Genomic DNA, 142483 nt, shown 5'->3' with positions numbered 1-142483 from the left:
GCTTGCAGCTCTTCATAGACAGAGTAACTCTAGATGGGCACAGGGTGCTCATATGATGTGGCTCATGAATGAAGATAAGAATTCTAAGTTCTTTCACTATATTACTCGTTCCCGAACTCACTTTAACTTAATTACTCAGGTCACGAACCAGGATGGTATCATCGTCACCAACCAGCATGACATCATCCTTGCCTTCAGGACTTTCTATTCCAGGCTTTGGACGGCTTCCTCTGAGTACGCCCCTGATATCCTATAGCTTCTTCTCGACAACATCCCCACACTCTCTGATACCGATAGTTCATTCCTTATCCGCGAGGTTACTAAAGAAGAGGTATATGGCCTATGATCGGGGATCATCTCTTTTTAGCTATCAAATATTTTTTTGATAACTCTTTTTTGCCTCCCTCTTGGGGTAAAACCTCTATTATACTTATCCCTAAAATCGATTATCCTAAGAGAGTCTCTGATTTCAGACCTATCTCTCTTTGCAACGTCTGTTTCAAGATTATTACTAAGCTGCTTGCCAATTGTTTAAAACATGTTCTCCCTAAGTTAATTGGTAAGGAGCAAGTTGGCTTTATATCTGAACGTTGCACTTTCGATAACATTTTAGCCATCCAAGAGGTTGTCCATGCTATTGAGCATGATATCAACGGCCCCTCTAGGATGTTAATTAAACTTGATATTGAGAAGGCTTACAACACTATTTCATGGAATTCAATTCTTGCCATTTTGAAAAAAATAAATTTTCATAACAATTGGATCTCTTGGATCTCCACCTGTCTCAAATCTAGTTATTTCTCTGTCATAGTTAATGGTGATGCTTCCCCTTGGTTCTCTTCTTCTAGAGGCATGCATCAGGGTGACCCCATCTCTTCCCACCTGTTTATTCTAGTCTCCCAGACTCTTATGACTCTTCTTAATTCTAAGCTCAGAAGGGGGATGATTCCTAGCTTTAGTTCCAATTTGAGACATAATTTTAATCACCTCATGTACGCCAATGATTTAATTTTAATTACGTACACCACTAGATCGGTTGCCAGAAATATAGTCTGATGTCTCAATTTTTATTCTTACATCTCTGGTCAGCATCCCAATCATGTTAAATCTCAAGTTTTCTTCCCTTCTTGGTTTAATGCCAGAGTTAAAGGCAGCATATGTTCAATCCTTAATTTGCAACCTACCTCCTTTCCTTTCAAATATCTTGGCATAATGATTTCTCCAAATAGAATGAATGCTTTTGCTCCCATGGTGAATAAAATAAGAAGGTATTGTAATTACTGGATAAATCTCTCTCTCCTCAGCAACTAAGGAGATTCTTATTAATACATCCTTGATATCTATTCCTATCTATACTCTCTCTGTCTATCCTATACCTCAATCCATTCTCTCTAAGATATCTATGATTGTAAGAAAATTCTTTTGGAGTAAAGATGGCAATAGAAAGGGCATTCACTATGTCGCCTGGTGTAACATTACTAAAGGTAAGACTGAGGGGGGCCTTAATATCCATGATCTCTCTATAGTTAGACACTCCCTTATGGCCAAACATATTTTCAAGTATCTAAATGGTGATGATGTCTTTTGGGTGGATATTCTTCATACTAAATATGGTTCTTTCAAATTCTGGAGAGACAAAGCTCCCCCAAATGCTCTTGGTTCTTCCGGGGGCTTTGTCACTCGGTTGAACATCTTAAGCCTCATTGCAAAATGATTTCAGTTAACCCCTGGAAAACCTCCTTTCTTTGGGATCCTTGGTGCTCTTGCATTCCTATTGCTTTAGTGCCTACATTTATTGACATGTCTATTGATTTGGATCATTTTACTATGGCTGATGTTATGCAAAATGATAATTAGGATTTCAACACTCATAATGGCCTCTTGGGCAATATCCTTAAGCTGGATTCCAATAATCTCAGCAATATTGATCCTTCATCCAATAACCGTTGGATTTGGTATCCTTCTAATTCTAGTCTGAAACTCTCTGCTGCTGTTTACAATAAGTTAAATGATAATATTCCCTATAATGATTCTAGGATTGGTTGGAAAAAATTATGGACACTCAACATTGCCCCTCGTGTTAAACATTTCATTTGGTTAATATTTATGGGTAGACTCCCAACGACCGATCACTTATTCAGATTAAATCTCGGTCCAGACATCCCTTGTGCTCTTTGTGGGCTTCATCGTGAAACCATTGAGCATCTATTTGTTTCTTGTCCTAAAATTCAGACAGTTTGGCTTTTGATTAGTAGGAAGGTTAATCAGCACATCTCTTTCCCAGATAACTTTGCTTTTGTGTCCTAGCTTACTTGATACAATTATTCTCATTTTGTTGTTTCTCTTATTGCAGCAAGTGCTTGGTTTTATTGGAAGAACAGGTGTGATGTTATTTTCATAAATGCACAACTATGTGGCTCTAATGTTGTGTGTAAAGCTTTGGCTCATATCAATGATTTTAATATCTGTAATCATAATCTCCTTGGCTGGAAGCTTATTTGCAACAACTTTTCTTGGGCTGATGGACAATTTCTATTCATTTATACCCAATTTCAGAGTTCCAGGTTTGTATCTTTAGCTGGTTTCTTTGTATCTAATGCTAATTCTGTTGTTTCTTTGATTGCTCTGGACGCTGTGTTACACTCTACCCGGGAGAGGAACACCTTCATCAAGCATGTCTTCATCAATAGTTGCACCACCATTAGCCCTCTGAACGATGCTCATTCACCCATATCTTGGAGATTTGATTATGCTATCTCCAACACCAAGTTTTTAATGAATATGAATGGCAATCCTTTACTTGACACCACACCTCCGAACTGGTTGGGCCCAGAGATTATCCTTGCTACTATCAGCCTTAATCATCATATATTAAATCTGTTCCTTTCAGGACAAGAACTTCCTTATTGGATCATGAAAAATTTTACAGTTACCGGTTTCCATTTCTTTTAATGCTTTTTTTCCCCAGTTTTCTTTGTGTTTTTGTTTCTAGTTTCCTTGTACTTTTTAGTAGTCCCCTTTAGCTTTGTATTCTTCTCCATTTAATAAATTATCCTTTGAGGTTCTTTTTTTTTAAAAAAAAAGACAAGGCCTTGCTTCAGCAACAGTAAGGAAATTTGGTACCTTAGCCTCTTAATTAGTAATCAAAATGACAAAGATGTATGACTAATATCTGAAGAATAGTTAGGCTAAACATCATCTGCAATGAAAACTTACTAATATGATATCAATTCCCCAAAATTCAATTATATGGAACAACAATTCTCTTCAAATAATGCATTGCATATACTAGTGAACAAATCTTCAAATCAATATAGAAAAAATCCAGACCACCCGGATATGAAGCTCTTTGACTGCATACAATCAAACATGTATATATATATATACACGCAAAACATCTTCATCTTCGCTACTTGATTAGCTTGAAAGCTTAATGTTTTTCATAAAATTATCACATATAAGTCTTGTTTGGGCTAGCTTTAAAAAAAAGTGCTCTTTTTTTAAGTTGTAGAAGCACTTTTTTTAAAAGAACTTTTGAGAGTAAATTGAGTGTTTTTTAGTATTTTATGTTTGAATAAGCTAATGTAAAAGTACTTTTATATGTGTAAAGTTGTTTGGATGTGGATTTTTAAAAGGGCTTTTAGGGGTGACAAATTACTAAAGTGGGCATTCATTAATTTTTCATTGAGTTATTATTATACATTGCTATTAATAATGATAATGAAAACATTAATGATAATAATAATAACTTAATGTATTATAATTATAATTATAATTATAATTATAATTATAATTATAATTATAATTATAATTACAATTATTATTATTATAACGTAATGTATTATGATAATAATAATTATTATTATTGTCATGTTTGTTGTTGTTTAATAAGCTAGGACTGAGGGCATTAATTTATTTAATTATTGAGGGTAAACTGGTAATTTATAACGCCCAAAAACAGCTTTTTAGAAGTGTTTTTTTTTTTCAAAAACACCTCTTTACCAACTTTTGAAAAAAAAAACTGAATTTAGGTTTTTTTAACAGCTTTTGCTTTTGCAGAAAAGCTAATACAAACATTTTTTTTTTCTTTGATCCAAAAGTGATTAACTTATAAAAAAAGTGCATATGGGCTTCCTAGAAGCCAATCCAAACAACCCCATAATCACACAGATGAACACATACTCGTAAAAGTACAATAATCTTCTACCAGACAAACTCAAAAAAAAATCAAACTGGATAAAAAACAAAATAAAAATTTGATCCTTTTCATCTTTCCTTCATACACATACGTATCAAACAAAGAAGAGTTCTGTCTTGGGTGAGTTACCGTGAATATTTCAATTGTAATTTTGTTGATTTCGTAATGAAGTTATATATTATCACCCTTTTTTTATAATACATATCTAAAAATGTTTAAAGTTAAATTTACGCATTTATGCATAGATTTACATTTATTATAATGAGTGATCTGGGAGACGAGGCTCACCTACCATTGAGGACGTTGTCGACCTTCGATTGGTCGAGGTTTCTATCGGGGAGCCACGTGTCGCGATGCCACTGGTTGAGGTTGTTATGAAGCAGGGAGACAAGATCGACGAGGTCATGGAGGGGCTAAATCAAATAACGCCAAGTGGTGTTTTGTCTGTTATCAGATTGAATCAAAAGGAATTGGGCCCTGTTGTTTTGGGCTCTCTTGATCGGGTCATAGTTGGGCCCATTGTTCCAGAAATTGTTGAACTAGAGATGACTGTGGCTGGATTAGGGGGAAAAGCCCAAGATATGGCTGGGGACCCATTAAAGCTGGCTAGTAATTGCAAGCCCAATGTAGAGCCCGTTGCATAGACTGAGACTCCCAGAACTGAGCTCTCAAATGAGCCTTATTACAATCCTTCTAAGCCACAGGACATTATTTCCTCCCCAAATTTCAATTGGACTTTCCTTCACGGATTCTGGACCTTGGTTCCAAAAGAATTTACAAAGGACATTACTTTGCACGCTCTCTTAGAAGAGGAACTTAATGAGGCTGCTAACCGGGAGATCTGGAGTGAGAAAAACCAGATAGATGAATTTGTCCCAGAGACGGGTACCCCTATGTCTGATGCTTGAGGACAGAAAGGGGATAGTAGTAGCAGTCATGAGTTGGAGGATTCGGAATCGGACTTCGAAGAAAAAATAAAATGATTACTTCACACAGCCCAAACGGAAGTCTCCTCTCAGGCCACTAGGAGAAGCGAGCGAAAGAAAAAGCCATCCTCGAGGTGGAATGAAGAGGCAGGGTTCTTACCTCAACCACCTAGATCGGTCAAAAAGAAGGGGGGTTCTTCGTATGCTTGAATCCAAACGCTCGCTTAGTTTGCACATAGAAGTGGGGACCTCAGGGGTTGGTCCCACTTCAGAGACTAATTAGTTTCCTTATGAACATTATCAATTAGAATGTTAGAGGACTGGGTATGCCTTCTAAGCGTTACCTAGTTAAGGATTTCTTTACTCTACATCATGCGGACATCTGTTGTATTCAGGAATCCAAGCTTAATGTAGTTGATAATTCCATTTGGCGCTCCATTGGTAGAGCTAGATTGGATCAATTAGCTTACACCCCTGCTCTAGGCTCTGCGGGTGGTTTGATTATGGGCTGGAATGGCGCCTTATTTGAGGATCATATAATTCACCAGGGCCCATTTTGCCTTTCCATTGATCTCATATTAAAGGTAGTGATGCCCATTGGATCTGCACCTCTATTTATGGTCCTTATGAGTGTCATCTGAAACCTATGTTCTGGGACAAGCTCCATAGTTGCCAACCAGTTTCTGGTATTCCTTGGGTTATTTGTGGAGATTTTAACTCTATCTTTACCCCTAGGGACAAATTGAAGGGTTCTCCTAATCTTGAAGATATCAGATTGGCACAATTGTTTGTCAATGATTTAAACCTTATAGAACCTCCCTCCTTCGGCAAACGGTTTACCTGGACAAATGGTCAATCTTCACCAATCTTAATTAAGCTCGATCGTTTTCGGGTAAACATTGACTGGTTTAATCTTTTCCCGAAAACTATCCAAAATTAGCTCCCTAGATTTGGCTCAGATCATGTTCCCCTTAGGCTCGAATCTGGAAATCAAGGCAACACCCCAAGGCCTTTTCGGTTTGAACAAACTTGGTGTTTAGTGGATAACTTTGCTGACCTTATTAGGGAGTGGTGGAGCACGAACTATTATCAGGGATGTGGGGCCTACATTTTAGCAAAAAAAGATTATTGAAATCCATAAACATATTAAACACTGGGCTAAAAATGATTTTGGTTCGATCAAACTTAGAAAATTGGCCCTGCTACACGATATTGATCTGATTGATTCGAATAAGGAATCCCGAGATCTTTCTGAGATGGAACGGATCAAGGAATGTGATCTCAGAACTGACCTCTCGTAGATCCTTAAACATGAAGAGGTTTACTGGAAACAGAGGGCCCGACTCACCTGGCTCAAAGAAGGTGATGAAAACACCAGTTTTTTCCATGCGGTAGCCAGTGGTAGATGCAATTGGAACCTTATTCCTTGGGTGTTAAAAAACAATAGCAGGGTGGAGGACCAGGCTAGCATAGGAGATGTTTTCTCCTCCTATTATCAAAATCTCTTTGGGTCCACCCAGGACTTCCGAATCAAGATTAACTGGCCAAATCTGTTAGGGACAAAAGCCCAACATGACCTCTCCTCTCTGGACATTCTTTTTCCCCAAGATGAGATCAAAAGAGCGGTTTTTGAAATGAGGGCAGAAAAAGCGCCGGGGCCGGATGGGCTTCTGGTTCTCTTCTTTCAAAAATACTGGAAGGTTATCAAGACCGATATCTTTAAGCTTTGTGATGACTTCTACTGGGGGAGAGCGAACCTGGAATGGATTAACTTGGCTAATATTGCGTTAATCTCTAAGATCCAGAACCCAGATGATCCCTCTCATTGCCGCCCAATTAGCTTGATCAACTCTGCTTTGAAGATCTTATCCAAGCTCCTAGCAAACAGATTAAGAGTATGCATTGATTCTTTGGTGGATGAGACCCAATCGGCGTTTATCAAAGGAAGATGTATTACTAGCAATATTGTGACTGCGCAGGAGCTCAATATTGTGACGGCTTCCGGGTTTAATCCTTAAATTTGATTTTGCTAAGGCCTTTGACACGGTCAACTGGGAAAGTTTATTGGAGCTTCTGAGCGCCAGAGGCTTTAGTGACCGTTGGATTGGTTGGATGCACTCTATTCTTATATCTTCCAAAGCAAAATTCCTAATTAATGGCTATCAAAGTGGATATGTTAGATACCGTAGGGGACTCAGGCAGGTCGATCCTCTTTCCATTCTTCTATTCGTCTTGGTTGCTGATGTCCTTAGCACCATGATCAATAATGCGCTTAATTTGGGTATTCTCCATGGGGTGGCGTTAGGTAATTCCGGTGTTAAGATGTGTCAACTTCAATATGCGGATGACCTCTTTATCCTCACGACAGGAGAGGGGGAGGACCTCCGCATTGTTAAGCTAATTTTGTATATTTTTGAGGGGCTGACAGGGCTTCGGGTTAATTCTGATAAAACCTGTTTATTTTTTTCTCATAAGAATCTCTCGCCACATGTCTCCCTCACTAAGACTATCCATTGTTTTGCCGGGTCTCTCCCACTTACTTATTTAGGGATCCTTATCTCTGGCGGGAGACCTAGAAAACAAGATTGGGACGGTCTCCTTAGTAAAATTCGTGCGAGGCTCACCTTCTGGAAATCCAAGATGCTTTCCTTAGGTGGTAGACTTACCCTGCTTAACTCGGTGCTAACATCGATCCCCACCTATTGGATGTCAATCTTCAAGTTACCTGCTTGGGTTATCAAAAAGATAAATAATATCAGAAGGGACTTTCTTTGGTCTAGGCTTGACACCTCTCATCGCAAAGTTCATCTGGTCAGCTAGGCACGTTTGTGTCGTGCCAGAGATCAAGGTGGGTGGGGAATTCTAAATTTGTAAGCTTTCAATAATACTCTTTTGGGAAAATGGTGGTGAAAGATTGCATTGGGTTCTCGGTGGTTTGGGGAAAAAATTATTCGTGAGAATTATTGTAAAAGGAGCCCAATATGGAATTTACATCACAAACAATGTAAGCGTCGTTCGTTCTTTTGGAATGGCATCCTTCACATCCTTCCAGCTTTCAGATCTAATCTTTGCTCTGTCATTCACAATGGATCGTCAACACTATTCTGGCTGGACAATTGGTTGGAAGGAAATTCTCCAGCAAACACTTGGCCACTTCTCTTCCATTGTTCGCTCAACAAGGAAATGTCAGTCAAGGAGATGGTCAGTAGTCTTGCTTTGACCCCCTCTGAGACTTTGCCACCTATGCATTTTCTCCCCAACCTGTTCAATATTCAATCATCTTCTGAGAATGACGAGAAAAGGTGGAAGCTCACATCGAATGGCAAATTCTCAGTCAAAACCTTCTACAATTTTTTGAATGATGGGGGAATTCGCTGTCAAATTACACTTGTCATCCTTAAGGGATGCTGCCCCAAAAAGGTTAACATTTTCAATTGGCTGGCTTGGGATAATAAGATCCTAACTTTAGATAACCTAGCCTTGTGTCGCTGTAATTTCCTTCCAACGTCCACTTGTGTGATGTGTTGCTCTGCAATTGAGACTAATGATCACCTCCTTATTCACTGCCAGGTGGCTTCTGCTATCTGGGGTTATTTTGGTAGGCTCTTTGCTGATCGGATGTCCCCGAGCAGTCTTAAGGACCTCTGGGGCAACTGGAGGAGGATTGGATCTAAACCTTTGTGTTATTTTTGGGACTTACTTGTTAAGGCGATCTCTTGGTGTATTTGGCTTGAACGAAATGCTAGCATTTTCAATTCTACTTTTATGTCGAATGTCTCTATTATTAAAAAAAATTGATCATTTGATGATTCTGTGGATTTTAGCAGCGCCTGAGGCAAAAAGAGCTAAATTGGAGGAACTAGTGTCTAAAATCAAGAGAAGCCTAGAGTTCCTTACTTCTGCTGACGATGAGCAGGCTATCCAGGCGGCGCGGCCGCCCCCCCAGGAAGAGTAGTTTTGTTGTTGTATTCGGGTTCCTTTAGGATCCCCCCTTCCTTTAGGAACCCCTTCTCTGTGTTTTTGCTTTGGTTTTTTGAGTTGTTGCTCTCCCACTCCTGGTGGTGCTGTTTGTTGTTTTTAACCCCTTTCTGGTGGGGTAGACTATCTTTTTTTAATGCTTTGTGATTTATTCACTTTTTCAAAAAAAAAAATATTATATGTTAAAAAATATATTTTTCTTTTATAAATATAGACAAAACCACAACCTTAAATTATTGTTGTGAGAAAGAGTTGAACTTTAAGTTTTTCATTTGGGAAGTAAATGAGTTATCCCCTTCTTATTTAAAAAAAAAAACATACATTTTATTAATAATTATTTTCATAAAAAAAGATTAATATAATAATGAACTACTATAAATTTAGTGAAAATTATTTTTTTAATATAATCACTCAAATCAGGATAAAATTCTAATTCTCAAACTTATCCCAGTTTATTCTAACGATAATTACCATGAATAAATACATAAATAAATAAATAAAACTCCCACACAATAAAATATTATAAAGAAAATAATAATAATAATAATAAGAATATAAACAGAGCCAATAAGAGAATTGTCCTCTGTTTTATTTATTTAAAAAAAAAAAAGAAATCAAATGGTTTTTGATTTCTCATCTTCTCTTCCTGGCTGTAATCTTGGAACATTGAGGGAAATCCTTGAACCATTTGGCAGATGATTTTGGAGTTCTCTTCTGTGTATTATAGTCCACATGGTAGATCCCAAATCTGAGAGTGTATCCATGAATCCACTCAAAGTAGTAAATAAGAGACCACACAAGATAACCTCTCACATCAGCTCCTTTCCTGTCACCAAAGCATCATCATCATCATCATAATCATCATCATCTATGTACATTGAAGGTCTGATTTATGTTATCAATTTTTTTTTAAAACATATTTAATACTTAACTATAGATTAAAAAGTTTCATACATTAGTCATTCTTGTTGGTTTTTTTTAAAATAAATATGAATAAACCATAACTTTATTAAATAAATGTTGGTTTTTTTTTTTAATTACATTTTGTGTGGACTATAATTAGTTATTGTTTGTGTTTGTTAAAAAAATCAAACTAAGTAAAAAAACTTACCAAAAAAAGAAAACTCTTTAGATATTCAGTTATAGAATTTGATTGTGATTTTTAATTATTATCATTCTTATTAAGCTTTATGCATTTTGATCTAGTCTATCTTTTTACTATGTTGTATTTTAGTATATTGCAAGGTGACGGTGTAACTCTATATATACTCATGTAAGCCCTTAATAGAAGGGCTAAGGTAGTATGAGATTTAAGTTTAAATCGAAGGTATGCAAATCAAAACAATAATGCTATCATGTACACTACCTATTGTTTATATCTGTGTTTAGAATTATCTCACGGAGATCTTAAAAGTTTTTATATGTTACATTTCCTTTTCAAAAATCTTTAGTTATATGATTTGTAAATGAAAATTATATTTTGATATTTTGCATCATTTTTCTATGAGGGGCTTTTCCTTGGTTATATTCATTAATAAACTGTTCAATAGTTTTTATTATATAATCTATTTTCTAATATATTTGATTTTTATTTCTCTAATTATACCGTTCACAAAAAGAGAAGGTTAAGAGATACCTCATGGCCTATGTTAGAAAAGTTAACTATCCAAATAATCAATTCTATCCGTATCATCAAGCAATTCTTCTTTGGAGGTAGAATCATCACTCTATTGTGAAAGCCCTGTAATAATATAAGATGATTATTATTATTATTATTATTATTATTATTATTTATTACATAAAACAATGATGTCAACATAATATACATGGTATTTTAAAATTTAATTAACTTAAAATATTCTATGATATATTTACCTATTTATTGAAAATAAGAGACGAAAATTTTTAATTATTCATTAGAAATTTAAAAATAAATAATTTATAAAACTTACCATTCTTTGTTATAAATATTGGTGTATTGTTGTATGTTTTTGATATATAGGTGACTTTTCCATACCTTCCTGGCATCGGTGTCTGCAATAAAACAAATTTTAATTATGATATTTATATAAATTTAAAATCAATCAAAAAATTAAAATGATTGCAAAATTAAAGGTTATCACAATATCTCTATCATAGGTACTCATAAAATTCAAAAAACATAACATCATAATATAAAAAATTATATTTTTTTTTTAGCTCACCTTTTTCCCAATCGGAATTCCATCTCTTTCTGCCACTTTGCAATAAGAAACACCACAACGTCCCACATAAAGACTTTTATAGTAGTTCATTCCAATAAAATTCAATCCATATCGCAATTTTTCCTTTTCTTTTGCTGAGAATGTTGGTAATTTTGGACCTAAATATTTTTTCATTTCATTTGGATAGTCACCATAAATGAAAGGATCAAGGAACCTACAAAAATAAATAAATTGAAAAACATGGCAAACAATATTAAGGTAATGATATTTGTAAATATAAAAGAAGAGAGGGAGATTATTACCATCCAATTTCAAAATCAAAAGTTGACTGAACTAATGAATTATCTTCAACAGTATCTTTTAAAGGCTCATACCAAACCATAGACAAAACTATCCCAATGGACCCTCCTTGTTTTTCCTATAAAAATATAAATAAATAATTTATTAATATCTATATATTTATTTCCAATATATATGTATCATATTGTTACCTGATATTTTGTTTTATAAATGTGAAGAGCAGTAGCATGTGATAAAATCATGTTATGAGCAGTAACATATGGTTGAGAATGAAGGCCAGGAGGGTATTCATTCTCTTCCAGTTTCATATCCTTTCTTTGCTGCTTCATTTGGTTCATTCAAAGTAACCCAATATTTCACTCTATTACCAAAGGCTTCAAAACACACCTCAGCAAAATATCCAAAATCTTCTCTGAAATTTATAGCAATAAATGTTAAATGTCAACCAAATAAATATTATTTAAATTTTATTAAAAATAAAAATATTGTGTTTGTAGGAATGTGAATCAAAACTTGCATATTGAAATTTATCATGCAAGACCACTAGTTAGTCCGAATACAATTCTTTCATGTGGGATAGTTCACTTTATATTAGATACACTGCAAACAATATATTAATAGCATATGAGACTTACAGTATTAAATATGTTCATATCTATGTCAATTAACTTACCCAATTGTGTACGAATAAAATATTTTGTAAAGGATAAATTTTTTGGAGGGTCCCAAACTTTGGTTTGGTTTCATTTTGGATTCCCAACTTTAATTTATTTCAAAATGGGTACCAAACTTTAAAATCTATTTCACCAGTTGGGTACCCTAGTATCTCCGGCCACTTTTTAATTACGTGGCTGCCGTGAAAACCTTGTCAGCAACCTGGTGAATGCCACATCATCTATTAAGGCCACATCAGCAACCCCCTCACGTGAGCACTAAACCTTTCACCCCTTTAAAATGGCCTTCAAATGGTTTTGGAAAGCTGAGGGAGAAAGATCGGGAGAAGGCATGAGCAAAAACATCTCAGATCTTGACGTGGGTTTGGTGATGGTCCCTGTCGCGCTCTCTTGAAGATGGCATTCGTCAATGAACCTTTATCATGAACCTTTATCATGTTGCGCTCTCTTGTCAGTTGAAGGATGCGTAGGTATCATTGACACGAGCACGAACCAGCCAAGGGATAGAGGCCACCAAGTTTGAAAATTTCACTAACTAGTGTGTATGTAATAGATAATAATTAGAAGTGATGAGATGATTAATTAGTTATGTTGAATGGTTGTAATTAACAAGTAAGATTTGGTTATGAGTTTGTTAGAAGTTTACAAATGGTCCTGGCATATCAGATGTTTGTTAAAATGCCAAGTGGTATATTACATATGCTGGAGGGAAAATGTAACTTGCATTTGAATATATTACTAATGAAATTCATGGTTACTTCTTCAGTTTGAAAAAAAATTCCTATCTTAGTATTCTGAAATTGATGTGATGGAACCTATTTAGGCCTTTGATTGGGTTAATTGCCTTCTTGTTTTAAAACATAAAACTTAAACAATGTACTTGGATGAGATAATTAACTTGGATCAGCCCATCACAACTGATTATTTCATCAGAGAGTGGAAACACATTATGATAAAATTGGAATAGGCTTAAACAATGTAACATATACTCATAGTAATCATGATCAATAAGCAAACCACTATGCTATCAGCTATATGATTCCATGTGTGTTATCCAACTCTGCTTATCAGTAATCGTCCACTTGAGCTCAAAACAGTTTTTTTTCAGAAAAGAAACAGCACCAACCAGATGAGAAATATCAGTGTACACTGACTGAAATGGCCATTGTAAAACTAAAATTTTGCAGTTTTTCATTGTGCAAGTTGGCAATTGTATACCTAGAACAGTGTTTAAATATCCCATCATAAATTTAAAAAAAGCAAGAGCTGCAGATTTTTTTCATTGACTATAACGATGGGTACAAGATGTTTTTCAAGCTAGACTCGAACAAAAAAATTACAAAAGCCAAAATTGGCATGGTAAACAATGCACCAACTAATCACCTTGGGATATAATGTTTAGTGCATGGTACCCAACCCGACAAAAAAACTTGTAAGTATTCTAGTACCCCATGCTCACAAAGGTTACATAACCATTCCATTTTGAAATTGATTCATTTTAACCAAAAAAAGCTCCAGCTCCTGGTGGTAGCCACACTCTCTTCCTTTTCTCAGGATCCCTTGCTCTTGTCCCTTCTGCAGCATTCTTGTGTTTCCTTTGTGGGTGTATGTCATGTGATGCATCTTCCTGAATGTTGCTTGATTTTTTACCACCCCTTCTAGTTAATTTTGTAATTCTGGATTGAGTTCCTGCTAAGGTCTGATCCACAGTATATGTTGAAAGTGGGTCTATAACCACCTGCAGTAGACAATAGAACAAGATAAAAATAAATAGAAGATAGCATAACATTTTTTATGCCAACAAAAATATATACAACTATGAATAAACTTGGCTAGAAACATAGACTCACCTGTGACAAAGGATCTTGTGATCCTTGATTTGTTGTGTAGTCTGTTACCAATGCACCTTCCTGGACTCCTTCAATAGGGATTTCAATAACCTGATATGGTAGGGTGATAACTTAAATCAACCATTCCAAGAAAAAAATATGTCAGAACATTTAAACAACCACTAACCATTGAAAAGGGTTCTTTTAAGCCTTGGGTGATACCCACTTGGGAAAAAGGTTGTTCAATGTCTATGTTAGATCTTGAAGCTGTATTTGTTGCACTTGCACAAGATTTGTTGGCCTGAGCACAATGCATAATAATCAAGTAAGACAGTACAAAAGAGAAATGCATGTTTACATGAAAAATAATTCACCTGAGTTCCATGGAATCTCTTGTTGTGTCCCACTGTACCACAGATGTTGCACTTCATCTTCACTCCCTTCTTATTAACTCTGTTATTTTTTATACCACTTTGTTCATCAATTTCCTTCCTCCTCAACAAAGTTTTCCTACCCCTCCTTTTGTTTACTGGTTCTGGTGGGATGACAGGTGGGTACCCACTCCTTGGCCATGAACCTCTATCATGTGTTGGGTAAAGTATGTGGGCATATGTTTCCATGTAAGTGCTAACTTTGTACCATTTGTCTAAGTAATTTTCAGCTTTTTCATTATTATAATACAGGACAGATATTGCATGGCTGCAGGGCACACCACTCAACTGCCATTTTCTACAAGAACAACAACAATGCTTTTTTTTAACCACAAACTGCCCGTCAGGACCTCCAACTTGATACATATCCCCCCCTGACCATATTGTGGTATAAAGCCAACTAGCTTGTTTGAATTTTTCAAGTTTTTTTAATATTCTAGGACAATACATTGTTGTTACTTTTTGCATTGCATCTCTCCTTTTCTTAATTCTTTTCATCAATAGAGTCCTGATCATCTCATTCATGGTGATGATACCCTTTATCCTAGCTTCAACAATGTTGCTATTGAAACATTCACACAAATTATTCAATAGGATGTCACACTTAAATTGACTTTGGAAGTGTGACTTACTCCAATGTTTTGGTTCTATTTTTTTCATATACTCATAGGCTTCAATAGACATCACCTTCAAAATTTCCATCTCTCTCTCAAATGCAGAATAATAGGATGCCCTAGCACAAGCCCAGAGTTGGTCCTTAAGAGCTTTGCCCCTAAATGTTTTCTTGAAGTTTGTGTGAATGTACGTCACACAATACCTATGCTCACTGTATGGAAATACCTCTGCAATTGCAGGCATTAAACCCTAATTTATTTAATATGGGAACCAACACCAACCAGAACCAAGCAAACAATGGGGTAGGAGAAAACAAAAGTATAGCCAAAAAGTGAGAGATTGAATGATTGAATGATTGAATGACATAAAAAAATACCAAAATTACAGCAGAATAGTATAGCCAAAATTATCTCCACTCACCTTTTGTCTATCTAATATGAAAGCCCACTTCTTGCTGTCAGTTATCCTCAGGTCCTCAGCTAACACCTGAGAACATAAGAAAAAAAAACAGCTCAAAATTGGCAGAACATATAACTCAAAAAAGTAGTTGCACTTTATCACCTCGAAGAACCACTTCCAGTTGTCCTTGTTTTCCTTCTTCACCATAGCCCAAGAAATGGGATAGATGCAATCATTTGCATCTATCCCAACAGCACAAAGAAGTTGCCCTCCATACAAGCCTTTCAAGAAGCATCCATCCACAGAAATGAGATGCCTACAACCTGTTAAAAACACTACCATTAATAATGCAGTCATTTATGCTAAAAAAATAAATTATGTTCAAACAACCTGCTAAAAACCCTTCTCTTAATGGAGCTAGGCAGACATAAAGGGCTTCAAATACACCTTCATCATTGCAATTCACAATGATGGCGGAACCAGGGTGAGTCTTTAATAGCTCAAAGTCATGCAACCTTGCCATTTGAGACTCTTCATCCCCATCAATGATCCTTTTAAACAAAGAGGTCATTAAGAAAGGTTAAAATAAACAAAGCTAGATTATAATCAGTATTAAAATCAAAACCATATAACTACCAAATTAAACTCTGAATCTATTTACCTTTGTGCAATACACTTTGCCCTATAGGCCTTAAGCCTGCTAATATCAACTTCCTGGTTTGTCTTCACAGCTTGGATGACCCCAGAAAGTTTCCAAGATGGATCTGCCCTAAATTGTTCCAAATAAGTGTTTGCAATCCATTGTGCATTGACATGTCTATTGACATGATCTCTTGTACACTCGTGTACCAAATTCCCAGTCTTAATTTGTATTGTGCTCCTATCATTCACCATAGGGGAGGCCCATAGGTAGAAAGGGCACCCCTTCGTACAAAATGCCTTGCATTTCTTCTTGTTATTAGGCTTGAATTTCATCACATATCGATTTTTAATCCCATAACTTCTAACAGCCTCCCTAAACTGTTTGAAGCTACCAAATTTCATTCCTATCTTAAACTGAGGATTCTTGATGTCCACCTCATTATTGAATTCTGCATATCTAGGCTTGGCAGTCACCAACTCATCCTCGTCTGTTGAAGAGCATGATTGGAGTTGTTCAGACCTAGCATAGTCTGACTTCACGTTACCATCACTTCCTACTTCTCCAAGTTCTCCATTTATGTCTACCTCAGGCCTTTGTCTTGTAACATTGTCCCCATCTTCTACATCAGTATCCCCATCATTAATACTATAATCTGAGTCATGCAAATCATTCTCCTCATCCACTAGTTTCCCCTCTCCTTGCCCACTCACTAAAATGTCTTCTAGATCATCTTCAGCACCAACTTCATCTTCTTCCACTCCTTTCAATAACTCCAACCTACTCATTTGTTCTGCCTTTTTAGCTTCACCATTAGAACCTTCAACACAACCAATCCCAGCAAGTTTAACATACACACATGCTTCCTTACTCGGCCCTACAGTCATTGCCATTTTTAGGGCATCTAAATCATTTTGAATCTCCTTTAACTGTTTATCCTCGCCATATACATCTACCACCATAAAGCACAACCTTGAATATCTAATCCAAACTCTGTGGCCATTGAAAGCAATTTCAACCTAGATATTTGATCTGCACAGCAATAATCAATATAACCTGCATTACCTTCAATGTTCTCCACCATATAATGTAGTTTTACTGAGAACAACTCTCTTGTTGGTACTAAAAATAAAGTTTACTTAAGAGTCAGTATATGATGTAGCAATAATAAGCCCTAACTAATACTAAGCAGCAAATTTTCATACATTATATGATGTAGCAATAATAAGCCCTAACTAATAATAGGCAGCAAAATTTCATACATTATATGATGTAGTAATAAAGTTTGAGAATTGTTTAAACTATCAAAAGCTAGTGTCACACAATGAGATAAATAGATTTAACTGCTTAATTTCACTATGTTGTTGACTCTTGATGCATATAAATCCAATGAGCTTTCACTAGGCATCTTAAAATCATAATGATCCAAATATGGAGAACAGGATGAGATGTTAAAGATCCAGAACTCATCCAATAGCCAAGGACTCAGGAATTTTCATGAACTCAAAAGCTTCAGATACCAACAGTTATCAACCAAATCATATATCAAATAAATGATCTTACCACAATAGAAGGAGCCAATATTCAAGCCTTTGGCAACAACAAAAGAGAAATGAACAAACCATTAAAGAAAATCTTACCAACTTAAGCATGAATGGATTGAATGATTTTAACTCATTTGCAAATAGAAACTCTATTTGGAAAAAAGAAAATGCAAAGTGGCTAAAGTTTTTGAAAAATAGTTTAACATTCTAAACTCATTTTCTAATCTTACATGAGAGCCACATAAACGGTACACGTGCAGTATTTTCTTTTAATTTTTTGGGTGCTAAGAAATATTAAAAAATGTTCCAACTACCAAGTAAATTGATAGGAAAGCCTCAGCTTTTGTATTTCTGGTACAATGTTTACCCTGCCTTAAAATGTTAAGGCAAATCAATTATACAGCCAGGCAAAAGCTGCTAAAGTTAACAGTCCAAAGCATGACAGTAAATTGGCTCAAAATTTTTGTGGGGTCCATATGTTTAATCCTCAAACTCTGATAGAAAGCACAGAAAACAGTTTTCACAAAAAAGAAAAGGATTGAAGCTCCCTAAATTTTAAAACTTTATGGATCTTCTGGGAAAATGGGAGACTGAGCACTCAGTTTGGTATATTGGCTCATATTTTATAAAACAATCGTACTTGTTTGTGTTTTTTCTTACCTTATCTATTGGTACATAAAACACTTTGAGAAAACTTTGAAAATGAAACATTCTCTGATATCCAACTGAAAAAAATTGGGATGAGAGTTGTAGACAGCATGTCTCATAAAAACATTTTGGCAAAACATCACTAAAAAAAATTCAAATCATGATATCAATATTAAGAAAACAATAAATATAACTAACAATCAGTATGAACAAAAAGTTGAAAATCAGGATAAAGGAAGAATTTTTTGTCAAACCACTCTCTAAATGCTTTTTATGAGAGAAAAACAATGCCATTGAAGTGGTTGTAAAAGAGTTGGGGACCTTTAGTGATATTATATCAGGTCAAACAGGAGGTAATCCAATTGCAAAATAATTGACCAGGATAAGAAAAACAGCTCGCATAAATGGACAGAGGTAAAGAAAAGGCTTCATATTAACAAAATTTACAGTTAACCACATTGGAATGGCAGCAAATCAAACAAAAAGCAAAAGAAAAGAGAACCAAAGACATGCCTGACGAAAGTAGCAGAGGAATATAACACAAAAGCATTGAGTAGTGGCAGCAATTCAAGCAAATCATTAAAAAAAAATAAAAAAAAATAAAACCAAGAAATTAACACGCCCTCATTTGTGCTCCTCCAACCTGTGACTATAATAATAAAGTAAAATCATGGTACCTGAATCTGCATGAGAAGATTAGAATTTATCATGAATTGATCAAAACAAGTCATTAGCCTACGAATTTTATTTCCTTCTCTATTTCTCCCTAACAATTTGTCACCTATGGGAGATGCTTAAGCAATAGAAAGATCCCAACTCTGAAGTGCATGAGAACGAAACAAAGCAAAGATGGAAACATCTAACTTTATCAATACATAAAAACCATAGTCTGGAAGTACATGAGTTAGCTAGTCTTCCAATATATATAACTCATCTAAATTAGTAGGGAAAACTATATATTTTGGTTCATTTACTGAAAATTTCCACCAATAAACCAATTCTATAGTCAAAGATTTCATCATCACCAACACCAAATCTATTGAAATGTTCATTTGTTTTCAAAAATCTAGATAACAAGGCATCTAATCAACCGTGGATGGAACCAAATGAGAAATCTATCAACTAATCTGAAAAATAACAAAATCAGTCACATATACATCCATCTAACAACTGAAATTAACTTGCATATCTTCACATATACATCCATTCCAAAAGGTCCAGAACGATGGGGTTTTAGGGTTTCGGTCTACTCACAGTAATCTGGCGCTTTGTCGCCCTCCTGCCGCCTCTCCCAATTGACAGCCATCTTCAAGGTGTGCACCCTCTTCTACTTCATCGCCGCCGGCAATGGGTGAGACCTAAAGCTTTGCCGAACTAAAGAACCTCTCCTTTCACTTTGTTTCTTCAAAAGGGGAAGAACCCAGAAGAATAGAGAACATGGATTGTTGATGGTGACCGTTGCAGGGGTTTCTCGACACGTGGGTGATGGGTGAGAGGTTTAGTGCTCACGTGAGGGGGCTGCTGATGTGGCATTCACCAGGTTGCTGACAAGGTTTTCACGGCAGTCACATAATTAAAAAGTGGTCGGAGATACCAGGGTACCCAACTGGTGAAATAGATTTTAAAGTTTGGTACCCATTTTGAAATAAATTAAAGTGGGAATCCAAAATGAAACCAAACCAAAGTTTGGGACCCCTCCAAAAAAATTACTCGATATATATATATATCATAATAATTTTTCATAGAGATAATATCTCATGGAATAAATAATGTAGTTAGTCAGAGAGATTTACAAGTCACCTATTTTTGGATCTCATGCCTTCATAGTTGGAATTTTTTACTTCAATATTCTATTTTTCAAAAAAAAAATTATATGATTTACAAAAGAACATACTGAATTTCGGCATTCAACCATACTCCATATTGATCTTCAAGTTCTTTGAGAACATCATAATGATTTAATGTCACAATTGTATTCCTGTTTGGACAAAAAATAATTATAATAATAATATAAATGAGGATTTTTTATGGTGTATAACTTTAATTATGTGTATACCCTGTAATACATAAAAATTAGGTGAATTTTCAAGATATACATACAAGTATATATATATATATATAAATAAATAAATTTAATGCTTGTTATTAATATTAAATTTAGTAGGTAATACCTTTCACCAAGAGTTGATTAATGGGTTTGTTATAGAATTCAATCCCCGAAAGATTAATTCCTCCAAATCTGCCTCCTGTTCCACATAAAAACATTTATTATATTTATTTTAAATACTATTTTTATGCATTTATATGGAGTATAAATTATCAAAACTCACTTGGTAGAACCCTTGACCATGAAATTGAGAATCTATATGCATTCACGCTAACGGAATGCATCATCTCAATATCTTCCTATTTTTTTAAATTACCAAAAAAATAAAAAAGGAAAGAAAAGAGTGATTTTTTCATAAATATTTTAATAGATCAATAAAATAAATCAGTTCAAATTTGATAAGTATATATATATATATATATCATTGAAATTCAAAAACAAATAGCTTGTAGCACAGACCTCATACTTGTGATGATGGTCACAAGCAATATCTCCATTACTCCCATCTTCAATTTTTCCTGAAAAACAAAATGCTTTTCATTTAATAAAAATAAGAAAACAGACAACAAAAATACATATTAAAGAAAAAAATTAAAAAAAAATTACCTTGTAAGTGAGTGAACACATCCCAATTGCTTAAACTTCTGTTATCTTCTCAGTAGGAACCTTCAATCTAAAATGAAAGCTAAAGATTTGTCGAATTTAAGAATTAAAAAAAATTATTCACACAAAAGCCTCGTACATAAGAAATCTTGCAAGGAATGAGGGTGCCTAGAGATCAATATAATATAAATATATATATATATATATTGCTAAATTCACATTCCTTCTTCTAAAATTATACTAATCTGATAAGATGAGGTAGCTGTCCCAAAGAGGAAGGAGGGAGGGAATTGGGTAACATCAAGCTTACAAGCAGAGAAACTAATGAAGTTGAGAAACAAAGTTATCAACAAGATCCCCTTTCTCTCTCCCATCCCTTTGCTACAAGCCTACACCACAACAATAATAATTTGGATATCTATTATTTACTTATATTTATAGAATTCATAAACTCGATCAAGCGTTGCAACCACAATATATATATATATATATTCCGTTGGTTGTTGAGATGTCTACTTCAACGTCTTTATCAAATATTAATTAAATTGTCAACTTCAGACAACAATTGCTAGCTACAAATAATTGCGTTGACGATGTAAGTAATATTGTTTAATGTTAGTACAACCGCATTATTTATTTAGCATGATTTGATACCAAGGCAAGATGACGTGGCAACCATGGTGACAAGGCATAATTGATGACATGGAAAGCTCGGTGACATGGCAAAGAGACTTGGGGTGCAAGGCAAATCATCCTAAATATGGTAGAGCTACTTTTAGTATGTTTATAACTTGGAGGAAAATATCTTGAAGATCTTGGTGGTATTATTCTTGGTAACTTGTTCAAGATCATATCAAGACCATTCTTAGAGAGATATGATTGAAGACTAAATATGGTGGAGCTTATTTGAAGAAATATCTATTCATGGTATGAATGAAGGAGATATGATTTGAAGAATCCTTGATGATTGAATTGATTGATTGAAGATCTATTATTGGGAAGATTTGAGGACCAAACTTGGGTGAATTGAAGATCAAGTTTGGAGAATCTTTGAAGACCAAACTTGGAAGATTGAAGACTAAGTTTGCAAGTTCCATGAAGACGCACAAGGACGTGCACCCCTTGCGAGGGGACTGCGTGATGAGGAACTGAGGAGATAGGCTAGTTGCCGGCAGTCGAGATCGGGAGATTTGCTGCATCGACTCGGACTAAGCATGACCGGGAGGTTGATGGGTCTTGAGGTCATCCGCAACGTAACCAGAACTCAGTCAAGTCAGCAGTCAGGGCCATGTTGCACTTATGTTACAACAGGAGTTGCAACAGCTAATTTTGGAAGGTTTTTAAATTAGTAGCCGCGGAGATTCCAAAAGAGGTATGTGATATATTTGGGACGTTGAGGCGTCTATATAAGCTACCGTGCTCGTAGATTGTAAGTGTAATGGAGCTAGAGAGTGTGGGTGCACAAGACAATTTATGAAGGAAATAAAAAGGAGGGAAAATAAAAAAAATATTCAAAAAAAAGGAGAGGGATTATTTTTTTGAAATGAGATATTTTTTTAAATGTGAAAGGGTGCCTTGGAAGTTATAACTAATTAAAGGGGCATAAAAACCCTAAAATCCCAATTTGTTTCCACAGTTGTTTTTGATATCAGGAGAACAAGAAGAAGAAATCAAAGTCGGTGAAAAGATGAGGATGAAGAGGATAGCCCGCCGTGCTCCACCAACACCACAAGAAATTGCTGCCCGGATTGCGGAAGTAAGGATAAGAGGGACTGATTCAAGAGGAAGCCCATCAAGAGGAGAAGAATCAGAAGATCTATTCGAAAGCTATCGTCCCCTATATCTCCCCTCAGGATGATGATTCATCTAGTAGAGTAGCATAAATAGGAACATTTTCACAGGATGTGCCCACTGGTGTCAAAGACAGAGATGATCTCCTAAGATGGGTGCGTGAGTCATTCCCAGGAGCTTATGTTCAGAGAACATAAGAAGATGAGCAGGAGGACTCCACTACTGTTCTAGATGTAGAAGGTTCGGGAAATCAACAGGTTGGGGGTGAAGATGCTGCAGAAAAAGAAGCAAACCCAGCACAAGTAGAAGAGACTATTGGAGAAAGAAGTACAGATGCTCCCACTAGTGCTGAAGAAAAGGCTGCTACTATTCTAAGCAAGGTTCTGGGAGATCTACACCGACATGCTGAAGCACCTATAAAAATAGAACATGTCGCAGCACCTGTTATAACATCTTCTGCAATATCTGACAGTCACATAGTTCTGATGAGATCCCACTCAAAGATCGTGTTGCCCAGATTGCTAAAGACAAGAAGATAGTGTCTAGAAAGAAGGCCCCGTCAAGGAAGAAAACCCAGAAGAAGGAGAAGATTAGCAAGTCCAAGAGAAAGTCTTTCTCAGATGCAGAAGTAGAAGTCTCTCCAAGGCTCAAGAGAAAGTGTACTGAAGCTGAAAAACAGGGGGAGAAACCATCATCAAGTTTTAAGAAAGAAAAGAAGAAGGCAACCCAACAGGCAAAAGACAATTATGAAGACAGATTCCTTGATGAAGCATCTAAGAAGAAGTTTGAATCTGTTGAAGAGAGAGGTATTGTGGTTGAAAGAATGATTGATGAGATTGCATTTGAGAAGTTTGGGCTGACCAAGTTATTGCAAGAAAGGAGTCTGTACAAGTCTGCAACATTTCCAGAAAGTTACAGTTTGTCTCTAGTGTAAGAATTCTACAGTAATTTGCTGTCATCTGATAAAGGTATCACTAGAGTCTATGTTCGAGGTAAGTGGATTTCTTTTACTCCCGCTTGTCTGAACAGATTCCTGGAGTTTGAACCTGAGGTGAAAGGCAACTATGAAGAAGGGCTTGAGTTGAATGAAGAGGTTCTAAAAGAAATTACTGGAGGAAGGACAGAGTCATGGGGAGAAGAAACAAGGCTACCAGCTTCCATCCTTACAGCCAAGTACAATGTTCTGTTTAGACTTGGTATTCAGAATTGGTTACCAGTCCCACACAACTCCAGCATAGTAAAAGAGCTCGCGCTTTTATTATTTTGCTATTGGAACTGGCAAAAAGTTCAATCTGGGAAGGATGATCTTCCAGAATATTGTGAAAGAAGTTGACTGTACAAACTACTCAACATCACTTGGGTATCCTGCACTGTTGTCGCAGTATTTGTTACAACATGGAGTACAACTCAGGAAGGGAAAAGCAGTCACAGCAGTGAAAAAGCTGAAGATTTCTCAAAAGCTGTTCATCCCAGGTAAGAAAATTGATTTACCTGTAGGAAGGGTGTCTCCACCACCAATGCCTGAAGATGCAGAAGAAGCGAATTTGTTGGTTGAAGAAGAGTATGAAAAGCTTTTGAAGGAACAACTAGAAGATGTGGAAAGGAGGCAACGATCACTGTCTGCAGAACTATTCATCATTGCCTGACAAAAGCAAAAAATCCTATCTCGCCTAGAAGTCCTCGAAAAGAAGAAGAAAAGAGAAGTTGATGGACACAACTCAGGGGGAGATGAAGACCAGGAAATCTAAAGATAGGGGGAGTTGCTGAATATGGTATAACAAAGCTTACAACAACTCATGAAGACTTCGGCATCAATTATGTCACAAAGGGGGAGAAGTGTGCTAGCACCAGACTGACTAGTTATTTGTTTTTCATTTCTTGGTCATTTGAACATTTGGTCTTTTTGTGTTTGAACACTGTTATGTTTGTCAGTTCATTATGTTGAATCATATTGTGTCTCACTAGTTGCAGTTTATAATATTTTCTCAGTACTTTGTAGGTAACTAGATGATATCTTGTGTCAGTCCTGGTTTCTGTTCTCCAGTTGATGTTGTAACTGGAAGTTATAATAGTGTCAGTCTAGTCTGTATCCCAGTCAGTGTTGTAACTGAATATTGTAACAGGAGTCAGTCTGGGTGCAAAAGCAGTTGTGTTAAATTATGCCAAAGGGGAGATTGTTAGTGCAACCGCACTATTTATTTGGCATGATTTAACACCAAGGCAAGATGACGTGGCAACCATGGTGACAAGGCATAATTGATGACATGGAAAGCTCGGTGACATGGCAAAGAGACTTGGGGTGCAAGGCAAATCATCCTAAATATGGTGGAGCTATTTTTAGTATGTTTATAACTTGGAGGAAAATATCTTGAAGATCTTGGTGGTATTATTCTTGGTAACTTGTTCAAGATCATATCAAGACCATTCTTAGAGAGATATGATTGAAGACTAAATATGGTGGAGCTTATTTGAAGAAATATCTATTCATGGTATGAATGAAGGAGATATGATTTGAAGAATCCTTGATGATTGAATTGATTGATTGAAGATCTATTATTGGGAAGATTTGAGGACCAAATTTGGGTGAATTGAAGATCAAGTTTGGAGAATCTTTGAAGACCAAACTTGGAAGATTGAAGACTAAGTTTGGCAAGTTCCATGAAGACACACAAGGACGTGCACCCCTTGCGAGGGGACTGCGTGATGAGGAACTGAGGAGGTAGGCTAGTTGCTGGCAGTCGGAATCGGGAGATTTGGCTGCATCGACTCGGACTAAGCATGACCGGGAGATTGATGGGTCTTAAGGTTGTCCGCAACATAACCAAAACTCAGTCAAGTCAGCAGTCAGGGCCATGTTGCAACTTATGTTACAATAAGAGTTGCAACAGCTAATTTCGAAAGGTTTTAAATTAGTAGCCGCGGAGATTCCAAAAGAGGTATGTGCTATATTTGGGACGTTAAGGCGTCTATATAAGCTACCTTGCTCGTAGATTGTAAGTGGACCGAAGCTAGAGAGTGTGGGTGCACAAGACAATCTAGAGAGGGTAGTGATCTTTGTTTATGAGCGTTGAGTGACAAGTGTTTGTACTCATGTATTTTCACCTCTTTTAGTGGATTGTTTATCTCAGAGCTTGGCCCCCCAGACTTAGGCGAGTGGACGCCGAACTGGGTTACCAACGTCATGTGTCTCTTTTTTGTTTGGTTTGTGTATGCTTGTATGAGTGTTTGAATGTTCCCTAAAACCCACAAACCACACCGGTGGAACTAACGTTTATATATTATTCTCGATTTTAATAGTATTTATTAAATTTAAATAAATTTTATGTGGAATGTGATATATTTTTTCAAATCAGTTATAGTGTATTTTAAGAGGTCATTAAGTCACTGTGATGCATTTCGGTACTTATTTATTTTTTAACCTTGCTTATCACTTTCAAAATGAAAAATTTATCAACTTTAATTTTCATATTTTTTAAAATTTAATTGATCTAAATTTCTGAATAATTCCAAAATAAATGGTAGATTAGTTTTTTTAATATTAATTTTAATAAAATTCTAAGTTGATTCAGCTATTTTAGTTTATTTGACTTAATTCAAAACAGAAAAAGTCTTGAAGACATTAAGCTGAAAATTTGATATATTTATTTAAAAAAATTAATATATTGGATTGAATTTATAAAATACAAAATTAAATTAAATAAATCTAAATTTTAATATGTGAAATTAAGCTCTCTAATTTAAATACCAAACCAACTAAACAAATCCAATCGATTCAAGCCTGATTAGTTTATTTGATCCACAATTAGGTGGAGTGTCTTTGTTAAACAGATTTAGGGGGAGTTTGGACATCAATATCTAAGCAAGACCATTTCTTGCCACCAATATGTCACCATCATCACCATCAGTCTAACTAATTAGTCTCTAACCATGTTATTGAAGGTTTTGGCTAAATTTTCTTATTTAATGTGTTCCAATATATATATATATATATATATTAATAATATCGATAAACCACATATTTATTGAAATGAAAAAAAAAAGGTACCAATAAGACCAAAAATAAAACTACTAAACAAAACGAACAAAAAACCAACCAGAAAGCCAAAAAAAAGAAAAAGTCAGCATTCACCATAGGTGAAGCCACCCAAAATAACCACCAGCAAAAATCAAACATAGGAGGAGAACAACTAGAAAGGTTAGGGCCATCCTCCTGTGTCCAAGGCTTGCACAAGTTGAGAAGGGGAGTGGATCGCTCCTAGGTAGGAGGGGTCATCGTGTCACGCCCCGAACCTAGCGGGCACGTGGCAACCGCCACGACAACAAGAAGTGGGTCCCACAACGGCCCCACAGTCAGGTCGCCGTAAGCCTTAACATTTACCTGTTATCACAATTACAAAGCTAGAAGACAACATAATAATAATAATAAGATCACAATAAGGTTCCCTTATACTAGGGACCCTAAACATAAGTAGCATCAACAACAGTACAAGCCAGGGTATTCAGATACAACCAGAAAATACAAATACATGAACACCATATAAAGGTCAAGTCTAGTGGATCCATGAAGTTTACATGCATACTATAACAAACCTAAATAAGGAGAACAGACAAATCACTCTACTGCTGCACAACACAACTCTGTCCAACGTCGCAGTCTGAAAAGATAGAAGAAAAGGGAATGGTGAGTAACAGATGTTACCCAGTGAGTGGTGTCAGCATAGATGTAATAGAGTGATAAAATATTTCAAATAGTAATTCCACATGAATAATAACATATAAAATCAATTCCAATTATTCAACATATTAACAAATAACACAAGGTTCATTAAAAGCAAATAACATTTTAAACACAATGAACATAGCTCCAAAATACATGCTGGCCTAAAACAATTCCCAGGCTAATCATGGCCGCGACTAGCTATGGGACCACCAAGGAGTTTTTAAAACTTTTTAAAAATTTAAAAGGGTTGCCTTTCCTTGGTGTTGGCCACTGAGATTCCCGTGTGGTGACCCCGGGTTTCTCACATAGAATTACCCCCTGTCAATGGCTCCGCACACCTCTTGACCAGGATAAACCAGGGTTAACCACGCCGCCTCCCATCAAGCCTGACTGTGGAACCCCACACTGCAGTGTCGGACTAAAGTCCGCCGTCACCATCAAAACTGAATGCCACAATATAATTCTTTCCAATTTCCGATTCAAAGAATCCATCATACAATGTTTAAACCAGGAAATGTACATCAAACCATGTTCCATTTGCATATAAAAACGAAAATATACATCAAACCATATTCCATTTGCATATAATTACGGAGATGCAAGTAAACATATTTCTTTCAAAATAAATAGGTATAAGCATTCTAGGTTTAACCATTTCAAGTAAATTTGTGCTCAAAATATGTATCAAGGAAACCAATTTATCATCAAATTTATGTGATAAAACACATGAAGAAATACTTAAGTACTCTTATTAAATCTATGCAATTATAAATTTAACCACTCACAGAACCAGTCGTCTCGTCCTGAGACGCGCTCACTGTTCGGCGAGTTCCTTCCCCTTAGAGGATGCGTCTCCACCTAAATACAAGCAGGGAATCCAAATTCTAATGAACACAAGAATGATAGCCAAAACAAAATGTATGAAAATACAATTATATATGTCTAATACGAAACCTTAGGGTTTTAGGGCAAAACATCGTCATTTTGGACCCAAATGACTTTAGAATGGAGTAAACCTAGTTTCAAAGAGTTTAGGGTAAGAAGAGCTTCAATGTGGACCAAAGAAATACTAGAAAAGGCTCAAAAATTTTAGGTTCTACAGTAACTTCGAGTTGCTACAGTAACCCGAACCTTGTACTATGTTTTCTCCCAATTTACAACACTAAATCAAGAAATTTCTTCAACAACATTCTCATATATGAATCACAAATCATTGACTTCAATTTGAGCCTATAAATCACCAAATCTATGGAGAATTCAAAGTTTTTTAAAAAAATCTAAAAGCAAGAAATACGGGAGAAATACTAAATGAAAACATTAGATCTAAAGCTTACCAAGTTTAGGAGTGAGGGAGGAACGAGTTTGGTATTTTAGTTCACCGGAAATGCTCGCCGGAAAAAAATTTCCTTCTAATGTTGTGGTCGGCCGAACAAGAAACGAAGAAGAAAAAGAAATGAAGAAGAAGGAGACAGGTTTGGCTTTCTCTCTTTCTTTTCTTTTTTTTTATATTATATATATAGAAAATGACCTAATTGCCCTCTTAATAGAAAAATCATAGAAAATGGATCCAAATGACGGAATTGCCCCCAGTTTTTCACGTAAAAGCTACTATGCAAACATGCAAAATGCCACTACTGCTAAATGACCATTTTAGCCCTAATGCAAGCATAAAAATCTAAAGAGGACCGAGGTCTAAATCAGGGCAGGGTACAACACATCGCGCCTAAAGGATCACTTTGTCTAGCTCTCATGAAGTCAATAGATTGCCAGAGGGTCCAAATGGAATTATCTTGGAAGCATTGATCCTGATCTCTAGCTGCAGAAAAACCAAATAAGGAGCAAATGAAGAATTTTAGAGATAACGTAGTGAAAGGTAAAAGCTTGCAAGTTGAAGATACGATTATTTCTTTCCATCCAAATGTTCCAAAAGATAGCCCAAGAAATGAGGTCCCAGAGAGGACGGAGCTGATCTTGAAGAGAGGGGATCTAGGAAGACCAGGTCTTGAGAACATTCCTTATCAAAGAAAGTAAACCTAAAATCTGCTTGAAAAATGCTAGATGCAGTTGGAGTAATTGCATTGAAGCAAGAGATGCTCCATCTTCTCCGAGTTTTTGTGACACAACGCACAAGTATCCGTAGCACAAATATTACAACTTTCTTGACAAGATTGGTAAGGGTTAGGATTTTGTTATCCCAAGCGAGCCAATAAAAAAAGTGTAATTTTGCTGAAGCACCCCACTTTTCAGAAGTAAGGATAGAGTGGGTTACGAATTCCCCCATCCACAAGGAACCTATAATAAGATTTCACTAATGTGTTCCAATATTTCACTACTCTACAATATAATTCTAAAACATTCTTTTTTAATATTTTGATTAATATAGATGCCACATCTAAAACTAAGCTTTTAGAAAACTTGTGACAATGCAAAATCTTTTCCTTTTTTTTTATATAATAGATGGCGAACGGCCTCTCCCACTATTAAGGGTTTATAAAAAACAGATGGGTACAAAGAAGGGATTTCTAAATTTAGCCAAAACATCACATGAGACACTGTATTTTGTTTTTTTATGAACATTATTGGTGTGTTGTACGTTTTTGATAGGGACATGTCAATCTTTGTTTTTCTTTGGCTTGTGGGGCTACATAACAGTCTGGCATCGTTCTCAGTCAAAATTTAATATAATGGTTCTCCAAAAAATAAATAAATAAATAAATCAGTTTCGGATCGTTGGCTGCATACAGACCCATTTCTTGATAGAGACATAATAGTTTCTAGTCCAACTTTAAAAATTAAAATTAATTGAACTAATGGATAATCTTTAAAGATATAACTCAAATCGAACCATAATTAGGAATATATATATTATTGTAGATAAACCTTAAACATACACTTTTATTATTATTTCTTAACCCTACGTTATTATGTCACAATCATGGACGACGAATGAAATCAATGCTCAAAGCTGGTTCATAATGCAAGTTACTTTCGTGAAATATTTCCATAATGATCACTTGGAAGCTTTTGTTTTAGTTTAGGTTACTGTATTTTACCCTGAAATGTCATTTTGATATCTAGAGATGATATAACATCTAATCAAGTTGGTTGCTGATGACCATTTTCATACTTAATTCAAGTTGGTTGTGAATAATTGAATTACCACAACACTTAATTTGTTAAGCTTCTTTCTACAGTTTGTTGCGAATAATAGTTAACATTGGTATTTGTTATTTACTGATACAAGCTTCAAGAGATTGTCTTCAGACATCCACCATTACACTTTGACCAAGAAAAAAAAACATCCACCATTACAAGAACTGATATGTGTTCGGATGTAATTAGATTCATTGAATCATAGGGATCTTACAAGTTACAAGGCTCAGATCATAGAAAATCTGAAGAAATTAGCAAAGCTGCTATGTATGCCTAACAGATGCTCAAATTGCAATATCGAAGAATGCTTGCATAGACTAGGACCTGGCGTTTTATAGGACAGTGCTTTTCATCTATGAACTCTGCATGATCCTTTTGCAGAGTAACCCTGCAAAAATATTCATGCAAAAGTTACACATTTTTCTATCAAGTAGACATGTAAAAGTTTGGGAAGTATAGAAAATACACAATTATATATATATGTCAGGTAACAAAGCAAAAAATCAATACCTCAGAGTGTGTGATAAACACTAAATCATCATCAAGCAAAAACCACATCTGAGCGCAAAACATGCTTCACATTCTTAGTAACAGCACGGGCTTCATGCAGCATGCATCTGTCTCCATGAATGTGAAGGAGGGCCATTCCCACCACAGGAGCAACCTATTATTTGATAAAAAATAAAAATAAAATGATAAATCCCAACAGAATACCTAAAAGAGAATCCAAAACTCAAGGCACTATCATTTAACTTAACAGGGGCCGAATAAACTAAAATTCATCTAAGAAGACAGAATGCTGAATAATTCTATAGAGATGAGCTCAATACCTCCGCCACAATCCCTCTACTTTCATCATAAAACACAGTCTCTCCTCCAACTGGAGAGTGTGTAAACGAATCCTGTTTTTTGTCCAAGCCATGCCTCGTTTTCGAACCCAAATCACCACTGAGATAAATTGGTAGAGTGTATTGCATTCTGCACCCTTCTCCAAGGTTAACACTTTCATCAATATGGCGACCAAACCTCTGTCCGACCGTATATCTGGAAACAACAAGAGACACAAATGATAATATCACATGACCTTCACCAATTTGTACAGTAAAATCCACAAAAGGGTATTGCTGTTTCCATTAATGTGTTTACAAATTGGCCTTGACCCATTTTTTTGTGTATATATTCTAAATTCTAAGATATCCTTCACCCACAACAGTCAAGCCAGAACATGAAATACTTGGACTTAATCAAGAGGTTATCCATTTGATTTCATATCTTGTCTAATAGCGGAAGGAACAATGGCAGTTAGAGTGGTGTTTGGTAAATTTTCTCATACAGACCCAACCAATGGACAACTTCAGATAGTTCGAGTTTGAGGTCATTTCGTATTGTATCTAAGCCTGCCTCCCAAATAAAAACTATCAATTTCATCTTACAAAAGTCATACAAGAGCATGTATTACCTACTGAATTATGTAAGATGCATTGGGGTTGAAAGGATGTGCAACATCCCCAGCACCACCTTCATTAGCATGAAATACAAACAACTTACATATCTATAGCATGAAACACAAGAAAACAGGAGTCAGCAAAGTTTATAGAGTAAAATTTAGATATGGTCATCACCTGTAAAATCTAATATTTGGATTCAGACCAACAGCTATCTTCCCCCTAAGTTCTATATCATCAAACATACTTTTCAGGCCTGATTCCCATATAGTTTCAGCAAGAACAGGATCACTAACAGAAATGCGATCATTATCCCTGTAGGCTTCACCTTTTGCAGGACCTTGACTCCTTTGGTGCGCAAAGCCTATGGCCTCTTCAGCGTCAACAAAGGCCTTGGCTTCAACAGCAGTACGGAAATTCGGTACCTGAGCCTCTTATTTAGTAATCAAAATGACAAAGATGAATCACAAATATTTGAAGAATAGTTAGTCTCAACATCATCATCTACAATGAAAACTTAGTAATATGATATCAATTTCCCAAAATTCAATTTAGATGAAACAACAATTCTCTTCAAAAACCACATCCTCTGCCACACTCTCATAGATAATGGATTGCATACACTAGTCAACAAAACTTCAAATCAATACAGCACAAATCCTCACCACTCAGATGTGAATCTCTTTGACAGTATACAACCAAACAGTTATATATGTTGGCCCAGACCAATTGTCACACTCCTCAATTTTCTCCTTCAACATGGAAGGGCAAAGATGACATTTCAACATTTTTGTCATAAATTGGTGGTAGGTAGAGAGAGTTAGTGGGGGAATATTTTATATTAATTGGGGGTAGGTGCCACCTACCCATCAATGTGAGCCCTTGGATCAAAATGATTCTAGCCCTTGGTTTGTTTAGTACTAAGGGCTCTATATAAATAGAGATGGCAATTTGTACCCTACCCGACGGGTATACTCGTACCCGTACCCGGTCAAAGAGGGTATTACCCTCTTTGACCGGGTACGGGTACGGGTAAGGGTATTACCCGTTAGTTTTTGAGCGAGTACGGGTCGGGTAAGGGTATGCCCCTACCCTACCCGTACCCTTACCCTTACCCTTACCCGTTGAAGAGGGTACGGGTTTTACCCGTACCCGTACCCTTACCCTATCATATATATATATATATATAATTTTTTTATTAAACTAAACATTTATTCATAATTTACTCAATATCTATTTTCATGGTAATTAATTTGAAAATAATACTTCAAATTTTCTCTTAATATATTATTTTAAATTTTATTTAATTTCTATATTTATATTTGATAATATTATCAAAATTGAATTTTTAAATATATATTAAGAATCATAATTAAATTAAAAAAATAAACAAATATAAAAAAATAATGTTATAATAATTTATTCTATAAATTATAAGAACATCCCGAAAAAAATAAGATACTAATAAAAAAATCAATTGGATATAACTTATGAGAATTACTTATAATGTTTTTTTATATTCAAAAATCTTACTAGATATTTATAAAATTTGAAGCTAAATAAAATATAAATAGTAGATATATGAAAAAATTTTAAACAAAAACCAAGATGGTTAAACTGAACAAAACAAAAGGTAGAGTTACCATTGAGTCCTAAATAGACTTTCATTTTTATGTGATTATATAATTTAAGATAAACAAATATATATCAACTTGTAATTTTTGAATTTATGGACATGTGTTTAAAAGATTGTAATATAATGTATAACTAATTCATTTTTATTATTATTTAAATTTAATTCGATAATTTGAACAATCGGGCAGGCGGGTACCTGCAGGGTATACCCAGTACCTCAGGTAAGGGTAAGGGTATGATTTTTTTACCACGAGAGTGCAGGGTAAGGGAATGCGGGTATGGGATAGGGGTTACGGGTACGGGTAAGGGTTTTGGCATACCCTACCCATACCCTACCCGTTGCCATCCCTATATATAAACCCCTCATGACAATTGTAAAGACACAACCAAGTGAGAGTGAGGAAATTAGAGAGAAAGAAGAAGAGTGAGAAGTGTGAGGAAATATTTTGAGAGTTAGTCTATTCTCCTAGTATAAGAGAGGATACTAGGAGAATAGCCCTTGGTTTGTTTAGTACTAAGGGCTCTATATAAACCCCTCATGACAATTGTAAAGACACAACCAAGTGAGAGTGAGGAAATTAGAGAGAAAGAAGAAGAGTGAGAAGTGTGAGGAAATATTTTGAGAGTTAGTCTATTCTCCTAGTATAAGAGAGGATACTGGTTTTCTCATTATTAGAGAGAGTTTGTAACTCCTGGAATTTTCCCACTTAGTAAATTTCTTCTATCCTTACTCGTGGTTTTTACCCTAATTATTTAGAAGTTTTCCACCTAATATCTTTGTGTCATTTATTTTTCAGCATTACTCTTATTTAATTTGTTACGGTATTGCTATATTCGGTCCTACATTTCACAACAATATATACGCAAAATATCCTCATCTTCACCGATTGATTAGCTTGAAAGATTTTTTTTCATCAAATTATCACATATAATCACACAGATGACCACATAATCAATAAAATACAGTAATCTCCTACCAGAGAAGCTAAAAAAACATCAAATTGGAAAGAAAACGAAATAGTGATGATGTTCATCCTTTCCTTCATACACACGGATCGAACAAAGAAGAGGAGTTTAGTCTATGATAAATTACCGTGAAGAGCTGGGTGCCCTTGAGGCGATTGATCTGGAGATCCTTCTTGGCCTTGATGCGAGGCCACATTCCGTCCATCTCTTTCCCCATCGTCTTCTTCCTCTTCGCCTTCCCCCTTTCTTCTTCTCTCGCAGCCATTAATCCTCCACCCAAAATTTGAAGCCTCTCAAGCTTTTTAGCCTTTTTTACATTAAACTCACATCAAATGGTATATTTGCACTTGAGTTTTCAATATTTCCGTATAACACCTTTCACTTTTTTTCCCATTATATTTTCATTGATTGTGGAATTACTTCAGGGTAAATATTTTTAGTTGATACCATACTATGATCATTTTCCATTGTGAATATCGAACTTCAATTTATATCATTTTAATCATTCAACTTTGATTTGTATTCATCAGGAGGATATCAAGAGGATTCTGGGAGAATTTGATGACATGTATGTCCGATTTGCCACGTTGACACCAATTCATCCCACAATCTACATTTGCGGACATGACACATCATTAAAAAGGACTATGTAGTCACTCTTATTGACACAACACATGCCATGTTGACTAAACGAACTAGTCAGTAGGAAATGTCACGTGGCTCTTTTGATGATGTGATATATCCACATATGCAGATGAAACATTAATGGTGTTAAAATGACAAATCCGGCATATATGTTATCAATTTTTTCCCGAAATCCTTTGGTTTTCTCCCGATGAACACAAATTAAAGATGAGTGACCAAAATAATAGAAATTGAAATTCGATGCTGAAAATAAAAAATGACTATATGAGGCGTTTGGATTACAGTAATGGGGATGAGGGGTAATGAGATAATGAAGAGGGGGAAAGAAATAGGTAAGGGATGAAAATGAAAAAAGTGTTTGATTGGAAATATAATATATTGAGAATGGGAAAAGTAAAAAAATGAAATTGTGCTAAAATTACCCTTTTACCCCTCTTATAAGGATATGATATTTATATATTATAATTTTCTATTTATAAAATAATTGAAATATAATTATTTATTTTATTGCTATTGATTAATGTTAAATTGAAAATTAATTTCAAATAACTACTTTAACTTTTTAATTATTTGTATTAAAGTTTATATTACGAATATTAGTTGAATTAATTAAAATATTGTGGTCCCATAGATATATATATATATATATCATTTTATTTAATATTTCAATTATTATAATTACTTATTAATTTCTGTGTTATGATTATTATTATGTATTATAATTTTTTATTTATAATATAATGGAAATATAATTATTTATTTTATTGATATTAATTAATGTTAAATTGAAAATTAATTTAAAATAACTAATTTAATGCCATACTTGACTTTTTCATTAATTGTTTTAAAGTTTATATTACGAATATTATTTGAATTAATTAAAATATTGTGGTCTATATATATAATTTTATTTAATATTTTAATTTTTTTTATAATTACTTATTAATTTCTGTGTTATGATTACTATTTATATATTAGAATTTTTATTTATAATATAATTGAAATAATTAAAAGAGAATAGATTGCAATCTATAAATCCAAGACATAAACCAAGAATATATTTAAAAAAATTAAATTATAACAAAAATACAACCAACAAAAAAATCAGTTAAAAGAAAGGGAAAACCTAAAACTTGCATAAAATTTATCAAAGAAATCGTAAAACATTATTGTTTAAACTAATTAACAAGTGTCCATCCATGAGAAATTATCACAAAAATACTGGCCTGCTCAAAAATTGAATATAAGAGAGGTGAAGAGGCTCTTCTCTTCTTCGGCCACAGCAAAGTTCACTCTTCTTTTCTCCAGTTGCAGCAAAGATGAGAGAAGTGTGCGTTTGTAGACAAGGAAAGAGATGAAGGTATTAGGGCAAATGCTTTTTTTAATTTTATAAGGGCAAAAAGGTAATTTCAATGGGGGTAATGGCCATTTCCCCTGGTGGGGGAATGAAACATAACCCTTTCAAGGGTTCTGGTGACTTGTAGGGGAACCATTACTGCCATCCAAACATGCACATAGTACACTACCCACCCAAAAAAATTATCCGAAGTTATAAATTATCAACCTTGTTTTTATATTATATTTTAAAATTTTCAAGTTTAAATCTTGGCCATCAAAAATATAAATTACACATGTCAAACATCTAAGCATTTATTGGAAAGTAATGGATGGAAGGTGTATTTGACTGGAGCCAAAGTGACATCTATTTCAAATGAGCTGCTTGGGAGAGAAAATTATTTGACTAGAAAAAAAATACTGTTTTTTTAATTAAAATCTCTATAAAAAAATTAAAATTTTACTTAATAATCATTTGTTTTTTTGAAAATTTAATAATCATTTTTATAAATTAAAATTAAATACAATAAAGAATTAATATCAGTAAATCAATTAATTAATATAATTTTGGTGGAAAATATCTTTTAATAAAATATAATATTACTAAAATGAAGATAAAAAATTCTATTTGTCAAGATTAAGGAAATTTATTCCAACTACAATTATCAAATACTTATGCACAATAAAATGTTACAAAAAAAGCATGGATATAATCAAAGGGTTCCTAGTCTAGGCACTTCTATAAAAGATGTTAGTACATGATATCAAAATATTCTAATTCAACTCCTGTTCGATGCAATGGTGTAATGAATTTTGGTTGTAAGTTTAGGTTTGCAATTTGAATTCTACATCACTGAGCAATATGTATAAACGACCAACAAATGACACCTAATTTTTTTTTAACCCTTAGTTCTATCTATTTTTAAAAACAAAGTCAAATGACTTTTGATTTCTCATCTTCTCTTGTAATCTTGGATCACTAAGTAAATCCTTGAACCATTTGGCAGACAATTTGGGAGTTCTCTTCTTTGTTTTGTAGTCCACATGGTAGAGCCCAAATCTGATTGTGTATCCATGTATCCACTCAAAGTTGTCAATAAGAGACCACACAAAATAACCTCTGACATCAGCACCTTTTCTGTCACCAAAATATCGTCATCATCTATGTAAATTGATTCTCTCATTTGTTATAAACATATTATTAGATTTTTAAATGCATTTAATACTTAACCATAGATTTAAAAAGTTTAACCCATTAGTTGTTTTTGTTGGATTTTTTTAAAATAAATTAGTTTTTGAGTAGCTTGTTGTTAATTATTATTTTTATTTATTAAAAATCAAGCCATGTATAAAGAATATTTGAGATATTGAACTATAATATTTGTTTGTGATCCCTGACTATTATTATTATTATTATTATTATTATTATTATTATTATTATTTATGTATTTCTATCTAGTCTCTCTTGGTTGTATTTTATTCAAATATCGATTGGAGGTACTAATGCAAGCACACCATGGAAAGTGCCAATATAGGATACTTATATCTATATATATATATATTGGGATATGGACTAAACATTTTATAGGAATCTAATAAAATACATCCATTAAGTCGTACAGATATATAGTGTATATATTACTATCTTTAATTTCAAAGATCTAATAAATTTTGGATTATGTTCTAATTATCTAAATTTGATGTGTGGGTTTAAAAAATAGGTAAAATTTTTTGTGACAAAATCGTCAAATTTATGATGGACAAATTTGTAATTAGTCCTATAACTTTCTTATAAATAGGGCGTGATCCTAATGCATGTTAAGAATTAGACTCAAAATTATGATCATTTCCATTGCATTTGATCAGTTCGAAGAGTCACATGTATACTTTCACTATTTTCTTGTTTCCCAAATGATTTCAATAAGAGATCAAGACTACATTGAATAGGTATATATTGCCATCATTGTATTGAGAGGGAGAAAAAACTGACACTTATTTCTCTCAATAGATTTATAAATCAAGATGATACCCAATTTTGTTATCTTTGTATTTGGAATTATCTAGTGAAAGATCTTGAAAATTACTGTCTTACAGTACCCTTTTTAAAATCTTTAGCTATATGATTTGTGTATCTCAAGAAGATTGAATTTTTATACATTTCATTATTTTTCTATATTATTAGTATTAATTTTGACATATTCAACACATAATATACCTAATTCAATATTTTTCAGTAAAATCAAAGTGTATCTAAATTAAATTTAAAAAAGAAGGTCAACATATACCTTATGGCTCTTGTTAGAAAAGTTAAGTAACTATCCAAGTATTCAATCCTATCTGTGTCATGAAGCAATTCTCCCATAGAGCTAAAATCATCACTCTTTTGAGAAAGCCCTGCAATAATATAAAATTTAGTATTAATAAATAAAATATTGATTTCAACACAATATATATGGATATTTTAAAAACTTGATTAAATTAAAATATTTAGTGATATATTTACAGATTTTTTTTGTTTGAAAAAAAAAAAGACGAAAAGTTTTAAAATTTAAAATTAATTTATTCATAAAAATTACCATTCTCTGTTATGAAGATCGGTGTATTGTTGTACGTTTTTGATATATAGGTAACTATCTTTTCCATGCCTTCTGGGACTACATAATAGTATGGCATAGGTGTCTGCAATAAAAAAAAACATTTTAAAGATGATAATTATACAAATTTTAAGCCAATCAAAATTCAAATTCATTTGATAAACTTACCAAATTAAGACTATCACATGTCTATCATTAGGTGCTAATTAAATGTCAAAACTAACATTACATTTTTTTAATTTTAATTTTTAATTTCTGACCTTTTTTCCGATTGGAATTCCATCCTTTTCTACAGCTATGCAAGGAGAAATACCACAACTTCTCACATAAAGACTTGTATAGTGGTTAATTCCAATAAAATCTAATCCATGTTGCATTTTTTCTTTGTCTTTTGCTGAGAATTTTGGTAATTTTGGACCTAAACGTTTTCTCATTTCATTTGGATAATCACCATAGATCAAAGGGTCAAGAAACCTACAAAAATAAATAAAATCAATATATATATATATATAAACAATTAAGATAACTATGTTTGTAAATGTAAAAAAAGAGAAGGAATTTACCATCCAATATCAAAATCTATAATTGATTGTGCTGATGAATAATCTTCAGCAGTTTCTTTTAATGGTTCATACCAAACCATAGCCAGAACTATCCCAATAAGCCCTCTTTGTTTATCCTGTAAAAAATATAAATAAATAATTTATTAATGTTTATTTATTTATTTATTTGCATGCAAGACTAGGAAACCACCATAACTTCTGATATGTTAAACTTGTGCATAATTTTTTTAAAATCAAAATCCTTAAAACATTTTGTTTTCTTTTTTGCCTTTGAAAATAAATTCAACAGACAAAATGCACAGCTCCACCAGACATATATATATATATCACTTGATATATAATTAGTTCTATTAATCTGTATATGTATTGTTACCTGATATTTTGTTCTATAAATGTGAAAGGCAACAGCATGAGATATTATCATGTTGTGAGCAGCAACATATGGTTGAGAATGAAGGGCAGGAGGGTACACTCCCCATTCATAGCCAAATTTTGCCGCCTCATTTGGTTCATTGAAGGTAACCCAATATTTCACTCTATCACCAAATGTTTCAAAACACACTTCAGCAAAATATCCAAAATCCTCTCTGCAATTTATTACAATAAAATGTCAAGTATAAACCAACTAAATATTATTTAAATTTAATTAAACCTAAAAAATTGAGTTTCTAGAATGCAAAACAGAAATTTGTATCTTTTAGATCTATATTTACTAACTTATTCATATGAGCATGGTAAATACACAAATTTACTTTTCTTTGATATGTGTTGGATGCTAGTTCACTTTAAATTAGATGCATTGCAAAAAAACAAAAACAAAACAAAACAAAACAAAACTATCAATAGCTTGTGAGAAGCATGGTTTAAATTTTGCCAAAAAGTTTAAACTATTGGGATAAGAAATTTAGATTTAAAATATTCACATGAATCATATCTATATCTATGTTTGTTAACTTACACAATCAGGAACCATTGATTATGTATGCAAATAGAATACTTTACAAAGGATGTATATGTTATATTTTTTTTATGGAGATAATGTATACATGAAATAAACAATAACAATGTATTTAGTCAAAAAATTTATAGATTATAGGCTTTCAGATCTCATATACCTTCACAGTTTGAATTTTTTACTTCAACATCATATTTTTCAAATAAAGAAAAAACATACTGTATTTCAGTATTCAACCATGCTCCATATTGATCTTCAAGTTCTTGTGGAACGTCGTAATGACTTAACGTCACAAATGGTTGAATTCCTGTTTGAAAATACTAATAATAATGGTAATAATATAAAAAAAGTTAATAATAATGATAATAATATAAATAAGGGTTTAGGCCAACATACTATTGAGAATTCACCAAATGGTATATATATACTATTTTAAAAGCAAATATCATATATATCCTTTAAATTTGATTTATTTATATACATACATCTCTATTCTATATACATCATTAAAATATATTATTACGTGTTAATTAAGAAAAAAACATATGTGCAATATCCTTGAAATTTATAACATATAGTTATTAAATTAACATGTTTGTACACGTATTCCAATAATTTTATCTACTATATTTAAGTCCTAAAAATTTTCAATGTGATTAAATTAATATTTTTACATTTATACTCCTAAAAAAATTTAAACTAATTTAATTCAAAAATAAACATTATTTGCTCCCTCAGATTAATCTTATATAATATTACATAGTTGTATAATCTGCTCCCACAAATCTCCAAAGTACAAATTTAAATTGAATTTTTATTAAAATAATTTTAAAAATAATATTATATTTAAATTTTTGTTCACGTTAAATAAAGTATTAGAAATGGAGAAAGATTAATTGCATTTACTTATTTTTCATCAAATGTTCCATCGTGCTTTTCAAAACCAATTGTAATTATTGAAAAATAATAATTTTTATTTATACAAAAAAGTATGTCAATAGTTTTGATTGGTAAGGAGTTATTTTAGGTATCAAGTATGGATCCAAATCATATCCAGAATAAATTAGATAGGGATTAATACGAAGGGCGCCTTAAACAAAAATACAGACAATCATCCAAGGGAGGGATTGATATTTCTCAAATGAGAAATTAAAAGAACTCTCAAAGGACGAATTATAATAGCAGAATTGTTTATGTATGATAGAGAAGTATATAAACAAATAAATACAATTTCAAAGAGAGCTTATGGTATTTAGTTTTATTGGCAAATATACACACAATTAGTACATGAATTTACAGAAATACATATCCTATACATAAAAATTTAAAATCTAGTGATTTATAAGTTAGTACCTCTAATCAGTAGTTCATTAATAAGTTTGTTATAGAATTCAATCCCGGAAGTGTTAATTCCTCCAAATCTGCCTCCTGTTCCATAGAAAACATTTATTATTTATTTGAAATGCTATTTTTATGCATTTACATATGAAATATAAATTATCAAAACTCACTTGGCAAAACCCTTGACCACGAAATTGAGAATCTATATGCGTTCACTCCAAGGGAATGCATTAACTCAATATCTTCCTATTTTTAAAAAATTACGAAAAGAAAAAAAAAGAGTGATTCTCTAATAAATATTTCAATAAATCAACAAAATTAATTAGTATTAATTTGATAGGTATATATATTTCAATAAAATCCAAAACAAATAGCTTATTGTACAAACCTTATACTTGTGATAATGATCACAAGCAATATCACCATTACTTCCATCTTCAATTTTTCCTGAAAAACAACTTACACTATAAGTTTTAATAAACTTCAAATTAATAATAATAATAATAATAATAATAATATATATATATATATATCTTAAAAAAAACACATAAAAATTACCTTGTAAGTGAGTGAACACATCCCAATTGCTCAAACTTTTGTTATCTTCTAAATATGCACCTTCAATCTAAAATCAAAAGATAAAAGAAATCACAAATAAAAAAAATTAAATTTTAATTATAAAATTATTATTATTATTATTATTATTATTATTATTATTATTATACAAAAGGCACATACACATGAAACTTTGCAAAAAAAAATAAGGATGCCCACATGTTAACACAATTAATACTGACCTGATAAGATGAGGTGGCTGTCCCAAAGAGGAAAGAGGAAGGGAATTGAGAGACATCAAGCTTGGGAACAGAGAAACCAAAGAAGTTGAGAAACAGAGTTATCAACAAGACCACCTTTCTATTTCCCATCTTCTTGCTACATGATAATAATTTAGACATCTATTATTTATAGAACTTGCAAAACCTACTCACTCTTCTCATCCAAATATCCAATTATATTGCAACAAGAAAAAATATATCAATACTTGAGACGTGTACCACAACCCAACCATGTAAAATAACATATGTTAATTCCATTGTCAACTTTGCTTTTCGTGTTGTAGAAACCTATACTCATCTCATGAATTCTAAATGATTTCGAAGCAAACAGTGGATTTGTTATTTTTTATAAATTTTATTTTGAATATAATTTATAAGTTGATTTAGTTTATTTTAGTTGGATCTATAAAACTTAAACTTACATCAAATAAATATAAATTTTAATATATGAAATTAAACTGACTAATCTGAATACAAAACTAACTGAATAATTAAATTGATTTAATTTATTGTGTAATCATTTTGCTCAAATATTGGTTGGAGGTGTTATTTATTTATTTATTTATTTATTTTGTTTGGAGGCTTAATTTAAAACTTACTTTAAAGGTAGGAGCTATATTTTGAAATATTTAGTTGGAAAGATTTAACTGCATTTTTTTTTAATAAAGTGGATAAATCACCAATTTATTTAAAAAAATCAAACGAAGATAAAATAGAGATAACTGAAACAAAAAAACAAGAACAAACATAACACAAGAAGAAGCTAGAGAGGCATCACCAGAGATGAAGCACCCTAGGTTTTACAAAAAAAACAACAAAAAGGACAACAACCACAACAAAATAGACAAACAACGGCTGCACAGATGAGGCCCATCAAAAGGCAATAGAGGTCGACACAGGCGGGCAAAATTGGATCACTCTCAAGGCATTTAACAGCATCTTCAATTGCAATTCTTTCCCACCTATGTTGATTATAATAAAAATCAATCTCATTTTCTAAATATATGTAGCTCTAGACTTGGTTAAAGGCTTCATCTCTACAATCAAATAAAGTTAACTTTAGTTCGTTCACCATTGCCTCTAGTAAAATGATTACACCTAAATCTGGAACCAGTTAAGAAGGATATTACTTTGTATTCTCCCATTATCACCCATGATAACTGATTCACCATCGACAGTTATTTTTTAGATGTCACTAGTAGTTTTCACCTATCTTATATCTATCTTATTGAGCATCACTTGCATCATCACCAAAATTTGAGGCCACATGTTATACTTTAGTTTAATTAGTAACTTATATTTTTTTTATTAGTTTGTGATAATCTCTTTTGTCGAGTAAATTTTTTAGTAGGTCACTAAACTTTGACTCATTTTCATTTTGATCATCAAACTTCAATTTGTATCAATTTGATCACTCAACTTTAATTTGATTTCAATAGGTAATAAATCAAAGGATTTTGACCCCCAAATAAATGATATAGTTATTTTTCAATGACATAGACACCTCCAATAGACTTAATAATATGTCATAGGGAGGACTAATTCGGATTTTCAAACAACTATGCAATCAATTAGGAGTTGAAATTCTTGATTTATTGCTCGGTGAAATCAAATTAAAGTTGAGTGACCAAATTGATACAAATTGAAGTTCGATGATCAAAATAAAAATAAGGAATAGTTTAGTGATCTAGTAAAAAATTTACCCAAGTTTAACAAAATTATTATCTATATATTTTTATAAAAAATAATAATAAATTCGATTGGCTTATTTCATCCGCAAATCTCGATGGAGAGTCATTCTTAAATTAAATTAAATTCTGTTATTGACGTTTTAATATATTGTCAACTTCACACATTTAATTATAGATGAACTAAATAAGAGACCATTAAAAAAAAAATCTCACAATTGCACCTTCCTTGTCGCCGATACATCATTATCATCATCTGTAAATATAAGATTAACCCAAAAATTAATAAAATGAAAGTCAATGAGTGTTAATTATTGATTAAAAATTCATAAATAATTAACTTGTAAAAATTATTGATGCAATGTTGTACGTTTTTATATTTGTTTTTTATAAATTACAAGTATTGTATTATAATCTATCGATATAGTTCATATATTACAAAAATATGTATTAACATAAACAATTAAAACATCAAATAAAATTATGAAAGAAGTGTATGGTTACAAGTATACTCCTATAAAAACTAACACTTATGCATCCTTAAAAAAAGCAACAGTATTGACATAAAAAATGAATTTGTTTAATACGGTCTATCTATATATCTACACACAGACCATGTTAAAAAAAAATCATTTTTTATGTAAATACTGTTGTTTTTTTAATAATATATATATATACACATATATAGAACCCATCATATAGAGACGTCTCTACATTTCAAATTTAAGGATATCTACAGTTGTCATTGCATGTACATTCAATGGTTATAATTTATTTATACACAATATACAACAATAGTAAATAATGGTCATATACAGTACTTTTTATACAGTGTCTATATAAATAATAGTCTTTAGATGATTAAATAGTTATCAACAAACATCCCTAATAATTAGTGCATCTACGGACTACGAACTTCCGCAAATGATGCATCTTCGTATATATATATACACACACATACATGCACAAATTTCCATTAACAAAACGTTATAACATCATTTTAAGAACTATTAGGGATCTATTTTTGATATTTTCTAATAAAAATTTTAAGCATGTTAATAGATTTAAATAAAAAAATTTGATAATTATTTAACATAATTGCATTAATTCATTCTATTACTATTCAAACATGTATATAGATTCATTTATTAGGTTTTTAATTGCTAAACTGCTAGTGACACATTGCCTTCTTAATTTCTAGTAGCTTAAGATAAGTACACTTATTACCAACGACCTGTGGGTCTATTGGTACACGGGTCACCGATAGAGCTCTCACCGAGTGGTGAGAGTTCGATTCTCGGCTGATGGCACATTTATGGGAGTTGTGAATAGTGGTTGTGTACGAGTGATTCCAGCGTCCATGTGAGCGCGGCCTCGTCCCTACTTGTTCCACCGAGGCTTGTGCATGTCCCTGGGGTCTCTAGTGGGTTCGCCCCACTCCTCTTCCCAAAAATGATAAGTACACTTATAGAAAAACCCTATTTAAAAGGTGTTTAGATTACTCTTTTCAATTTAATTGGTACGGTTTAAGTTTTTGCCTAATCTTTATCTGCCTTTATGAGTTTTAATGGGTCAAATATTGATCACAGTTTGTCATCTCTGGTTAATTACATGCTAGATTAATGTTCAAATCTAATTAATTACTACAAAGTTAATATTTAGACTTCAAAATCTTGGTCAATGCTTATATAAAAGCATACATATTGTATTTTGACAGTCAACCTTGCACCATATTGATCTTCAACCTCTTGAGAAATATCATAATGATTTATTAAAAAAAAAAATAGAAATGTCATAATGATTCATTGTGATGAATGTTGTATTTTTAAAAATATTCAACTATGATAGAAATTTAAAGCCTCGTCAAATAGAATTTAGTAGTCAATGCTTTTTTTGGGAGTTCATTAATAAAATTATTGTAAAATTCAATCCCCAAAGCGTTAACTCCATCATATCTCCCATCATTTATTTAAAATATTATTTATAAAGTGTAAACCTCAATACAAAGAAATGCATCAACTCAATATTTTCCTAAATTTAAAATTATCAAAAGAGATAAGTTTGAGTTTCTCACAAATATTTTTATAAAAGGCATAAATTTGATGGCAAACAAAAGTATCCATTGAAACCCAAAACAGTTTGCTTGCAGCAAATTCCTTATATTTAAATAATATTCACCGAATTGACCATCAAAAAGAATTGTTCTGATCTCACAAGTATGACTAGAAAAACAACAAATAATATGTGATATATCCAGTCAACTCCAAAGAATTTGGGTTTTTTTATTTTAAAATACTAATTTTAATAAAATTATCAGTTGGTTAGTTTGTTTCAATATATTTGATAGTTTATAAGAGAAGGGGCTAAGGGAAGACTAAACTTAGATTTGATTTATTCAGTTTATCATTCTTGGTTCGTAACTAGAAACTTTCTAAACGATTAGTTTATTTGGTTAGTTTAGTTGAATTTATAACAGTCAACTAAATCGACTCATTTGAATACCAAACTAATTAGATTTATATTGATTTACAACGAATAATACATTTTTTTTTTTTTTGAAAAAGTGGATAAACCACAGATCTATTAAAAGAGAAACAGAGACAACCTCCTATCCAAAGACGGGTAGAGACCGACAAAAAACCCAAACAAACCACAAGAAGTGATCAAACAGCCACAAGACCAGACACAAAACCACAAAAGCAAAAGAACATAAAGAGAGGGGACGCAGCCACCTCAAAACCAGACAACAAAGGCCCCTACTCCTCGATCAGAACGTGCACCTCCTCCAAAGCCAAAGACACAAGAGTCTCCCTGCACGGGGTCCCAAAAACTCCAAGTTGCGACGGACGCTCGACATGGAGTCCTCCAGCTTCAACTGCCCACTAGCAGAAACTGCAGAGAACTAATGTAAAAGCATACGGTCAATCTTCAAGATCATAGCATAGCCGGGTAACACATTGGCATTAAAAATACAATCATTTCTAATAAACCAAACGTTCCACACAATAGCTTTCATCACTAAATCACACATCTCTCTTAACGGGGGACTCACAGAAAGACGCCACGAACCCCAAATACTGGACATCTCCTCCCGGGGATCCGGGATATGTAACAAATTAGTAAAATAAGTCCAAATAGGTCGGACAAAAAGGCAGTGAAGGAACAGATGATCCACAATCTCGATCTTTGAGTGACAGAGCACGCACGTGGCCGTAAGCAACCTATTACACCGACGCATCTCCAGATTCGCCAACGTCAGAACTTTGTTCTTCCACACCATCCAATTAAGTAGAAGAATCTTCCTAGGGCATCCGTCACGCCAGAAGAACTTTGCCACCGGGCAACGGAGGCAACCATCCTGCATAAAGTTGTAGAAGGATTTAACCGTAAACGTCCCATTGCCAGTTAGCTTCCACCGGAAGGAAGGAAGCCCCTCACTAGATTCCAGATGCATGCAGCATCGTAGGGCCAGCAAACAAGAGATCACCCCTTTCCAGAAAAAAGAGATACCACCCGGGCATCTAGGAAATAAATCCCGACGAGACATATTATAGTTGAATTGAATAACCTCAGCACCCCAACAACTATTGTCCATTAAGAACTTCCACCACCACTTCCCAAGCAGCGCTTGGTTGAAAACATTCAGGTCCAAAATCCCCCACCTACCCTGCGCACGAGGCCTGCAGAGGTTTTTCCAACACACAAGCCTGTAAGATGGTTGCTCAATGTCCGGACCCGACCACAAAAAATCTCTTCTGATCCGATCGATTTTTTTAGTAACTCACGCAGGCAGTTTAAACACCGACATCCAATACGTTGGCATCGCAGATAACACCAAATTAATCAGCGTAAGACGACCCCCAAGCGATAAGAACCGCCCTTTACAAGGAATAATACATAGCCCACACAAAAAATTAATTGGAGTGTATATTTCAAATATCAAAATCCATGAGAAAATCACTTACTTCTAATGTTATTTTTGTTAGATTTTCAGTGACAATGAATGACCATTAATGAACAACTAATGTAAGATAACATCACTAAATTCACTCAATTGAAAATCATATGAAACATATTGTAAACCAATAAAGATAAAAAAAGTTACCTCTAGAAAATAGAGGAATTTGATTACTTACAATAATACTAAGATCAAGAACAAAGAAGATATCCAGGTTCGTTAAGTTTTTCTTTTCTTTTCAACTTCTTCCATTCATGTACAAAAACATCAAAAATGCATATATCAATCAGCTAACAAAATGCAAGTTCTTTTGGTGGCTTTCAAGCCCAATGGGCTGATTTAGGCATGTTTGAACTTTGAAGAGTGAATTTAAATGGCCCAAATATGGTTAAAAATCCATCTCCTAAATGGCTCAAAATGTCACATCAATATAATTGACAAACCAATTCATCAATTTATGATAAACCAACTTTGGACTAATGAGAGGATGGAGATGGTTACCATTGGGAATGAAAAAAGGATATATATATATATATATGCTGCTAATTTCCCAGTGTACCCCAAAGATGGACACATACATATATTGTTAGCCCTTGGGATGAGCTTTTGGCTGAAGAACATAACATCCTCTGCAATTCAAGACATTCCATCACAATGACTACTTCCGTTTCCTCAGTGCAACCGATATGAAAATTAGATCAGAGTTATGAACTTACAGTGTTGCCATATTGCTGAAAATCCAGTGGACGAAGCTTCAGTTTGATTGATTTTGTCTCTTGTTATGTCATCCCATACAAGCAAACTAAGAACATTGTCATGTTTGTTTGCCTTCAATGGATATTATCATCAAATAAATTAATAATAATAACAATACACAAATGAATCCACATTAGAAACATTGTTTATTTGTGATGGATTGGAGAGAAACAGAGACTTGATAAACATGAAAACTCCGATGACCAGATGGCATGTATATATATATATTTTTTCATCTCTGCCAAAACTGTTTACATGGGTGGCAGCCATGTCAACACAACTGGGCTCCTAACCTTATGAACTCCATCACTCCAAACCAAACCTCCAAATTCTGGTTCCATTTGAGGTTTCCTAGTTTTGAAGATAATCTTGAAGGTCATCTTTTGGTTCTGGTGACTGAAATGCAGGGTATCAGGCTGAACAACAACATCAGCACCTTTGAATGGTGACACTTTCACATGGTACGTTGAAACTGCATGTCCTACATTGGTGACAGTCCGGTGAACCGTCAGCTCCGCCGCATTTTTCTCAGGAAAGACAACAGAGATGGCCGGATAATTCAGGTCCCCGGCGGTAACCAGAGTGCGCCGGCAAGTCCTGTTCATGGTTTTGGTGAAGGCCTTGAGCTGCAATGGAGTTAGTTTCTGAGAACAGAGGAAGTCATAGTAGTCATCAGGGCTGATATCAAACACCAAACCAGGGTCCATGGCTTTGGTCGGATGTATATGGCCGGCCCCATGATCGTAGGGGGATGAAGCTTCGCCGGTGGCCGCGTCTTTAAGAGGACGGTAGGTGTTGTCATGCACGTAAGCAGTGGTCATGAGAGCTGATTTAATGGCGGCCGGGCTCCACTCCGGGTGGCTAGCTTTGATGAGCGCTGCAACGCCTCCGACGTGCGGGCAAGACATGGAGGTGCCGGAGAGGATGTTGAACCCCACCCGCCGGTGATCCGTCGACAAACTCGACGGGCTGGCGAGGCCACTCCATGCAGCGAGGATGTTCACACCGGGAGCCACGATGTCCGGTTTCAAGATCTCCAAGGTAAGCAAGTTGGGTCCTCTGGACGAGAACGCCGCCACCACCGGCGATGGCCGGATCCCCACCTTAGTTCCTTCGAAAGTTAAGGTTGCGGTGGCGCGTGGAGTAGTGGAGCTGTAGTGTTTAATGACTTTCCCGGAGGTCTCACCGACGGCAACGGCTGGGAGGAGGTGAGCATCAGCAACAAGCTCTTCGCCGTTGGCGGCGGTGTTGGCGAGTATCATACCGACACCGCCGGCGTCCTTCACGACTTGTCCCTTTTGAACACGAGGGCTGACACCACGATCACAGATCACGATCTTCCCGGCGACGAGGTGAGGATCTAGAGTTCCTTCAAGACAGAGAGATCTCGGATCAGGGGTGGTGAGGTTACTACCCATGGAAACAAGACGATACTGTTTCCCGACGACCAGATTCCGGCGACCACGGTAGAGAGAAACACCGGTGATGTTCATCCCATTGCCGAGTTTCACCACCGCCGGGAAATCCCTGTCCATAGTGCTCGCCCCGACCGTGGTAATCCACGGCGAGACATTGGTGAGGCTAATTGGATCCGGACCACTGTTCCCAGCCGAGCACGCGACGAACACTCCCATCTCCATCGCGCCAAACGCGGCTATGGACAGGCTATCACGGTAGTACGACGAGACTCCCCCACCGAGCGAGATCGAGAGAACATCAACCCCATCAGCCACCGCGCGGTCCACAGCCGCGAGAATATCCGAGCTGAAACATCCACCAGACCAGCAAACTTTGTACGCCGCGACGCGCGCGCGCGGCGCCATGCCGCGTGCCGTGCCACGCGCGTAGCCGAGTAGGTTGGCACCCGACACGGGCACACCCGTGGCTGTTGCGGCCGTGTGCGTCCCGTGCCCGTCTTGGTCTCTCGGTGACTTAAACTCGTCCTTGTCGTCAATAGCGCCCGTTGAAGCCTCGTAGCCACGGTAGAAGATCCGTGCGCCGATGATCTTTTTGTTGCAGTTCTTTGTAGTGAATCCCCGACCAGTCTCGCAAGCTCCTTTCCATCGTGCCGGCACCGGTCCCATTCCTCTGTCACTGAAGCTTGGACTCTCCGGCCATATCCCAGTGTCGAGCACGCCAACGATCACGTCGTGATCTCGCACTGTTGATGACCAGGCGTTGTTACTCGTCTCTGGTTCAAGTCCGAGGAACTCTGGGCTCCGAGTAGTGTGAAGGTGGTAGACAGTGTCTGGTAGTACCGCCAAGACGCCATGGCTGGTCTCCAGCTCCTCTGCTTCCTTTTCACTCAGCTTAGCAGCAAAGCCATGGAAAGCCGTTTCATAGCTGTAGATGATCGCTTCATCATCACCTTCTTCAGTTGTTTCTCTACTCAAGGACTGGAGAGTGGAGATGTACCACTGGAGATGATGAGTGAAAGTGCTTGGCATTTGAGATCTAGACATGTGAACTATGTATGTCTGTTTAGCAACTGTTGCTACTACTAAAGATATCAACAACAAGAACAACAACAACAACGAGAGACATGATCTTCCAGCCATAGCTGATAGAGAATCAAAAATCAAAGCTAGGAGAAGATGAGATCAAGAGAAGTGGAACATGGTGGTGGTCTTTTAGAGCAGTGCACTGCGTTGGAGGTGCAATAATGGTAGAGGTGGTTGGTAAATGCTTTAATCTCTCTATCTAGGAAACTCTATAAACAATTACAAGATCTTGATAGACATAACTGTTGAAAGAAATTGAGAGATTGGATCTTGCTCCAGGTGTTTAATTAAGCTTGAAACAGCACACACAGACAGTGGTTTATTAAGAGACAAAAGAAGCTGAAACTGTGGCCCTTGTTGGCAATGCAGCCATGGCTTCATCTGCTCACGGGTCAAACCAGCAAACATGACATGGCCTCTCTTTTTTACTATAAATTATAGCCCCTCCAAATAGCTCTCTCATGTCCAGCTAATTGCCCAAAACAAATCAGCCAAGACATATCCGTATACTAGTGTCCAGTTTTGATGACTTAAAAAAAAGCTTGAGATTTTTATAAAGCAACAGAGCCCTGTGTACTCTTGAATCCAACGCTAACATCTATACCCTCATGGAAAAGTACATCAGAATTTTTTTTTTTTTTAATTGGTTTTTATTTATTTATTTATTTTGCTTTTCCACTGCACGGTTTGCCATGTTGAAGAGTGAGTGATGACAACTACCACCTCCTAACTTTAAAGTAGTATTAATGGACACCACCCACGCCCTCTGCTGCCATTTAATGGTTGTGTTACACCGGGCCCCTCTCTGTGTCTGGTTAAGCCATCCCTCCTCTGTTCTATGAAATGACAATGGGTTTATGGCACCGTCTATGGGTGCACTGCCCTCGGTTATTTGCTGCTTCTTGTTTGCTTTTGTTATTCCTTTTCTCTTTACCACTTTTGTAGAAAGAGAGGTGGGATTTTGTTCGTATGATATTAGTAGACATGTGGCATATTTTTTTAGTGTAGATTCTCATATAATTATTCATATGAATGTGATTCCTTCCATAATAATGACCGATATATTCCCTTGAAAGGGGAAATCTAATAATAAAATATCATATTTTAAGGTTGCTTCAAACATTATATTTATAATATAAATTTCATAATATTATTTTTATTTGTGACAAAGCCAAAAAAACAAAACAAAATAATTTTTTTATTTGATATAACTAATTTTTATTTGATAATATTTACAATTGTGGTCACAATCGAATGATTAAAGCAGTTCACTCCCATACAAGAGGTAAAAAGTTTAATTATCTTTCAATATATGAATGACACATAATAATAAAAATATCTAAATATATACATACAATAATAAAAATATTTTATTTTTTTTATTTACAGTAATGATAAAAGTTACTCATGTACTTCTTTATTTGATATTTTTTTATATTTATATTTAAATTTGTGTTTTAATGGTATATATATATATATACATACATATAATTAAGTTTGTAGTAACAACAGATTATCTATTTTATTTTTGTACCAGTATAACGTACATAGCAAAAGTTTAGTATACCAAAAACATGCATGCGCTACTTCATTATACTTCAATTAATACAAGCAGAGTAAATATAAATATACAAGTCTAACCTCAAAGATATATAACAATACTAGCTAACCAAATAAAGGGAAAGAAGTGACTACAACCTTCCCTCTTGCCCTCCCAGTTTCCAAATGTCCAAAAGCACTAATGACATCCTTAAAATGATATGGTCCGGAAGGATCAATCATAGCTTTGATTTTCCCACTCTCCAAGCATGACTTCAGTTTCTCTAGACTTTCCCCTCTTCCTGTCAAGCTTGAATAGATAACCTTAGGATTTGACGGAGGCCATGTTATATCCACCACAGGAGCCTCTTCTTTAGCCACCACAATTGAGTTCTTGCTATCTCCTGTTCATTAAGGAATCAAATCTATATTTGTTTAATATCATAATAATAGCAAACAAAATATGATCATTAATTAAGAGACTAATCACTGACCTATGGTATCATAAACAAAATCAAACTTCTCCTCAATGTCTTGATACTTGGTAGTGGTATAATCCACAACCATATCAGCTCCCAAACTCTTAACAAACTCAACCTTACTGGTGCTACAAGTTGCCACCACTTTAAAAGCACCAAAGTGTTGTTTGGCCAATTGAACAACTAGTGTGCCAACACCACCAGCTCCACCAACAACAAACACACTGTCTCCTTCCTTGAACTTTGCATTCTTGAACCCTTCAATGGCTGTTTGAAGTGCCAGTGGGAGACTTGCAGCTTCTTCAAAGGAAAGTTGGCTAGGTTTCAGTGCAACATGCTGCTCCTCCACTGCCACATACTCTGCAAGTGTTCCTAGTTTTTTCAACTTTTCAGGTTCATTGAAGTTCTGAATATTTCCATACACTTGATCACCTACTTCAAGCTTTGCCACTCTGCTTCCTTTTCCCACCACCACTCCGGCCATGTCGCATCCTGGAACTGCCTGTATATGTATATGAATAGTCTTTCATTAGAGTTGAATAAGCAAACAAAACAAAGGAAGCTTAAATATATTTCAATATATATATATATATATATGTATGTATATATAACAGAATTCTAAAGTCATATATGTAAACATTTTTATAATCTAATTTGGATAAATAAATTTTTTTATGTTTAATCAATAATTGATTAGTTGTTGAGAATCACATGGACATAATGTGACAAAGATTTCATAAGTGCAAAATCTTCCAACGACGGCATATACTTCAACTTTTTGGCAATTGAAAAAAATAATTTCTTTCTAATACAAATATCATGGTTTTTCTTGTAGCTATCTCTTAAAAGCAATGTTTGCATTAATATATATATATATATATAATCTCATATCACATATTCAGGATAGTCCTATATATTGGGTCAGAATATTTGCATTTTAGCAAATTAGATTTACTAATTTTAATAATCATAATTATGTTCATTAACAAAGTGTAATATAATTCAAAAATTAAATGTTTATATATGTGTGAGCCCCCAGTGTAATATTTATAAGGGAGACTAATGTAATATTTTACATATTAGTTCTTCTATCAATAAATGTTATATATAAGAAGTTATGATTAGACCATGAATAATAACAGTGTTGATCTAAATTTATGTGTGTTTCTTTTTAGTTATATTAGACATAAAATAATTTTAAAACATTTATAATAAGTAGTTATATGTTTTTATATAATAAAATATTTTCAAAATTAATCAGCCTATTTTTCATCTAATATATAATGAACACAGTCTAGAAAGTTGTCCTATAATAAGAGCGATATATATTATATACATCTTTTTTTTTAGAATGACTGCTAACTTCATGTATTCATTATCACCTACTATCTCCCAATGTCTATATAAAATTTTTAATTAGGCATCACCGGTTAACTATATTAAAGTACTATAATTTATACATAAGATTTAATAATACCTCAAATAATAAAACCTTCTATAAATCGATTGACACATTTTTTGCATAGTAGTATCTAGTTTAAAAGTTCTATAATGGTTTAGTTTAATATCCACCATACAAAGAATGGAGGAAAGAAGAACATTTATTAATTACAAATAGTCACAATTTTACTATGAGTATCCAATTTAATGAATAAAACATACTACTCTATGGCATATAACTTTATAATATGTGACAACCAATAATAAATATAAAATTATATTTTATCTAATTATAAGTCAAAAACTATTTAAGTTTATAAGACAAGAGTTTAGAAAATCATGTCTTAGTTTAATTATTATTATCATTTATTTGATTTATGAACGATACAACCTAAAAATAAAATATATCATTAAATATGATAAATATAATACCGATAATTATGTATGTAATAAAATAAAAACTATTTTATTATTAAATAAAAATAAAAAATTGATTTTATAAAAGCATAGTAGATTTTCCATACACTGATTTCAACATTTCATATAATAATAATAATAATAAAGCATACAAATTAATTGCACTCTTTTGAAACATAATTTTATAGTTCATTTAGTATATATAGCTGTTACACTCATAAATTTGACTGACCCACTAATTAAAATATTGTTTTTATGATTTTTTTTGTCTGCTATGGTCTGAAACTCATTAATTATTGGATTTCTTTACAATATTATTTATATCTCGTAATTTTATTTATTTTTCAATATATATACACACATTAAAAAAAAACTCACTGGAAGGCCGGAAGGGAAGATGGCAAGCTGGCGTCTCTTGGAATCAATTGTATTCAAAGCAGCAGCTCTAACTTGAACCAAGAGTTGATCATCTTCAAGCGTAGTAGGGATTGGTATTTCTCCCAATTTTAACACTTCTTTGGGCCCATATTCTTCATAAACCCAGGCTTTCTGCATCTCTGATTTCTTTCTCTAGCTATAAAACTTTAACGAAATCAACCATTAATTTCATGAATTATGTATATATATATATATATATTCAAGCATCAAGATATAGCAAGACTGTTAGATAAACGAATTTTTCAAACTCATTAATTACAAATAGTGGCCCACACATCACAGATGAAGTAGGAACCGCATGAAATATTGAAGTAGGACCCACATGTATGACATCGTTTTATCTGGTATATCAATTTATGTTAATGTCACTTTTTGAGTTTTCATATGTCCGTAAAAATTATAATCCAAGATACATTGTTAGCAATTGGAAAGTGACTAGAGTTTAGATAATCAAAACTTATCCCACTCTACGACTCATTTTGGGTGCGGACACACACACACACATATATATATATATATAAATGGGTTGTGCAATATCACCCAGTGAAATAATTCCTCTAATAAAGATTCGAAGAACTCTCACCACTTTGTACGTTACACAAAAAACTAATAATACCTCTAAATACTTGAACCAAATGACTTTAGCGTTTTAGTTTGTGAAATAGACATGGCATTTAAATAAATAAATTAATCAATAAATAAGCTTGTAGGAGTATTCTTTTTAAATAACCCTAATCCCCTCCCCCAAGCGCACATACACACAAAATAATAGAAAGAAAAAAAAAAACTCAGTAAAAACATAAACATCGTATACATAAAACCTCGGTGCCAATAAAAACATGTTTAGATAAATTTTTCATTGATGTTTAGATGTTAAGATCTTATTTTGTTTTATTTGTACTTATCTATATATATAAGTATTTTGTACAAATTTTTCATTCGCATTTTTCTCGGGGCCCACAGGTTGTGTCCGGACCCGTGGGCCCTGTGACGCAACAACCACTGTAACAACCAGAGGAGGGACACCCACGCCGCTAAACCCTTGAGTCACCGCAAGGCTAACCAAATTACCATGGATTAAACAATACTGAACATAATTTACAAGTTCAAGATATACAAATAAGGAACACAAAGGTACACAAGGGAAGCAAACACTCTAGTGGATCCATAGTCTTGATACAATGAGTTCATGCACAACAATATACATACAAAGGATTTAAAAGTGAAGAAAGACAAGAAAGGTATGCTTAGCACTCCGTCTCACCGTAATGCCACTAGATGCTAAAATTTGGAAAGAAAGGAAAGGGTGAGTAATCTAGGTCACTTGATGAGAGGGTTAGCACAATTCTAGAAAAATATGAAAACCAGAAGAAGAAATAACAATGCTCAAGCTTTTACGAAAGAAATACAACAATTGAAAATGTTACAACATTTTACATAACATAAACATGTAGGTGAAGACCATAAGATCATAAATAAATCACTTGATTCACAAAAGAGTTCACATTAAGAAATCATCTTCAAGAATAATACGAGTTTTAAAACATTAAACCATAAAACTCGTCATAGAACTCATTCTTTTCTCTTCAAAAGAAAACAATGAATCAATGCAAGAATAGTATAACATAAGAAGCATGAGCTCTCAAATACCAATTTTTCATCTCGATTCTTGCATTCATGGTCTAGAAAACCCTCTAAACTTTCGTCTAGTCGCGGCTAGGTTCAAAGCCATCAAGGTTCTTATGCCCTTGACCTTGGCCCATCGGTTCACCATATAATAACTCTAGTTCCCCAATGACCATCCAATCAGAGTTATAAACCTCTTTCTGAATTGGACAAAAAAGATTAGCGGTCTTACACGCCACCTCAAAAGCCTGGCCATGAAGACCAGCTACTACAGTAGGATGTTACCATCCACATAATGCAATACATGTATACCTTATCAAAGAGTTTATAACTAGGACAACATTAAAATAACAAGAATCTCTACACCATAAAGGGTCTTTAGTGGCTTTTATATTGTGGCATTTTTAACAAATGCTGCTATATTTATGGTTTTTGCAACATTTTTCCATAAACACCGCTAAAATCATAATTTAGCTGTGTTTATTAACAAATGGCACTACGGTACTTCAATTTAGTGTCATTTGGAAGTAAAACGCCGCAAAAATTCTTGATATTTTTGAATTTTAAATTTATAAAATTTATATTTAGCTACGCTTTTTTTGAAAAAGCTTAACTTAAATCCACTATAATTTTTTTAGAAATGAATTAAACGTGAAACAAGGAAGAAGAATGTTCAATGATTCCATTAGATCGAAGGAATAAATACCATCCAAGCACTCCTCTCAAGTTCTAACTGCAATAAGCAAGAAGAAGAACGAGATTCAAGCTTTATTCTAAGCTCACAATCTAACCCTAGCTTCATCCAGCCTTCCAAGCAATGAAGAAGACAGGAGAGAGTGAGAGCTTACCTTGAGCAAAGAGGGATTAATCTTCAAGCACCACTAGCAAGACTAAAAGATCGACCAAACCAACCCTTAATATTCCAAAGAATAGCATTAGATGAGAATAGGAGAGGATGAGAGAGTGAGGGAGAAGAAACTCAAGAAAAAGGCACTCAAAAAGGCTAAAAAAGACACCCCACGCCCGTGTGCGGCCTGGTGTACGACCCGCGCAGGAGGTCGCACACCCACCAAATCGTGGTGTGCGGCTTGTGCACAGCCCGCACAAACTTTGTGCAGCATGTACACAACCCACATACAGTTTTTGGACTCTCGCAACACAATCCACACACTCCAAAAAGCTCGGTAAGCTGTACCCAGGAAAAAAACAAGAAGAACTCGATTAAAACATCCAGTCAACACACAAGAAAAGACCGAAATCTCGCACTCTACACAAGAAAGAAAACCGAAATACCACACATATATATATATATATATAATATTTTATTAATATAAATAAATCACAAATTTTCAATAATGAGTTATAGAGGGATTCTAATCTTAAATTTTGGAGGAAATAAAATGCCACTCTAATCTTAAATTTTGGAGGAAATAAAATGCCACTCTAAATATTCGAAGATAAATTTAATAGTTTATTTATATTAAATATTAGATGTTGATATTTTATCCCTTTATAATTTAAAATGTATAAAATTTATTTTTTAATTAAATCTTATATGTTTGAATTCCATCTCACAGTATTATTGTAATTTTATTCTTCATAATCATTTTTAAAATAAAATTAAACATGAAATAGCTTAACTTAAATCCACTATAATTTTTTTAGAAATAATTTAAATTTTGAAATTTAAATGATGCATGGTTAGGGCATTTTTAATAGTTAGATGTCCAAGAGTTTGATGTCTATCTCACTTTATCAATCCATTAACCTCTTCTCATTTAAACTATCTTCTATAATAGAAATATTGTCGTATGGGACATGATTTCATTTCTCATTTAAAGTATTCACAATATACATTTGGTTATAAATATATTTACCTCACAAAAATATTTTATTATTTAATAAAAATAATAAATAATATATTCAAAATAATTTATATTTTCAAAATACATTATTAAAATACCTTTACAAAATCATATGAATTTCTATAAAATAATAAATCATTAATCTTTTAAAAACTATTTAATTCTTAGTTGATAAAAAATGTAAAAATAGTTTGCCAAATTGACAAAAAAAAAATAAGGAACAATTTAATATAAATTAAGAGTGACTATAAATATCACATAATTAATTAGATTATTAATATATAACATAAAGCGTAGAAATATTATAGCGAAGCACTAATTTTCAACTTCATAACTGCTAATAACATAATGATTAGTTTTACAATAGCTAATTTCATAATGGTTAATTCTACAATGGCTAGTTTTATAACATCTAGTTTCTTAATGGATACATTCATAAGTTAAATTACATTGCCTTAAAATTACACATTAATTAAATTACATTAATAATAAAATACATCAATTGCAAATTACATTATAACAAAGTCTTACTAGCGAGAAATATTTAATATTGCGTTTTGGTTTTTATCACAATCCATGTTAAACGGTGATTCTCAAGTTACTATGCATTGATGTGGCTAGCATCCATGGTCAAAATTTGATAATAAGCAACCATCTCAAAAGATTTCTTCAAATTCCACACCTAAGCTAATTTTTTTTTCTTCCATTCTCATAATTCAACCCATCTTTCTTATGTCTTCAACCACATTCTTATTAGTTACATTTGGCTTCCCCATTGACTTTGCTTTTACTTTTGCTTTGCGGCTTTCTAATTGATCAAACAAACTTCAACTTTATTGTCATATGTATCGAGACTTGTTTTTGCATTAGATAAAGAGGTGTAGGCATCGTTTTCATTGATCTTTGGTTTCTTTGAAGACCTACAAACATAAGTAAATCTTGGATCATCTTTTAACAACACAAAAAAATGCTTTGTGAAAGAAATGGTTTTAATTACAATTTTGATAATATAGAGTATGACCAGTCTTCAACTGGTCATTACTCTATTTACTTTGTTGCTCCATAATTTTTTGTGTAATCGGTTGAGCTCATTAACAATCGGAAGCATTCAGAATCAATGTTGCTTACCGCTAGTTATTTTTTTCTTGGACCAAATCATTGATTTTTTTCATTGAAATACTCCGTTAATGATTGCAGTACTAGCTAATGACTACAGTATTATTACTTGAAATTGTAAGCCATGCACTTATAAGCATTTTATCATCTATTTATGCTCCATATATGGTTGATGTTTTTCAACTTGTTCTTCACGCTAATATTATCATGCATTGATTTTTGCATTGGAATGTTGATTTGTCATGCACAAATTAAAAAAAAACCTTGTCGATTTTGAATATTTTGATTAAATTAATATGAAAAATTTTGTGAATTTGAATAATTTTGGAGAATTGAAATTGTTGAGGGTATTGAGAATTTTGCATATTTGATAGAAAAAAGAGTATGATAATTTTTTAAAAATTTGAAAATTGCTTGAATTTGGAATTTGTGAAAGATTGAAAGAGTGTGAAAAAGTGAAGAGGAACGTAAATTTTTTGAGAATGTGGGTGGATTTATAGGCAAAAATTTAAAAATAAAAACTAGGAAAAGAATTATGCAGTTGCATGAAGGGTTTGTTTGTTTGTGTGTATTTGGTTTTACATATAAAACCAAATATTTCACTTTATGAATTTTTTTTTTGTTTGGGTGTATCTGCAAACCCTGATGTAATTGGGATCACATTACAATAGCTTTTTTGGTGTATTTGGTTTTACACACGCCCAAATTGGGAGTAAAACCAAATCCCGGGAGTTGAAAACCAATGTGTGTATATATATATATATATACATACATGCATACATATATAGAAATATATATACACATACACATACATATACATTTATATATTTATATAAACATATATAGGTATTTTTATGCATATACATATACTCATGTATATATATACGTATATGTATATATAGATATAATTATATGTATACATATATATATACATATATACTTATATATGTATATATATACACTCATATCCATATTTGTATATATATACATATACACATATATACATATATGCATATATGCATATATATACTCATATACATATATGCATATATACACACATATACATACATATATACACATGTGTTTTTCAATTCCAGATTTACAAATCCTTCCAAACAAACCTAAAATTTTATGATACAATAATTTCAGTAACATCTAACCAAATACAAAATTTGACTGCACTGTATTTTGAAAACCAAATAATTTCACTTACATTATAATTAGAAATCCACTGCATTTAAAATTATATTCAACCAAATGCTACCGAAATTACAATGGTTTTCATTTAAAATAAATAAATGACAACAATCTTCATTTGAAAAAAAAAATGGATGTATCCCGCATTTGAGTGCTTAGTAGCCACTAAACACTTGTTATTAAGCGCTTGAATTCTATACACACAATGAGCAACAAAACTGCCCCATCAAAGATGCCCTTACGATAAAGCTTGATTTTTTAAAATAAATAAATATGCAAAATTTTCATTATTAGGAAAAACCCCCTAGAAATCTAAAACAACAAAAGATATATTCAGAAGTTTGACAAAAATAAAAAGAAAAAAAAATAAGAGGAAATTTCATTGACCTTTATTCCCTAATATTTTGACTTCTTCAAAAAAGGAAAGAGTTTTGGATAAAGATAAGAAAAGAACATTTTGAAAAAAAAAAGGGAAAATTACTGTTCACCCCTCGTAATTTTCCAAACTTCCCAAAACCCCCTTCCTACTTTTACACACCCCGGACAGCCCTTCCGTTAGTGTTTAACTTCCCTATTACCCCCTACCGTTCACTTCAAATGGGTCCATGTTGTGAAATCCCATTTTTGGCCTTGAAATTGGTGGGAAAGGAAAGCGCCAAATCACATCATGTTCAACCTTTTTCGAGGGGCTTTCCGCTTGGTTTCGATAGACAATACCTAGGGAGTTGCATTACATCTTGTTATTCTCCTCATTTCTCCTCATTTGAGTTGTTCGACTTCGGGTTCGCCGGTTTGCAGTGATACTGGTGAGAATCTCTTCGTTGCTATCGGTTTGACCATTCAGGCAGGGAGTTTATTATGGCGACTCATTTGTGGTAGTCCGGGTGAAGTTTATCATACCCGAAATATATAAATCGGTTTCTCCAACGTAAAAATGAAGTTGATTTCCATCGGATTGGTCAAGTGCACTTCATCTTCAAATGAGTCGTAGTCGATTTTATTGTCGAGGCGGAGCATGTGCCATTGTCGTCTCCGTTTGAAAAGCGAGTTCATTTCGTTGTAAAAGTTCTTCTCGTTTATGGTTATCTTTTTTTGTATATTTTAAATAATGTTTAACTATTTGCTATTATCCGTTTAAATATATTACTAATATGTTTAATAATTGTCATATTCGTTTAATACTTGTCATCTCCGTTTAACATTATCTTTACATGTATAACTTTTCATATTAACGTTTAAATTCTCAAAGTCTCTGCGTAAAACGGTGATCTTTTATGTTTGATCTGAATTGTTGGCAGGTGGCACGTGGCAGGTGGCAAGGTTATGGTATCCCGTGCATAAGAATTAATGACGGCATTAATTCTTATGCACGGTAACATAAATATCCGAACACCCGTTCGTTGTAATCAGTCAATGTCGGTCCACTGTGCGTTTAATTTTTTTCTCGGATATGAAGAGTCAGCCTGCTTGTGGACTTCACACCATAAATAACCAGGAAGAACCCTTCCCATGGATAACCACTCGTCATCATCCTCATCATCCTCCTCCTCCTCCTCGTCCTCTTCCTCCTCTTCCCATGGACAACCACTCTATTTGAAAGGATGTTTCGTGAACCTCCTTCCTTATCTTGAGAATCAATCAGCCGTAATCACGCAACAAGTTAAACTATCTTTTTTTCGCCTGAGTCGAAATACTCGCATAATCGCTCGAATGCGGAAGATTCTCCGGGATGGATGGACGAGGCAAGCAATTAAGCGAGCTTTTCGACTTGGGTAAGAAAAGAAAGTTTTTCACGTGATTAGCGTGATTGCGGAGGATTCTCAGAGGAGGGAGGTCGGGAAAACATCCTTTAAGACGAGGGTTGATATTTATCACTGAGACTTTTTGTTACCGTTTAAGAACATTACGTCGATGTACAACTATGTCGCTACGTGTTTAACTATCGAGTATCTTCGCTTAAGTCCGACCATGACACATTGATTAATAGTCATTTTCATGAATGTGCTTGTTTAACCTTTTTTTTAATGTTGTACGTTGTGCAGGTTCAAGTTGATGCGCATGTTATGCAACCGCTGTGAGCATTCGAATGTACAGACACTTGTTTCGTTATACGATAGTCGAGTCGTGAGTGTCCAAAGTCCTTGTAAATGTTGTAAATGTTGTAAATGTTTTGTAAATGTTTTATAAATGTTTTGTAAATGTTTTGTAAATGTTGTAAACGAATGTTTTATTTGAATGTGAACTTCTGAAATTTAAACAGAGACCTAGTAAAAACAATGTGGGAAACAAAAGAACGTCATTGTAAACAATAGAAAAAGTTAAACAATACTCAAGTTACTCTTTAAACAATGACAACGGTGTTTAAGAAAATACGTAAAGATGTTTAAACAGTGACCCAGGAGGTACCATCTTCAACGCGATGTCAGTGAAAGCATTCAATTTAAACAATAACATATATTTTAAACAGTTAAGTCACTATATTTAAACGTTTTACGTATTATTTACATGATATAGACTTTATTTAAACCGTTAATCGTTATGTTAAACACTATATGTATCTGTTTAAACATAAAAAACTTGACGGTTAAACAGATACTCATGTCGAGCGATGATAATACGTCTTCATCGCGACAGTGGCATATATTTTTCCTTTTTTGCCCTTCTGATGGAGGGAAAAATACCGCCCAATCACATCACGTCTAGTCTAACCTCTATGCACTTTTTGGTCTTCATCGCGACAGTGATATATATATATGCACTTTTTTTGTTTGCCTATCTGACTGCTGTTTGTTGTTTACATCTTCTTCTTCTTCTTCTTCTTCTTCTTCTTCTTCTTCTTCGGCTTATTTTTGTTCTTCATTTCATTTTGTTTGTACGATTTGGTTTTCGGCCGATATATTATGGAGAGTTTTTGTGGTATTGCTAGATTCAACGGGGAGGGAAGAGTGCTAATGTTCACGGCTCAGACTTCTTGGGAGTTGGTGTTAGCTGAGATATGTGAGCGATGGGGTCTCGAAGTTTCTCTTGTCAGGGTTAAGTTCATCACACCAGATGGATATAAAACGGTTTGCCCAATAGAAAACGATGTTGACTTCCAGCGGATGTGTCACGTGCACTCCATCTTCAAATGTGCTGTAGTTGATCTTGTCGTCGAGACAGAAAATGTGCCATTGCCGAATCCTAATGAAAACGAGTTTTACTCGTTGTAAGTTCCTTCTCTTTTAATTGTTCCAGTTGTCTGGGGTCATTAGTGTTTAAATATGTCCGTCACTAGTTAACATCTTGTACTAGTCGTTTACGTTATTAGTTAACTGCTTAAGTTTTTAATTTGACGTTTAAATATTGTCATTATCACTTAAACATTATATTCTCCGCTTAACATATTGATCTTTTCATTTGACTGAAGTGTTGGCAGGAATTCAGATTCTGCGAGTGCTCCAGTTCATCCCCATGGTGACCCTGACGGTGTGGGATGTCTTCCTTCCTCGTCAGATCATTCTGAAGTGCTGTCGTTGGATATTGGACAACGTTTTGACGGTGTCGAACATTTCAGGGATGTACTTCGAAATCATGCAATCAAAAGGAATTTTGACTTCAAATTCATAAAGAACGAAAAACATCGGGTGACTGTGGAATGCGCTGCCGATGGTTGTCATTGGCGCCTTCATGCATCAAAAGAGTATAACAAAAATACTTTCAGAATCAAGGCAATCAATCCGTCACACACTTGCGGTGGTGGCATAGGTTCGGCGTCGCATCCGAAAGCGTCCAAAAAATGGGTTAGCGCACGAGTGATTCAGAAGCTCAAGGACCGTCCCTTGTACAAGGCCATCTACATTCAGAAGGACATGTTGCGGGAACATGGTGTCGACATACCATACAAGCAGGCTTGGTTGGGAAAAGAGCATGCCCGGGTGGTCCTCGATGGCAGTGACATCTCACGCTACGACTGTTTGCTTTGGTATGTGGATAAGGTGGCTAAGACAAATCCCGGCAGCGTTGCGATCGTGGAAAGAGACGGTGATCGTTTTAAATGTGCATTCTTTTCTTTCAGCGCATGTATTGTGGGATTCAAGAGGGCTTGCAGGCCGCTGCTGTTTCTCGATGGTACCCACCTACTTGGAAAATATCAGGGTACACTACTGGGTGCCACAGGGAAAGACGGAAACAATGGTTTTTTCCACGTCGCCTTCGGTATAGTCGACAACGAGACCGATGCCAATTGGACTTGGTTCATATCTAAGTTAGGCGATGCTTTATACGAGGATGGAGATTATCATGAGATAATTACTTTCGTGTCGGACAGGTCCAAGGGCCTTGTGAGCGCAATTGCGAGAGTCTTCCCTTCTTCGCCACATGCATATCGTCTTCGACATTTGGAGGCCAATTTTATGAAAGCCAATGTCAGACTTGGGAAGGCATTGAGGGAGGAGTGCTGGTCTATATGCTTCCGCATTGCGTGGGCATCCACGGCTAAAGATTTTGATGATACCGTGAATGAACTGCAGGCCACATCACCCGAAGCTCATCACTGGTTAATTAATAAATTGGATATGGCACATTGGTCGAATTATCTGTTCAGAGGTGATCGTTGGGGCGAGATGTATTCAAACGTCGCGGAGTCGTTCAATGCTTGGATCAAGGAAGCTCGTCATTTACCGGCGACGAAAATGGTCGACTCCATAAGGTCTGCGAATGTTGGTTTACACTTAACATTTAGTGTTACCCTTTAAACATTATCAATCTTTGTTTAATTACACTTGTCTATCTTTAAATATTAATACTTTCGTTTAAATATTTACAATAATGTTTAAACATGTTTACGAATTATTTAACCATCACTGTCTTTGTTTAACCTTATTTGCAAGGTTCAAGTTGATGCGCATGTTATGTAACCGGCGTGATCAAGCGAACAAATGGGAGACCTACTTATGCCCAGACGTACATTCGAAGGTAGATATCATTGTTGAGGACAGCCGAAATCTTCGTGTTGGTCGTTGTGTCGATGATCGCTACGAGTGATCGACCGGTCAGCAGAACTCGTAGATATCGCCATCGAACTTGTTCATGTCGAGAGGTGGCAAGTTTATGGTATCCCTGCAGAACACGCTTTCATACCGCAATAATGCGCATGCACACCAACGTACATCGATTTATTAGCGGGTACTTCACCGTCGACAATTATAAACCGGGCGATAAGGAAGCTATATTCCCCATACCCGACGATGACGAGGCCATCGACGGAAATCGTGAGCTTCGCTTCATGCGACCGTCATGACGAAGGCGACTGGGCGGCCTAGACGAAAGAGGATCGAGTCACAGCGTTTGATGTCCGCGAGTTACATCTGCTAGCCGCCATGGATCCGATCACAATCGACGATCTTGCAATGAAACTGTCGCCGACTAGGCATTGTAAATAAGCCGACCATGACAGGGAAACATTGTGTACTGATGGACAAATTTCCATATTTAAACTCTTAATCTTTACAACGAATTGAATGTATTTAAACAGAGACATTGTTATTTTAAACGGATACACTGTAATTTGAAATATTTCAACTGATGTTTAAACGATATATGGTATATTTAAACAATTAAACGGAAATGTACACAATTACAACGTAAATTAAACGGAAATGTACTGGTTTCTACCGTCGCTTGCTTCTGGTAAGTACTTTCACCGTAGCACAGCATCCTTGGGACCTTGCCAAAGCGGACTTTCTTCCCCATTCCGGTCAGCTCGTAAAACCAGACGTTAAGCGTGACCGAGCAACCCTTAATGTACCCTGTGTTGGTCTTCTACCCGGCGCATCTATCTTGCACTCGGGCGGTCGCTGGGGAATATCCTCCATAAGCCACTTGTGCGTCAGCTCGCGCCCATGCGTATCGCCCCATTCATCTGGTAGATCATCGACGTAATCAACGATCCGCTCGAACCGAGCATGATGTATTTGGGAAGAGGACTGCACCCATGAGGTACACCATCGGGAGTTTGACAAAAATTATCTTCTTCTCCCTCCGTCGAACAAGTCGCACTGAATGCTCTTGATGGAGTCTTTGTGTCGCTCGTAGGTTTTTGATAAATACCACCCTTCGAACGCTGAGCGGGTCTTCTTCTTCTGAAACACGACTGCGTCGCCATCGCAACGCAGACCAAGAACGAGGCCCACATCCTAAGGTCTGAAACTCAGCAGGCTTTCCCCGATCCTGAATTTATTGGTGCGACCATCATACCTTTGCAAAAGAGAATCAAGAAGGGCTCTCTCTTGGTATATAGCTTCCAGCTCAGTGAACGCTGCAAACGGTGTCCTTCGAATAATCTCCCAGTGTCGAGGGGTCATGTTATCTTTCAATTCAGCTAAGGTCTCCACAACTGGTGTCAAATAGCATCGCCCATTAACTAGGTTGACCGCCATAATCACAGGCCTGCGACAATAACAACACATTCAATATGCAATATTGACAAAATTTTAAGCGGAAATATAAGGTTTTAAACGGTAACCTCCCAATTATTAAACAGAGATATCAAATGTTAAACAGAGACCCATTTTCTTAAACAGAGACGGGAATACTTAAACAGAGACAACAAAGTTTAAACTGTAACATCTCATTTCTTAAACGTCAATCTCATTTGTAAAACTGCAACCATATCAAACGAAAGGGGAAATGTACATTATAAATATTACACAAATCATAACAATCGAAAAAACTATTTCGATAGTGTATACATATGAAAATGCAAAAACAAAAACAAAACCCTAGCCGAGAAATCTCCCTGACGACTAACAAAACCTTAGCCGAGAAATCCCCTGCAGACTTCAATATCTTCCAACAAAAAAACAGAGCACAAAAATAAAAACCGAAAAAAATCTTTCGTTGTAATGTAACAATTAACATAAAAACCATACTCAATACCTTAGATTGCAAACCCGATGAAATGCCAACTAGTTGCGCTGGGGACTTCTCCTTCGAGATACCGGGTGGAAAGGAAAAAAAGTCGATGAAATGCCAATTACTGAGGCTTCACTGGTAGAGACAACTTTGGGGACGACTCGAAATGGAAAGGTCAAGACGCGAGTTGAGAAAAAAAGCAAATCGGCTCCAATAAATTGTCTCTGGGGTTACCCTACGGAAACCCATCCCACTTCCTCTCAAATCGCCGAGATGACTGCAGCCACGACTCCCTATGCAAGGGCATTTTTCGTCCATAAAATTTGAAACTCACTCCGCTCACATCCGCTACTGGACTTTTGGGGGTTTGAAAAAAATATAGTGTTTAAAAAGGAGGGGGTTTTTAGGGATTATAAAACTAATAGGGTGTTTTTGGCAATATTACAAACTTACAGGGTTTTTTTTTGACAATTTCCAAAGAAAAGAAGAAATGAAAAAAATAGAAAAAAATAATTTCAAATAAGATGAATGACAATAACAAAAGAAGAGGGAAAAGTCAAAAGGAAGAAGGATGATGTAAAAAAAAAAAGAAATAGAGAAGGTAGAAAAAGAAAGACAAGGAAAAATAATAATAATAATAATAATAATAATAATAGGAATATATAAGAAAACAAGAAGAAAAAATGAGTGGAAGAAGAAAACAGAGAGGAGTGAAGAAATTTAAGCTTAGAAGAGATTAATCAAGTTACTAATAAAGAGAATAAAGAAAATAACAAAAAAAAAAAATATTGTCATTCATCTCTACCGTTGGGTCCCACATCCAGTGTATGATCTTTATGTCCAATTTTGTGTTATTTCATCCGATGTAATTTTCATTGCTTCTCCAATTTCTTAATACCTAAAATTCTCATCTCTTTATTGGTTCAACCCCACTTAACAGGCTGGGAATCATGGGACTTTAAGCTCAAAAACTAAAATGAAAAGATTAAAAGACAATGGAATTATAAGATATGCTACTAGAAGACATTAGAAGAGAAAAAGAAAAAAGAAAAAAGAAAAAAAAAAGAATGAGAGGGAGGAAGAAGAGAAACAAGGGTAGGGTTTTGAGCATTGGGAGGATAATTAAATTTTGAAATCAGGTCGATTTTCGCTCAAATTTTAAATGGTGAATTCTTATAAGTTGTGTTTCTCATCTACCATATTTGATTTCTCATTTGGTCTGTTTTTTAGCACTCTCTTAGGCATTCTTATTTAGTATTGTAATTTGTTATTCATCCTTATTTATGATGATGACGATGCCTACGTTATTACGAATCTCTAGTTTGTATCTAGAGAAAATCTTACAGTTCCATTTGATATAGTGAAGTTTTAAATTGCCTAAGGGTCTCATGATTTTTTTATCTGTTAATCTGAGAAGCTTTCCATGCTAAAATTGTGTCTTGCAATTATACGGTTGATTAATTTAGTTAGCATTTGCAGGATATTCTATTTGAACACACAAAATGGGAAAGCTTGCACTTGCTTGTAGTTGTTCTGATATAGAGAGTGATGCATATATTTAAACACAGCCGTGTTATATTGTGTTGGTATACAGAGATACAAGAGTCTATACATACTCTCATTGAAGATAATGCTGACGTATAAAAAGTTAGACGGGCTTAAACACGGGGCTTAAACACAACCGTGTTTATCGTATTGTTTCTTAATTAAAACCAAATTCAGAGAATTGCGCGGACGTATAGTCGCAGACTCATGTACAATAATCATGTTAATTTATACACCCGTGTTCTTCAAGTGCAATTTTTTCCCAGTACTCTCTTAGTGTCCGATCACCTCATCTCAACCAATACTCATTGAAGTCCTTGTAGGACCAAACCAATCCAATACTTTGATGGTCCTTCAAATTTGGGGCTTTACTCAAAAACATCTCTAAACCTCGAAGGCCCATAAAGACACATTGACGTCTATCCCTCAAGCAAAATGCAACAAGTGAAGATCCATTTTGAGGTTTAATCATCCTTTGGGCCCATTAAAGCTCGTAAAAATTCAAAGATCACTAAAGGACAGTATTGGCCAAAATCATATTTTGTGGTTTTTCAAATAATAAAATCTTAGGCCTTTGGGGTCTCAACATTTTAGATATTTTGAGCTCAAAAAAACCAATCATTTGTATGTTATCGCTGATATTTTATACAACTATATTATCCTTCTACAACCATTTACCAAATTACCCTTTATCAATTTGTATAATAATATCATTATTGCACAAATAATATTATTAGTAATATTAATATTAATATTAACAAAGTTTGTACAAAATAATCTTAGATACGTATAAAAAAATTTTATGATAAATTTTATATAAAAGAGCAAATTAGTAAAATACACATTACATCTCTCCTCACTCCTTCTTCCAACCAAACAAAAAAAAATAGATGAAACAGGTCCTTTATTAAACCGCGATTGAACTGCAGTTGGACCGGAAACCGGTGAACTGGTTAGACTGGACCAGATGACCCAATGATCCCTTCAAGGCTTCACTGGCCCGATGTGGTGAGCGAGAGGCTGACAAAGACGACAATCGTGTAGAGGGAGTTGACGTTGACCAGACCGTCCAGAGCTGTGATGTGGATGCTTGTGGTTGATCGAGGATGGATCTAGACGATGATGGGTTTGGCGCCGGTGTCCTTGTCATCTAGGTCTGATGAGTTGTAATGAGATTGGAGGATTTAGAACATAAATCTAAGAAGAAGAAGAAAAAGAAGAAGAAGAAGAGAGGACTCACTCGGCCATAGATGGTGTGGAATCGAAAATATGTACCCTGGCATCGTGTCGGTGAAGGGACATCAGGCGATATATCGAATCACAAATGTTATTCTCTTTTATTTATTATTATCTTTGCAGACTCTTTCTTTCCTAATAGAGGCAAGCCTCTATTATTAATTATCCTAGACTGAAATCTTAGGAACCTCCGATTACGGGCTCAAGTACAAATAAAGGCAAGATAATTTACGAATTATAAATTTTATTATTTATTTTATATTACATCATTCATATGTGAACATATAATTTATATATATATATATAATATCACTGCTGCTGCCGCCTGTGCCTTGTTACTACGTTGTACACCTTGTTGTTGTCTTGCATATATGTCTTATTGCTGCCTTGAGATATGTATCTCATTACCGCCTCGTAATTTGTATATTTTCTAACAAATGTTGCCGTTGCCTCAAGATGAGCATTATTGTCATTTATTCGGAATGAGCATCTTTTTTTATAGCTGCTTTAGGTATTTTGTCATCGTACATCACACACGTCTTATTGAAGAGTTTCACATATAGAAAATTATCGGTTCTCATTGTCAAAAGAACCAATCATGATGCAGATCTAGTGACTCCATATAGCCAGTGATGATGAGAAATGCAAGAATATCCACAAAAGTTGTTCTTCAAGTTATAGCTTTCACAATACGGTTTTAATATGAATCACCTCATTTATCAAATATGTTTATTGCTCGATCTGATTTGTATGTAGAACCTGAGTGCTGATGTTGTACCCTATGATGGTGTCATCTGCTGTATGATTCTGAATCTGAGCACCGCTTTCTATGCTTACCCTTTGCTAATAAACCCACTCAATGGCCTCATTTTTCTTCCATGTGTCACTTTCCTTCAACTAATAATATGATACGTTGCTTCAATATCAAAATATTCTCATTAATCTTTTCACAGCCTTAAGCACTTTAAATATATATATATATATATATTTTTGTATGGTGGGACCCTTTTTTTTTTTTAACATGCACGTGGGTTTTTCATTATAATTTCATCAAATGAAACAAAGGTGCTATCAATTCATTAGTCACCAACATGGAACCCACTCAACTTTACTATTATTATTATTATTTATTTATTTATTTTTGCATTTTGGAGCCTAACTTTGTCAATTACTAGTGAACCAGGATATTGATGACTTTAATAGCATGTCAGATTCCTTGCTTTCTTCTTCCATCAATAATAATAATAATAATAATAATAATTTTTTTTTTTGTTTTTGGATACGTACATGTTTGCATGTCAATGCTTTATGTGCATAAATATATTTATGAAGTTGTACAATCATTATCAACCATTAATGAAGTTCGTCCTATAAGTTTTTTTTATCAAACTATTGAAGTTATACAAATCAGGTTCTAATTTCAGCTTACTGAGCACACCCGCAACATCGATGATATTAAAGCCGGTTCCCATGCGAGCAACAACAATATACATAAAGCCCTCATATGATACATAGCGCGCTATCTCAATCATCTCGAATACGTGCCGGCAATGATGTTAACGAGTCCGATCCCTGGATAACCAAGTAGCATGTGCACGTGCAGAGATCATCGCACACAAACCATTCACACGGCGACAAGTGGAGGGATCTCAGGTCTTTGGCATCCTCATGCAGCACCTCCTCCTCTTCTTCGTTTCTTTGGCCTCGGACTTAAGTTTCGACAACGGGGATTAAGCCATCATCATCCTTGTCACTGTTGTTTCCGTCATCACTTGCAGAATGGTGTGCCTTGCTGATCCGCTTCATTATGAGAGGAATCACGCCTTAGACCTCGAAGCTCTTGGAAACGCCAGGCTCATGAATCTGGGTAGCCTGAGAGGACATGAAGCCACCACCAGAGAAGATGGTGGCGATACCATCATATTAGCTGAAGTATATCTCAGGAACTGGAATTTGAGACCTAGATTTGAGTGGTATAATATCATGAGAATCACGAAAGATAACATCGATCTGGGACAGTGTTAACCCCTTCTTAGTGAACTTGCAGATGAACGTTCTCATTCTCATTGACATCTTGTGCAGAAATTTTTAACCAAATTGGCGAGGTCCTTTTGTAGAGTAGCACCGGTGAAGAGATGCCCTTCCCATGATTATGCATATGACCCATGGCTACAGTTGTCGGAGGTTGCACTAAGGCGAGGTAGCGACGGGGCTTCGATTCTCTTTGGCGAACACAGAGAAATGGAGTTTACCTTTGACTGGATCATATGTTTATTGTGCACCTTGCATGATTTCGACGACGAGATGACCAATGAGAAACTGCATGACCTTGTTCTGCGTGAAGACGTCTTGTGAATTAGAGTAGTTGTTGACGAGCTCCTCGACTGCTCAAGCCACCATGGCCTAGTCCTTCATAGGCGCATCCTTGAGGATCATTGCAAAAGTGAAGCAAATGCTGGCTTAGACCATTCGGATAATACTCTCAAAGTCTGACAACAGGAATCCGACAGCTCTCAGCCTCCTTCTTCCATTTGCGACGGCGGCAGCGGCAACAGCGATGATAGTGGCAGCGGTTGCGGCGATGGTGACAGCAACAACCTTCCAACGGTAGGCAGCAACGGCAACGATAGCATCAAGCAACGGCAGCGACAGCAAGCGACGGCATCAGGCAACGACTTTCTTTTCTCTTTACATATGTGTATATATATATATATATATGAATATAGGTTTGGAGAGAAAAATAAGAACCTTCTTCTTCTTTTTCGTCTTTTTCCTTCACTCTTCTTCAATTTTCTCTTGCCGATTTCTTCCTTCTTCTTTCTGTCCTTCTTGGCGTTCGTCGTCTCCCCTACTTTTATAAACAATCTCTGGTCACCAAACGTGGTAGCGGTTGTATCATCGTGGGCGCGGTTGTGTTCCACATGGGGAACCACGACGCGCACCACACCTCAGGTTAATTTAATTAAATATATATTATATTTTTAATTTATTTATTTATTTTTCTTATTTATTATTATTATTATTTATTATTTTTATTATTATCATTATTGTAATTATTATTATTATTATTTATATCTTATTATTTATTTATTTATTTATTTAGTTTGATTTTTTTTTGTTATTATTATTATTTTAATCTATTTTATTTTATTTTATTATGGTATATATATTATTATATATTATTATATATGTATACATATATATTTAATAATACTTTTTTTTATTCGTTATTATAATAATTTTTATTATTTTTATTTTATTAGTACTGATTTATTATCATTGTCATTATGATTATACAAATATATTTTTTTTCTTTTAAATTTATTTATTTATTTTTATTGATCGTGGGGTGACCACTACCCAAGTTTCTATTTTTTAATTGTATTTTACTTTATTTTAATTTATTATATTTATATATTATTATTTTAATTTATTATATTTATTTATTTTATCTTCATTTGATTTTTTTTTATTTGATTTTTTTATTTGATTTTGATTTTTTTTAAAATTAACTCTATCTGATTTGGATTTTGTTATTATTATATTTATTTTTATTTTATTTGTATTATCTTTATCTGATTTTTTTTATTAAGATTTTTTTTTCTTTTTTATTAATATTTATATATATATATATTATTTGTATTATTTATTTTTATTATCATTATCATTAGTTTATATATATATATTATTTTTTTTAATTTGCCCTGTGATTTGTATTCATAGCTGATCTTGGGATTGAGATTGCCTCGAGATGTGTGGCCTGGGCTGATCTTTAGATTTGTGTATTTAGAATCGCCTCGAGATGTGTTCTCTCGGCTGATCCTGAGACTTGAGTATTTTAGACTGCCTTGAGATCTGTGCTCTCGGTTAGTCTTGAGATTTGGATATTTTGTATCGCCTCGAGATATGTGCTCTCGACTAATCCTGAGATTTTAGTATTTTAGACCGCCTCGAGATATGTGCTCTCGGCTGGTCTTGAGATTTGTGAATTTTGGATATTTTGGATCGCCTCAAGATTGGTGCTCTCGGCTGATCTTGAGATTTGAGTATTTTAGACCGTCTTGAGATCAGTGCTCTTGACTAGTCCTGAGATTTGTGTATTTTGAATATTTTGGATCTCCTCGAGATCAACACTCTCGGCTGGTCCAGGGGTTTGAGCATTTTAGACCGACTCGAGATCTGTGCTCTTGGCTGGTCTTAAGATTTGTGTATTTTGGATATTTTGGATCGCCTCGAGCTCGGTGCTCTCGGCTGGTCTTGAGATTTGTGTATTTTGGATATTTTGGATCGCCTCGAGATCGGTGCTCTCGGCTAATCTTGAGATTTTAGTATTTTAGACTGTCTCGAGATCTGTGCTCTCGGCTGGTCTTGATATTTGAATATTTTGTTTAAATTAGGAGATATATTTAATTTATTTATTTATTTATTTATTTATTTATTTATTATTATTATTATTATTATTTATATAAACAGATGGAAGCTTGGATGGATTGGAATTAATGAATTCTTTGATTTGGTTTGGGAGATGGAGAAGATGAGGAGAGGAAGCTTCATTCTAGAGATGGAGATGAAAAATGAGGTTTTTACTGGTTGTCATTGACTAGAATCCGGATGGATTAGAATAAATAAATTGTTGTTGTTTTTTTTTTTTCTGTTTTTCAGGTTTTTCTTACTTTTAAAAATTTATATATTTTAAAAATAGGAAATCCGGTTGAACCCGTTGAATTATGACCGAATCGTTCCACCGGTTCAATTTTTAAAACATTAAATAATAGTAAAAAAAATAAATACTTAGGTGTAGAAATGTCTCCTCTTAGGGGCCGTTTGGTTCCCATATTGGGAATGAAAAGGAATGGAGGAGTAATGAAAATGAGGAGGAGTGGAGGAGGATTGGGAATGAAAGATGTGTTTGGTTGATAAGGTATAAGAGGGTAGTTTATTGAGAAGGGGAAAATATAAAAAAAGGAAATATTGTAAAATAACCTTTATAACCTTTATAGGAATAAATAACATTATATATAACTAACATATTAAAATAAAATAATACATATTTTAAATAATAAAATATTTAAAATATTGTTTTACTTCTATTAAATATTAAATATTCCACTTTTCCAATTATTTATTATTAAAATTAATAATAAACGTAGAAAATATAATGTTAATACTTTTTAATTATATTATTTAAGTATTGTTATTTCCTTTATCATAATTAAAAATTTAAATTAAATTTTCCACTTTAACAATTATTTATTATTAAGTTCAATAACAACGTATATAAAAAATGTTAATACTATTTAATAAAATTAAGTATTGTGTTATTTTTTCGTTAACATAATTTTAATAGTGTAATGAAATATTTAAGTTCAATTGTTATTTACAATTAAATTTATTTATTTATTTCTTAAATATTTGAATCAATTGTTATTTTAAATATTAGTTAGCATTATCTCACCCTTATAATAAACAATAAATAGTAGTTAGTATTATTTTACCCATATTTTCATATAATTATTCAAAAAGTAAAAATTCTTTTAGGTAAATCAATATTAATCATGGACTAATGGTACAATATATATATTCACATTAATATCCCATTTGCTGAAGCTCTTGAACAAATGCCAAGCTATGTGAAGTTTATGAAAAAAATTCTTTCAAACAAAAGGAAGTTTAAGGACTATGAGAGAGTCACACTTACTGAAGAGTGTAGCACAATCTTGCAAAAGACGTTGCCAGCTAAACTCAAGGATCTAGGCAGTTTCACCATCTCGTGCTCAATTGGCAATGTGGTGCTTGAGAGGGCATTGTGTGATTTGGGAGCAAGTATCAATCTAATGCCCTTATCAATATTCAAGAAGCTTAACTTGGGAAAATCGCGACCTACTACAGTCATATTGTAATTAGCAGATCGTTCATTGAAGCATCCTAGAAGAGTAATTGAAGATGTTCTTATCAAGATAGATAAGTTCATATTTCCAGCTGATTTTATTGTACTTGACATAGAAGAAGACAAAGACATAGCAATTATTACTAGGAAGACCATTTTTGGCTACTGGGAGAGTGATTATTGATGTGCAAAAGGAAGAATTACGTCTTCGGGTCCAAGAGGAAGAAGTGACTTTCAACGTTTTTGATGCTATAAAATATCCTCAAGCAAGTGATTGTTGCTTTCGTATTGATGAGAAAAATCTTTTGCAATTGAATAAGTTTGATGAGTTTCGGAATGAAGCCTATAAAGATGACAAAACTTATAAAAAGTAAACAAAAGCTAGGCATGGAAAATTCAAGCTGAAGTGGTGTGGTTCATTCACAATCAATAAGATGTTACCATTTGGTGTTGCGGGAGTCACTCATAGAGAGAAAAGAACTCTCAAAATTAATGGGCAGCGGATGAAGCCATATTTTGGGTGGAGCTTTAACAAGGGCAAAAAGAAAATCATCTTCAATCCACCATGACAAAGGAGTCGTCGGGCTGAGGACGTAAACAAAGTGCTAGCTGGGAGGCAACCCATGCATTTTTAACATTTTATTTTATTTTATTTTATTATTCTTATCTTATTTTATTTTACTTTATAGTTCAACTCTCATAAGCTCCAACTTTCCAAGAACACCCACTTCTAAAGGATGACAGTGAAGAGATGAAAGTCAAGACATTCAAGGGAGTTTTTATTCTTATTTTATGCCTTTTGTTTATTTATTTATTTCTCTTTGCTCACATTGAGGGCAATGTTTTCTTCTAAGTTTGGGGGTGTGGTGGTGTTTATTAAAAAAAAAAAAAAGGTTATTTGGTTTGTGGAACAATGATGGCCTATGATAAAAATCCTAGTGACTTTCTAATCCATGAAAAACAATAGATGTGTCTCTCTTTTGACTATAGTGCTTGTGTTGCTCTATTTTTGGTTCCTTTACACTCTTAGCACACCCAGTTATGCCTACTTAGCTGTCCAAATACTTACAGATCATTTATAAAAATTAGGAGCTTACTAAAGCCTTGAAAGACCCTAGAGTTAGTTAGGTCATTTGTTTCAAAATAAAAACAAAAAACAAAAAAGAGCTACCACCTTTGATGTGTGAAGCCACTTCTAAAAAGTCGGATACTAAGTATGCTCTATTGGGAGAAAGGGCTACCGCAAAGGATGTGTGAAAGCTACTATTTTAGATATATATAAAAAAAATTGATGATGAAATGAAAAAAAAAAAAGGTGAAAAAAAATGACGAAATGCATATAAATAATCAAGTTTGGGGGTTCAATTAGAGTTTAGGTGAGTTTTTATTTTTGCATAAACCAATAAAGGTTCAAGGATAGTGAAGTAGCAAAGACTTGACACACACATGGAACCTTAAATGGAGTAAGATTTGCTCTACAGTTGAAATTGTAGACCATGCGTAAAATTTCTTTTTATGGGTTTGAAAAATCCAACTTTAAGGCCGGAGTTTCACTTAATGTTGCCGTTAATCATATTTCTTTGTTTCACGATATTTTTCTTTCTCTTTCTTTTGTTCGAAGGCGAACAAAACTCTAAATTTGGGGGTATTTGATAAGTATAATTTTCACTCAATATATAGACCTTCTTTAACTTATAATGAATTAAATTTGAATTATTTTGAACCAATTTTACTCCTAATCTTATTGTTATCGCATTGTAGGAAAGAAAGAATGATTTGAAGGAATAACATGTAAAAAGCACAAAATTGGAGAAAGAAGAGCAAAGTTTCAACAAAGAAGGAACAAGCAAAATAGAAAATTTAGCGCCTAGGCGCTAGCATGCAGCGCCTAGGCGCTACAACATTAAGAGGTGCAAAATAAAAACTATAGCGCCTAGGCGTTACCCCGATTTCAAGTTATAAAAGGGGCTAAGGTTGAGACGAAAAAGAGGAGGAGAACTTAGGAGATCAAGAGGCTGGGAGCGAAGATTTGACGCGGATTCATTGTCAGGCTTTAGTCTTTAGTTTTTCTTTGTTTATTTGATTATAAACCTTATTAATATGTCGAACTTTGCAATTATTATGTTCTAAATACTTTTTCTAGGGCTACGATATAGCCAGATTATGAAAACCTAGATTCATCTTTGTTTAATTTAATTGATGGTCGTTTCAAGACTATGTTGGATATTTTAATCTATACTTAATGCTTGTGATTGCTTGATCACCAATGGCATGATTAGTAATTTGATTTGAGATCGAGAGGTGATAATTAAATTAGGTCTTGGTTGAAATATCGTACAATCATCATAAGATAGAGATATTTATGAGGTTGTATGCATCATTATAAATTTCTCGATCTTAATGAGTTCCATAGGTTCACAGTTATCTCAAAGATGATGTTAACTTATCTAATGGAATATGCTATTGATGCTTGAGAAAGATCAATATGTAATTTAGGAAATTTTGATTACAACATAAGAAACAACATTGATTGATCGAATTAGATGATCTAGGTGGAATTAGTCTAGGTGAACTCGGAAACCCTAGAACTACTTGGCATTGATTTCTTCTCATCTAATTATCTTTCTCTAGTCGTTAAATTAGATTTTCTAAATTAAATCTCTTCAATCTCATTAATCAAGTAGAATTAGGGTTAGTAAGTTTGGTGATTAATAAACTCAATCCTTGTGGGACGATACTCTCTTATCATTATATTACTTGTTTGTGATAACGTATACTTGTGTTATAAAAATCACACCCAACAAGCCAACAAACCAACAAACTTCCTTTCATTTTCCTATCTATCAAATTTGCAACACTCACAAAAACATAAACAAATATAATTGTTAAAGTGGAAATAATACATTAATCAGTATTACAACCTAACCTACTTGGCATACTACGAAAGCAACAAATTATACACTCCAAGTTCATTAGTTTGTAAACTTGTGGACACAAACTTCAAATACACAAACTCCAACAGTTAATCTAATCAACACCAAACAAACATTCAACTGAATTATAACTTGTGCTTGGGAAAAGTTTCAGTTTTTGGTCATAGCTATTTCCAAACAAAATAGTAAAAATAATGGCATAGCCTAATATGGATTACACACTGGGTTTTTTGGGGGATGATAATTTTGATGGAAGTATGCGACAAAAGCGTAGCCTCTTGTTATCTGGCAAGTCAAACAAGATTTGTAGTTGAACGTCATCTTTAGCCAAAACTTGTAAGAGGAGCAATGCCTCATCATCAGAAAACCCATCAACCTCAAAAATTACTTGATTCAATAATCTTCTCCTTTCTGCAACTTCTGCTTGAGTAGTTTCAATGGCTTCTTCACAAGCTGCTTCACGATTTGCTTCACTTGTTAAGTCTTGTCCAAAAGTTTTGGATTATATTTTGTGTTATTCCTGACTGGTTCTCTTGCCATGCCCTACTAAGTGCACTCAAGTTTTCATTAACCATTTAAAGACCAACATTCATCCAAAATGATATTTGATTTACAGTTATAACTTGATAAATAACGGTCGTCAATTGTACACATTCCATTTTATGTATTTTTGAAAAAACAAATTAATGGAAAGTTATGATTATTTATCAAAAGATGATAGTCAATTGTGCAATTCTTTTATTTGTACATACTTGCCATGTTGCACAATGGTCCACAGAGCATGGCATAAATCTTTTTCTTACTAGTATTGTAGAAAACAACATATATGATCATCCATATATAAACAAATGAAATTGCTCAGAATTAGTCCAACATTAATAAAAATTCAAAGGACAAGCTTAACATGCAACAAGTGTTGCAAACTCAACATTACTTTTATAATACATTGAAAAAGATCAATGGCTTAGAATCTTGACGTAATTAAATGAAAGTGTAAACATTGCATTGGTAACAGCAATAACACCTCAGATTAAAGTGTAAACATTGACATAATTAAATCAAAGTGTAATTAGATCAATGACTTTTATTCAATTAAACATATTTAATCAAATCAGTCAGTGATTAAATTAACATATAATATATACGTAACAACAATAATACCTCATATGCTACTTCAAAGCAAACAAATATTGGAATTTTCAAATATGAAGAGGGTATCTCCAAAATTCTGGTTAACAGCTAACCTAGGGATAGAGAAAAAGCACAACATTCAAACCTAACATCACTGCTAAAATAAGATCTGCACATGCTGAGGAGAACTTATGAGGAATCAGTCGAATCACAGTTATTTCCCAACCTGCAATTGCTTCTCTCCGCGGTACTTTCTCTTCTCTACATTCTTGGAGATCCTGCTGGAATGCTTAGAGATCCACGGTACCTGCGATTGCTTGGAGATCCTACCGGAATGAGATCTTGCCGGAGTTGATGATGGAGTTCACCGTTCTTCTTCTGTTTTGCTGGTCAAGATCCCTAATTTTTTGATCAAAATCTAATGATTTGGTTTTTTTAAGGGGCAGTATAGTCATTTCAAGTCCAAGGAGTGATCAATTCTCCCATTTTCTCAAGGCATTTGAATCCTTGATTCGTACAATTTCATTACAATGCCATGCCTATGTCAATCCCATTGATGCACACCCAGACAAGGGTGTGCATGGATTTAGGAATGAATAACATTCCAAGGCTGGCAAACAAACAGTCCCTTAGAGTGTGACACTTAGCATTGTTTAGTCTAGCCAGCAACAACATCAGTATCACTACCAAGTAGGGGTGAGCAAAACCGGGTATCCGACCCAGTTTTTAAAACCGGATCGAGTACCCGGCCCGTTTTTTGAATCGGGAAAAGCTTGACCCGTATCCGACCCGGTTTAAACCGGGTACTAAAAATCGGGTACCCGGTTTAAACCGGATCGGATATCCGAATCCAAATTTAAGTTTCACCTACTCCACGGATTTTTTTTATATAACAACATCAATATTCATAAAAAAAAAAAAACAAATATGAGAAACTTGTAACTTATAAAGAGAATTAAAACCTTACATAATTCTCCCCACAAAAAAAGTCAAAAAAATAATAAAGAGTTTCATCAATCTTAGACATAAGAATTTGGAATTTTTTTTTTCCTTTTACTTTTAACCCTAGAAGAGTTTAAATCTATTAATATGTATATATATAAATATAACTATATAAGTAACTCTTTAAGTATTTAAACGAGGGATTTTAATTTTTTTTTTTACTTACGCCCTTGTAAAATTTTAAATTTATTAATATAAATATAATAAATTTAAATTTTATATGGTCTAAAAAGTAAAAAAGAAAAAAAAATCCAAATCCCTCATTTAAACCCTTTAATAAGATATATATATAAATTTATTATATATCTAATTATCTATCTATATATAATTATATATATAAATGAATATATTAAAAACTGGATCGGATTCGGATACCAAGTTTTTAATTTCTCCCGACCCGATCCGGTTTTCACCTTAAAAATGCAAATAGGGTACCTGGCCCTCTTTTTCGAATCGAGTAGCTAAAAAATTCGGATCAAAAAATCGGATATCGGATCGGATCATCAGGATTTTTTTTACTCACCCCTACTACCCGGGGTTGCTCTCGAGGGAGGTTTTAGGAACTGAATGCTCCTCATCGCCATAGATGAATCCCTCATTTCCTGCCACTTGGTGGCAGTAGTTGCAAATACCAACCAGGCAAATCCTCCATTTTAGATTAATTTCTGGTCTTTTTAAGGATCATCCTCTTCCGGAATGAAGCTTGAGACATATCGTTGCATTTTATAGGTATCTTTTTCTCTAATGTAAAACCTTCATAAATAAAAAATAAATAAATAAATAAAAAGAGAATCCCAAAGGCAAAAGAAAGAAAACAACTAAGTTTTATTCATTCAAATAAATTCATCTGCGACTGAAAATATCTAGATAACAATGATGCATATTATCAATTATTTTCAGCAGCTGCATTTTGAATCATCCAAGCACTAAACTTCTTGGCATGCTCAACAAGCTTATCAACATCAGGCAGCACATCCTTCACAGCAACATCCAAGCAAAAGTTTTGAGACCATGCAAACAAGAGTGGAGTCTGTTCTTGCTGGAAAAGCTTGAAACCAGAAATTTTTTCTGCAGCAAGGATCCATGTCCAGTAAGAGCCAAAGGCAATGTCTACATGACCAATTGCATCACCACCAAAGAATGGCTTCCCTTTTGAGTGCTTCTCAAGCACCTCTTCCATCAGTTTTAGCCCTGCCTTTACTTCCTCTGCTGCTTCCGCATGTGCTTCCTCTGTATCTCCACCTTTCAATATTACTACCAGTTTTGGAAACCACTGCAAAATGACAGATAGATGTCATATAAAAGCTATTTGGTTCATATGGGTTCTAAGAAGCTTTTGCCTAATCAGATTCTTGAGAATTTAACTCTGAAAATTTTGATTTCTAAGAATGTTATAACAGCATATTTGGTTTGTAAATGATTCAGTTTAAAATTTGATAGATATTTTACTCTGATATGTTTAGTAAACATAAAATTTAGATAAGAATATGACTTGTACATTACAAAACAAAATTCAGAAACTTCTCTGTTTTGCTAATAATATATATATATATGTAACACTTAAAAGATTAGGCTTTTGCCACTATTAAAAAGAGATGGCAAACCTTAAAAACTCTTTAATTTTTTTTTATAGAATCATAACATATATGCATAAATTTAACATATGCCAAGATATATCTCAAGCTATTTTCGAAATAAAACACATATTTAAACTTTTTGAGCAAATAAAAGGTGATATATGACACAAGCCATTCCGCCATGATTTTCTGGAAAATTAACAATCCAACAATTATCATGTTTATAAAATATTGCTCAATTAATATCTAGCAAACATAAACATCTTACAAGCATTTACAAGTTATCTGCAAATTTAGTAAAATTCCTCAAACTGAATACCCCATATAATGTAATTTACTAATGATGGTACATATCTTCTAACTAAACCAATATTGAGATGATCAATATGTATGTTCTAATCCATCATCTTGTTCAATTATTATAAGTACACATGATGTTCTTTAACAGTATAAAAGTCATTAGCAACAAAGCAAGAATGATGTATGCTATCTGAATAGCCAACAAGCTAGACATATGCAAGTGATAGTACATCATCTAATCAAACAATTCTCTTCTTGTTTTATTCAGGCTATTGTTAAATTATATCCTGTATACGCATTCAATAACTAACAAAATGATACATGAGAAAGTTTATTTAATATTATCCATCCATCCATGAATAAATAAAGCTAAAAACAATAATTACTCACAAACAAAATCAACATTAAACTAACCAATTTTTAAAAAAAAAAAAAAAATCATGTACCTTATCATCAATGTAGTGTGCCCAGAAGCGAGCAACAGCACGGTCATAAGGAAGAGAAGGGAGGATGGAATGAGAAACATAATCATCAGCCCAAACTTGGTCCACATACTCAACAATGATCATGGACTCACAAATGGGTCTGCCTTCATGAATCAAGACTGGCATCTTCTTGTAAACAGGGTTGGACTTGATCAGCAACTCACTCTTATTCCCAAATTGCTCTTCCAAGAACTCATACTGCACTCCTTTCAGGTTCAGTGCTATCCTGACTCTCACCACAAAAGGGCTCACTGTAAGCCCCAGCACCTTCACTTCTTCTGCTTCTCTTGATGTTGCCATTGTTTTACAAAATGTGACTTTGTTTGTGTTTGGAGAGAGAGAGGTTTTTATAGATGGAGGAGAGTTGCAATTTGCAAGGCATTGAGGTCAGCGATGAGATCATGAAACAGATGTGTTTTTATGATTTTTATCATTCAAACCTTGGAAAGCAAGCAAGTATGGAAATTTTGGTTGACTTGTTATGGAGAGTTTACCATCAAATGTAATTATTACCATAGTCGGAGCTGAAAATCAATGTTTTTAAAACCGGACCGGATAGCGAACTGGTCTCATATTTGGGTCACGGGTCAGTCGGTTCAACCGGATAACCTGTTTTGGTCGGACCGGATGACGTCATAAATAAATAATTATCTTAAATATTATATATATATATATATAATAACAAACTTTATTATATTTTTAATCATAATTATCTTAAATATTTATTTTAATATCATTATGATTTTATCAAAATGGTTGAAGATTCAAATAATTAATCTAGATAAAGCAACAAATACAATTCCCTAAACCTTTTATTTCTTAATCTATTAATCATAAATGGATGATGATAACTACATAAATTAAACAACTAATTAAATTACTAATTATGTGAGGATAAGACAAGGCATGAAAAAAATTCAAAAACAAAAACTAGAACTAAGTATGATTAATTTAATTCTCATATTTGATCATCATTACCATTAAAAATAAAAAGTATAAAAATAAAATAAATCCTAAAATGATCTATACCTCTTAAACAATTTACTAAAGTTTCTTTTTTTCATACCTCTAAACTCCAAAGTTCCAAAAAAATCCAAATAATATTTTTCGACAAATCAAGACTCAAAGAATATCATGAAATAAAGAAAAAAAGAGCCAATTCATGCCCCTAAGTCCTTTCTTAAAAAAACAAAAAAACAAAAACAAAAACAAAAGAAAAACAAAAACAAAAAAACAAAAACAAAAAAACAAAAAACAAAAAACAAAAAAACAAAACAAAAACAAAATAAAAAAATGAAAACCGGGTTCCATCCGGTTTTGGTCCGACTGACAGGTTTACCGGGTTTGGCCGGGTTTGACCGGTTCAAAATTCGGTCAACATTAATTCTAAAACCGGACTGGCTATGGGCCGGTTCCCGGTTTTTCCGGTCCGACCGGCCGGTCCGGTCCGGTTTTTAAAAACATGGTGAAAAATGTTTTTGGTTGAGTGTGAATTGTATAATAATTAATAAAAATTTATATATATATATATATATATATAAATTAATTTATTGTTTAGTTTATTAAAATCAGGATGTTTTTACAAATATTTTTGTTAAAAATATAATTTTATATATTATATAAACTAATTTGTAAAGAGCCAAAAACTAAAACATAAATTTTTCAAAAAGTATATATAATATATAAAATAATTTATAAAATTTTCAAAAAATATATATAATGTATAAAATAATTTATAAAATATCAATAGATCATATAATAATTTTTTTAAAAAAATTTATTATGTTTTAAATTATAGGTATTCATTTAATAAATTAATATTTTATAAAAAAAATTTAAAAAAAAAACCTTAAAAAAAGATATATATTTTTTACAAAATAAAAATATAAGAGAGAGAGAGTAAAAGGAGAAACTAGAGAGAGGACAGGCCCGACAGGGTGAGTAAAATATTAAAAAGAGAGGAGGGAGAGAGAGTAGAAAAAGAAAGAAAGAGAAAATGGACTTGTAGGTGACAAGGGCCGCGGACGCCCCTCTCCCCTACCACTAGTGAGGTGGGCATGGGCCGATTCAGTCGGGCATGACCCAGAACCGGTCCGAGCCTCCTCCCATAATTGGTGGGCCAGACTAAAACCTGCTGGTTTCTAGATTGACTCGCGGGATTTTATTTTTTAAAAATAAAATTATGTTTTAAATATTACAACTAATTGAAATATTAAAAATAATAAAAATAATAAAAATTGCGTTACTTGTAAACCTATGACTGTTTTTATATAAGGTTATTTTGTTGTTTTTAAAAGATTAGCTGATGTGGAACTAAAATTATATATCATAAGAGTTATTTACTATTTATATCCTTTACAAAAAGAGTAACACCACTTCTAGTTAAGTTGGTTAAAGTATTGTTGTTATTAAAGTATTCATAGGGTCCTGAGTTCAAACTTTCACCAGTACATTGTTGAATTTTTTTTTTTCCAAAAAGCAAATATAATTTTAAAAAATTCAAAATTTTAAAGCATTAATAGTTTTTAATGAATATTTTATCCTAATTTAATTTATTTTTGAAATATCTTGTTAACGAAGATAAATTAAAAAATATATATAAAAAATTACATTGGACTGAAAATTTTGTTATTAATTTAAGAAAAATTAAAATTATTTGTTTATTCATCAAGAATTTAGGGAATATTATGATTTTAAGTTAATAACATGTTTAGAAAAACACAAAATTTTAAAAATTTCACCTAACATGTACATAAAAATGTGTATAAAAGATTATAGTTTTAAATTAACGGTACGATTATATTAGTACACATCAATGACATTATATTTTTCTATTCATTTTAAATAATATTAATAACGTAGATGGGTAATACATATAAAAATAATGGATTATAGTGTTGACTAACACATAAAAATAATGGGATGTAAAGGGGTATGTATAATTAAAAAGAAAGTGAAAAATAATTTTGTATTCGTTTTAGAATATGTTTTTAGTTTTTATGTTTTATTAATTTAACAAAAAAAAAAAAGTTTGGTTGAGTGGTTAAAATGTTTGATGGGTGAATCGGAGGTCTTGGTTTGAATCTTGAGTGGTTGTAAACATGATGTTTTGATTTTTAAAATAAAAATAATAAAAAAAGGCCCAATCCGGGTGATCCGGCGTGTTCGCCTGAGTCAATTTACTGGGTTGGGATATCCCAATATGTAACCGGTCCCGCCCGCTACAGTATAGGTCGATCATGGGTTACCGGTCCACCTATTGAATCCGCTGAACCGACAAATTTGGATGAACCGGGCCAAGCCAAAAGTTGGCAGTGCCTCCCTCTACCCCCAGTGGCGGCACCGAGGTGTGGCGAGGATGGACATCCGCCACACCCTTCGCCGGAAAAAAAAAAATTGTTAGCTTATAACTTCTGAGGATTGAGTTGTGCAACAGACGAACGGTGGAGATTAAACGATTGGAGTGGGATTGAACGATCAGATTAATTATTAGGTTTTTTAATAGTTATTTAAGTCGGTTTAGAATATGAAGAAGCGTGGAGGTGTGGAAGCGAAGAATTCCCGAAACCGACTCAGCGTGGATCACATGCTTTCTTTGAACGGGTCGTCGCGAACTCATTTTAACACGTGGCCTCAAGATAGCCGATTTTGGGATTATTTTACCAAAACAACCCTGAAAAATTTCATAATTATAAATTACAAAGGTTATAGATTTTTGATCTGCGTACATGATTACAAATACACGCAAACATCCGAGAAAGTTCCATAATTTCAACGGAAAAACACATTCAACTTACACCAGACTTCTTTCATATATCTATTAGGTTCAAATTGGTTCATATATATTTTTATTTTAATTGTATTCATTTTATTGTTTAAATCTTTTGATTGTCTTTTTTTAAAAACTTAAAAAATTTAGATTTTTTTGAAAAAATTAGAAAAAATTAAATCAAAAATTTCTCACTCGACGGCTGGAAATTTTATGCCAGATTTTTTGTTGACTGGTCGAAATATTTATTCAACGGCTGAAAATTTTTTTCTGTCAACTTTTGCCACACCCTCTAATGAGTCCTGGCATCGCCACTGTCTACCCCCCATCTTCTCCCACGCCCCTGAATGTTATGTTAGTAGTGCCCAAGACTATGCCTTTATCTTCAAGCAGCTCTTATTTTCAGGACAAAAGTTAATTATTATTATTATTATTATTTAATCTTGTATATTTTGTCTAGAAGACTTGGCTATCCGTATAAATTATTTTTTAAATAAAAATAATATATGCATGTATAATTTTTACTTGTGCACTGATATGGCAAAATATATTGAAAAAAAATAGATGTTTACTTTTTCTTATTAATAGAAGAAATTGCTTCAATATACCGCCATGAAAATAAGTAGTTGCTAACATATTGTAATTATAATCATATTAACTTATATATTTTTATGAGTAAATTTTAATTTACAAATTTTATAAAAATATAGATGAATATTTTGTTTTATTTATTTATTTGGAAAATAATGAAGTGGGGAAAAATTATCTACCAGAAATTGTTTAACTGATTTTGAATAAAATAATAAATAAATAAATATTTATCATGCGGTTGCAATATTTTTTTCAATAGGTATGCAAGCAACACAAATTAAAGACCTTATTAATACTATACATCAAATACCTCAATGTAAAAAATACATCTATCTCTTGTTACACATATTTTTTTATTATTAGATTTTAACTATGTATTAATAAAGAATAGAACACTCACCCATCCATCACCATAACTTTTATCCATGCCCTTCGAACAGTCCGTGTCCTTTGAACAGTATTGTCTCTTTGTCGCCATTACTCAATTTTCACAAACATCAATCATGCAAAGTTTTGAAAATCCCGAACAAATGGCATGAGAATTTATCATTCCCATCAATAGTGTTAAAAGCTTAAGGACCCCCTTCTTTTTGTTGCCTTTCTCCAAAGTGATTCTCCACCATTCTTTCTACCATCCCAACTCCCAAGCCAAAAAGATATCATCCAAATTTCTCTCCCCTACACCATGCATTAACGCTCACAAGTCACAAGTATACATGCACTAGCAGGTAGTAGTAGTAATACAAGAAGGTATTTTACATGGCATGCATGCATGCATATATGTATATATATACATGATGCAGACCCACACCCTATAATTATATATTTTTATTAATTCTATAAATAAATGAATATGCAGTGTATATATATATATATATTATATATATCCCTCCCTATATTTAAAATATAATTAATAGCTAAAAAAAAAAAAGAATACCAAAAAAATCTCATCTCACTGTACAAGACGAGGAAACAATCAACGAACTCCCCCAATGCCCATGTCCGTCCGTTCCCTCCTTTCCCGGAACCGCCTAAGAACACCATCAACCGCTACGTCCACAGCATCCATCACCCCTTCATCAAGCCTATCTTGGCCGTAAACGATCCTCGGGATAAGCTCCACAACCTTTTCTCTCATTCTACTCACCTTCTCCTCCCCGATGCTTTCCAACACATCTCTTACGCTCACCGCGCCGGAACGCACCTCCTTTCTATCGATAAACACTGACCACTCCTCCTCACCGGGCGGTAAGTATAACTCGTACTGTAAGTAAGCGCTGCGCTTCCAGAACACGACGGGGATCGCACCGGCAATCATGCAGTCGAACATTGACCGCCGGGTGAAGCTATCGCCACGTGGCTGTAAACAAAACTTTGATTCTAGGAATAAGCTCACCGCTTCCGCGCTCCGGTTAGCGCACCGCCCGTGACTGCAATCCACCGCCTTGCAAGCCGACCCTCCCGCCGCCGCGCACTCCCTCAGGAGCAAACCCCTGAAGTCGTTCTTCATCCCCACCCTCGCCGCTCCGGCGAAGCCGAATGTTGTCCGCCGGCGACGGGAGAGGACGAATTTCTGCCATGATCGGAGATCGGTGGCGGATCGGGGATGGAATCCGGTGGGGTAGGGGATTCCGACGTCCAGCTCGTCCCAAGGGTTTCGCTCGATGAGGAGGCGCGTGACGTTCGACATCGCCGGCATGTAGATGAAGCTCCCTCCCCAGTCCTCGTTCTTGGAACGGCGGAAGTCCCAGGTGATGCGGCCGAGGACGATGAAGTGGTCGCTGCCGTTGGATCGCAAGAAGGAGGGTTGGCTTGAGATCCAGCGGAGGAGGGCGGCGCAGAGGCGGTCACGATCGCCAGAAGTAGCGTTGGGGGACCAGAGATGTTGGCCGACGGCGAGGCCGGCGTAGAAGGGGATGAAGAGAGCGGAGGCGGTGGAGGGGTCGGGGGAGCGGCAGGGGTGAGAGAGTAGGCGGCGATGGAACAGGATCTCCGAGGAGAACTGGTCGGTGTTAAACCAAGACGGGAGGAGAGGACCGGGAACAATGCCGGCGAGATCGGCGGCGGAGGGGCCGAGGCCATAGTTTGAGAGGGCGGAGCAACGGGAAGTCCAGGGGTTAAGATGATGGCAGCCGGCGATGAGATCGGAATTGAACTCCGGCGGAAGGTCGTAGACGTAGATAGTGCCGAGATCGCAGGTTGTATTGCGGGAGTTTCGGTGGTCGCCGGCATTAGTGCTAGGATGGAGACGGGTGGTAGAAATGGAACGATCAGAGAAGAGGAGGAGGAGGAGGAGCTGGACGGAGAGGACGGCTGCGACGAGGAGGACGCGGTGGCAGAGAGGAAGATGGAGATGGAGGTTAAGAGAGGGGGTGAGTTTACCGGGAAGAGAATGGTGAGGGGGATCAGCCCCGGAGGGCGGAGAATTGGACCGCGGAAGCATCGAGGTGGTGACGGGATCTCGGACCGGGGGTTTGGGGTTGGTTTTATATGGAGCGGGAGAGAAGAGGTAGGAATCGAAGTCGGTTTGTGGAACTGAATGGACACGTGTCGGTGCACCGACGGGAATTGAGGACGTGGTGGGAGATTTTAACACGTGGACGTAGATGTGGGGATCGGTAGAGCTGGAGGTGTAGTGGGGACGGTACCAGACACGCGAAGGGAAAGCTGGTGCAATCAAAGCAGGATTGAAATGTAATATTATATCAGTAACTAAGTTTAAAAATAAATAATAATAATGGAAATAAAAGTCGAAATAAAAATGGAACAAATGGTAATTAAATGGAGAATAATAAGTGTTTTATTAGAGAAAAGAGTATGTTGTTATATCTTGCTAAATTTTTTTAACAGAAACTTTGAGTTTTTATTTGAGGATTTAAATATTTTAAAAATGACTCTGTGGACTATTTTGTGGGAGTAAATTTTGCTATTGTTTCTCTTTCAATCACAAAGACCAAAAGTATTTTGGTCTTTATCTTAGAAGACCAAAAAATTTTAAAAGTAAATTTTGCTACTGTGTGGACTAAATTTTTTTTTTTTTTTATGCATTTATATCAGAAGCAGAAAAAACACAAACACAAAGTTCAAAAATATTTTATACATATATGCCAATCGCCACTACTGATGGGTCATGGAGCAATTTGTATCACAACTATTTTATTTGTTTTTATCTACCATGCTGGTATGTATTTGTTTTTTGTTTTTTTTAATAATTTTAGTGATTTATTCATTTTAATATATATATATATATATTGCCATGATTTTTACTAGGTGTATTAATAACTATCCATTTTTCACAGGATATGTAAATAATTATTTTTTTTTAAAAATGGTCAAATTTATCAAAAAAAATTATTTATTCACGGGTTCCTACTATATAATTTACAATGAGGAATGATTGTATAAACGGTAACATCATATTAGATTTTATATACATCAAAATCACATGATGTCAATAGTTTTCACATTAATTTATAATTTACAGATTTAGATAATAAAAATTTTATTTCAAAAAATAAAAAAAAATTAATTTGAAGAAGATAAAATACTACGTGATGCAACGGTTTTATTGAATCTTAATTCACCAATATATATATAGATATTCTTTCACGGCAATATCATAAATTATTTAACTAAAACAGGTTTTTTTTTCTTTTCTTTTCTTTTTTTTTTTTTGTCTGACGGTGGGGGAATTCCCATATGCACTAACATGTCTTTGTTTTGAGTTTGATTATAACTCCTAGTTCATAATTTTGAAGTCATAATCAACATTGAAGTAAAACTAGAACTACATTTGCAATAACAAATCAACTAATAAAGGATGATTGAACAACTACAAGAGTTAATAATGCACAAGAAATGGCATTGAATGAGGGGAAATCATTCACTAGATTACCAAAGTCCGGGCTAGTCCGGGCTGGTCCCAATATGGTTCCGATCCGGGAATAGTCTGGTCCGTGGAAAGCGACTCAAATTGATGATCAATAAACAGCCCGTTTTATTACAAACATGAGTCCACATGGCCTGTTCCGTCCTCGCTCATCCTTACCCATGTTCACCTACATCATTTCTCATCATCATGCCAACTTAAACACTTCTTCTGCCTTTTATTTTATCTTGCATGCTTTTATTTATTTTTGTATATTTTTTTTTTCCTGCTATGAAATCTTTAGAAATAAAGAAATAAAGAAATAAATAAAAATAAAATGAAAATTGCATCTAATCAAACTTTCATACACTATTTGTAAACTCTATTATAGTTAATAGTGTAAACATTAATGCATTTATGTTATCATCTGCAGCTCTATTGTGATGTCTAGAAAGAAGTGTAAAGAATTGGGACAATTTGGTGGATGCTTCGGGTCACTTCATTGACAACTCATACCAGAAGCAAGCGTGGCAGCGAAAAGGAGATAAAAACAAAATTTAATAAAGAAAAAACCCTCTTCCATACCCATTTCCTTTCCATTCCAAAACCAAAAGATTAACATGTCCTTTTGCCCACTTTCCAAAAGTTTTTTTTTTTTTTTTGTTTATGAAAACAATTTCACTTAGAACATGTTATTAAAAAAAACAATGTAAGATATTGATGACCTGTTTTCTCCTCCGTTGTTCGTTCTGATAACCAATGTACTCTGAAATGTTCATACATACGCATTTCAAAATTTTGGTGGGTGTCCTCTTGGGGAGTATGCCAGCAGTATAATTTGCATTATGCTGATGATTTATTGGTTGTTAACTTATTATTATGAGAGGTTTGGAGAATCTTAGGATTATCAAGTTGATCTTATATGTTTTCGAAAAGATGACTGAGTTGGAAGCTAACTTCACCAAAACTTATTTGTTTGGAAGGAAATTTACCAAGTGATGAGACTGCCTTCACAGAAGAAGATCTAGTGGTGACTATTTCCCCGAATCAGAGATTTAAACATTCATAACAAGGCAATTCTAAAAGTGAAATTTTCTGATTTACAGTCTATTTATTGCAATCTCATTTTATAAAACTTCATCTATTTAAATTTTTTTTCTTTAGTCTTTTTAACAAAGGAGACTCAATTTGATCAAATCTGTGATCACAGATATCTGTAGCGAACGGACTCTACTGAAAAGATTTATTTAACTAATAAAGAGCGCATTCAATCACTTAGTGCTCTCAACCCTAAACGAGGGTGAAGAATTGAGCTTACGTTTTACCCAAGCTAAAAAAACACTGAAGTGTCTCTCACTTGATCTACCTTTTATCAATCTCTTCTGTATGCCTTTGTTTTACTTTTAATATATTTTAATAATTTATTCATTTTTTTATTGACCCTTTAAAAACAAGGCTATCAACACCGACATAATGCTCTTGTCATAACTTTAGATCAGAACTCAGAAGGCCTACTTCATGTACTTTTCCTCCAACCTTTGTGTTCGTACTAGATTCGAAAGTGGTGTACTATTCCAATGCATTCAACCACACTCACATAGTACAAAGTGCTAAATATAACAACTAGACAATATTGGGCATTGAAGTGTCTTTCTTTCTTTCATGGGTTATAACTATTGAAGTAATTTCAACTTGTGCCAGTGCCAGATCCCTAAATATTTCATCTTCAATTGACATAAATGAAACAACTCAACTGAGAATTGTCCAATAATAACCTCAAACACCATTTGCAAGCAAAATCACACTAGTAAAGACACTTGCAAAGAACTTCTAAACACTCAAAACATTTTCTTCTCTTTGTTGAAGATGTCCTGTTGTTACTTATGAGAGATGATCAGGACTAGCTTGAAAGTGGTTGGTAGCTTAGCACCTGTTAAATGTACTAATTCATTGTGAGCTTTTCTAATTGCACGGCTCAAATGGACTTTGATCAACCTCATTAAATTCCATGACTAGATAAAACTTGAGCATAATTCAAAAAATGAATCATGGCACAAAACCTTCCTTAACAGCCTCACTAATTGAAAGCAGGAAAACCACAATCTTCTTCTTTCCTTATTCAACAATTGACAAGTACACAAATGCTGTCATAGTTATTTGCATGATACCTGGTCACTTGAGATTTATTACTGAACAACAATGTCATCATTCATGCAATGCACTATTGTTTAGCAGTAACAACAATCCCTTAACATTCATCTCAGATGATCATGTTCATTGAATTAACCCAAATTGAAAAGTCTCAGGATTGTAAATTTAATCACTATTTCTAAATTGTTTATCGTCACTTTGACATTTATTACTGCAGAACAACTTATTCATTTTAGATTTCTCAGGCAAGCTCAACATTGATTTACACTAACAACAATGTCATGAGGCTTTCAACCCCAGTTTCATGTTCTGCAAGGCAGCAAGAGGGTATTTGGATGGAGGATTAAAGTGGATTGGATTAAGGCAGTAAAAGCCTTTAATCCTCGCTTAGTGTTTGATAGAGGAGTCAAAGTGGAGATTTTGATTCAAGAGTTTTTTTTTTTTCCAAATTTAACAAGTTTACACCTCATTGCACATAAATGTTATACATTAAGTAAAAATAATAATTAATAATTATAATTATAATTGTCATTATATTCATATTAACATCATTCATATATTTATAATTGCACATGTTATCATTTAAAAAATCTAATTATTGTTGAATATATTTACATTGTATATATTATTTACAAAATAGATATTATTATACATAAAGTAAAGCACAATAGTATATTGAAACAAAACTACATGAACATGTTAATAAGAATCAATTATATGAATTGTGGTTGATGAACAAGAGAAGAAAAAGATGTGACACGAAAAGGATACAAAGGAATTTTTATACCTCTTAATCTGGCCTAAGCTGCTCCTAGATTGAGATGGAAGTACTTAATCAGGATTAAAGCTCTTTTTTTTTTAAAAAAACTCGTGTTTGCTCAAATTTTGAGAATTCAAAAAAATTAATGAATTTAATTCACCCCCTTGATCTTCCATCAATATACTCCCTAAAGAAACAACCTATCACAAATCTATTCTAATTTTAATTCCCATTACTCGATTGTTATATTCATTTCAGATTTCTACGAAAAGCTAAAATAACAACAATGTCATCAAGGGAGCAATCATTGCAGGGAAGTAGAGGAAAATGTCATGGGAAATGATATCACTTATTATAGTACTTTTAGTGTTCATTTGTCAGAAAGTTAGAATGAAATTAGAAAATTTTCCCTCTATTTCTATATGGAAATAGGGTGATCCAATATGTGCAGTGAATAATATAAGAGCAATCAAAGAACACAAAAAGATAATCCAAATCTAGCAGACAAGCAGATAATCACCAATACAAGCCAAAAAATCAGAAGAATAAATAAATAACACACAGATTTACATGGAAACTCACAAAAGGGAAAAACCACGGATGACACAACCCAAAGCAATCCACTCTGTGAAGAAGAGGAAAAATATAAGAGAGACTTACAAAAATATGAGAGATAATTCGAAAAACAAGGAGTCTTGCTGGAGAAGTAATCCGGAACAAAGAAGAGCACTCCAAGAAAAAACAAGATTCCTACCTCTTTAAGAAGCTTTCTTCAAAACCCTAATTAATTTTGGGTGGTTAATATATATATATATAAACAAATATTCAACACCCTCAGAAAAAATAAAAAATAAAATAAGGGTTATATGTAACTGTCTCTTCAAAAAATAATTAGGCCATTGGCTTTTTAAAAAATTCAAGGCAAATCTTCAACAACTTCTTTGAAGTGGGGGAACTGATATCACTTCTAATATTTTTGATATGTATTTGTCAAGAAATGAGAATGAAATTTGAGATTTTGGCCTGGATGATTTTTTGTGAGTTTAAAAAAAGGACTATAAGTGGAGGGAAGTTGGTTTTTTTTTTTATAACTCACTTTCACCTATTTTAGTAAAAAAAAATTATTGAAGTTGATTTAGTTAAAATTCCACTTTAGTTTGAAGTAGTGGAAATCACACTTCTCTCCCTTTATGAAAAAAAAAAACACCAAAACAACGGAGGAAAATGATTTGACTTCGCCAATTTCTCTCTGCTCCCACCGAAATAAACGCCTCCCAATTATAGGGCAGGTGTTAAAGGTTACTTAAAAAAAAAAAATTCAAATTCCAATCCCCAATCCCTCAAAATTGTAAATTTAATTCCAATTACTCCTCTACCAATCCAATCTTCTAAATGCTAGACACTTCAAAGCACAACAATCACACATGGCCTAATCTAAAATTTTTGGACAAAAACCTCAAAATAAAAGTGTAATTAAAGTGATAGTCATAAGAAACAATAACAGCATAATAAATTAATATATAGCTCAATTCATTAAAAGCCCTAAAAAATCAAAAGGACTTATCTTGCAATCACTTAGTCTTGAGAAGCAAAGGCCCAACATTATCCCCAGTCTCCTTATTATGCTTCACATGGCTTCCATCGCACAAAGGGAATGTCCCCGATCTCCAGCACCTGAAAACCAAAACCCTCATCCCAATAGAATCAAGCAATCCAAACCAAAAGGGAGGAAAACAAGAGAAGCAATTGAAATCGAGAGGTTATTATATTTATACCGGCAATACGCAGTGAGAGGTTTAGAGAGGTCGGAGACGAGGACGGAATCGACGACCTTGGCCTCGTCCTTGCGGATCTCGGGGTTTATCGTTCCTTGGGCTCGCACCAGAACCGCCATTCTTCGGGTTCCCTGCCGCTGCGGCTGCGGCTGCGGCTGCTGTTGTCTCGATCTGAGGACCTCTGCTACTCCGTAGTAGCCCAAACTTGGCTTCATCCCAACCACGATCGAAGACGCCATTGCCATTAAATTCTCTCTCTCTCTCTCGTTCTCTGGGTCTCTCTTTATATCTGTGGAGCTTGTTTTGGATGGCGGTTGGATATACGAATGGGAAAAGGAGGCTGAGAATGAGGACACGTCAGCATGGTTGAACTTGAATCCACGAGATTGGAAAAAGGACCAATCTGGGCCGTTAACAGGCTAATGGATTGAATATGGAAATGAATGCATTGATCTACTGGTGATTCATTATACTCCATTACTTAATTTTCATAATTGATAACCGAACACAATGTAATTAAAAAAAAGAAACAAACAAAATCTCATTCTCATATTTTATTAGGGAGAATTAGTTATAAACACATCAAAAGTTCTATAATTACATATTTACACTAGAAAAAATATAATTATATATATATCCCTGAAAAATATAAGTAATTACGGGTATGCCCCTATAGTTAGATTTCGGTAATCAAAGTATGGTTATAACTTGGATTAAGATATACAAAAGGTCCAAAATAACCCTTGTACAACTTAAAAAAACTTTTCAAGGGTATATATGCAATGGTATAATGGTAATTTTATATATTTGTTGTTTGTTAATGCAAGGGTATATACGCAATTATGTATATTATTCAAAGGTATGTATGCAATTAACTTTTATTCAGGGGTAAATATGTAATTTCAAAATTTTTTAGGGGTATGCCTGCAAAAACCCCATTTTATTATTATTATTATTATTATTATTATTATTATTAATGTAATTTTTTCTTGAAATAAATAATCTATAATAAGAGAAAAAGAACCAATTTACCTCTCATTAAAAAATAAAAAATGTTCAAGATATTTAACCTTTCCCCCTGTGTTGGGCTAAACTCTCACTCGTTATTAGCTTGATTATACCCGGAATCAAGGGTGAACTCACAGCTATTAACTATATAGTAGAGTATATGAACAACTAGAATAAGCTACTATGATAAATATATACATTTTTGAATCAATGGTTGTTTAAATGCATAACTTAAAAAAAATATATATTGACTTTAAAATTAAATTTTTAAATAGAATAATTGCTATTAGAATATTTAGGAGTATCTGCATACGTTAATTTACATCGTGGTGTGTATAGGAATGTTACTGATATGTTTAGTTGTAAAGATCGAGGTTGATTTACTTGCTATTGCTGTTTGGATTAGGGTTGAGTGAGTTGGCTAATGAGTTACGCCAGCTGAGGTTAGTTTTAAGCTTGACTGCACCGGCATGAAACCGTCAACCTTTTTAATTTATATTATTTTGAAATTTGTCTTGGATGAGTTACTACATTATACATAAGGCGACTATCATAATGTTTCTATACTTATTTTCTTATTTTATATTTTAATAAAAAAAAGCAATTTAGTTTGAGTGGTTTTCTATTTGTTTAGATAAATATTCAATTAAATCAGGCTTTGTTCTAGCTTAACGCAAAATTAAAAGTGAGACATTATTATTAACGCAAACCAGTCTTCTTTTCTGGCCACAATATGGATTATGACTATAACAAAGCTGAGTCGAGTCGAGCTTTGAAGTGTTTAAACTCGGCTCGACAGAATTAGGCTAGCTACAAGCTCAAGCTCGATTCAAACTTTGCTCGAAAAGAAGCTCGTTTATGGTAAAAACAAACTAAGCTCGAGCTCACTTCAAGATTGCCTCAAAAGAAGTATAAAAAATAATAAATCATAATAACTATTATTAATAAATTATTTTTAATACATAAATCCATTAGAAAAGAATATTCATTTAGCAAACTCGTTTAGCATGTTTGCGACTAGTAAGTTCATTATTAGGTTTGTTTAACATAATAGTTAGTAGTCTAGTGAGTTAAGTTTGTTTAGCAAGCTCAAGAGTAAGCCCGTTAGTAGGCTTGTAAAGCTTGCTCACGAGCTTGTTCGTTTATCAAGCTTCTGACAAGGTTTCCAAGTCTTAACGAGCTGAGCAACAAGTGGCTCAACTTCAGTTTGTTTAATAATTCACTCAAAAGTTAAGCTCAAACTCAGCTCATTTAGGGATTGTTTGGTTACATGTAAATAACTAAAAATAGTTGTAATATAAGTGGTTTTACATGCAAGTGAGTATTTAGTTTGATGTAAAAGTTCGACTTATATGTAAGTGAACTTACATCTCATCCACTTTTACCGATATAGTAAAATTAAGTGATATCCACTCATCATGTATTTAATTCTAAAATATTTAATAAAGTAAATTATCTTTAAATTTAATTATAAAAATATTTTTAAGTAATAAAATTAAACAAATATAATTTTTTATGACAAAAATATTTTTTTATTGAAAATATTATATTCTTTTAAAAATAATTATAAAAATATTTTAAAGTAATAAAATTAAATAAATATTAAATATTTTAATAATTTACTATTTATATGATTAAATATTTTTATGAAAAAATATTTTTTTAGTATTGAAAATATTATATTGTTTTAAAAATTAATTAAAAATTATTTTTAAGTAATAAATTAAATAAATATTATATTTTTTATAGTTTAGTATTTATATAATTAAATATTTTATCATAATTGTTTTTATAAAATTAATGAAATTAATTATAATTTTTTTCAAGTAATAAAATTAAAGAAATATTAAATATTTTTTAATTTATTAAATTTATTAATTATTTTTTAAATAAATTATTTTTAATGAAAAGTATTAAATAATTAATAATATAAATAAATAAATAAATAAATAAATAAATAATGGGGATAATCTCACCGACTCACTTATATGGTAACTATACATTTAAACTTATATCAAACCAAACAAATAAAAAATAAATATATCATTCTTAGTTACAACAAAACTAACATCAATTACACTGTATTATATATAATTTTGGTTATAGATAACCAAACAGTGCTTTAATTAATGAGTTTTTTCCGAGCTGAGGTTTGAGTAGGTTGCAAATGTCTTGGATCATTTGTAGCCCTAGCATGGGTGTTACCATGTGAACAAGTTAATGCTAGTAAAATATGTTATTACTATATCTTCACACAAAGCAACATTAATATTTCAAAATAAAATGCTTGCACAGAGATTGGTGCAACTACTAACATAATCAGATGTAATAAAAATTTACAAGAACATACACTTTTCTGTGGGGCCTCCATGAGTTTTGGTCAGTTACTTGAATTTCAAATATTTAAGTTTTAACAAATTCATAATTTCCTAGTGTAAAGATGAAGTTTATTTTTACCTTAAAAATTTAAAGAACAAAACAAACAGAATCAACATCCCAAAAAAGCCTAAATAAATCTTGAAAAAAGTATAGATTCTGAAAGAACTTCTTAGTCGACATCACAAATCATGATATCACACACCAATCAACCTCACATTTCTATCCCATGCTCTTTGTCAAATCCAAAAAGCTTAAACAAAGAAAAAGCGCTATCACTCCACCTTTCATCACCAGTGAAGAAGCCACACTGTCATCCACCACTAAAGTTAACAACTCTCCTCAATATCCAACTAATTTTACATATTTTTTAAATAATGAAAAATAATTGTTACGATGAAAACAAAAAATAATAATATATATATATATATTATTTAAATAACCAAATAAAAGTTCATTCACACAAACACAAGCACATGGGGGCAGTGTTGTCCATTTCCGGCTGAGCACTAGCTACCGACGCGTTCCTTCAAATCCATCCCGCCTCGGGAAATGAACCTCTTCGTAGTACTACTTCCGAGGCAAATCTAACGGTGGATGACCTCCAACAACGGCTAGAATTGATCAACGGCCAGATCTCCTCTCTCATCTTTCGGCAACGTCACGTGCCGTTGCTCCTAAACCCCACACTAACTCTCCGCTTAACCCTGGTTACCTTAACCTAACCCAACCCCAACCTTATATTCTCTCTCTCTCTCTCTTTCACCCTCGCAAAGAAGCAAGAGTAGCTAAGCTTCTGGAGTTCATAGCAATGGCGGAAGGGAAGCATACCTTCTTCTCGATCCTTCTCGTATCTCTAATGGTGGTGGTGTGGTCACCGGCCGGTGACGCTCATAACATCACCGCCATCCTCGATGGCTTCCCGGACTACAGCCTGTATAATAGTTATCTCACGCAAACTAAGGTCGCCGACGAGATCAACTCCCGTGATACGGTGACGTGCCTCGTGCTTCCCAATGCCGCCATGGCGGCTCTCGCCGCCAAACGCCCTCTCGCCGCCATCAAGAACGCTCTCCAGCTTCTCACTCTCCTCGACTACTTCGATCCCGCCAAGCTCCACAACCTCCAGGGCGGCGCCGTCCTCTCCACCACGCTCCTCCAGACCACCGGCAACGAGCCCGGTAACCTAGGGTTTGTGAACATCACCAATCAGCGCGGTGGCAAGGTCGCCTTCGCCTCCGCCGCTCCCGGCTCCAAACCTGATGCTACTTACACCAAAGCCATCAAAGAGGAACCGTACAACCTCTCCGTCGTCGAGATCTCCGCGCCGATCACTTTCCCAGGCCTTCTTGACGCCCCCACCGCCTCCGGTTCCAACCTCACCGGGCTTCTCGAGAAGGCCGGGTGCAAGACCTTCGCCTCCCTTCTTTCCTCCTCTGGTGTCCTCAAGATCTTCGAGTCCGCCATGACTAAGGGCCTCACCCTTTTCGCTCCCAATGACGAGGCCTTCAAGGCTCCGGGCATCCCCGATCTGGCATCCCTTTCTAGTGCAGAGCTCGTCACGGTCCTTCAGTACCATGCGCTGGCGTCTTACACCCCCAAAGCGTCGTTGAAGACGGCGACTGGTCGGCTTGCCACTATGGCCTCCAGCGGAGCCGGAAAGTACGACCTCGGTGTCGTCACTCGAGGCGACGATGTTAGCCTTAGCACCGGCGTTGACAGCTCCCGCGTCGCCAGCACCATTCTGGATGACACCCCTGTCTGTGTACTCACCGTTGACAGCATTCTCCTGCCCGTCGAGCTCTTCGGCAAAGCACCCTCGCCGGCCCCAGCACCAGGACCAGCAGCAACCCCGCCATCACCGACTCCGTCGCCAGTCGAGGCCCCAGCTCCATCACCGAAAAAGGCAAAAGCCCACCCGAAAAAGCATCACTCTCCACCCGCGCCGCCAGCTTCTTCTCCTGCAACTGAATCACCATCAGATGCCCCAGCAGCTGATGAGAAGGCAGCTGACGACAAATCCGCAGCTCCGGCGATGCTTGCCGGAACCCTAATTTCTCTTATCTCCATCATCGTGGCACTGGTTTCCGTTTTGTGAGCGTTCCGTTCCCTGTTCGATAATTCGTGCTGTTATTTTTATTTTTTTCTTTTTTCTTTTTTTATATTTTCCGGTTTTAATTTTCTCGCTTAGCATTCGAGTGGTCTGTGGATTTTGATTTTGATTTGTTCGTTTTTCTACGGCGTAGTTGAAAAGAAGCCCACTTGTGTTGTGATTGACGCTTGAGGACAGACAGGCAGGCAGGCAGGCATGGTGTTTGATAAAAATGTGTTAAGCGAGTGGGATTGGTGGTGGGAGGGAATCATAACTCATAAGAGAGAGAGAGAGAAAGAGGGAGTGGTACATGAGGAGGGCATGTGAGGGCACAGCTGAGCAGGTGCTGCTTTTAATTGGGATTTTGCTTATTGTCTCCTTTTGGCGTTGTTTGTTGTTGTGGTCCATTTGGGTGTTTGGTTTGGTGGGAGCCTTCTTGTTTGTTGGGTTTGGGGTTGGGTTACTTGGTTCACTTCTTCTTTGTGTATGAAACCCACTGGTGGCGTCGCGTTGCAGCATCATCGGTGGGTAGGCCTCAAATCCATAGTAAGAGCGCTTTTCATCAGGTCTCTGTCGACACGGCTAGGTGGCTTTGTGTGGCTGTCCCCCTTGTGTGGTTTGTCTCCGGATCTGTTTCATTGCCTCTTGTGATTCATGAAATTTATATATATATATATATATATCTTTATGAAGTAACTCTATCCTATTATATACATCTTTATGAAGTTACTCTATCCTATTATATTATATGCCTATTTATGATTTAGCATTATATTTTGAATTATATATTTATAAAAAAATTATGTCTGAAACATGTTTTATTTAGATTTGGAAAAAGTGATTATAATATAAGCCAGAGAAATGATGTTTATTTAATAAAGTTATTTAATGATTCAACCTATATAATAAATGATTTTGCAATTTGTATATAAATGAGAAACGCAAATGCCCTAGAATTTCGGTTGGATTTATTTGGTTCATTAACCCTGCAATTATATGTGAATTCATTGGCGTCTCGTCCGTACAAACATCGAAAGTAATTTGGAAGAAAATTAAAGAGACTCTCGTACAGTACAGTCCTTTGAATTTAATCTTTTTCAAAAATATTTCGCCTTCTCTTCCAATTTTAAGACATACGAATGACATTATTACAAATTGCAGATACAGTCAACAAGAAAAGAAAATGTTCGACATATAAAAGCTTGTACTTCTAATACACACACGTATATATGTTTGAATTACACATTTATAATTTAGTCATAAGGATAATTTATTACTACAAAAGGGTGAGAGAGTCGCTAAGTTTGGTGCAAGATATTTATTGAAGGCAACAAATAATTTTTGAGAAAGACGACAAACGTTGAAACCAGGGACAAACACGTGGGGGAGATGCGCTCACCACTGAACTGTGCCCTCACCTTACGCGAGATGGGGATCGAACTCGTGGAGCCACGCTCGACACTCGAGGCGAACGCAAGGGACCCGACTACGCAAGGGACCCGATGCCAATAGACCAAATGGTCGTCGGTAACAAATAAATTTCTGTTTACTTTAAATATGATATTTATTTTGATGTTTTTTTTTACAAATACACCCATTAAAAACAAATCTAAAATTACATATATAACTTCATAAATTTTCTTCCTTTAACATGTGTGTTTGTACATGAAAAATTGAGCTTATTGCATTACCCTTTCCCTTAGCAGTTAACCTTATTAATTCTTAGAGATAATAATAATAAAAAAAAAATTTATTCCTCACTTACAAAACTCGAAACCATTATTTTATTTGGTACCCCATATACTTGTAATAATATTAGAAAAAAAAAATATATATTCTGAAAATTTATATTTATTATAACTCGAAATATGAAAAAATAATCCCAAAATTATATATATATATATATATGTAGGCCTGTATCTGTAAAAACAATTGATTTTTTAAATTTATATTCGGCCCAAAAAGATTACATGATTTGGGCCACTTCTCAAGCCCCGCGAAAGCAAACGAAATCACAAGCAAAGGTCCAGCACGGCCTTCGGATTCGTGGCTTTGGACGACGAGCTCTCAGCAATGGCGGCGAGCGAGAGGAAGCGGCGGGAACCCAGGTATCAATCCATCTTCGATCTCCCAGCCGGGTTCTTCGACTGCTCTCGACTCCTCCGCCCTCTCGAGATCCCATCCAGCATCTCTCTCGCTCCTCGCCCGCCGTCGCCGCCCCTTAGAGCTGAAGCCCCGGCAGAGGGGTGCGTTGATGAAGCGTTTGGGGTGGAGGGAAGAGGGAAGGAGACGGCGACTATATGGACTTGCAACACTTGCAAACAAGGGTTTGAGTCTCTCCAGGACCAGCGCTTCCACTTCAAGTCCGATCTCCATCGCCTCAATGTAAGCTTCCTCGTAATCTTCTCCATTTTATTGTAGAAACTGGAACAATTTGTGTGAAATTTATGGTTTTGCTTAATCTGAATCTTCGATCGCTGTGACCTCTCAATTGCTTTCTTGTTCTTTTGCATCCATGTGTGTTACCTTTTGTGCTTTGCTACTAATATTAACAATAAACGTATTTATGTATCCGAAATTAATCAACTTTTTTGTTGGATTGAAGGCCTTTGTTTGAGAGAATTTTTATAGTATTTGATGTCATATTGTGATTAATTGGAAGTTGAATGATCCTTAATCACTCTACCACTGGTTAGAGTTCCGAAAACAATCTATGAATTGTGCTAATAATACTACTAGAATCTGGAACTTAGTTGATTTTGCTCATGATTTGGAGAAGTATTTAGTGTTTGTTTTGGTCCTCTCTCCATTATCTGTCTTTAACCAAGGGATGCTTCTCTTTTGTCCTGATGCAATGTATAAAAGAGGTTAACTTGTCCTACATGGCTTACTGACTTCTTTGACATATGTAAATACTTATATAAAAGTACTGGTGTGCTTTTCTATTGATGGAAGTGATTAATGGTAAATAAGTAGGGAGAAAACTGAGAGAAAGATTGAATAATGAATCAGGGATTAGTTTTCTTTGTTATTTGTTAGCTGTGATATGTGCTGCAACTTGTCCTTCTTAGACTGAATTTCTTTTAAAAGAGTATAGCATAGTTCTGCTTCCTGCTTCACTTGTTTAATGATGTAACTTTACCTGTTTCTTCAAGCATTTTGTCGTCATCATTTTTTTTATGAGATTTCTTGCTTATAGATTGTTATTGATTGCAGGTTAAATTAAGCATTTCTGGTAAGAATATCATCAAGGAAGAGGACTTTGATGAGTTGGGGGGTGATGCATCCTTCGAAGACTTTGATATATCGAGCATATCTGATTCTGAAGATGAGTCAGAGAAAGGATTATGCAGTAAGAGCAATGAAGAAATTAAACAAAGATTGTTTCTCCATCTTCAGTCAGGAGACACAATTTCTGTTTGGCGTTGCTTGCTTATGGATGAATCTGCTCATCTTTCCCTTGACAATAGTAAATCAAGTCAGTTTGGAGATGCTGGATGTTTGCCGTGCATGGATGAGGTTGACTTGATCAGTAGATTGAAAGCGTTAGTTTGTGAACCTCGAAATAAAACACATTTAAGGGTTGTCTTGCTTGCAAGTGGTGGACATTTTGCTGGGTGTGTTTTTGATGGCAACTCTATCATAGCCCATAAAACTTTCCATAGGTTAGTGAAACAATGCATTCATCTTTTTTTCTTGGAATTGCTGTGGAAATGAGTTGAACTGAGTTTTCTGTGTTAGTTTCTGAATAGTTCTTGCGATGTGTGGTAACATGATTTGCTCTTCTCTATCTTGCACTCAAACAACTCTATTGCCCTTCCATTGATTCTAGTCTTTTAACCATAGACCACATATCTGTTCTTAGTCCTACTTGCTGAATGACCAATATTGATTGATGCCTTTATTCACCAGATTAGATCAAATTGCTGTTGATGAACACTATCTTGCATAAGCTGATTGGTCCAACTTAATATTCTTTTTTAATTTTATTGAACAAATTTTGTTCATTTGAGAAAGTGTACATATGCTACTTTATTTTTATATAGTTAAATCATTATCTTTGAAGTTTTCCTCTTAGCCTGAATCTTGTGTCCTGATTGTCTGAACCTGCTAATATCATTTGTGTGGATCTTCTGATTTTTCTGAGGAGAAACTTGGTTTTAAAATCTTTGACATACATGCATGTTTTCCTGTACAAATTCATTGATGTGTAGATTGATGCAAGTAGGTAATCTAGATTTAAGGGAATGTTTACGTTTCAATCCTTATTGCAATTTCATGCTTCGATACCAGATGCTCTTTTGTTTCTCTAAGATAGGTATCCTTCTCTTGTTGTTCTGTAGGTATGTTGTTAGGGCAAAAGCTGGGAAGAAGCAATCTTCCAAAGATGCAACTGGGAAAGCTGCACATTCAGCAGGTTCAGCTCTTAGGCGTTATAATGAAGCAGCACTAAAAAAGGTACCAATTACTGTGCCATGTAGAACATTCATGTGGATTTCCTTGAGTTTGAATTTAACAGAATTTTAGCTTTTCCAGATGCATTCTGTTCAAACTCGCCATATTATTAATGCTTAAACCTTTGAGATATTGTTTTGTTTAGAGTTGTATGTGCATTGATGCATTCGCATGTCAAAACAACTTAATTTGCATACCTAGCATATGATTTTTATGGTTTTTTTTTCCAAGTTGAATTGTTTCAGCCTTGGTCTGGATCAGTAGCTATGTCCTATTTGAATTAAGTCTCACTATGAATTTATCAGATGACACACTTCTTTAGTCTTCTAACAATCTGTTTGCTTTTGCTGCAGGACATACAAGAATTGTTAGTCTCTTGGAAACAGTACATTCAATCTGCCTCGTGCATTTTCATTTATGCCCCTTCTAAAAATCGTCAGCTTCTTTTTGATGATGAGAAGCCGCAACTGAATTTTCATGAACATGTGGTGCGACATGTTCCTCTGACAGTCCATAGGCCTACTCTTAAGGAAGCAAAACGCCTATACAACCACTTAACACAAATCACGTATGAGGTAAATTGGGAGACAAGTGTGGAGGAGTCTCAGATGAACATAGCTGATGGTCAAAACGACAATCTGGAATCAGATGAAGGACATCTGGATAAACAACTGAAAGTAAAGGAAACCTCGCCTGAGTTATCTTCAGATGCTGAATCCTCAGATTTGAATTTACCAAGTGATGCCAAGAACATAAGTTTTTTACCACCTGAAAATGAATTAACACCTCTCCATGAAGCGGCAAGATCAGGCAATGCTCAACAAACTTTAGAGCTTCTTGAACAGGGCTTGAATCCTTGCATAAAAGATCCAAGAGGTCGAACTCCATATATGTTGGCTACAGAAAAAGAAGTCAGAAATACGTTCCGAAGGTTTATGGCTCTAAATCTTGACAAGTGGGATTGGCATGCTGCCAATGTTCCCAGTCCATTGACGAAGGAAATGGAGGAGACCCAAGCTGCCAAACAGGTAATGATCATTCCTGGTTTCTTCTTGGAACTCTTTTGTAAATTATACCTGATGTAGTAATCATTTAATGCTTCATTTAACTTGTTTGACATGTTAGTGGCCCCTCATTATTGTATGCATCATGTTAAAATGAGTTTGGTTTTGTCATTTGCAAAGTGTAGACATAGTGAGGGTAGTGAAAAATAATATATGATCAAAACTGCTGACAAGTGAGGAATGCTAACAATGAGTTTGGTTATGCCTGGTGAATATGGTAACAGAAAATATTGAGATGGATGTGGTGATGAAAAGAATATTCTAGGGATGGTTACTGGAGTTATAATCTCTAAAGAATGCCTATTCCTGCCATTGCCACACATTTTTTTATTAGACAAGATTTCAATGATAGTGATCTCTTATTATTTAGGACTGTTATCTTCATGGTAATATTGTTCTGCCCTTTGTCTATGGCTGCATAATAAGCTCTATGGAAATTTAACTAAATTTAATTGAAATATTTTCTATTGAAATGGGCATGCAGGCAGAGAAAGACGCCAAGAGGAAAGCTAAAGCCAAAGAGTTGAAGAAATTGCGGAAAGCAAAAGAAAAGGCTAAGGTTTAAATTTTATCGTTGTCCGACTTCCTTAGTCATTTTCCTGATTAACATTCTCATTTTCCTTCACATAATGCTCATCTTTTGCTTTAAATTGCAGGCTCAGGCAGAAGCAGAGAACACCTCAAAAGTTTCTTCACAAAGCCAAGAGACTCCTGCTCCTACCCTCCCAAAACCTCAAACAAAATCTAATATCAAACCATCCATTTCCAAGGAGGTTAGGCTTGAATATTGAATAATTCACACCTGTTTATTCTTCTTCTTTCGATGAGTGAACATTTTGTTCTTAATGTAAATGTAACATTGACCAGGAGGTGCAACAAAGAGCTCTCACAGAAGCCAGAGAAAAGCGAGCAGCTGCGGCCGAGAGGAGGATAGCGGCACTCAATGCTCAACCAGTCAGTACAGCTCCAGCACCAATCAGTTCTCCGGCCGCGAGTTCAGCAACCGACATCAAATGCTCATGCTGCAATGTTTCTCTTGCAGGCAAGGTTCCATTTCATCGGTATCACTACAAATATTGCAGCACTTCCTGCATGCATGTCCATAGGGAAATGTTGGAGGATGAATAATCAATCCTCACCTGATAATCCTTTCCATTTTTGTTAATCATTTATTCAGTTGATTAAATTGCAATATATCTTATGATCCATATCATCAAGTTGCTCATTTATAATGCTTTACAGGGGTAGTAGTTTCAATTAATTAATTGGAAAAAAAGCTGACTAAATTCCCAAAAAAGGCGAACAAAACCAAAACAGCACAAGAAGAATATAAATGGTGCCAATCCTGCCAAAAATAAGAAATTGAAGTCAATGGTCAAAACATCAACACCTAAATCGCATTCCAACCAGTTTTTCACCAAACCAAGCCCGTGACAACAAGAACGCATCCTTGGTTCCATCTTTCTCCTTCTCCTCCATGCAAATTGCAAACAGGGGCTCTGGCATAGCTGCGTTTCTCTTCTTCTCAACCACACAACGCAGTGATTCCATCCCCCGTGAGGCTCCTCTTTTTTGTATTTTTTTTTTTTCTTTTTCCATCAGAAATCACGTAAAAGATATCAATCCATTAATTGATCCCACGTTCAGGCATGCATGCATGCATGCACTTTATGAACATATAACCGCAAAGAAGGAGCGCATCATGTTGGTGTTGTTGTTGACAAGGAGGAGGAGAAGGAGGTGGAGGCTGTAATGGAACCAACCCAAAACTTTGTGGATGTCTACCCTGTCCAAGCTGATGCCGGAGAACGTTGCAACAAGCTCGGCAAACAACCGGTGAAGTTCCGGAAAGCCGGAGCTAAGCGATTTGATAGGCAAGTCTCCTTGGAGACTGGTGTTGCTGCAATGGCAATGGAGGGAAAGAACACAAGAAACGGTGTTGCTAATAAGGATGACAAGAGAGTTTTGACAAGGAATGGGAAAAGTCTTGGAGGGGAGGTTGGAGGAGAAGTCATGCTTAATAGAAAAGGAGATTTCAGCATATTTAGGACAAAATCCACATTAACAAAACAGAACTCATTGTTGCCTTTGAGGAAAGACAGTGAGGTAAATTTACAGAGCATGGATGTTGGTGGCTCTACTGCCGGTGGACAGGAGGAGGTTGAGAACCAGAGTGTTCCTGCCGGCAGGTATTTTGCCGCCCTCCGAGGCCCAGAGCTTGACCAAGTTCGGGTATGTATATATATATATGTTTATATTTTCTAGTTAATTTAGAGTTTCATTATTGATTGTTTAGCTTGAAGAATATAATTAGTATCATGCATGCATGAATCATTTGCATTTAGATTGAATTCTGAAAACTCATGTATGTATGTATATATATATAACAACAAATTAATGCAGGATCATGAAGACATCCTGCTGCCCAAAGATGAACTATGGCCATTCCTACTGCGCTTCCCCATCGGTTGCTTTGGCATGTGTCTCGGTCTCGGCAGCCAAACCATTCTCTGGCGTTCCCTCTCCTCCAGCCCTTCTCTTCACTTCCTCTCCATCCCTCCTCTCATCAATCTCATTCTCTGGCTCTTCGCCGTCTCCCTTCTCCTCACCATCTCCATCACCTACTCCCTCAAATCCCTCTTCTTCTTTGAGGCCATTCGCCGGGAATACTTCCACCCAGTCCGCATCAACTTCTTCTTTGCTCCTTGGATTGCCTGCATGTTCTTAACTCTAGGAGCTCCTCCTTCTTTATTCCCTCATTCTCCTCACCCTGCTCTCTGGTGCTCTTTCATGGCCCCAGTTTTCCTCTTAGAACTCAAAATCTACGGCCAATGGCTTTCCGGTGGCAAACGCCGTCTCTGCAAAGTGGCCAATCCTTCCTCTCATCTCTCCGTCATCGGCAACTTTGTCGGTGCCATTCTCGCAGCCAAAGTTGGTTGGATCGAACCCGCTAAGTTCTTGTTCGCCATTGGCCTTGCTCACTACCTCGTCGTCTTTGTCACTTTATACCAGAGACTTCCCACCAATGAAGCTCTCCCTAAAGAACTCCACCCAGTTTACTCCATGTTCATTGCCACTCCAGCAGCTGCAAGTCTAGCCTGGTCCTCTATCTACAACCAATTTGATGCCATTGCTCGGACTTTCTTCTTCATCGCTTTGTTCCTTTACATGTCTCTTGTTGTCCGAATCAACTTCTTCCGTGGTTTTAAGTTCTCCATTGCATGGTGGTCTTATACATTCCCAATGACCACTGCTTCTCTTGCCACCATTAAGTATGCTGAAGAGGTTCCTTGTTTCATGAGCAAAGCTCTTGCTTTGAGTCTTTCCTTCATGTCATCCACTATGGTTTCTCTTCTTTTCATTTCTACTCTTCTTCATGCTTTCTTTTGGAGGTCTTTGTTTCCTAATGATTTGGCCATTGCTATCACTAAGAAGAAGAGTAATAATGGTGCAAGAGCTCTTGGTAAACAGAAGAGCATTGTTGGTAAGAAGCCTCAAGAGATGAAGCCTTGGTCGTCTAAGCAATCATCTTCTTCTCCATTGGCTGCTCTTGTTTCTTCTTCTTCTACTGCTACTGCTACTGCTACTGCTACTACTATTACTGTTGCTAAGAATGATGATCAACAACGTGGTGAGATTGAGAATAAATTAAGTCATTAATAATGGATTAATTGATTAGATGTTTAGTGCCATGCACGTTATTAATTCATATGGGTTCTTACTTATTAATGGGTGACAGAATATAATGTAATTATATTGAGCTTTTTTTTTTTATCTTTTGTTTTATTATATGAAGTGTTAGAATTATAGAGAGCCAGCAATACCCATCTTAGAATTAATTCTTTCTTTGGATGCTCGATTCTAGAGGTACTTTTTTCAATGAGCATTATCCATAAAATAAAAATTATTTTCATATTCAAAAGCAAATGATTAGTGTTGTTTGAGAAAAAGAAAAAAAATTAAAATGAAAACAAACTAAAGTGGACAACATTTATGATTTGCTTTGTGGCGGGAAACGAAGAGGACAAAAGGGTGTGGTTTGAGAGACCGAAGTAGACCCTGTTCACTGTGGCTAGTATGAGTTTGGTTGCATTACATAGCGACCAAGATTCCTTTGGGATCCCCACAATTCACACCCTCAAAAATATCACACTATCAAATTTACCCTATATATATATATATTTACTATTTTCTTCAAAAGGGAAATCACTCTATTCTTAGCCAACCAATTAAATGTGTCATCCATATCTATATATAATACCATCCTTTTATATTTATTTTAAAATATAAATAATTTAAATAATCATAACCATGTGATAATTATTGTTTTTTATTTGTATGTTTCAAAAAACTATTCTCAAATTTCAGTTTCTCCTTTCAAAAAATCTTTTAAACTTATTTTACTTAATTTTACAATAACAAGACAACAAACAATTAAAACCTAAAAAATAGTAAAACTAGCAATATTATTCTAGTCTTATAAAACGTTAACAATCTAATAAAATATTATTTCTAATCAATATTAATATTCATTAATACATATTATAATATATATAATAAATTTAAAATTTACATTTTTTTAAATAAAATAAAATAAAATAAAATAAAATAAAATAAATTTACTACCGTTGGTCGATCCAAAGGTTCTCTCTGTCTCTCTCTCTCTAAAATTTTATTTTAACCAGGGACATTATGGGAAGAGTGGGGTCATTCCGGTAAAAACAAAGTAACCCGCATCTTCCCAAAAAATCCCAACAAGAAAAGAGGTATTTCATTTCATTTCATTTCAGTGGCTTAAACTCCTCCGCCCTGAAAAACCAAAGACATTATAGATAACTTCAATGGCCTCCTGGGAACAATTATCGTTCCCATAACGCCCCTGCTCTTCCCCAAATGACCCCACCCCCAGCCCCAAACCCCCCGCCCAGGAGCACTCTCCGGCGACCTCGCTCCCCCGCCGCCAACCCTCCTCCTCCGGCGGCACCGCCATGCGCGTCATCGTCCCCCTCCAAGGCGTCGTACAGGGCCGTGGCGGCCTCGTCCTCGGCTCCGTCATCCCTTGCGCGCTCTTCTATCTTCTCCAGCTCTACCTCAAGCGTCACCGCCCCCGCCCTTCGCCCTCTGGCGAGCCCTCCGTCCCCATCCCCAGAACCCAGTCTCGCTCCCTACTCTCCCCTCGCGGTAGCTCCGCTCCCGCCTCGGCCTCCTCCCGTGCCTCCGCCGTCGCCAGGGCCCCGGACTCCCCCTACTATTCCGGCTACCAGGAGTGCTCGATGGATGCTTACCATCCCGTCTCTAATCCTGAGGGGGTTATTCAGCTTGGCTTGGCTGAAAACCAGGTACTACTTCTTTGCTTTGGTTCTATGGTGTCTTGTGATTTTGGGATTCTTCTGGGGATTTAGATTGGGGGTTTCTTTTTGGTTGCAGTTGACTCTGGATTTGGTTCGCGATTGGCTTGAGAGGAATATGAAGGAATCGTTGCTTGGGAACCTGCATGACGAGCTGAACATCAGTGGGCTTGCCACTTACCAGCCATATGATGGATTGATGGACTTGAAGATTGTGAGTAGATGGATTGATTTTTTATTTTTATTTTTATTTTTTTACTGCATTGTTTTCTCTTGGATTATATTTAGTTCACCATGCTTGCTTTTCAGATTTTTGCATTTTTCTTCTCTTGGTGCAAATTTGGTTGCATATTAAGAAAAAAGCATTAAAATTTATGCCTTTTTGTTGCATCTGGAGCGAGAAGTTGGTGTAGTGGATGTGATTTAGATTGGTTTGTTGGACCATGGTCGTTATGGCTTACATTTTAAGTATGACAAGGAGCCTTCTTTAGAAATAATTTTGCCACTCTCTTTGTCATTTGGAGACTTGGCTCAGATGGCTGTTTCTTGGTTGATATGGGGTAATGAGAACGATTGGTCCATCGCTTGTTATATGAGTTGTGAACTGGCAGCGTTGAGAAAGTCATCCTCTTGAAGGGAAAAAATCAATAATAGTAGGTAGAGTGAGTGATATCGGGTTGAGATCTATGTTTAAAATTTGAATAGGAAAATGGTTGCTTTACCTTGAAAATAGTATTAACTAAGAAATGTAAAATAGTATGTTTTATGTGGTTGCATTTGTCAATCGAAAATCCTTTAGCATTGAAAGGGCTAGAATCTTTTTCATAATTATGATTGACCCATAGATAAGATTGCTAGAGAAGTATGTCATCCTAGATAAAGGTTGTTAAAGAGTAAGTTAATGTTAGCAAATGTTTTCATTTCCTATAAAATAGCTTTTGGGGTCTAATTACATATCCATTTTTGGTATGAGAAACATTGGTTTTTAGAATCATGATGTTTTGGTTCTGTGCTTTTTTATTTTCTGTTGTATTTTGCCACTTGTTCCTGATTTTATTTTGGTAGTAATTGCCCCTGATATTTATGTCTCAATTCTGGTTTAGATCTTTGCATGGTTTTGATGTATTTTAAAGATTTGGAGATGAGGCTCCTGTCCTTTTCATTAGGCTTTTTGATCTTGTCTTGCATAAAAACTATATTTGGTACTCAGGGAATTTGTCCATTGTTCAGAATTGTTCATTCTCCCTGCTATTTATATTGCTGTGACTGAAATAACTCTTGTAGCATTTGAAACTATTTACAGATTAAAATTTCTGGTTGAATAGTGGTAGTAAGATGGGGTAAAATTTATAGGGTTAAATATTGGTAATTGGAAGCAATTGTCGGCAATGACCCAGTACAATATCTTATAACTGCCAATTTGTGCAACAAGTGGTGGCACATCCTGGGACATAAATTCTTGCTTTGCTAATATTATTCTCTGTCTCCATCTCTATCTTCTTTTCTAGTACAATTTGTTGGGATTTGATTTGCATCTGTGCTTGATCTCCTGTTAGAGCATCCATATGATTCAAATGGTAAAGGGGAGTGATATCTAAATGGTGTGCCTGTCTATAGCGTGGGCCACAAAATGAGCTTAGTTAGGGGGCGTTCATTTCAGGGAAAGTGGGGGGAAGTGAGGGGAAGTGGTCTGACTTCCCCGACTTCTGGTGTTCATTTGTGCTGAAGTGGATTTTGAACTAAGCCCACTTCAGTATTTTTTTTTTACTGAAGTGGGGGAAGTGAGTCAATCTATAAAAACCAACTTATTTTCACTTCTAAAGTCTTTTTTGAACTCATAGAACTTCATCCAACACCTAAATTTTTCGATTCTATTATCACTTCCCCCCACTTCAGGGAAGTGGCACTTCCTTCACTTCCTGACTTTCCCTCACTTACAGTGAAATGAACGCCCAGAGGAACTAATTCTGAAGTGCTTGTTGAAGTCTAGAAAATGTGGTTTTTCCTAACTACTTAGGTTCACTTAGAGCTAAACAGTAGTCATTTTGAGGATTTAAGTTGTTTGTAGCTGTTGACTAACATTTGTTTTGGTTGGTTGAACAGGCTATGGCTGGATTCATGTGTCAAGTTATGCAAGGATCAGTTTCATTTAATCCTTCACAAATCATCTTAACTTCAGGTGCAACTCCAGCAATTGAGACTCTCAGCTTCTGTCTTGCAGATCCTGGAAACGCATTCCTCATTCCTTCTCCGTATTATCCAGGGTAATTCTCTTTGATCTAACTCATCCATACTTAGCAATTGAACATCTATATCATCTTCTGAGGTATTGTTAATAAACAGGTTTGACAGGGACATTAAGCTGCGAACAGGCATAGAATTAATTCCTGTTCCATGCCGAAGCACCGACGGCTTCAGTTTAAGTATTGCTGCTCTAGAACGAGCGTACACTCAAGCAAAGAAGAGAGGTGTAAAGGTTCGTGCTGTTCTTGTTTCAAACCCCTCCAACCCAGTTGGTAATCTGCTGAGTCGGGAGACACTTTATGACCTTCTGGACTTTGTTACTGAGAAGAACATTCATTTGATATCTGATGAGATATATGCTGGTTCAATTTATGAAAATACGAAATTTGTAAGTGTGGCTGAAGTTGTCGAGGCTGAAGATTTTGACCGAAGCAGGGTTCATATTATATATGGTCTGTCCAAAGATCTCGCTCTTCCCGGCTTTAGAGTGGGAGTCCTATACTCCTACAATGAAACTATCCTGGTTGCTGCAAAGAAGTTGGCAAGGTTCTCCTCTATTTCAGCTCCCACACAGCGTTTGCTGGTCTCAATGCTTTCTGATGTGAATTTCATTACTGAATATATTGAGATAAACAGGGTAAGGCTTCGTAAAATGTATGCTTTGTTTGTGGATGGACTGAAACAATTGGGCATTGAGTGTGCTTCTAGCAGTGGGGGTTTCTACTGTTGGGCAGATATGAGTAAGTACATTCGATCATACAGTGAGAAAGGGGAGCTGGAGCTTTGGGATAAGCTATTAAATGTGGCTAAGATCAATGTAACACCTGGATCATCCTGCCACTGTATTGAGCCTGGATGGTTTCGTTGCTGCTTTACAACACTGAGTGAAAGAGATATTCCTGTAGTTATCGGGCGGATAAGGAGTGTTATAGAAAGCTGTAAAGTAAATCATTAAAATGCTTGACACTTGTATTCAGGTTTTGCATTCTTTGCTATAAAACAAGTCTATTCATGCTTTACAATGTGCACACAAGTAGGAAGGATAAGATGTTGCCGGCGAAGTGGGTGATTCTTCACTTCATGCTAGGGTCTTCATGATGATTATCTGTCACAATTGCCAATACAAAGACTCCAGGATTTCTGGAAATGGAAATACATTTGAGCTGACAGGAGAAATATGAACTTAAAGTGACCGTCTGGTGCTGCACCATTGCTGACATTTGTTAGTTGGCAATAAGTACACCAGCCTTGTCTCCACCAGTTCCAAATGAAAAGCACACGAGGAGGTTCTTCCGAATGTAGTCCTGCAAAGTTGTGAACTGGTTAGAAATGTCTCTAGCATGAGAATCTTCGCTGTCTTAAGTTCTACTGCAAATTTACATCTCAGAAACTTCAATACTCATGTAAATGTGATTTTGCGGCCATATTGTCTTTTGGATGCTTTTCTATGATAATTTATCTGATTCAATTCTTCAGGGCATATTATACCACTGTATTGCAAGAGAAGTTACCATTGGCATGCTTGTTGGTTTCTTCACATCAGTTGGCTTCATTCTGCAGCTTAATTTCCTGCTCAGCATCATCAGTTCTCCAAGTGTAAAATTCCTCTTCACTACCAAGCTCAAATTCCCACTGTTCTCTTCCTTCAAAGTATGTACTCCCATTGATGATTCCACTGGCAATACAGCCTTGTCAAGAAAACCTGCATTAGGAGAAGACAAAGGGAAGAGCAACTCTAGTTCCGAAGAATTCAAGCTCATATTATTATTATTATTATTATTCATCACCGATGAATGATCGGAGCTGCTGTCAGTGTCTGTTCCTGAAACCGAAAACTGGTTCTCAGTTTGGCTGGAGGACTTATCCTCCTCACTGTAAGTACTCTCCTTCTCCTCTATGAAAGGATTGTAAGAAAGGTTTGCAATAATGGAAGAGGTTTCATGGCTAGATTGGTGCAAGTGAAGAAGTGGTTTTCCAGGCTCCTGTTCCCATTGGAAAGGGACTGAAACCACAAGCTTTGGCTGTGAGGGTACTGTGTAAAATGGTGCTGGACCTTTGGATGCCCATTCTTTCTTTGGATTTCCAGGTCTCTCTTCCCAGAGGAATGGGACTGAGATTGTTTGCCATTCTCTCTTCTTGGTATGACCCTGTTGTTGAATGCTTGCCTCCATTTTCTCTTTGTTTGCTCATCTTCAGCTTGAATTTAGTGTGCCATTTATATGCAGATAGAGCTACTTACTGTAGGAAAACATGATGCATGTTAGCTTAGCTGCTCCTCTAGCAAGTGTGGTCTGGTTCACCCACGCTACCCTCGCTTTGGTGGGTTTGGAGAATTGAAGTCATTAGCCCTGGAAATAGGCTGGAATTGAAAACAATTAATTAGTTCTTAGTCAAAGGTGATGAATTCGGCGCCAACATCTGTTAAAATAAGATAAATTTGTTTTGTGAGTTGTTGTATAGTTTTTTAAAGGTAAACAACTTAAATGGTTCTTTTTTTTTTTTTTTCAATGTGTTTTTATTTTGGTCACCCAACTTAAAAAAGTTATAATTTGGTTATTGACCTTTAGATTTTATTGCGATTTGATAACCCGAGCATACGCATGGCTAGAGGTGGGCACGGGCCGGTTAACCGGGCCCGCCGGGTCCGGTTCACCAGAAGCCGGACCCGGAACCGGCCCGTGACCCGGCGGGTGTAATGGATGGGGTTTGAACCTAGGATCTCTCACATGGAAAAATAACATTAACCAATTGGCCTACTAATTTTTCTTGTTTTAATTTAAAACATAAATAAATATAAAGAAGTTACAAAATATTTTTTAAATTTAATCCCAAACAAAAAAAAATTTAAAATAATTTATAATAACTTAAAAAATTTTAAGGCATATCAAAAATAATTTTTAAAAAAAGGATAAAAAAAGCTACATTTTTTTAATTTATTTATCTATCAAATTAAATTATTAAGCACCTTTTTTTAAGTCTGACAAAAAAATGTATGTATCAAGTACTTATTCTTATTTTAAATTGAAGTTATCATCTACTTATTTATTTATTATAATTAGGGTTGGGCTACAGATTTTTACTGCAGTGCTCTAACAATAGGGGTTATTATTGTGATTATCATGTTGTCGTTGAAAAAAAGTTACTAAATCAAAAATAATATGGTGTGAACCATTTATTCAAAGATATTCTTTTTTTACTAATATATTTTTTTATAAATTGATTTACATAATTTAAAAAAACAATTTTTTTGTAATTTTTTTATTTTATAAATTGAAACAAAAATAATCTAATATATATGTAATAAATTAGAGTCTAGTTATTTAAGAGAATTTAAGAGTGATGCGTATGTAGAGATTTAGTGCTTATGAGTAGAAAAGACAATTAACAAAATAATTATTTTTTTAAAAAAATATTTATGAAAAATTTATTGTTTGATACTTTTGATATTTTATTAATTGATTTGTATAATTTTTTTAATTTATTATATGGTTTCTTAATTTTTTTATAAATTAAATATATAAAATATTTTAATCCATATCTTACATTTATCTATATATAATTCTTTCTAATAAATATTAGAAACAAATTGTAGCTTCAGTGGTTGAGTTTTTTTGTTATCCGAGTTCGAGATCGTGGGTTCAAATCCCATGACCAACAAATCTTAGTATTTAAAAAAACAATAATATTAACCGAGTTTGACCCGGCCACGCCCGAACCGGAGTTTTTGACCCTGCCAGTCACGGGTTGGGAAAAACCCCAACCCGTGAACCGCCCATCTACGATTCATGGTCGATGTGAGCCGTGGGCGGTTTTCACGACGACCCGTGCCCACCTCTACGCATGGCGTATGCCCGAATCATAACTTTTTAATGTGGGATGATTGAAATTAAAACACACGAAAAAATAAGGGAATATTTAGATTGTTTACTCATTTTTTTTTTATTGTTTTTGATCTTTGACATATCAGTTTTCGAGATGAGATACTGGAAGCTTTATAAAAAGTATATATTTTTTTATCAAAGGGTTTTTGCATATGCAAGAAGTTAGTTTAAAATAATTTATTTAAATGATCAAAATCTTTGCGATTTAATCTTCATTGATCAATCATATCAATTAGGCTCTATGGCTTCTTGTTTCTTTTTAAATTTTTTTTTCCCTTACTATAAGTGTCTGTATATATATTTTTTGAACCACTGAGTTAAATCTCAATTTTTGATATAAAGGGAGAATAAATAAAACATAAAATAGCTTAAATACCATAAACTATATGTTTTTTTTTACATGAAGCAAAGGAGTAAAAAAAAAATAATATATTGACAAAAGTGATTTAACTTTCACCAAAGATTAAAAACAAGTGGATGAATGAATTTTGTCCATACTTGTCCATGGCTGTATACTTTTGTCTTTGTATGCAGGGACACTAATGAAAGGGAAATGACCTTTTTTTAGCTGGATTTCTGGATATGAGTTAGATCAATCACGAGAAACCAAACGGGTCAATGCCCTTCTTTTGCTCCAATTTATTCCTCCTCCTTAACACTGCAATCTCTCCTCCTGTCCCTTTTGCGTACTTTGCCCCTTCCACCAGGGATCATTAACTTTTTTATAATCAACTAATAATTAAATAAATATCAACCTTAAACACACATATGTTTTAATATTTTTCATTTACTTTTTTTTTTCTTATTAGTTTCCTCCCCCATCCCATTATTTTTTTTATTTTTAATAATTTTATTTACTACAAATTTATAAAAAAAATTAGAAAAATTTCAGACAGATTATGTGTTATAACAAATTGAAAAATCAAAAGAGAAATTTAGTTGTTAGTTTAGAGCAAAGACTAAAACATATATTTATTAGATTATTTCCATTTTTTTTAAAATCATTATTATTATTATTATTATAAATATGGATAAAGTATGATTTATGAAAGCAGAAATTTAGTTTTTATGAAACTTATGTCATTCACTCATACAAATTAAAATTAAAATTCGTCTCCCTCACACTCACTTAATGAATAGCTAATGCAAAAAAATTCGGTGCCAATGAATGAAAACTGTGGTTGATATACTAAAATTTTTTTTCTCATAAAATTTATTTATTTATTTATTTTTATAATTTATTTCATAAACTTAATTTTTCTATAATTCTCTCATTCTCTCTCTCTCTCTCTCTCTCTCTCTCTCTCTCTGAGGCTTTGGCAGTGCTCCACTGAAGCACCAAAATGCTCTCTCACTTCAATGGCTCCTCTTGGATTGAAGAAGCCGAGGTCGGCGCCGGCGACGGCGCCGGGCCTTCGTGGCAGCCGAGAGCTGAGGCCGGCCCTTCAGAGGATGATCCCGATCTCGGCGGGCTTCCTTCCTTCAAATCCATGCTCGAAGATCCATCCTGGTACTTCTCCTCCGACGCTGGCGCCGACCAGTGCCCTTCCGGCCGTTTCCAGGGCCTGCAGTCTCACCAAGATCTCGCCTTTCCCACCGATTCCTCCTCTTTCGTCAACAAACCCATCTCTTTCGACCCTGGCTTCGAGCTCTCCTTCGATGCCCCGGCCCCCGTCTTCGATTTGAGCTCCAAATCGCCGTTTTCCAACCCGATTGTCTTCGAGAACACCCCAGTTTTCAGTAGGGCTAAGGTTTTGAGGCCACTTGATGTTTCCCCGCCAGTGGGCGCGCAACCGACTTTGTTTCAGAAGCGAGCGGCGGTGCATGGAGTGAAGAGGAGTGAGGAGGAGGAAGGGAGTGGGAATGGTTCAGGAGTGAATTGGGATTCAGAGGACGAGAGGAGGAACAGCAATGGCGGGAATAATGTCGCAGTGCATGGAGGTGGTGAAGTGAAGGAGGGGAAGGGCAAGACGAAAGGACAACCTGCGAAGAATTTAATGGCCGAACGGAGGCGAAGGAAGAAGCTCAACGACCGTCTCTACATGCTCCGATCTGTGGTGCCCAAGATCAGCAAGGTATGACAAAGTTTGATTTTTGCATTTTTCTTGATTGACTCAGTAATGCATTCTATTGTTTCAATAACTTGTGAGGTTCTTTGTTGAGATTTTGAATTTCACTGGTTCTAGTGCTGTGAATTATAGATAGATTTATAGAGCGCTGTTTGTTTACTTTTAAGAGTAAATGAAAAAATTGGAAACAATGGAGGAGAGTACTTTCTTTTCCCTTGGTTTGCATTTGTTAGGTTGATTTACTGAGGCATTGTATCTTTTGAATATCTTGTGAAGTTCTTTGTGACACTTTGAATTCACTAGTTCTAGTTGTGTAGATTGGGGATTTATGGTGTTGTTTGTTTGCTTTAGAGTTAAAAATAAGATGGAAATAAAAGAAGGAAAGCATTTATTTTTATTTGTATTTTGTTTGATTGATTTAGTGATGAACTATGTAGTTTGAATAGCTTGTGAAGTTCTTTGTGACAGTTTGAATTTGCTAGTTTTGGTTGTGTAGATTTTAGATATATAGATTGTTGTTTGTTTATTTTAGAGTGAATTGGAGGATGGAAATTAAAGAAGGAAAGCATTTTTTTTGGTTGCCTGATTGACTTAATGATGTATTGTGTAGTTTGAATGGTTAAAAAAGTCCTTTATGGCACTTTGGACTAAATATAAGAGATGGGAATAAAATACAGAAGGCATGTTCTTTTCTTTTCTTTTCCTCATCATTTGCATTGGCAACATGTTTAGATTATATGTAGAAAAGATAATTAGCATGTTTAGTCTGCTATCTGCATGTAGATTTGAACCAATTTAAATAATATTTAAAATTTGCCATCCCATGTATTCCTTTATGATTTTAATTACCATCTAGGTTAGATAACAATTTCAGGCATCAAGACTCATAGTCTGGCAGTATTCTTTTATTACTTCAATTTGTTTCATGGCCTCTTTGGACTGTGGTAAAATGAAGGAACAGAGCTGAGAGGCAGACAAAAGAAACCAATTGCTTGTACACATCCTTTTCTTCATTCAAATTCTGATGAAGAAGGATGAAAGTTGTAGGACAAATTATCAACACAACAACTACTTGCTTCATCGATCATTTTGATCTGGTAGATCTATAGATTGTATTTCTTTCTTTATAGTGTTTTACATGTGTGGTAAATTCTCCTTTTTGACAGATGGACAGAGCCTCTATTCTGGGCGATGCCATTGAGTACCTGAAGGAACTTTTGCAGAGGATCAATGACCTTCAAAATGAGCTTGACTCAATACCTCCCAATTCTTCTCTGCCTCCCACATCTATACCTAGTTTTCACCCTTTGACACCCACGCCGCCAACGTTGCCATGCCTTGTTAAGGAGGAATTATGCTCAAGTCCTTTGCCAAGTTCAAACAGCCTACCCGCCACGGTTATTTCATTCAGCCTTAATCTCAGTCTGATCTTTGATCTTAGTTTCAGTCTAATTTTACATTGCTCTTCATGTATTTGTTAGTTACCGTGCAAAATAGAATCTACTCTCATGTTAGTAAAGAGATATTCACCGCCAACTGTTTGAAAACCAAGCTGCTTCTTTATCATCTACAGTTTGTTCATGTAGGTTGAAGTCAAGATGCAGGAAGGCGGAGCCGTCAACATCCACATGTTTTGTGCTTGCAGACCAGGTCTGCTTCTTTCAACGATGAGGGCTCTTGATGGTCTAGGTCTTGACATTCAGCAAGCAGTAATCAGCTGCTTCAATGGTTTTGCTATGGATGTTCTCCGAGCCGAGGTAGTCTTCCTTTGCTACAATCTTCACCTAAATTTCTCTCAATACTTATTCTATCGCTGAACATGTTTTTTTTTTCTTCTTGCCTTCTTATCAGCAATGCAATAATGGAACTGGAGTCCTACCAGAAGATATCAAAGCAGTGCTCTCTCAGTCTGCAGGCCTGCAAAGTTTAGTGCAGTAAAAGTGTGTATCAATGGATGATGCAAGTTTGCACAAACATATTACAAGCCATTTTGTTGATCCTGTTGTTTCAACTTGTCTCAGATGAAAAGGAAATGGTTCAAGTTGTAGACTGTGATGGGCACTAATATATTCCAACTTGTAGTTTTATGTTTTATGCATTTTGCCAATTAACTTTTCATAATTTCAATGCTCATTTTATAAGTATCATTCTTGTGTATTTTTTTTTAAATAATTATCCTGAAGAAATTCTTTCTTGTCCTTTTCAATTGGCACCATATTTTAGCTGTAAAAATAAAATTCCTGATTATCAAGATGAAATCCAGTTGATTAAATGGTCCACATTCTTTATTTTAGTGCCCCAACAAAGGTTCTTCAAGTCTTGCCATCAAGGGACAAGGGATACCGACTTACCTTGAAACTAAATTACATTATAGTTTATATTATATATATATATATATTCTATTTTTTGTAGGAGAATTATGTTAAATTAAAAAATTAAAAAATTTATTCACATCATGATCTATTTATATTGGATCATTTGCGTATGGAACCTACGCAAAGTGAGAGCATGATGTTGTTAAATTTACGGATACATCCCACATTAGTACATTTCCCTAACTATTAATCTTAAATGAAAATGTTAACTGTGTAATGTAAAAAATAAATAAATAAATAAATAAATGATAATATGTAAGTTTTTAAATTTCAAGATGCTTGCTACTTTAAAAAATAAAAAAAATAAAAAAAAAATAAAAACAAGAGGCTCTCGAATTTTTACAAGTTTGTTTATATCTAAAAACTTTTTTTTTTAAATACCAAAAAAAAAAAATCTTTCTTAAAAATTAATATTTATTTTTTAAAATATTTAATTCTAGGTAAACTTGTTGGTGTCTACACCTCAACAAGCTCGCTAGCCAAGTGCAAACTTACCGGAGTTCTTTGAGTTTAGAATGAATTCATCGGTGAAGAAATATAAAAAAATAAGAGTCCAATAATAATTTTAGTTTATGTAAAAAAAAATAATTTTATACAAGTATGCATTCCTTTTATTTGAAATTTAAAAAGAATAATGGCTCCATCACCAAAAAAAAGTCCTTTTCTTACACAAAACACAGAAAAACAAACCAAAATTTAGATTTGAATTGAAAAAAAAAGAAGAAAAAAAAAATACTAGTAGAGCAAATTGCCAAGATCCATTTTCTAGCACTTGCTCACTTGCTGATATTGTGAATTAGGGTTTTGGACTGGTCGTAGATCATGGCAATGGCCGCCCAATCTGTAGCTCGATCTCATGCTGCTTCGATGAATTCACTAATTCATCCTATTTCTTTGCGAAATTCTTTGAAGAAGAAGAAGAAGAGATTTGATTCATGCCGTCAATTTCTTTGCAAGAAGAGGAAGGAGGAGAATTGGGGGATAAAGGGTTTGAAGGAGCGTTGCCAGAGAAGAGTAAATGCTATTGTGGATCAGAATGTGGAGGATGATGAGATGTCAGGGTTGGATTCTGATGACGATACCAATCTTTTGAGCATTGTCATGAAGTTTGGGGGATCATCAGTGGCTTCAGCTGAGAGAATGAGGGAGGTTGCAGACCTGATTCTTAGTTTTCCTGAGGAGAGGCCAGTGATTGTCCTCTCTGCCATGGGGAGGACAACCAACAAGCTCTTGGTTGTATGTAGTGTTGATCAACTAAACTTTGTTTGATTTTATATGCAAGATGTTTAGCTATCGCTTGTGATTTAGGCTGGAGAAAAAGCTGTTTGTTGTGGTGTATCACATGCATCTGCCATCGAAGAGTTGAACTTTATAAAGGATTTGCATCTTAGGTAATAGGATCTTGTGCTGTATTTGTCCTCAAATTGTTATACTGCGGTGGTTGTTTTGATTTGTTGTTTGATTTCTTTTTGCAGAACAGCAGAAGAACTTGGGCTTGATAGTTCTATGATTTCTGTTATATCCTGTGAGTACGTGTTGCTTTTTGTATTTTGTTATGTTTCAATGGAAGTTTGTCCGCAAGTGGGAGAAATAAAGTTGTGTGCAATTCCTTGACCAAAATTTGTAGGCATTCCTTGGTTTATTTTATGTTTTGCATTAAACTTTTAGGTTGCTATTGAGGTACGGCATGACCTGATTTTGCAGGGATTCCTTGGTTTGTTTTCTGATTTGCATCAAATTTTTAGGTTGATATCGAGCTGACTAGGCTAAAGACAATAGAATTGTAGAATAGAAAACCGTGGAGATGAAGTTGGTAAATTTTATTTATGGCGGATCTCAAAATATTTTGGTTAAAGATGATATATTTTAGAAAGATAGTGGCATTATTTAACAAGCGATATAATGAAAAATCTGATATATAAGTAAGAGAACTTACCATTCTTGTTGGATAGAAAACCATGGAAGTGCTTGAAGTATTTATATTTCAAAGGTGAGTGAGGCTATGTGGAGGATCTCTATCTTCTGGTGAAAGCCCTCTCAAATTTTGAAGATCTTTGTAGCTAAGTGGCTGATTATTATGTTTAACTATATTATGCAGGCTAGTAACACATGTGATGGAAGAATACTTTGTTCATTAGGATAAGTGTGGCATGTGATCTGCTAACTATTTTGAAATATGAATCATGTTTTGTTTAATGAAATTCAGAGAAAATCTAGAATGGAGACTATCTTTCTCATTAAATAAGGTTCCTATATGGTGTTTGTTGATTTATCAAAAGTATATGATTATGTACCTAGTGATGACATGCCTTGAGTTTTAGAAAAAGAATCTCGTCCATGTTACATTAGGGCAATTGATGACATTAGTGATGGATTGGTTGTTGTTAGGGTAACTAAAGTGCAACATCAATTAATTTGGTTAATATGGTTATAAATATATAAGCTTAGGTCTCTTATCCTACAAGCTTAAGCTTTAGAGTTGGATTAAGTCTATATGATATGATTGGTTTGCATCGAATCTGGTATCCCACATTAAAATAATTAATAGTTCCAGATTGGTTATTTTGGTAAATATGGATTTGAACATATAAGTTTGTGTTTCTCATTTTATAAGCTTAAGCTTTTGTATTGAATGTAGTTTAGATAATATGATTGGTTTGCATCTAACCCGGAATCCCATATTAAAGTAATTAATAGTTCTACATAGGTTAAATTGGTAAACATGGATTTGAACATATAAGTTTGTGTTTCTCATTCTATTAGCTTAAGTTTTTATGTTGAATCTAGTTTAGATAATATGATTGGTTTGTATCTGATAGTTAATATTGTCAAAACCAGTTAGGTGATGATAAGGAAATCCTAATTGTAAGAAGTATCATTAATAATAACTAATAAGAATTGATATGAGTCCACTGGATGTAAATAATAAGAGAGAATTGGATTGCAATTGGTATTAGTAAGAAACAAAAATATTCCGTGACTCAATTTAAGTGTTTTCGTTAAGAACATGTTTTTTGCCATTGATCTTTGTAGTTAGTTCTCCTAGAGCATTTTAGGCTACCTAAGTTCTATATTTGAATGTGAGGGGATTCTTTTGATATAGTTTGATTTGATCTTTATTTGGTGTCATTATTAATCTGACACATTTGCAAATGGTCTCTTTATGATAGAAACTTTCTGAACTTTGCAGTTATGTTGAATGATCTAGAACAGCTGTTAAAAGGCATTGCCATGATGAAAGAGCTGACGCTTCGTACAAGAGACTATCTAGTTTCATTTGGGGAATGCATGTCTACAAGAATTTTTGCAGCATACATGAACACAATTGGTTCTAAAGCGCGGCAGGTAGGGTCTTTGTAACATTGTTCACCAAGAAGGATTTAGTAAAATGCTACGTGTGTGTTGTATTATAATTTCTGTAATTTATATTCTGAAGATGTAAGTGAAAATTAATGATTCGTGTGTTCTGAAACAAATTTTTTATGTGCACGGGGTAAGGTATATAGTCCTAGTTGAGGTTAAATAGAACTTTAGATAGTGAATAATATTGAGCAAATAGGTAAAAATCATGATGTCAACATATAGATTTCTCTATCTAGTTATATCCATTTATACTCATAAATCTGACATGAAGATGGATCGTGTAAATGTAATGGTGTTTAAAAGATGGAATTTTTGTTGAATGTTGTGGGTGAAATATATTTCATGAATGCTTCATGTTGAAAATTTTCTTTAGAGCTGAATTTATGGATTTGTAAGACTGGTGCTAATGTTATTTTAGAGCATTTTCTCGATTGGAAGTTATAGTTCCATTTGCGGAAGCCTTGTCTATGTTGGATGGATTTTTATGAAACTATGTCATTTCTTGTAACAATAGCAGCATCATATATTGTGATTGTATAATTCTACCTACTTGGCTTTTACTCTTGTCTTTGATTTATGCATAGGCCACAAAATAGTGCTGGTTGTGCTATAATGGAATGCCAAAGTTTCTTTTTGATTTCTTCCTAGATGCGATATCACCGTGGTTCAACTTTTGCTGGTTTACTTTCTGCTTCCTCATTACAGCTTACTGGCTTGAGTTATCATTATAACTAATTTGATTTCTTTAAATTTTGCAGTACGATGCATTTGATATTGGTTTTATAACCACAGATGATTTTACAAACGCTGACATCTTGGAAGCAACATACCCTGCTGTGGCAAAGAAGTTGCATAGTGATTGGACTAGTGATCCTGCAATGCCTGTTGTCACAGGTTTTCTTGGAAAGGTGATATTCTGTCTACTTTTCTAGCATGGGTGAGTCTTTTCACAATCAAAAAACCTGAATTCATTGCCATATGATGCACAAATGACAGGGATGGAAATCACGTGCTGTGACTACCTTAGGGAGGGGTGGTAGTGACTTGACAGCAACAGCTATTGGTAAAGCATTGGGCTTACGTGAGATACAGGTTAGTTCAGAAGTACATTCATAGAGAGAAATTGGGATATCTTTCACTTGCATATAAACCTTTTGTCGTCTTCTATTGAACATATTATGATAATATTTGATATTATTTTTGTTTATTAACCTGTTTATATGCCAATTTTATTAGTAAAAAATTTTAACACAAAAATAATAATATAAAAATGAGCTTATGACACCATATTAACCCTAGGCACCAGGCTCTAACTATTTCAGTGACCTACTCTTTAGCTAAATCTGGCTTGAAAATAGCTTCCACCATTAAATATACAGCTTACCAAACATTTAGAATTTTATAAGTATTTTAATTAAAATGAGTGACTCAAGCTGTTTTAAATGTGATCATATAACCTGGTCTTGTATTTTTGAAGGTTTTAGTTATTGGAGATTTCTGAAATCTTTGTCTCCTTTCTGTAGTGATGTTGGTGGTATGATAGGACTTTGAGGATGTTTTGAGCCTCTTAGGGTCATTTTTTACATCCAATTACCTCAAAGTTATCTTGCTCCCACTTGGACTTTTCTTTCCAGGTCCAAATTCACCCTAAGGGTTCAAATAATAATAACAACAAAGGCCTCTTTCGAAGGTTTTAGTGCAGTTTCTTGAAATGAAACTTAAATAGGCCCTTTCTGCAAACTGTTATGATTGCAAGAAATGTTCTCTTCCATTGCAGGTTTGGAAGGATGTTGATGGTGTTTTAACTTGTGATCCCAATATTCATCCCAAAGCAGAGCCTGTCCCATACTTGACATTTGAAGAAGCAGCAGAACTTGCATATTTTGGTGCACAGGTCAGCTTTTATGTGAGGTCTTCTATGTGCTGAATATGCTTGCTGGTGGTTAGAGAAATTTCTGTGAGGGCAAACAAGTCTTTGTTTTCTTATGCCCAAGCTATTTAATATGGCATAAGTATCGACTTTGTTTTTTTACTAAAATGGATGTGTCATTCATGTGAGTTCTCCCGTAATGCAACTGCTAATGATTATAACTGCTTTGCAGACACACCATTTGAACATCACCTAATTATTAAATAAAAAATTTGAGTTTTAGTAATTCAGGCTGAATTATGTGGTGGATTTAGAATGTTGTTGTTTTCGATTGTTTGTGTGTCATTAATGATGAGTTCGCCCATGGTTCTTGTGCAGGTTTTGCATCCCCAGTCAATGAGACCTGCTAGGGAAGCTGATATACCAGTTAGGGTGAAAAATTCATACAATCCCCAAGCTCCAGGTACCCTCATCACTAAGGAAAGGGATTTGAGCAAGGTTTGCAGCTTTTTCTTAATTCTGTGTTTGCTTTTCGCAAACTTCTTAGTTGGAAGGGTGGACATTAGTGAAATGAACTTGATATTTGTATGTAATTCAGGCTGTGCTAACCAGCATAGTTTTGAAATCAAACATCACAATGTTGGATATTGTGAGCACTCGAATGCTTGGTCAATATGGTTTCTTAGCAAAGGTAAGATCTCCGGTTCTTATTACCTCTTTTGAATTTTTGTTGTACTTTGTTCATCTGTAACTTGTATTTAAAATACAGGTTTTTTCCATTTTTGAAGACTTGGGCATCTCTGTTGATTCTGTGGCTACGAGTGAAGTCAGTATATCTTTGACATTAGATCCATCAAAACTTTGGACCAGAGATTTAATTCAGCAGGCAAGCATTTAACAGGAAACATAGAATTTATCAGTGCCATGCCCTTGCATTAATCAACCCTTAAGAAATAGCATTATAGACATTTGCACATATTGTGATCATGTGGCTGCATTATGCTTTCTTTCATGCTTAATAGCCTCTGAAGACTTGATCAATGAGCATTTTTCTTTTTCTGATTGAATAGGAACTTGATCACATGGTTGAAGAACTCGAGAAAATTGCTGTGGTTCGTCTTCTTCGGAACAAATCAATAATATCACTGATTGGAAATGTTGAACGCTCTTCATTGATCCTAGAAAAGGTCTGCTTCAGTCTGCTTCAGTCTCTCTAGGAGGAAACTGTCTTAAAGATGCTATTGTGTTTGCCTTTAAATCCGTAACAATGTGTGCATGATGGCAGGTTTTTAATGTTCTTCGGAAGAATGGGGTTAATGTACAGATGATCTCTCAAGGGGCATCAAAGGTACCTTTACTCTTTCATAATGCTAGGGATTTCCTCATTTATAATCCTGCTATGCATTAACATCTCGGATGGCAGGTGAACATCTCATTGGTTGTACATGATAGTGAAGCAAGAAAATGTGTCAGAGCTCTCCATTCAGCCTTCTTTGCGAACGATCTCTTGTCCGAATTTGATGCTGGTCTTCAGAATGGTTTGCCATTTGTCCCAGTGGAAAACCAATGATACATAGAGCTATTGTACATGGAGGTAAACATGGTAAACTTCAGTCTTCGTAGTGGTATTATTGCATACCAAGCATAATTTATTCAAAATATTAACATTTGTGGTTGCATATATTATGATTTCCGGATTGTTGAAGTGAAGCAGAATTTATTTATCTTGGCCTTTGCACTTGCACGAGACTGGAATACAAGCAAGTTTATACATCAAGAAGCACACACAATTAAGTAAAAGCTATAGCCAGAGCCAACCTCAACTTAGTAGACTCCTCGAAGATTATCACTAGCCTAAGGGAATACCCTCTGAAAACATCATCCAATCAAGATTACTGATACATCAACCTTGTTCATATACTCGAATTAAAGGTTCTTACTTTTTAGCTTCATTATGATCTAAATTATCTCTTGTTACCTCCTCAGAACTGGCTTTTGGTCTGGTTTTGCCGGTCTGCATCCCAAGCTTCACTTCAGGAAACATCAGCACATTACATAGTTGTCTGCTAATTGTTTGGAAGACACTTGCCAAAGATATACAGAGCATGCATAATAATATTTTCTTTCCCAGTCCACAAGATGTTAGTTTGGCTTAGACTCATCCTATAAGCTTAAGTACATAGGAAGAGCGAAGCCGACAAGTATTAATGAGATGATTTAACAGATTAAAAAAACAATGCGACACTGAAGAGCTGTATTCCACTGTGTTAGCATCTGGAGCTGCAGTGAGTGTGGCTTTGGGAGATCTGGATGTTTTTCTCATTGCCCCGAGTGATCTTCTTGGCGCAATGTTCTCGGTGCCTTCCAAGGGTAATGGTCCAGACTGCCTGCATTCTTGTTGATTTATTTTCTTGTGTTTGCTACTTTGCTTTGGTGGCTTTTGGTGCTTGTTCTAGGTACTGTACACTAGTCATGTTATAGTTATAAGGATGCTAGCTATTTGTAAATGGATTGGTATGAGAAAGACTCTATGGTCTTGTAGATTTTTCCCCCTCTGCTCTTATGTAGATATTTTAACATTTGACTTTCTTTCCTTGTCTTCATTTGGTCAGTGGATCTTATAGAAGTAAATAATGAAAAATCTAAACCTGGCCAAAATTATCATGGAAGTTGACTATACACTATACAGCAATTGCTTGGTGTGAATTTCCATTGTTTGTCTTTTTGTGGTTAATGATGTATTCAGTAATGGAAAGTTCAACAACGAAAGCAACATACGGTTCTAGATAATTTCTTTTTTCACATAGACCCTCTAAATTTACTTAAATGAAAAGTACATTGATTTTGAAATTTTCACTTGTTGATATAAGATGTTTGAAACTTTGAGGGACATGGTAAAGCTTATTTAATTTGCTTATTATTGCACCCTGGTCCTGTGATAAATGCCTAATAGATATTAATGAGGTAGATATTGGCATATATGGATGGTGCTGCCTCATAGGCCCAAGCGGTGGCGTTTGGGTGTTTGGTTGACATGCTGGAAATGGGAATGGGAATGAATTATGTGAATGGCCATGAATGGAAATGGGGGCGTTTGTATGCCCTCAATCATTACCATGATTACACATTCTCTTCCCCTTGTTTGGATATTTTTTTTTTGCATGTAATGATTGAGGGCCAAGAGAAATCATTACCTCCCCTCAAGGCATAACTCATCCCCCCATATTGGGGGAATACCCAGTAATGAAATGTAAAATTACATTTTTACCCATGAAAATTCCTTGTGTTCTTGCATGAAAAAAAAACCTCTAAAGTGTGTTCAAGTTCTTCTTTGGCATTACTTACAAATTTATTTGTTAAAATGTTTAAAAGAAATAATTATAACAATTAACCATATAATTGCAATGATATTTAATTATTTTAAATAAATAATTACAAGAATGAAACCTCCACTGGCTTAAAAATAGAGAAATTTATATAATGCTATATAATTGCAATGATATTTCAATTGACAAATCAGTGATGAATTTTATGCATGGATATCACCTGCACTGATCGAGCTTATCTTCCAAGCCAAACATACACTTCATGCTGCATTAATTGCTATCAAGAAACAGACTGTTGAGATGCCAAATTAATTTCATAATCATTCAAAGAAGCAGTTCATAATCAACACAAGAAACACATAACAAAAACCTCAAGAAATTTAGAGAACTTGCATGAAGAATGAAATTCATATCATATGTGCACAATCAATACAAGCCAAAAAACTCAAGAAACAGAGTATCGTTGAGATGCCAAAGTTGAAAGTACCATCATTCAAAGAAGTAGTTCATAATCAAAACAAGCCATAAAAAAACTCAAGAATTGAGTAGAGAACTTGCATGAATGAACTAATAACAATCATATGTGCATACATGCGTCATCACGTACCTAATTACATCAAAGACTTATTCAAAAGAACGGGAGTGAACCAAGCTGCTGCGATTCTTGTCCTCCCTAAATACTCCAAATACCCATTCAGCCTCAAGAACCGGCCAAACTTAAGCCGATCATAAACAATGAGTGCATTAGGAAATTCAATGAAGTAAACCCGATCACCCCTGAACTCCATTTCCTGAGAGGGCAACAACAATGCCTGACTTCGACGCGCTGAGAAAATCAGAGGTTCCGGACCTGACCATTGCTTTAGCGTTCCATTTTCAAAATCCACCATAAAGAACTGAAAAGCAAGTTGCTTCCGGCTATAACAGCACACAATTAGATCCTCCGAGGACTTGCTTAAGAACCTATAGTACTGTCCTGCTTTGGTGAAGTTGTACTGTGTGTAGAGCTTGACTGGGACGACAGCACCGTTCCCCTCGTTGGCTTCAAGATCGATCATATGGAGCGTATTTCTGGTTATGACGTCGGAGCAAGTTTTATAGTGGCAGTAGAACCGACCCTTGAACTGTGTCACACAAGAGAGTTCACCAATATGAAGAATGATAGTCTTCCATTGGTTGGCTCCAATCCGGATGAAGTTCACATGGGCTGGTACAGCGGTGAAGCAAATAACAATGGGGAGGAAGACCACGACGCGAATGCCTAAGGTGGGGGTAATTATGTAGGTATGATTCAACTCAGGGAGGCTGAAAAACTCTGAGGTGAAGGGGTTCAAGATTGATATCTTTGATTTTTTATTCTCTTCAATTGAGAAGAAGTGAATCCATCCGAAAGAGGAGCCGATGAAGTAATGGCGTTTGTCGGCGATGAGGGGAGCGATGGTGGTGGAGGCGGTGGCCGGAAGGGGAATGTTTTGTTTGAGGACGAGGTCGTAGAAGCTTAGAGATAACAAATGGTTCTCTAAGTCAACTTCACAGTCAATGATGAGTGGGATCATGGGGCGCTTGGCTGAGGCTGCGCGCCATGAGGTGCAGATGGAGCGGAATCGGGTGTGGTCGACGGCGTTGAGGTGGCCGGCGGTCTTGAAGAGGATGACCTTAGAGAGGGCCGACCAGTCGCGGCTCTTGGGAGTGAGTGGCGTCATCTTGGGTTTCTTGGCAGAGGGGGGCTTCATCTTGGGCTTCTTGGCAGGGGGGCCCTTCATCTTGGGTTTCTTGGCAGCGGGGGGCTTCATCTTGGGCTTCTTGGCAGAGGGGGGCTTCATCTTGTGTTTAGGGTTGAGTTGCATGAATTCGTGCATGCATGCATGCATGCATGCAATGTATATATATATATATATAATGACGTGTTGCATTGCATGGGTTGGCGCCAACCAACTCTTTTTTTTTTAATTTATATAAAAAAAGAGAATTTAATTAAATCAAATTTACATGGAGAAAACATCCGATAGCAAGAGAGGAGGATTAATTAAAAGCCGCTCCTCATGGAATATATATATATATATATATGTAATAGAATCAACAAGCTAATGAACGTAATGCAAGGCTATTTGATTTGCAGGCCTCTTTACAAAGGGTAACCTTAAGATCTCCAAAAGAAGAGAGAGAAACCAAACAATCTCCCATCACAATGGCTTTATGAATTGACTTATGAGTCAAACCTCAAATTACCAGCTGTGAATCTAATTCAACCATATAGACAGGTATATCCCCTCCAGACCAACTTAATTAAGTACATTATCTTTAATGTTAGACTAGTATTAAATTAATAATTGAAAAAAAATAGTTATTACTACAGTATATAATAACAATACCCTCATATATAAAACACTATTTTAACCATGTTTTGATAGGATTTTAAAATTAAATTTCAATATATATAAATAAATGAAAGTGATTTTTAATTAATGCTTGCAGAGGATGTAATACGTTAACTATTAAATAGATTAACTTTGAATTAGCTTTTTTCCGTTCAGAATCTTTATGTATTTCCTCAATCATAATTGTATAATCAGGTATATGATGAATAGAAGTTTGATTAGTTAAGTTAGACACCTCAAGGCAAAGAATTCAACCAAGTAAACGGCATATCATATATGCACAATCATTATGAACTGAAGAAATAGAAGTCATGGAGAATTCAGTACTAAGCTAGAGTCTTTCAAATATGATATACTTGCGTCAACATCAAGCTATATATATACAACCCATCCAGCAGGACCATCTTTAAGAAAGAGAGCCTTGAGAATATATCTTTAGCAGCTCAAGATGATCATCACTCAAAGAAGTAACCATTTTTTTTGTAACCTGTAAGAAATAATTATTGGAAAACGATCAATATATAGCTAATTAATATATAACATCCAAGTCATGATTTATTTCCTACATATGATCAGTCATTAGTATGAATGGAAATTCGAGAAATAAGAGAAAACATGATGAATTTAAGGACTTAACCACCATCATATCAGTTTACAAACATTTAAAAAAAATTAAAGAAACAAGAGAAAAAGATCATGAACAGTTTGCGTATATGTCATGCATGCATTAATCATAATTACGTACGTACCTCATTCCAAAGACTTATTCAGAACTGGAGTAATCCAACCAGCAGGTACCCTATGTTGACCATGATTCTTCCCATCGAGGGACAGAATACGTCCAAGCTGATAACTATCATAGACAGAGAGTGCATTAGGGTTTTCAGGGAAGTGACAGCGGTCAGGACGGAAATCCAACAATCTCTCTGGTGGAACGAACACCGGCAGACTGTCTCCCAAGAAAAGCACATGTTCGTCGATCTCAGGTAACATCTGGAGCAAGCCATTCTCAAAATCCACCTTCAAGAACTCATACTTGTGTCCACTATTAAGTCTAGAAATAGCCACAAGGAGATCACCAGAGAACTCAACCAAGAACTCCCACGAGAATAACTGGCCGGAAAGCTTGTCCGGTAAGTTTAGTTGAACAGGGACAACGGCGCCATTCCCGTTGTTAGCCTCAAGATCGATCAGATAGAGCTTGTTTCTGCTTCTGCCGTAGTAATGGCCGTAGAACCGGCCCTTGAACGCCGTTACACCTCGGAGTGGACTAGATAGTTCAATTCTTTTCCACTTGGTTTCGCCAAACCGGATGAAGCTAAGCTCCATTGGATAAAGAGAGTAGGAAACCACAACAGGCAACGAGAGGACGACGCGTAGGGATTGGATCGGAGAGGTGTTGACTTCATTCATTTCAGGAAGGGTAACATTCTCGCCGGTGAACGGATTCAGGAGTGATATCATTGGTTTCTTTTGAGTAACCGCCAAGAAAATCCATCCATGAGAGCAGCCGATGTAGTTGTAATCGTTGGAGACGAGGCTGGAAAGAACATCTCCGGCAGTGAAGGAGAGATCGATGCTTTGGTTGCAGACGAGGTCGTGGAAGACTAGAGAGGATAGATGGCGAAACCTGTTGAGGATGCAGGTGACGATGAGGGGGGTCTTGGGGCGCTTGGGTGAGGATGCACGCCAGGAGGTGCAGACGGAGCGGTACCGGACATGGCTGATGGCGTCGAGGTGATCGGCGAGCTTGAAGAGGATGGGCTCATGGATGGAGGCCCAGTCTCGGTTCTTGGGAACGGGGGTGGTCATCTTGCAGTACTGTTGGAACTTGGAAGAGAACTCCCAGTGCTGCAGTGTAGTATATATGATTTCATGCAAGAGTGCATGTTTGTGATTTTATAGTCATACGTGGCTCCAACCCACGTGATTAACAGCATTTGTTTTAACCGTTGTGTTATTATTTTAACGGTGGTTGAAATTTCAAAGTGATTTGATTTTTATTTTAATTGGTGGGTAGAAATAATTTAGTATTTTTTTATTAACTTTATTTTATCAAGCAATAAATCTAGTTTTGGTGGTTAATTAAGTCTAGAGTCTAACTTAATTGTGAACAACGCTAGGAATAAGACCAAGAAAAAAAAACCAATTTTACTTAAATATTTTGAGTAATATATATATATATATATATATGTTTTAAAATAAATAAATTTTATAAATGATTAATTGCAATTATGGTTATACATGAAAGGAAAATTTTACAAAAAAATGTTGGGGTGATTTTAACTTTATATATATATATATATGTGTGTGTCTATGTATACATTTTAAATTATCTTTAAGTGTGTTATACAGGTTAAATATGTCAATTAATTAATTAATTAAAATTGTTTTGATAATATGGTTTATCCACTTATTTCAAAATTGGTTGATGGATTAAGGCAGGTTAATACATCTATTAAACAGGTTAGGTCAAGTTTGGTCATATATAACATGTTTTATCAATAAGTCTGGTTGGGTGGGGTTAAGTACAAACCGGACATGTCCAAAATAAATGGGCATGGTTAAGTTTTTGACCCCACCCAAACTGGACCACCATCAACTCATTTTGATACCTGCAACACCAAGAAAAAGAGCATGTCGAAGAGCAAGCTTCTTGATTTGGGTGGCAAGTGACATCCATAATGTTGTATGTTATTTTATTGAATGATGAAATTTCTTTCTAAAAACAAAAAGATGTGTAATTTTGGAGTTGAATTGAAATTATACAATGTTTTTAATCATAAAGTATTCAATATAGATAAGATACAACTCTATTTAAAGATGAATGGCATGTGTACTATTTGGTTATGCAGTTGCCCTTGTTAAAGATTGTGAATTAAGTCTGCAGTAGCATGGTTATATGAGAAAGTTTGGTCTCAACTGAGGTTAGTGTTATATATATATATATTAGAAGTTAATGTTGTATTTCTGTATGTTGAAGTGTCAGTTAAAGTCTTTGTTTATCTTGGTTTATGAGTCAGTTCACTACAAGAAATCCAGGAATATGCAACCGGAAAATTGCTACGGAACTATCCCGTAGCTATTTGTGGACTATAGCAACGGAATTAGCATCGGATTACCAACGGAACAAAACTTCATCCATTCAATTTATTTCTTTTAACTTACCAACATAATTTGAAGACATAACAACGGAATAAATTGAATAGCAACGGAATATGAGCAACGGAATATGTTCCGTTGTTATTCTGTTGCTAAAATTTGCCCGCGTAAAATTTGCCGGGAACTTCCATTGCTATACTCTTGCAACGAACATATTCCGTTGTTATTTGTAGATTTTGGCGACGGAAGTCGTGTCGGATTACCGACGGAGTAAGATTTAATATGTTCAACTTATTTGTGTTAAATTACCGATGGAATGTTAAATAGTAGCAACGGAATTTAAATGAATAGCAATTGAAATTTGGTAACGGTAATGGAAATTTCCATTATGAAACCTTGCAATGGAAATATTCCATCATTAGTTTTGGATGTTGGCGACAAAATTAGCATCAAATTACCAATAGAATAAGATTTAATATGTTGAACTTATTTGTACTAATATTAATTTGATAATTATTAATTTTAATATTTTTTGTTTAATAATTATAAATTTTAATTTATGATATATATATATATATAATTATTGTATATATACCAAATTATAGTAGACATGTAATTGTAATTTTAATTTTTTTTTTATTTTTTATTGAATTTTTCATTTTACTAAATTAATTTATTTTTAATTATTGTTACTATAGATTTATAATACATCAATTTATCAAAAGAAAATTATAAATTTTTTTAATATTCATCTATAAAATATTTATTTATTTTATTTTCTATAATTATAAGAAAATATAATATGAATGCAATATATAGTGTTAATTTAAACCTCCTATATTTATTTTTCTTATATTAGATTTTTCAATGATGGATTAAATGATAAAATCTTATTAAAAAAAATAAATTTTAAAAAAAATAAATAAACCTTAGTCTCATTAAAAGGCTAGGGCTGCAACTTCTCTTTTCTTTTTCCCTCTCTTTCTCCTTCGCACCGTCACCGCCCGGACCACCACAATCTCTCCATTACTAAATTGCCCCATTCCGGAGAGGTTCACCGTCGGCCGGCGTCCTAGGCCCTTATTCCGGTGTCAGCACCCTCGCTTTTGTATGTGTTTTCCCTCCCCTTAACCTCTTGATCACCAACCACAATCTCTACTTCATGCTTGATCTCCTCTCTCTCAGGTCGCCCACACTTCAACCTTAACTTTTGGTGTCGTCTACTGGAGCATGAAACTCTCCTACCTCAAGGTACCCATCGATCTAATCTCCTCACTGTTCTACCATTGTGGATCAATTGCTTTTCTTTTAGGAAATTGGATTGTAAAATTGCTCAATCTTATCTTTGTTTGTGAAATCCTGCTCCTGCTGCTTTAAGAAATAGAGACTCAAGGTTTGGAAACCCATTCTGCATTTTGAGATCCTTTGTCGCTAGCAAAGAATGGGTTTAAGAATTCATTTGTAGCCGACTTTATCTTTATCAACGAAGTACGCTGCCGGGTCACTTCTTTGATGATCGATACTGCCACTATTCAAAGGTAATAAGATGATGTTTGAACTTTAAAGTCGGCTTTTAAAAAGAAGTTATCTTGCATTTAGTCATCGTATGTGTAATTTTTTCACAGATGCTAGAGGAACCTAGCTATTTTGTGATCTCACTATGAAAAAAATATGATATATGATGATTGGAATTCCAGCAATAGTTTTTTTTTTCTTTTTTGAACTGGTCTAGAGTATAAAATGGTTTGTCACCTTATCTGATGCCTTTTGTTTCTGGTGTTCAAATTAAACTGGTTGTCCATTTCAAAGGTTATTTTATTTAAAAATTTGAATACAGGTATGAACTTGGACCATTCAATATGTTTTCGATTGCTAGTGTTGCCCAAAGAGGAACCTTCAGAAAAACTTTCGATAGATCTTAACTTAATTAAGCAGATATGTGAATATAAGAAAGATTTTTTTGTTTTTAATTTCATTATCTGGTTTTTGTAAAGATTTTTTGTGCTATGTTTGCTCAGTTTTTTAATGCTAGCAAGTTTGATGATGTTTAGTTTTGTTCAAATCAGATGTTTGTTCAGTTTAGTTGTTTATTTAACAGATGTTTGAATACCCAAGTGATCAAAATTTTGCAAAATTTTTTTGATGCACATTTTGTCCTTTCAAAATACCTGTTCACTCCAATTTACAAAACAATGCATTTGGTGTGATTTTTGCCCAATCAAAACCATCATCTAAAACAAGGTATTTAACAATTTTTAATGCAATGAAATCTTTTGTTAATTGAAGTCTCATTTTCACCAAAGATAGGACGGAGTGAACATTTTGAACAGTAGATTCATTTTCACCAAAGGTGGGGGGATTAACAACAGAAGAGATGAAATAGACTTGAGAATGATTTCTTATTTGTGATGAGATTCAAATTGCATGTGAATGTGAGTGTTTATGAGAGTTATTGCATGCATTTGGAAAGAGAGGTGAGCATTGGTGGTGGTTATCAGATTGAGAGAACTCTAAGATTCATGTTGATGCGTTCTCATGATGAAGATACTGTTTCTTCATTCTCACCATCATCATCATCATCATCATCATCATACAAATACAAATATATCAGAAAGAGTACTAATGTGCCGTTCAATCAACAACACCTTGCCAAAGTCCTTTAAACAGCAAGATATGCTGATAGTGTGTTTTTTAATTTAATATGGTTTAGGTTGTTGATTTATTTCTTATATTTATAGCTAAAATTTTAATTTTTAGATCATTACTCTCTTGTGCTACTAGTACAAGTGCTTAACAGCTGTTCTGGCATACTTCCTCAAATTCAAATAAAACTAACTTATGATATGCGATGCATAACTATCTTATGTCCACATCTATATATAGGTCAACTTTTATTCACTATCCTCTATTGTAATTTTTTTTTATTTATTCTGTACTGTTTTTCAGATTTTGTCTGTTTGATTTTAGTGTAACTCCCTTGTTTGATGTCAAATAGTATTGTACCCAACTTATTTTGGGAATTACCTTACTGGCACACAAATCTTATACGCCACAATTTAGATGTGATGCATATTGAAAGAAATGTCTTTGAGAATGTATTCAATACGATGATGAATAAAAAAGGTAAAACAAAAGACAACATAAAAGCTCGTAAGGACGTGGCGGTGTATTGCACTCGCAAAGAATTGGAATTGGTAGAAACTAATGGTCGTGTTTACATCCCACAAGCCTCGTACACTTTGAGCAAAGAAGATAGGAAACGTGTTTGAACATGGGTGAAGCAGTTAAAACTTCCTGATGGCTTTGCATCAAATATATCTCAGTGTGTGAATGAAGCTGAATGCAAGTTTTATGGGTTGAAAAGTCATGACTGTCATGTTTTCAGGCAACGTTTGCTGTCAGTTGTCATGCGCGATATGGTGCAAACTCTGTATATGATGCAATAACTGAACTGTCACATTATTTTAGGGATTTATGCTCAACTGAAATACACACAGTGCATGTGGGCAAATTGGAAGTTACCATTGTTGAAACAA

General features: G+C 34.8%; 16 protein-coding genes and 1 long non-coding RNA gene across 23 annotated transcripts; 5 read left to right on the top strand and 12 right to left on the bottom strand.

Moving 5' to 3' along the window:
- Positions 1 to 9735: 9735 nt before the first annotated feature.
- LOC120284179 (beta-glucosidase 18-like) lies at positions 9736 to 11935 on the bottom strand. The gene is made up of 5 exons (XM_039290975.1): positions 11798 to 11935; positions 11609 to 11724; positions 11307 to 11520; positions 11120 to 11136; positions 9736 to 9928 (listed from the first exon to the last, which is right to left on the bottom strand). The coding sequence occupies exons 1-5, from the start codon at positions 11933 to 11935 to the stop codon at positions 9736 to 9738; spliced, it is 678 nt and encodes a 225-aa protein (XP_039146909.1).
- A 1821-nt stretch (positions 11936 to 13756) lies between these two features.
- LOC120283285 lies at positions 13757 to 21484 on the bottom strand. Of its 3 annotated transcripts, XM_039289924.1 has the most exons (14): positions 21407 to 21480; positions 21100 to 21178; positions 20953 to 21011; positions 20558 to 20632; positions 20281 to 20364; positions 19641 to 19930; positions 16216 to 17226; positions 15945 to 16105; positions 15717 to 15877; positions 15576 to 15641; positions 14484 to 15404; positions 14297 to 14410; positions 14131 to 14220; positions 13757 to 14018 (listed from the first exon to the last, which is right to left on the bottom strand). In XM_039289924.1, the coding sequence occupies exons 7-14, from the start codon at positions 17154 to 17156 to the stop codon at positions 13779 to 13781; spliced, it is 2694 nt and encodes an 897-aa protein (XP_039145858.1). In that variant the 5' UTR covers positions 17157 to 17226; positions 19641 to 19930; positions 20281 to 20364; positions 20558 to 20632; positions 20953 to 21011; positions 21100 to 21178; positions 21407 to 21480; the 3' UTR covers positions 13757 to 13778. The 3 variants fall into 3 exon arrangements, with proteins under 3 accessions (XP_039145858.1, XP_039145859.1, XP_039145860.1); XM_039289925.1 differs by lacking the exon at positions 20281 to 20364 and having other exon boundaries at positions 21100 to 21484; XM_039289926.1 differs by lacking the exons at positions 20953 to 21011; positions 21100 to 21178; positions 21407 to 21480 and adding an exon at positions 20717 to 20784.
- Positions 21485 to 27320: 5836 nt separating this feature from the next.
- Positions 27321 to 29064, bottom strand: LOC120283335. The gene is made up of 3 exons (XR_005543245.1): positions 28942 to 29064; positions 28393 to 28465; positions 27321 to 27542 (listed from the first exon to the last, which is right to left on the bottom strand). It is a non-coding gene; the product is annotated as an uncharacterized LOC120283335 (long non-coding RNA).
- Positions 29065 to 30930: 1866 nt separating this feature from the next.
- LOC120284178 lies at positions 30931 to 35071 on the bottom strand. The gene is made up of 5 exons (XM_039290974.1): positions 34934 to 35071; positions 32383 to 32639; positions 31591 to 31804; positions 31271 to 31424; positions 30931 to 31148 (listed from the first exon to the last, which is right to left on the bottom strand). The coding sequence occupies exons 1-4, from the start codon at positions 35069 to 35071 to the stop codon at positions 31302 to 31304; spliced, it is 732 nt and encodes a 243-aa protein (XP_039146908.1). The 3' UTR covers positions 30931 to 31148; positions 31271 to 31301.
- Positions 35072 to 37499: 2428 nt separating this feature from the next.
- On the bottom strand, positions 37500 to 48358 carry LOC120284177 (beta-glucosidase 18-like). Its single transcript, XM_039290973.1, has 14 exons — positions 47816 to 48358; positions 47544 to 47665; positions 43037 to 43172; positions 42798 to 42864; positions 42628 to 42686; positions 42410 to 42485; positions 42252 to 42326; positions 41118 to 41205; positions 40317 to 40530; positions 39944 to 40059; positions 39641 to 39854; positions 39363 to 39465; positions 39072 to 39180; positions 37500 to 37924 (listed from the first exon to the last, which is right to left on the bottom strand). The coding sequence occupies exons 1-14, from the start codon at positions 48356 to 48358 to the stop codon at positions 37699 to 37701; spliced, it is 2148 nt and encodes a 715-aa protein (XP_039146907.1). The 3' UTR covers positions 37500 to 37698.
- A 1242-nt stretch (positions 48359 to 49600) lies between these two features.
- Positions 49601 to 52506, bottom strand: LOC120249521 (subtilisin-like protease SBT1.3). Its single transcript, XM_039258054.1, has one exon. It carries the CDS (start codon positions 52033 to 52035, stop codon positions 49729 to 49731), a length of 2307 nt encoding a protein of 768 aa, XP_039113988.1. The 5' UTR covers positions 52036 to 52506; the 3' UTR covers positions 49601 to 49728.
- A 1056-nt stretch (positions 52507 to 53562) lies between these two features.
- LOC120250307 (2-methylene-furan-3-one reductase-like) lies at positions 53563 to 56430 on the bottom strand. Its single transcript, XM_039259112.1, has 3 exons — positions 56232 to 56430; positions 54012 to 54498; positions 53563 to 53921 (listed from the first exon to the last, which is right to left on the bottom strand). The coding sequence occupies exons 1-3, from the start codon at positions 56406 to 56408 to the stop codon at positions 53644 to 53646; spliced, it is 942 nt and encodes a 313-aa protein (XP_039115046.1). The 5' UTR covers positions 56409 to 56430; the 3' UTR covers positions 53563 to 53643.
- Positions 56431 to 83530: 27100 nt separating this feature from the next.
- LOC120283686 (glutathione S-transferase U17-like) lies at positions 83531 to 85428 on the bottom strand. Its single transcript, XM_039290400.1, has 2 exons — positions 85044 to 85428; positions 83531 to 83993 (listed from the first exon to the last, which is right to left on the bottom strand). The coding sequence occupies exons 1-2, from the start codon at positions 85380 to 85382 to the stop codon at positions 83607 to 83609; spliced, it is 726 nt and encodes a 241-aa protein (XP_039146334.1). The 5' UTR covers positions 85383 to 85428; the 3' UTR covers positions 83531 to 83606.
- A 4255-nt stretch (positions 85429 to 89683) lies between these two features.
- LOC120250253 (xyloglucan galactosyltransferase XLT2-like) lies at positions 89684 to 92234 on the bottom strand. 2 transcript variants are annotated; one of them, XM_039259050.1, is made up of 2 exons: positions 90399 to 92234; positions 89684 to 90120 (listed from the first exon to the last, which is right to left on the bottom strand). In XM_039259050.1, the coding sequence occupies exon 1, from the start codon at positions 91883 to 91885 to the stop codon at positions 90419 to 90421; it is 1467 nt and encodes a 488-aa protein (XP_039114984.1). In that variant the 5' UTR covers positions 91886 to 92234; the 3' UTR covers positions 89684 to 90120; positions 90399 to 90418. The 2 variants fall into 2 exon arrangements, with proteins under 2 accessions (XP_039114984.1, XP_039114983.1); XM_039259049.1 differs by having other exon boundaries at positions 89685 to 90120; positions 90380 to 92234.
- A 5443-nt stretch (positions 92235 to 97677) lies between these two features.
- LOC120283741 (CDGSH iron-sulfur domain-containing protein NEET) lies at positions 97678 to 98297 on the bottom strand. Its single transcript, XM_039290468.1, has 2 exons — positions 97997 to 98297; positions 97678 to 97895 (listed from the first exon to the last, which is right to left on the bottom strand). Exons 1-2 carry the CDS (start codon positions 98239 to 98241, stop codon positions 97793 to 97795), a joined length of 348 nt encoding a protein of 115 aa, XP_039146402.1. The 5' UTR covers positions 98242 to 98297; the 3' UTR covers positions 97678 to 97792.
- A 3835-nt stretch (positions 98298 to 102132) lies between these two features.
- On the top strand, positions 102133 to 104037 carry LOC120250099 (fasciclin-like arabinogalactan protein 8). Its single transcript, XM_039258875.1, has 2 exons — positions 102133 to 103474; positions 103627 to 104037. The coding sequence occupies exons 1-2, from the start codon at positions 102192 to 102194 to the stop codon at positions 103628 to 103630; spliced, it is 1287 nt and encodes a 428-aa protein (XP_039114809.1). The 5' UTR covers positions 102133 to 102191; the 3' UTR covers positions 103631 to 104037.
- A 1400-nt stretch (positions 104038 to 105437) lies between these two features.
- Positions 105438 to 112736, top strand: LOC120284176. Its single transcript, XM_039290972.1, has 9 exons — positions 105438 to 105857; positions 106689 to 107137; positions 107816 to 107930; positions 108281 to 108955; positions 109476 to 109550; positions 109648 to 109764; positions 109859 to 110114; positions 110685 to 111223; positions 111395 to 112736. The coding sequence occupies exons 1-9, from the start codon at positions 105546 to 105548 to the stop codon at positions 112649 to 112651; spliced, it is 3795 nt and encodes a 1264-aa protein (XP_039146906.1). The 5' UTR covers positions 105438 to 105545; the 3' UTR covers positions 112652 to 112736.
- A 1184-nt stretch (positions 112737 to 113920) lies between these two features.
- LOC120250073 (probable aminotransferase ACS12) lies at positions 113921 to 118007 on the top strand. The gene is made up of 4 exons (XM_039258835.1): positions 113921 to 114330; positions 114419 to 114553; positions 116443 to 116603; positions 116683 to 118007. Exons 1-4 carry the CDS (start codon positions 113980 to 113982, stop codon positions 117536 to 117538), a joined length of 1503 nt encoding a protein of 500 aa, XP_039114769.1. The 5' UTR covers positions 113921 to 113979; the 3' UTR covers positions 117539 to 118007.
- Positions 117657 to 118754, bottom strand: LOC120284175. The gene is made up of 2 exons (XM_039290971.1): positions 118095 to 118754; positions 117657 to 117785 (listed from the first exon to the last, which is right to left on the bottom strand). The coding sequence occupies exons 1-2, from the start codon at positions 118752 to 118754 to the stop codon at positions 117657 to 117659; spliced, it is 789 nt and encodes a 262-aa protein (XP_039146905.1).
- A 3010-nt stretch (positions 118755 to 121764) lies between these two features.
- On the top strand, positions 121765 to 124677 carry LOC120250608 (transcription factor ICE1-like). 2 transcript variants are annotated; one of them, XM_039259432.1, is made up of 4 exons: positions 121765 to 122539; positions 123700 to 123930; positions 124120 to 124290; positions 124385 to 124677. In XM_039259432.1, exons 1-4 carry the CDS (start codon positions 121808 to 121810, stop codon positions 124469 to 124471), a joined length of 1221 nt encoding a protein of 406 aa, XP_039115366.1. In that variant the 5' UTR covers positions 121765 to 121807; the 3' UTR covers positions 124472 to 124677. The 2 variants fall into 2 exon arrangements, with proteins under 2 accessions (XP_039115366.1, XP_039115367.1); XM_039259433.1 differs by lacking the exon at positions 123700 to 123930 and having other exon boundaries at positions 124385 to 124526.
- A 904-nt stretch (positions 124678 to 125581) lies between these two features.
- Positions 125582 to 132805, top strand: LOC120249986 (aspartokinase 2, chloroplastic-like). 3 transcript variants are annotated; one of them, XM_039258710.1, is made up of 14 exons: positions 125582 to 126144; positions 126217 to 126299; positions 126384 to 126433; positions 128099 to 128253; positions 129030 to 129179; positions 129268 to 129363; positions 130049 to 130165; positions 130520 to 130639; positions 130740 to 130832; positions 130911 to 131027; positions 131212 to 131328; positions 131427 to 131489; positions 131565 to 131735; positions 132366 to 132805. In XM_039258710.1, exons 1-13 carry the CDS (start codon positions 125731 to 125733, stop codon positions 131709 to 131711), a joined length of 1722 nt encoding a protein of 573 aa, XP_039114644.1. In that variant the 5' UTR covers positions 125582 to 125730; the 3' UTR covers positions 131712 to 131735; positions 132366 to 132805. The 3 variants fall into 3 exon arrangements, with proteins under 3 accessions (XP_039114644.1, XP_039114642.1, XP_039114643.1); XM_039258708.1 differs by having other exon boundaries at positions 132128 to 132805; XM_039258709.1 differs by having other exon boundaries at positions 131565 to 131744; positions 132128 to 132805.
- Positions 132806 to 136136: 3331 nt separating this feature from the next.
- On the bottom strand, positions 136137 to 137657 carry LOC120284174. The gene is made up of 2 exons (XM_039290970.1): positions 136595 to 137657; positions 136137 to 136332 (listed from the first exon to the last, which is right to left on the bottom strand). The coding sequence occupies exon 1, from the start codon at positions 137655 to 137657 to the stop codon at positions 136596 to 136598; it is 1062 nt and encodes a 353-aa protein (XP_039146904.1). The 3' UTR covers positions 136137 to 136332; position 136595.
- Positions 137658 to 142483: the final 4826 nt, after the last annotated feature.

The sequence above is a fragment of the Dioscorea cayenensis genome, chromosome 19, assembly GCF_009730915.1.
Source record: "Dioscorea cayenensis subsp. rotundata cultivar TDr96_F1 chromosome 19, TDr96_F1_v2_PseudoChromosome.rev07_lg8_w22 25.fasta, whole genome shotgun sequence".
NCBI classification, from domain to species: domain Eukaryota; kingdom Viridiplantae; phylum Streptophyta; class Magnoliopsida; order Dioscoreales; family Dioscoreaceae; genus Dioscorea; species Dioscorea cayenensis.
Note: the sequence above shows the minus strand (reverse complement) of the source record. Positions and strands in the feature narration are given on the sequence as shown.

Coding starts and splice junctions, on each gene's coding strand:
- LOC120284174 (XM_039290970.1), bottom strand. CDS start 137,657: ATGACCACCCCCGTTCCCAAGAACCGAGACTGGGCCTCCATCCATGAG.
- LOC120250608 (XM_039259432.1), top strand. CDS start 121,808: ATGCTCTCTCACTTCAATGGCTCCTCTTGGATTGAAGAAGCCGAGGTC. Junction 122,540..123,699: donor TGGTGCCCAAGATCAGCAAG/GTATGACAAAGT, acceptor CCTTTTTGACAG/ATGGACAGAGCCTCTATTCT. Junction 124,291..124,384: donor TGGATGTTCTCCGAGCCGAG/GTAGTCTTCCTT, acceptor CCTTCTTATCAG/CAATGCAATAATGGAACTGG.
- LOC120284176 (XM_039290972.1), top strand. CDS start 105,546: ATGGCGGCGAGCGAGAGGAAGCGGCGGGAACCCAGGTATCAATCCATC. Junction 107,931..108,280: donor ATGAAGCAGCACTAAAAAAG/GTACCAATTACT, acceptor CTTTTGCTGCAG/GACATACAAGAATTGTTAGT. Junction 109,765..109,858: donor AACCATCCATTTCCAAGGAG/GTTAGGCTTGAA, acceptor AACATTGACCAG/GAGGTGCAACAAAGAGCTCT.
- LOC120250073 (XM_039258835.1), top strand. CDS start 113,980: ATGCGCGTCATCGTCCCCCTCCAAGGCGTCGTACAGGGCCGTGGCGGC. Junction 114,331..114,418: donor TTGGCTTGGCTGAAAACCAG/GTACTACTTCTT, acceptor TTTTGGTTGCAG/TTGACTCTGGATTTGGTTCG. Junction 114,554..116,442: donor GATTGATGGACTTGAAGATT/GTGAGTAGATGG, acceptor TTGGTTGAACAG/GCTATGGCTGGATTCATGTG.
- LOC120250099 (XM_039258875.1), top strand. CDS start 102,192: ATGGCGGAAGGGAAGCATACCTTCTTCTCGATCCTTCTCGTATCTCTA.
- LOC120250253 (XM_039259050.1), bottom strand. CDS start 91,885: ATGCTTCCGCGGTCCAATTCTCCGCCCTCCGGGGCTGATCCCCCTCAC.
- LOC120283741 (XM_039290468.1), bottom strand. CDS start 98,241: ATGGCAATGGCGTCTTCGATCGTGGTTGGGATGAAGCCAAGTTTGGGC. Junction 97,896..97,996: donor CCTCTCACTGCGTATTGCCG/GTATAAATATAA, acceptor TTTGGTTTTCAG/GTGCTGGAGATCGGGGACAT.
- LOC120284178 (XM_039290974.1), bottom strand. CDS start 35,071: ATGGCTGCGAGAGAAGAAGAAAGGGGGAAGGCGAAGAGGAAGAAGACG. Junction 32,640..34,933: donor AGGGCACCCAGCTCTTCACG/GTAATTTATCAT, acceptor ATTACTAAATAA/GAGGCTCAGGTACCGAATTT. Junction 31,425..31,590: donor GTAGAGGGATTGTGGCGGAG/GTATTGAGCTCA, acceptor ATCAAATAATAG/GTTGCTCCTGTGGTGGGAAT.
- LOC120284175 (XM_039290971.1), bottom strand. CDS start 118,754: ATGGAGGCAAGCATTCAACAACAGGGTCATACCAAGAAGAGAGAATGG. Junction 117,786..118,094: donor AACCAACAAGCATGCCAATG/GTAACTTCTCTT, acceptor GCAATGGTGCAG/CACCAGACGGTCACTTTAAG.
- LOC120249521 (XM_039258054.1), bottom strand. CDS start 52,035: ATGGCTGGAAGATCATGTCTCTCGTTGTTGTTGTTGTTCTTGTTGTTG.
- LOC120283686 (XM_039290400.1), bottom strand. CDS start 85,382: ATGGCAACATCAAGAGAAGCAGAAGAAGTGAAGGTGCTGGGGCTTACA. Junction 83,994..85,043: donor CACACTACATTGATGATAAG/GTACATGATTTT, acceptor GTCATTTTGCAG/TGGTTTCCAAAACTGGTAGT.
- LOC120284179 (XM_039290975.1), bottom strand. CDS start 11,935: ATGAAGCAGCAAAGAAAGGATATGAAACTGGAAGAGAATGAATACCCT. Junction 11,725..11,797: donor TTTATAAAACAAAATATCAG/GTAACAATATGA, acceptor ATATTTTTATAG/GAAAAACAAGGAGGGTCCAT. Junction 11,521..11,608: donor TTTGATTTTGAAATTGGATG/GTAATAATCTCC, acceptor TTATTTTTGTAG/GTTCCTTGATCCTTTCATTT.
- LOC120249986 (XM_039258710.1), top strand. CDS start 125,731: ATGGCAATGGCCGCCCAATCTGTAGCTCGATCTCATGCTGCTTCGATG. Junction 126,145..126,216: donor CAACCAACAAGCTCTTGGTT/GTATGTAGTGTT, acceptor CTTGTGATTTAG/GCTGGAGAAAAAGCTGTTTG. Junction 129,180..129,267: donor TCACAGGTTTTCTTGGAAAG/GTGATATTCTGT, acceptor CACAAATGACAG/GGATGGAAATCACGTGCTGT.
- LOC120250307 (XM_039259112.1), bottom strand. CDS start 56,408: ATGCAGAAAGCCTGGGTTTATGAAGAATATGGGCCCAAAGAAGTGTTA. Junction 54,499..56,231: donor TCTTCCCTTCCGGCCTTCCA/GTGAGTTTTTTT, acceptor ATACATATACAG/GCAGTTCCAGGATGCGACAT. Junction 53,922..54,011: donor TTTTGTTTATGATACCATAG/GTCAGTGATTAG, acceptor CTTAATGAACAG/GAGATAGCAAGAACTCAATT.
- LOC120284177 (XM_039290973.1), bottom strand. CDS start 48,358: ATGGACAATAGTTGTTGGGGTGCTGAGGTTATTCAATTCAACTATAAT. Junction 40,531..41,117: donor TGGTTGAATACTGAAATACA/GTATGTTTTTTC, acceptor AATAAATTGCAG/AGAGGATTTTGGATATTTTG. Junction 40,060..40,316: donor TTTATAGAACAAAATATCAG/GTAACAATACAT, acceptor TATTTTTTACAG/GATAAACAAAGAGGGCTTAT.
- LOC120283285 (XM_039289925.1), bottom strand. CDS start 17,156: ATGGTGGTAGATGTATATGGCGAGGATAAACAGTTAAAGGAGATTCAA. Junction 15,405..15,575: donor TCATATTAGATAGACAAAAG/GTGAGTGGAGAT, acceptor TAAATAAATTAG/GGTTTAATGCCTGCAATTGC. Junction 14,221..14,296: donor TAAAAGAACCCTTTTCAATG/GTTAGTGGTTGT, acceptor CTACCATATCAG/GTTATTGAAATCCCTATTGA.